Raw genomic sequence first — 144,179 nt, 5'->3', positions numbered from 1 at the left:
ATAGCTCATGCGGTAAGGCCTGCGGCTGTGACCAGTGTGGGAACTCACTATGACTTTAACTTCAGACAATATCGTGGAAAACAGCACGTTGCCCATGCTGCCCTGATCCACCTCGATAGTGAGAGTCTTCGACTGTGGTCAGCACATTTATCACCCACTGAAAACATACGTCCGTGAGCTGTCCAGAGCCTGGTGCTCCACCATTCGCCAACCAGTACTATTGGTGAACTCTGGTGTGCAAGGTGTGCTCAGAAACGTAAAGGGAATCCTATTATTTTGCGCGCTGTATTAGTCGAATTCGCGCGTTTTATTGTTGTTGTGTTCGTAAACATCTGTGAAAAGTACCTGCACAGTTTTGGCCATATGGAATATTTAGTCCACTTTCAGCTGTAAAAGTATTAGCCGACCGGTCTAAGACGCTGCAGTCATGGACTGTGCGGCTGGTCTCAGCGGAGGTTCGAGTCCTCCCTCGGGCATGGGTGTGTGTGTGTGTTTCTCCTTAGGATAATTTTGGTTAAATAGTGTGTAAGCTTAGGGACTGATGACCTTAGCAGGTAAGTCCCATATGATTTCACCCACATTTTTAACATTTTTTATCAGCTGTAAAAAATGTCTTACATGTGTTGGTTGTATTAGCTAGTATTTATTTTGTAAAAAGAAATAAATCAGAGAATTTGTATTAGATTGTGCTGCAACAACGGAGTAAAGAGCGGAGAAGTTCTTTGAAAAAGCATATTTGTGCCATCAGCGGTACAATTGTCCTTTTATTCTCTGCCGGTTTCATTTATTACAACCACACTCACGGGAAAAGAACGATGTACATCAATGGATCAAAAACACAGTTTCGTCAAATATGAGCCTTTCTAAATGTAAAACATATAGGTATGGAGTTATCTAAAAGTGTGCATTACTGCAAATGTGCCGAAGTACAGCACGTTTATATGGACTGTGTTCAGACTGACTATTATTTCAGTATGTTACACCTTCTATTCGTTCATATACTCCTGGAAATTGAAATAAGAACACCGTGAATTCATTGTCCCAGGAAGGGGAAACTTTATTGACACATTCCTGGGGTCAGATACATCACATGATCACACTGACAGAACCACAGGCACATAGACACAGGCAACAGAGCATGCACAATGTCGGCACTAGTACAGTGTATATCCACCTTACGCAGCAATGCAGGCTGCTATTCTCCCATGGAGACGATCGTAGAGATGCTGGATGTAGTCCTGTGGAACGGCTTGCCATGCCATTTCCACCTGGCGCCTCAGTTGGACCAGCGTTCGTGCTGGACGTGCAGACCGCGTGAGACGACGCTTCATCCAGTCCCAAACATGCTCAATGGGGGACAGATCCGGAGATCTTGCTGGCCAGGGTAGTTGACTTACACCTTCTAGAGCACGTTGGGTGGCACGGGATACATGCGGACGTGCATTGTCCTGTTGGAACAGCAAGTTCCCTTGCCGGTCTAGGAATGGTAGAACGATGGGTTCGATGACGGTTTGGATGTACCGTGCACTATTCAGTGTCCCCTCGACGATCACCAGTGGTGTACGGCCAGTGTAGGAGATCGCTCCCCACACCATGATGCCGGGTGTTGGCCCTGTGTGCCTCGGTCGTATGCAGTCCTGATTGTGGCGCTCACCTGCACGGCGCCAAACACGCATACGACCATCATTAGCACCAAGGCAGAAACGACTCTCATCGCTGAAGACGACACGTCTCCATTCGTCCCTCCATTCACGCCTGTCGCGACACCACTGGAGGCGGGCTGCACGATGTTGGGGCGTGAGCGGAAGACGGCCTAACGGTGTGCGGGACCGTAGCCCAGCTTCATGGAGACGGTTGCGAATGGTCCTCGCCGATACCCCAGGAGCAACAGTGTCCCTAATTTGCTGGGAAGTGGCGGTGCGGTCCCCTACGGCACTGCGTAGGATCCTACGGTCTTGGCGTGCATCGGTGCGTCGCTGCGGTCCGGTCCCAGGTCGACGGGCACGTGCACCTTCCGCCGACCACTGGCGACAACATCGATGTACTGTGGAGACCTAACGCCCCACGTGTTGAGCAATTCGGCGGTACGTCCACCCGGCCTCCCGCATGCCCTCTATACGCCCTCGCTCAAAGTCCGTCAACTGCACATACGGTTCACGTCCACGCTGTCGCGGCATGCTACCAGTGTTAAAGACTGCGATGGAGCTCCCTATGCCACGGCAAACTGGCTGACACTGACGGCGGCGGTGCACAAATGCTGCGCAGCTAGCGCCATTCGACGGCCAACACCGCGGTTCCTGGTGTGTCCGCTGTGCCGTGCGTGTGATCATTGCTTGTACAGCCCTCTCGCAGTGTCCGGAGCAAGTATGGTGGGTCTGACACACCGGTGTCAATGTGTTCTTTTTTCCATTTCCAGGAGTGTATTTGATAAAGTACTCGTGATTCATTGATATACACTGTTTTTCTCCTGTAAGATGGTTTAATAACTGAAACCGGTTGAGGATTAACATACAATTGTAGCTCAAATATGCTTCCTTCAAAATGTTTAACAGCTGTAGATAGTCATCTTCGAAACGTTTAGGCAATAAACCAGAAGGAAAGTTAAATACTACTTTTGGTGAAACTGATATCAGTAAAACAAGGATTTATGTGTGAAAAACGTCTCGATGACGTTGAAAATAAGCGCCCTGAACGCCCCAGTACATCAACCGCTGATATCGTGAAAAAGCTGGAAGAACTGATTATGAACTGTTGCGGAATAACAATCAAAAATGACGCTGATGAAGTTGCCATATCAGTTGGCTCATTAAATATTTTCGGTTTTTGGTACGTAACTTGTTTAAAAAATTGTCGGATTTTGAACGAAAACCACGATGAATTGACGTTGTCTAGCAGATAATGTGGCAGAACTACAGAATCCTATAGTAACAGCTGACGGAGCATGGCGGTACAGGTGTGACTTCGAAACTAACGCTGAATTGTACTGACGGAAGTATATTGCATTGCCAAGACCGAAAAATGCGCGACAAGTAGGGCGAAATGGGAAGGTCACTGTAATGTACCTAATGACACTTCGTTTCTTGTTCATGAATTTTTGGCCAAAAATAATGCTGTAATAAGGCCTTAACTTCCAGAGACATGGCCACATGTGACTTTTTTACAAGTCCCAAAATAAAGAAAATCTTAAAGAGCCGTCGTATTATAAGCACAGATGAACTGAAAATGCCTCGCAGAGTGAGCTAATAACTATCCCAAAGATCGACCGTTGGAAGAGTTTCCAGAGTTGGATAAAGCGCTGGCATATCTAAGGGGGTGAAATTGATGTAGACGAATAAATAAAATTGTTTCCAAGAAACTAATATTCACATCATTTTTTCAACGCACTTCGTAGACTGGAAGCAGTACAGAATGGCGTACTGCTCACTCAGGCTCATTTCGATCCTCTGTCAGGTTGGATTACAGCCGTTGTTTCAACTAGAGGTGGCATCTCCGGGTACTAAATTCCGCACCCTGTATACTTCTAAATTACCTACAATTTTAATGATGTAGCGCTCCTACTATACTCTGTATGCCCAATAATTACAAATTTCGTGGTTGTACATGGTGCTGCAATTTTAATGACCAATCTATTATAGGCTAGAAAATTAGGAAATTAAAAAAGCGAAACGCATCTGGCACACGAACGAACAGCGTCTGATTAGACTAAGACCTCTTTTGTGACCGAGTCTTTGGGTAAAGAATTCTTGGTTAAGTCACCGCGTCAAATTGGTATAAAATCCGAAGGTTTCGATATTTCTATCATCGCCCTCAGGCTCCGAGATTCATCATCTGACGACGGTGTTCAGAAGAAACGGGTGTTCAGCCCGTGACATTAAATTACTTCTTCCGAAGAAACCAAGACAAGATGCTATTCAACCAAGCCAGAAGGAAGAACTTATAGCGCTGCTTCCATTCTTCATGTAACGAGTAAGACAGAATGCCCAATGGGAATCAGACCTGTCTTCCACCACACAAGAAAATTAAGAGATTTTGCAGTCTATTAAAATAATCCCTACCTGAGAGTTACAGGAATTTAAGCACTCCTTGTTTCACAAGCAGTTGCTGCTACTATGGGTTTCAGGAGACTTCTTATTTAAGATCATCAGGTTCCTACTCACACCCCAGAACGGAATCAGTGTATCCCATCCGTCTGCTTCTAGAGTAAATTATAATGAAGTGCCAAAGAACGGGGTCTAGGCATGTTTATTCTAATACGGAGATATGTGAACAGGCAGAATACGGCGCTGCAGCCGGCAACGTCTATATAAGACAAGTGTCTGGCGCAGTTGTTAGATCGGTACCTGCTGCTACAATGGGAGGTTATCATGATATCAGTGAGTTTTATCGTGTTATTATAGTCGGCGCACGAGCGATGAAGCGGGGATTTTCCCGTACGACCATTTCACGAGTGTATCGTGAATATCAGAAATCTGGTAAAACATCAAATCTCCGACATCGCTGCGGACGGAAAAAGATCCTGCCAGAACGGGACCACCGATGACTGAAGAGAATCCTTCAACGTGCCAGACGTGCAACCCTTCCGTAAATTGGTGCAGATTTCAATGCTGGGCCATCAAAAAGCGTCAACGTGCGAACCATTCAACGAAACATCATCGATATGGGCTTTCGGTGCTGAAGGCTCACTCGTGCACCCTTGACGACTGCCCACCACAAAGCTTTACGCGTCGCCTAGGCCCGTCAGCACCGATGTTGGAATGATGATGTTTCAAAACGTGTTCCCTCGTCAGACGAGTCTCGTTTCAAATTGTATCGAACTGTATCGAGCGGATGGACGTGTACGGGTATGGAGACAACCTTATGACCACATGGACCTTGTGTGTCGGCAGAACGTTCAAGCTGGTGGAGGTTGATATGGCACCCCTGATACGTCTAGATACGAAATTGTTACTATTGTCCGTATACATGATTAAGTTGGTAAGGATTATTATTTTTGTGCAGTTCTTTTTATTATCTTATTTTACAGAGACACACCTGGTTACAGCGATAAGTTTGGTACTACAGTTCCTATGGGCTTATTTAATGGCTTTCATTTTCATGCTGAAGTTCCAGTTGGTTCTCCTGCTGCTACAGGTTTGCTTATCGATTGCCATCTTTGTTTTGCAGAGCAAGCTGTAAAGTTGAGCTTGAGTCAAACAATACAGTTTTTCAACAATGATTATGTTTGTGATTTGTCAGCCATTTCTACTGTATAGTTTAAGCATGGCACATGAATCTGAGTACTGATAAATATGTCTAAATGATTTTGTGTGTTGGTTTTGTAATTGAACCGGTTTTGCTGTTTGTAGTGAATACGGTAGGCGATATTCTAACCACAGAGTAACAGGGTCAGTAGTATTTGTTAGTTTTTCCACTAAACTGGATGAAACTGAAGCTGTGTCCAGAAATCATATTTCATCTTAATGTGCAAATGAACAGAGTGTAGATGAAATGGGAGAGTTATTCAGTTTGAAGAACATAATCCTTGAACAAACACCTCAGAATGTCAATATGTATCGCTGTTCACATATAGGAGTATGGAAGATATATAGGATGCATGGGCTCTGTCCTTATCATGTACAACAGATTCAAAACCTTAGAGATGAAGGTAGATCGTTTGAATTTTGTGACTGGCTAGTTGCAGATCACCGAGTAATACCATTAATATTCTTCGTCGATGAAGGCAAATTCACTCAAGACGGGATGGTTAGTATTCGTACTTGGAGCCGTGGGCCGAGCAAAACCCAGGTGCCTTTGTGATGGTACATTTTCACTCTCTCTTCTCTTTTAATGAGTTGTGTGATATGGTAGACAATCATTTGACTGGCCTTGTTGTGTTACCGGATCATCTTACAGGGCCCCGTTATCTAGCCTTCGACGCTACCTAACGGTTTTGTGTTGCTGAGTTACTTTCTATCCAGCAGTCCGTAAGAGCAAACCTATTGTGACTTTTTATCTGGGGTTACTTGTGCTATAAGTGCTTGTGCTATGCGGAACTCTATGATTCGATGGAACTTTTCTTTTTAAACAGAGTCGAGCCACATACGTCTGCTTTCACACCCCGCAGCTAACCAGCTGCAAATAGTAATCTGTACCTGATCTGTAGTCTGTGTATTGGCTAGAATTGCGAATAAATAAAATACATGGAAATATAAAATTAAAGCCAAATGAGTAATTTAGTGGAAAGAGTTGAATTCTAAAAGCAGATTTATGTTGAATAACATTTATTCAAAAACCAAATGGAAAGTGGTGCTACGATAGTTAAGTATAATACCGATAGGAAATACCCTTATCAAATACAGATAGGGTTACGATGAGAGCCTTACAAAAACGTTAGCGGAATCCCCGAAGTAAACAGTCATAAAAGACTGGCGAATGCTAACGCCATTTTGTGATCACAGTATACGAAATATTCACCAGCTCAAAAGAGGTTCAGAGTTCAACATTATGATCCACAAATTAACACGCACGATATAAAGAATAGTAACTCATACACTGTCTGTCTTCAATTCTGTAATACAGGAGGAAAAGGTTAGAGCTCTACAGTGGAGCACATTCCGATGTCTCGAATTATACAGTCCTGCTAATTTAGCGGCTGTTCACCAGTCATAATCATCGACACGACCAAAAAACGCAGTACGCCTTGTTCCAGAACCAACGTAAAACCACCCAGAATCGCTGAATTCAGCTCATCACTATAAAAGTCTGTTTCCTATTGATTCCTATAGTCTTCCGCTACTGTCTGATTTTCCATTGGCTAAGGACGATCGCCACCAAAAAAAACTGTTCGGTACTTTTTTAGCAATCTTCCCCTGTTATATGATAACATATTTATTTATATACCACATTTATTGAAAAGTATGTAGCCCATGCAACAGTTCCCCTTCATATAGTGTACATATTTTTACTTACCATATGAATTCTTCAGATACACAGGAAGCGTGTGGAAACTGCACTTCACGAGTAATGCACACACTTCCGTACAAAGGTTGAAGAAGTGTTATTCTACGGCATATTTTGTTTATGCGTAATATTAACTCAAATTCCATGAAGGAGAGTATGAGCAGACCGATGAAACTAGGATCAATTCTTCATTTCCAAAATAAAGTTGGTTACCACAATTATTTGTCGATCAAGACCAGGAGGAACTGTAGACTAAAAGGTTTTGATTCCGTCGTATTCCGAGTCAGACCATTTCCTTCCCCTCGAAGTGTGAAAGAAGACGGGACGTAAAAAAACGCATAAGAGACAAGTAGCGACGGCTCTCTCAGAAGAAATAACGAACTCAATAATTGCTGCTGGCAAGGTGCCAACGTAAATTTTCGTCTCGCCGCAGCGTCAGTAAGTAGGAAGAATTGTCAGTCGCTGTAACGAGCAATGCTTGCAGCTGCAAAAAAGAAAAATGAACTACAAGATTGTCCTGACGTAATAATTGTTTGTATTCATACCGAGCTTCCATTTCAACCTTTTTTCTAGATGTTCCCGAAGAACTTGATGAACCCAGAAATGTTGCCTGTCGTAATATTGTCAACTTACGGCTGCATAAGCAAAGTGTAAACTTAGGAGGAAAATAATCAGTGTCGTCAATGTTGCCAGTGATAATTAATGTAAAGACGGTATGTGAAGCTGAAGTTGAGGTCTGTTGTACCTGATTATTAGGCTATGATCAAATCATGGGCAGCAGTATACGTTCGTATTAACTGTTCCTGTAAGTGACGCACAACTATGAAACACTTGACTCAATAACATTGTAACTGAGCGTACTTGCACTATACAAGTCGTGTAAAATTGCTGCCAATAGTTAAATAATTGCCTACAGGAGTAACAGTGAAAGAAAATAATACATTTATATTAAAATTTGTGCCTGTGTAGAGGGTGTTGTTATTCTTTTGGAATAAATTTAATGAAGCGTTTTTCTTCCGATGCCTCAGTTTTGTTCTGTTCTCAATGTATTATTTATACCATAGCAATTAATAGTTTGTTACTCTGAAACACATGCTAAACATTGCAATGAGTGTGCTGACTGTAGGTTTTCGTTATAATATTCTAGAAACCATGTAGTAAAATCCACGAATTGTAAATACGTGTGTGAACTTTTGTACGTTGAATGAATTAGTCTCTAAATACTACTGTTCGTCACATGCCACCGTAGAATGAGTCACGGAGGGTACCTTAGTTAGCAGAATTACTTCCCCTCATTCCAGTTCCACTTGCGGATGATAACGGAGAAGAATAATTTTCGGGGCTTTTTGAACATGATCTGATTTCCATAATGTTTCCATCTTTGTCATTACAAGTATGTTGGAGGTGCTTATTTATGTACATACTTTACACTGTGTAGTCTCATAATTATCGGTGTCCACCTCCCACCCCCGAAAAATGTAACTCGCTTTCTTATAGTGGCTGTCACTGCAATCGGTTGAGCCTTATCTGTGGCGCATTTACGCTCATTAATAAACGCGAAAACAACTGCATAGCTCTTTATTTGAATCTCTATATCTCTTCCTTTAACCCAACATGGTAAGCATCGCACACCTACGAAGAATACTCATAAACTGATCAGTCGAAAGTTTTGAAAAATATCTGCTTCGTGCATCACATTTCCTTAGCATTTATCGTTAAATCTCAGACACGTACCATCCGAAATTATCTCTTCATCTCATAGTAGCGTCTGCAATACACGTCCTCAATTATTACTGGACGTATTCCAGTCTCTGTTTTCCTCTACAGTTTCTGTCGTCTATAGCTCCCTCTAGTACCTTGTAATTTTTTTCACGGTGTCTTAAAATATGCTCTGCCATCCTGTCCCTTTTCTTGGCAGTGTTTTCCCACGTATTCCTGTCCTCGCTGATTCTGCGGGTAACCTCCTTATTCCTTACCTTATCAATCCACGTAGTTTTCAACATTTTTTCTCTGGCACCACACGTCAAATTTTACTATTCTCTTCTGCTCCGGTTTTCCCATAGTCCACGTTTCACTACGATACAAATTTTTGTTCCAAACGTGCATTCTCAGAAATTTCTTTCTTAAGGTAAGGCCAATGTTTCATACTAGTAGACTTCTCTTGACTAGGCATGTCCTTTTTGCCAGTGCTAGTCGGCTTTTTACTTACTCCTTGCCGCGTCCGTCGTGGGTTATTTGGCTGCCTAGGTAGCAGAATTCCTTCACTTCATCTACTTCGGGATCGTCAATAGTGATGTTTTCTCAGTGTCCTCATTTCTGTTGATTCTCAATACTTTCGTCTTTCTTTGATTTACTCTCAGTCCGTCCTCTGTACTAATTAAACAGCATTCCATTCAGCAGATCATGCAGTTCTTCACGTTCGCTGAGGATAGCAGCTTAATCAGCGAATCTTGTTATTGACATCCTTTCACCTTGAATTTTAATTCCACTCTCGAATCTTTCTTTTATTTCCGTCATTGCTTCTTCGATGTACAGATCGTACAGTAGGGGCTAATGATTACGTACTGTCTTACATTATTTTTAATCCGAGCACTTCGTTCTTGTTCTTCTACTCTTATTGTTCCCTCTTGGCTGTTTTACATGTTGCATAGTACCCGTTTTCCCTGTACCTCATTCCTATTTTTCTTAGAATTTCGAGCATGTTGCACCATTTTACATAGTCGAAAAATTTTCCCAGGTCGACGAATCATATGAAAGTGCCTTGGCTTCTCGTTAGTCTTACTTCCATTATCAAACGCAGCGTCGTTATTGCCTCTTGGGTGCCTTACCTTTCCCAAAGCCAAATTCATCGTTATCTGACACATTCTCAGTTTCCTTTCCAATTCTTCTGTGTACTATTTTTGTCAGCAACTTGATACATGAGCTGTAAATCTGAATGTGCGGTAACTTCCGCATTTGTCGACTCTTACAATCTTTGGAATCGTGTAGTTGACGTTTTCCCGAAAGTCATACGGTCTATCTCCAGACTCATACGTTCTACACAACGAAGTGAATAATCGTATGGTTTCACTACCCTTAATTTTAGAAATTCTGATGGAATGTTATCTCTTCCTTCTGCCTTATCCAATCTTCAGTCATCTAATACTCTTATGAAGTGTGACTCTATAGCATGATCCCCTATCTCATGTATATCTAATACTGCTCATTCTTCTATCACGTCATCCCCCTCATAGAGGACTACACTATAATCTTTCTACCTATCCGCTCTCTCCTCTGTAATTAGCACTGGAATTACCGTTGCAATCTTTATATTAGTGCCAAATTTCACTGGAGGTTGTTTTGACTTTCATGGAGCCATTTCGCCTTAGCCTACCCGAACTTCCTATTTTTTTCATTCCCTAGTAACTTGTATTTCTGTATTCCTGAATTTCCCTGAAATTTTTGTAGTTTCTTCTTTCATCAGTCAGCTGAAGTACTTCTTCTGTTACCCAAGGTTTCTTCGTAGTTACCTTCTGTGTACCGATGTTTTTTTCACCTTGTGTAATTGCCGTTTTTAGAGATGAACTACCAACTGAGCTACTTATTATCGGAGTATCTATAGTCTCAGTGAACGTGAAACGCACCTCTTCATTCCTTGGTACTTCCGTATTCCGCTTCTTTGTGCATTGATCCTTCCGGACTAGTCTCTCTTAATCTTCAGCCTACTCTTCATCTTTATTAAATTGTGATCTGAGTCTATATCTGCTCCTCGTTACGCCTTACAATCCTGTACCTGAATCGGAATCTCTGCCTCATCATGATGTAATCTAACTGAAATCTTCACGTATCTCCCGGCCTGTTCTAAGTGTACCTCCTTCTCTTGTGATTTTTGAACAGACTGTTCGCTATTATTAGCTGAAATTTATTGCAGAATTCCATTACTCTTTCTCCCCTCTCAGTGCTAATACCAAGCCCATATCTTCCTGTGACCCTATTCCTTTTCCTGTAACCGCATTTTCACCACCCCTACTCCCTCACCTGACTATTAGGTTTTCCTCTTCCTTTACCAGCTGTTTCACCCTTTCATTATCTTCAAATACTCCCTCTACCTCCTCATGTTCAGCTTGCGACGTCCTCATGTGCTCCTGAACTATCGTTGTCCTTTTCATAATAATTCACTATCTCCCCTACGTTCCTTTTCACGACGAATCCTATTGCTTGATACCATTTCCTGCTGCTGTTGATATTACCCTATAACTCATGTGACCAGAAATGCTTGTCTATTTTCCATTTCACTTCACTGACCCATCACGATATCTAGACCGAGCCTTAGATTTTCCCTTTCCAGATTTTTTATAGTTTCCTTGTTGTTGTTGTTGTTGTTGTGGTCTTCAGTCCTGAGACTGGTTTGATGCAGCTGTCCATGCTACTCTATCCTGTGCAAACTTCTTCATCTCCCAGTACCTACTGCAACCTACATTCTTCTGAATCTGCTTGGTGTATTCATCTCTTGGTCTCCCTCTACGATTTATACCCTCTACGCTGCCCTCCAATACTAAATTGGTGTTCCCTTGATGCCTCAGAACATGTCCTACCAACCTATCCCTTCTTATAGTCAAGTTGTGCCACAAACTTCTCTTCTCCGCAATCCTATTCAACACCTCCTCATTAATTATGTGATCTACCCATCTAATCTTCAGCATTCGGCTGTAGCACCACATTTCGAAAGCTTCTATTCTCTTCTTGTCTAAACTATTTATTGTCCATGTTTCACTGCCATACGTGGCTACACTCCATACAAATACTTTCAGAAACGACTTCCTGACACTTAAATCTATACTCCATGTTAACAAATTTCTCTTCTTCAGAAACGCTTTCCTCCCCATTGCCAGTCTACATTTTATAACCTCTCTACTTCGCCCATCATCAGTTATTTTGCTCCTCAAATAGCAAAACTCCTTTACTACTTTAAGTGTCTCATTTCCTAATCTAATACCCTCAGCATCACCTGATTTAATTTGACTGCATTCCATTATCCTCGTTTTGCTTTTGTTGATGTTCATCTTATATCCTCCTTTCAAGACACTATCCATTCTGTTCAACTGCTCTTCCAAGTCCTTTGCTGTCTCTGACAGAATTACAATGTCATCGGCGAACCACAAAGTTTTTATTTCTTCTCCATGGATTTTAATACCAACTCCGAATTTTTCTTTTGTTTCCTTCACTGCTTGCTCAATAAACAGATTGAATAACATTTGGGAGAGTCTACAACCCTGTCTCACTCCCTTCCCAACCACTGCTTCCCTTTCATGCCCCTCAACTCTTATAACTGCCATTTGATTTCTATACAAATTGTAAATAACCGTTCGCTCCCTGTATTTTACCCCTGCCACCTTTAGAATTTGAAAGAGAGTATTCCAGTCAACTTTGTCAAAAGATTTCCCTAAGTCTACAAATGCTAGAAACGTAGGTTTGCCTTTCCTTAATCTAGCTTCTAAGATAAGTCATAGGGTCAGTATTGCCTTCTTATCACTTTCAAATTTCTGAGATTCAACGCCCCAACTTGTAGACGTTATCATTTCGTTGGTTATGCAATATTTTTCTGATGGTCACATCCCCCTTGGCAGTCGCCTCCCGGAGATCCGAATGGAGGACGTTTTGGACTGTGCGGCTGGTCCCGGCGGAGGTTTGAGTCCTCCCTCGGGCATGGGTGTGTATGTTTGTCCTTAGGATAACTTAGGGTAAGTAATGCGTAAGCTTAGGGACTGATGACCTTATCAGTTAAGTCTCATAAGATTTCACACACATTTGAACACATTTGAGGACTTTTCTTGAATCTTGCCAATGAGGAGATCATCACGACACTTTTTTCAATTACAGGCCACATGTATCTTAAATGCAGTGGTTTCCACTGCCTTGTGCATCCTCATGGCGTTGGTGATTGCTCATTCTTCCACCTTCAGGAGCAGTTTCCAACCTCAAGCGTAAGAGAGTGCCCTGAACCTCTGTCCGCTCCTCCGCCCACTTTGACAAGGCCGTTGGGTAAATGAGGGTGACTTCTTATGCTGTAAGTCATCGGCCACCATTGCTGGTGTTATTTACTCGAAATTTAAGCGGTCACATGGTTCGAATCCGGGCCCGAGGACTTTTTGATTGCTATGAAAGACGCTACCCCTAGACTAAGCGAGGGCATTACATTTAAAATCGCATTGAACGGATACTCTCAGATATGTGTTTTATGAAATGTAATTAATTGCAGGTCTTATAGGCAATATCAGGTATTTTTCCCTATTTGCGCATTACGTTACAATAATTTATCTTGAAGGTCATCTTATAGTGAGTACCAGTTGCTGATCACCTGCACGTCTCCCTTCAATTTCCTAACGTTGTGGTTGACTGTATACAAAATCATCGTCGTTCAGACGCAGCAGTCGTCTATTGGTCCCACTAGCCCACATCCTCCTTCCATTAAGTAAGTAGAACTGAGTAATGTTTGCTAGGATATCTTCAAACCCATCTATAAACCTATTACCTTGAAAGAAGATTGTGTTGTTTACCAGTCGACAGTCCAGGACTGGATGTAAGATTTTCCGAATAATTGTAGCTAAATTGAATTGAATTGAAGTGTTACTGAATATAGTTATCTTCCTGTCACCATGTTGTTGTTACAGTCCGCAGATTGGTTTGATGCAGTTCCTCCACGCTATTGTATCCTGTGCAAGCCTCTTTATCTCTACATGACTACTGCAACCTACATCCCTTTCAACTTAGTTACCGTATTCATCCGCCAGTCTCCCTCAAAAATTTTTATTCCCACCACACTCCCCTCCATCACCAAACTGACGATTCTTCTTCGATCCCTCAGTTTGCGTGTTATTAACCTAAAATTTGTTTTAATCAAGTGGTGGCATAAATTCCTTTTTTCTCAATATTACACTGCAGTTAATCTAACGGATAACTAAGATGTAACCTGCCTGGAATAAATAATTACAATATCCAGAAACCTAACAAATTAACTGAAAATAAAAGGATGTGATACATGCATTTGTTCAGGCACAATTCCGCAAGTAAAGAATTTAGCACAAAACAACAGAAGTGAAGATCCCACGGATTAGTGGCAGTCAGTGTATTCACTAAAGGAGGAAGCATAATCATATAGATGTAATACAGCTAATCGACTATTAGAAATAAAAGCCTGCGGTTACGGGCCCATCCCAAAGAGAAATTTTATACATGGAGAATTAGCTTACTGAAGCCATGTAAAAAGGAAGAACATGCAAATCAACTTTAAAATGGTGTGGACGTAGTGTCTAATGCGACTGACGTCTTACAAGAAGCAGCAAAATCCCAACTGCTCTTACAGGAATCGTCGGCAAGGAAATTTGGGATATGGCAACCCATTAGTTTAATTGGTACTTCTGTAACGTTTAAAACACCACTCATTCCAGCACGACTACAAACGCCCTAACATTAGAATAACAGAACGTACCCCAATTATCGACAAATTTCTGTGAGTAGCGTTGAAATACAAATAGTGTACTACACCGAAGAAGTTAACTGTTCGAAATCAAATACCTCAGATACAACAGACTCATACCTTTAATGACGTTCTGCGACAAGGGGGGAACTACTTTTGTAGACCCTTCTAGTAAGTTTTGCCGTTGCTTTACTCCGGCCAGACAATCAAGTTTGAAGTATATAGTCCTAGGAGTATCGTTTGTGACTCTGCCAAGTGTTTGCTTACTGTATTTCTGTGTTTGTCTTGTTACATACGAATACAATATGAAGGTATGCAACGAAATCTCCTTCCGCCTTTGAGGCTGGACGAGGTAAGCTGATGTTGTACTGTATTGTATTGTGTGGATCTGGGGACCTAGAAACGAAGGAGAGGCTCCCTCCCCGCCGTAGCCTGCAGTAGTCCACAACCCCACAACAGACTTCAGCAGTCCACTCACCAAACCGCCGCCCCACACCGAACCCGGGGTTATTGTGCGTTTCGGCCCCCACTGGACTCCCCGGTAAAGTGTCACACCAAACGAGTGTAACCCCAATGTCTGCGTGAAAGAGTAATTATGGTCTACGCGTACGTGGAGAAAGTGTCTGGGCAGCAATCGCCGACATAGTGTAACTGAGGCGGGATAGGGGGAACCAGCGCGCATTCGCCGAGGCAGACGGAAAACCGCCTTAAAAACCATCCACAGACTGGCCGGCACACCGGACCTCGACACTAATGTGCCGGGCGGATTCGTGCCAGGGACCGGCACGCCTTCCTGCCCGGAAATCAGTGCGTGACACCGCACGGCTAACTGGGCAGGCGAAGCAGATGTTAGTAAAAAGATGCCTTTAACGCGAGAAACACACCGTTATCAGTACCCCACTGCGTTTCAACGAATCCGTGAAATAAGGGCTACTAGAAGCTGGTGTTACTTCTGCGATATTGCAGAAAGACTTGGCAGGAATGTAGCCACTGTACATAATTGCTGGCTGCGGCGTTCACGAGAATGTACGGATGAAAGAAGATCGTGCTCCAGTCTGCCATGTGGCACAACCGACAGGGAAGACCGTCGTGTTGGGCGTATGGCAATGGGGCATCGTATTGGATCTGTAGCAGCAATTTGAGTGGAAATTTGCGACACAGTGACACAATGAACTGTTACAAACAGTTACCTCTAGGGCATCTCCGATCCAAACGCCCTGTAGCGTGAATCTTACTGTCCCCAAACCAACGCCATTTGCGAATTCAGTAGTTCAAGCGAGAGTTCATTGGAGGGCTGGGTGGGAGGGCTGGTTATGCCTCGGTGCCAGTGATAGCCTTGTGTTGGTTAGCAGAATGCCAGCTTATGGCTGCAACCAACGTGCCTGAGTGCTAGACACACTGGACTTAAACCTGGAGTTATTGTCTTGGGCGCAGTTTCGTATGACAGAAGGACCATCCTCACGTTCATTTCACGCATCCTGACTGCGAATTTGTATGTCAGTGTGGTAATTCGACCTGTTGTGCTGCCATTCCAGGACAGCATTCCTGTCCTGTTTTCCAACAACATAACGCTCTCTAACGTACCGCTGTCATAAACCCATAATGGTTTGCGGAATGTCGATATGTTGCCTTGGCCTGCTCGACCACCAGATCTGTCTCCAATCGAGCACATATGGGAGATAACCGGACGACAACTCCAGCGTCATCCGCAACCAACATTAACCTTCCTGTATTGACTGACCAAGTGCAACAGCCATGGAACTCCATCCCACAAACTGACATCCGGCACTCGGCACCTGTACAATACAATTCACGCATGTTTGAATGCTTGCATTCAACAGTCTGGCGCCTAAACCTTTTGTTAATGCACCACCATTTCACATTTGCAGTGGCTTATCTCTCACTTACATTAACCTGTAATCTTGCAATGTTAATCAATCAAATATGTTATCTAAAAAATGTATTCCCGAAATTTCAGTACTTCAAATTAATTATTTTTTGCTGTTAAGATTTTGTCCGTCAGTGTATTAGACAAATGGTGCTGAGTTCTTCACACTCTCTAGCATTCATCCGCTTAGGGATTGGGCTACTATGGACCCAAGGAAGTCTTCCGGCCAATATCCTTTGTCGTAGATATAATTGCAAAGAGAAGTCAACTCCTCCTCGCTTGGTGCTCTTAAATTACTCTAGTTTTCTCGTCCACACCATACGCTTTGTTGTTATTCATTTCTTCCAACGCCTTACTTACTTTTCTTTCCTCTTCGTTTACTGCTTTTTCCCTCTGTACTTCACATGGGGCGTTTAATAGCGTTCCGTCTTTCCATTTTATCTTCAAATTGAAATATTAACTCCTTGCCTACTGGATACACCTTTTCATAGTTCGCCTCTTTCTACAGTATGTCAATTTCTGTGCAGATTTCCCTCTCCATTTTTCATGGCTTGATTAGATACTCTTTTCAGCTAATTGCTTAGTCTCCCATATTACCCTTTTCCTTATTCCGTCAGCGCATTTTTCCATTTTCTCCTTTCTACCACGTTCAGAACCATGTCGTTGGTAACAAGAGTTTTCTCCTTCTCTTATACCTTACCAGTCCAACAACTTGTTTACCAAATGTTTTCGGGCTGTCCCTGAAGCGGGTCCTCTGTTCATTTATGCTTTCTGTCTGTTGTTCCCTTTGTCACCTATATGTGAAACCTTTTTTAGTTTTTGGTTATTGCCTCTTCCTTAAGCACAAACATGTTGCATTTCTCTCTCTCTTTGCCTACCGACGTTCTTTTCAGTCCCGCACTTTCGCTACAACCAGATAGGTCGGAATTTATGTCTGCTCCTGGGTACTTCTTGCTGTTCCTCGTTGTTGTCTGGAATAGACTCTGTGTGAGCACATAATCCATCTGACTAGATGTCCATGTGTGCCATCTTTTTGTGATTTTCAAAAGAATATTTCCTGCTACTGACGAGTTTTTTTTTTTTTTTTTTTTTTTTTTTTTTTTTTTTTTTTTTTTTTTTTTTTTTGCAAAATGCCTGCTCCATAGACTATATCACTGTCCGTGGAATCCTTACACCAAACAGTATTGCACCAGCAACATAAACAGGTGAACCGCTGCGGAGCTTGAAAAGTAGGAGACAGAAGTTTCGAAGTGGGCCTTGATGTGTGCCTGGGTAACTCAGATTGTTAGAGCATCTACTGAAAAGAGATTCATTCCAGGCGCGCAGAAAAATATCTTATCTCCAGAAAAATCTGATAAACTATATCGTGGAATGACGGCCTATTACATACTGAACTGAGTGTCCTGCCACAAAGTAAATGGTTTCAAGCACTCGGGTTTCTGAAAAGTGTGATGCAAATGGAAAGCTCTGCTGTACGTTTTTATGAGATTCACTGAGCTGTGCACTGAGAATTATTTTGCCTGTCTGTGGTTCACGCAGTAGTATCTGGAAGCGATGTTGCTGTTTTTACAAACTGGCTACTTCGATCAAATCCAGTGCTTCCTCTGATGGAATATTTTTAAACAAAGGCTTTTTATATTTTTTGGCTAAGTTACTGTCATTGAGCTTGCCTATCTCGATAAAATGCATCTCTCCGGGAAACGAGACCAACTAGCCAAGGACAATGCGTGACAGGAGATTTAGAATGTTTTTGAATGTTTTAGTTCACGTCCATTATAGCGTGTTTCGGAATTGTGCTAATCGACTGTAAATTGCATATATGATAAACTCCTGTCACCGAAGATTTCAGATAGTAATAATTGTGAAAATATATTTGTTGATCAAAATTGTAATGAGGGGCATTTTTAATTGGTTAAAATTCCTGTTATCTTTGATGTTTGGTTCAGAAAACATATTACAGCTGTATGATGCGTTTATTAATGTACTCAGAATTTTATGTCTTATATTCATTAAGAGAAATTTTGTCCTATTTTGCTAACATTTGTGTTGTCAAATTAGATATAAAAACATTAATAATATGTCTAATGAAGGACAAAGCTTTATCCTATCATTCGCATAAATAAAAATGAATATTGTTAAGGGACTTACGGCTTTGTTTCAGAATTGATTTGCAGTAAATTATGTAAACGACCATTCTTAAGAAAAAAAGTTTGTTTGGTTATTTATATAAAATTGTATGTAGAATGAGATTTTCACTCTGCAGCGGAGTGTGCGCTGATATGAAACTTCCTGGCAGATTAGAACTGTGTGCCCGACCGAGACTCGAAATCGGGACCTTTGCCTTTCGCGGGCAAGTGCTCTACCCGCGAAAGGCAAAGGTCCCGAGTTCGAGTCTCGGTCGGGCACACAGTTTTAATCTGCCAGGAAGTTTTAAAATTGTATGTGTTTGTTAATTATTTGGGACGTCTAATTGTCGTTTCTCATATTCCAGTATAATTTCGATATCTGAATTTGCTCAAATTGTAACCGTACTACACGATAGATCCCTTGAACAATAAACTGTGCCTAGTGATGGGGAAAAAGTACATGTCACAGCCGTCTACAAGTAGGGCAAGTAAAGTGATCCACAAAACTATTTTCCAGTCCCACTGATAATCATCTTTTGCAGAGTTTTAGACCATACTATGCGGACAATCATAGGAAGGTATGTTCAACAGAATATCATCCTCTGTGCCAAGTAGATACAATATTTATTGATTTTCGAAAATCCTTTGACTAACTACCACCCCAAATTTTAATAAAAAAATACGGTTATATGGGGTATCAAACAAAATTTTGACTAGAGCTTGCATATCTTGATAGGGAGGATGTAGCGTGTTATCGTGGTTGGAAAATCGTCGATGGAAGGAGAAGTAATTTCAAGCATGCCCCAGGGACGGTAGTTGTTGGTGTTATAAGTGAAAAACGTGACGTAGACAATGTTAATAGTACCCTCAGACGTTTGGACAATTACGCAGCTATTCATAACGAAGCACTAGCTATTTTCAGTCGGATACTCATGAGACTGATAACGTGCTTTAACTGTATAGATATGTCAAATAAACTCTTCACAACACTATAAAACTATGACTAAAGTATCAACGACATACAGTTAGAATCAATTATCCGTACAAACACCTGTGTGTATTAGTTTGTAGGGACAGGAAATGGAACAGTAAAATATGCTCATTCGTGTGCAAAGTAGGTAACGGATATATCAGTTTGTTAGTTGTGCGATGAGTTATGTTTTGTGGAAGGAAAATTGTTTCTTTGTAGTAATGGTCGGATGATGAAGTGTAGAGAGCAGAGTCAAAGTATTTAGACGGTGGGAAGCAGTTTTTGTTACTTTAGTGGCGACCGGAGTGAAGATACTGCCTGAGATAGGTGATGGCGTCATCGTTACAGTAATCTGGTGAGAGAGAAATGGAGATAAACAGAAGACTGAACTAATATTTACCGATGCAGAGAGTTTATCAGGGAGCCAACACAGAAGTACATCTAGAATGAGAAAATCAAGAAACTGGAATAACAAGAATTCTTAGGATTTTCGTCAAAGAAGTGCGAGTGTACGGAACAATAACAGAGACAGTGTTTAGATAGATAACAGTTATTTATTTTGACTGCCAAAAGAAAAGAGTCAGTGTGCTAAAGTGACAATGGACATTGTAATTGATATGTGACAATTATGCTATCTCGGGATGGCAAACTAGGGACTGTGTAGTGTTGTCAGAGTAATTGCTGCGAAAACTTAGCAAGCATCATTTCTGGAAACGAAAATACTGAAATAAATAGAAGCCACGCCGCTTGAATAATTTAATGCACGGGCATCCACAGCTACCGTTGAAAACTGAATGTGATTACAGAGCAACGCAATAAGTCCCATCTACATATCCCATCTGAAGAGTTATGGGGTGTTCCAGTAGCGAGACAGTCAAAGTAAGTCATAGTTTGACTCATTATAGCTATTCAGATAAATTTTTGAATTACTAAATCACTCATAACCGTATTCTCAGCTTCCTGGTTCAGCGCTAGATTTCAGCGATCACTTATTGCCGCATCCATAACTAGAGTCTCAGGTGAATGGAAAGACTTTACATCACTGGAGCAACCAGTTTCATAACAAAAACATCTCTGCTTGTGTATGTGATCTTAATAAAACAGTACTGATAGCATTTCAAAGCACTTAACAATAAAGCACACCAGAACTGTATTACGTATTCCGAAATTAAATAATAAAACTAAATATTTTCATTTAGTTGCACGGATAGAATATGCCTCTATGAATTTTGAAGCATTTAAGAAACGACGAGGAACAGAAAAAAATGACGGCGATTACTATTTGTACTTTCAGTTCTGTAGGTAGATCTTTGAAACTAGTAATCAGGTACATTAAAGCAAAAGTTAAGTAACTGCTAGCAATCACGTGCATAGTATTCCTGTATCAACTTACGCAAATATACTTAGTTTTCTAAAAAGAGGAGCATTAACTGTATTTAAGTTCAGTTCCTTCAGTCTGTAGTCACTTAGTTTAGGCATTTGCTCGATAGTGACACCACGTAGACATACTGAAGAAATACCACACCTGACATATAACTACTACTGTACATAGCAAGAGAGTATTCTCTGATTTACTACACATAGATCTGAATTCATATAGATAAATAATGCACAGATTGTTTCGCACAGTTACAGTAAATACATAACAAGTCAAATATTTATAACTTCAGAGTAGGAAGATTTGAATTACTGATACTGATGTTTGCTGGCGCTGCACAAGTTGACACATAGTCCATCATACTTACATGAATACTAAACATTATTTTATTTCATAACCGTGTCTATATATTCAGTTCTATGGGCTTTGTTCACAAATAAAGACGTGAGACGTTGCAACGAATGAGTGCAGAATTGGTATTTCCTTTCCATTCCGTTGTAATAGTAGAAAGTAGGACCACTCAATCGAACTTAAGTAGAGAAATAATAGTAAATTAGTTATAACAGTGACAGCAGACATCATTCGTTTACTTTTGGCGATTGCTTTAGCACTCCATATGCGAATGGAACAGGAAGAAAACAAACCCTGTATCAACTACGCTGCCATTTATTTCAGTAGATTGCGGAGCAGATGCTTCCATTATACCTACCTATTAAATCGAAACATGTTTTCAAAAATAGGAAATTCAAAACGTACTGCTTTAATCAACATATTATTTGTAAAATATGATACTCATAACTTTTATAGTTAATTAGAAAAAAAGGTCTACAGAAATAATGTTTACTTTTCATGTAAAATTAATGTTCTGTAAAATGTATGCAAATGATAAGAAATTATGTTGTAAAATGTGTGAATGAATCGGTTATTATCACACATTACACAGGTGTCAGCTGTGTTGTGGCGGAGTTAGCTGCATTGGATCACTCAAGATGCGTGCGACATGAAGTAATTTGTATTAGTCGGCAGTTGAGTTGGGTTTGTAGTTTATTTTGGGTAGGAAAGGCCTATGATAATACATCTGCAGCAATAAGATAATCGCCCATAGAATTTGAAGACATAATAACTTTCGACGTTCACCACTCATATTTCACTTTCCAGTCACATTAATTAGACTCTATCTCCTAATCCGAGGACGGAGCTATTTATCTGACGTACAATAGCACATGGTCATTGGCATTCGGACTACGGGTGGAAGCAATTCCCAAACGGCTAAATTTGTGAACTTCATGATAGAAATCTGCAAAGGACAGTACTTCTACTTATGGTATGTGTCGGTTAGAAAAATGCACCTATGATGACTGATATCAGTCGAAATCGATTTGCCACAAGATAAATAAATTATGTTTCCGCATCTGGTTACTACATTCTTTATAATTTTATATTTCACGGTCGCTGCGCAGGAAGCGAACCTTATGGAGCCCAACAATCAAAAATTTGTAAACTGTTTGCATGCCTCAGGGGTTTAAAGTATACCGTGCGTGGCGAAATAGCGCTATCCGAAATCGGTTCGAAGCAACTGTGGTGTACCACGGGCCATAAATAACAGGCGAGGACGTCGGCCACGGAGGTATGTACAAGCAAATAAATATTCAACTGTTGAGGAACAGATCGCCCAAATGAACCTAGGAGCTACCAACAGTGTCTCCTGATCGACCATTCAGTGAACTTTGCTGCGTACGGGCTCCACAGCAGGCGCCTACTTCATGTACCCACACGGAATGCGACGAAGGCTGGAATTTGTGCGCCAATACCACAACTGGACAGGTGGCCTCTTCAGATGAATCAAGTTTGATACTCCATCGGACAAATGGCCGCTGGAGTATAGGGGGAGGGGGGGGGAGGGCGGGGGAATGTCTAAAAGCAACACTCTTCAACAATCGCCGGAAAGGTTCAGGCAAGGAGAGGGAGCATTATCACCTGGAAAATGTTTTCATGGTATTTCTTGGGTGATATCGTCGTTCTCGAAAGCACAATGAATCAACATACACTACTGGCCATTAAAATTGCTACATCACGAAGATCACGTGCTACAGGCGTGAAATTTACCCGACAGAAAGAAGATGCTTTGATATGCAAATGATTAGCTTTTCAGAACATTCACACAAGGTTAGCGCCGGTGGCGACACCTACAACGTCCTGACATGAGGAGAGTTTCCAACCGATTTCTCATACACAAACAGCAGTTGACCGGCGTTGCCTGGTGAAACGTTGTTGTGATGCCTCGTGTAAGGAGGAGAAATTTGTACCATCACGTTTCCGACTTTGATAAAGGTCGAATTGTAGCCTGTCGCGTTTGCGGTTTATCGTATCGCGACACTGCTGCTCGCGTTGGTCGAGATCCAATGACTATTAGCAGAATATGGAATCTGTGGGTTCAGGAGGGTAATACGGAACGCCGTGCTGGATCCCAACGGCCTCGTATCACTAGCAGTCGAGATGGCAGGCATCTTATCCGCATGGCTGTAGCGGATCATGCAGCCACGTCTCGATCCCTGAGTCAAGAGATGGGGACGGTTGCAAGACAACAACTATCTGCACGAACAGTTCGACGACGTTTGCAGCAGCATGAACTATCAGCTCGGAGACCATGGCTGCGGTTACCCTTGACGCTGCATCACAGACAGGAGCGCCTGCGATGGTGTACTCAACGACGAACCTGGGTGCACGATTGGCAAAACGTCATTTTTTCGGATGAATCCAGGTTCTGTTTACAGCATCATGATAGTCGCATCCGTGCGTGGCGACATCGCGGTGAACGCACAATGGAAGCGTGTATTCGTCATCGCCATACTGGCGTATCACCCGGCGTGATGGTATGGGGTGTCACTGGTTACACGTCTCGGTCACCTCTTGTTCGCATTGACGGTACTTTGAACAGTGGACGTTACATTTCAGAGTTGTTACGAACCGTGGCTCTTCCCTTCATTCTATTCCTGCGAAACCCTACATTTGAGCAGGATAATGCACGACCGCATGTTACAGGTCCTGTACGGGCCTTTCTGGATACAGAAAATTTTCGACTGCTGCCCTGGCCAGCACATTCTCCAGATCTCTCACCAACGGAAAACGTCTGGTCAATGGTGGCCGAGCAACTGGCTCGTCACAATACGCCAATCAATACCCTTGATGAACTGTGGTATTGTGTTGAAGCTGCAAGGGCAGCTGTACCTGTACACGCCATCCAAGCTCTGTTCGACTCAATGCCCAGGCGTATCAAGGCCGTTATTACGGCCAGAGGTTGTTGTTCTGGGTACTGATTTCTCAGGATCTATGCACCCAAATTGGGAGAATATGTAATCATATGTCAGTTATAGTATAATATATTTGTCCAATGAATACCCGTTTATCATCTGCATTTCTTCTTGGTGTATCAATTTTAATGGCCAGTAGTGTATGCATACGAGGTGGAATCCAAAATTTTCGGGACTGGTGATGCCATCTGGACAGTAGAAGTTGTAGATCTTTGCACCGCTTGGTGGCTAGAGCTACATATTTGATGAGTCAGTGTGCGGAGTGGCCTTCAGCTGGGAGTACGTGTTGCTGGTCCACAGTGATTTCCGTAATACTCTATGTCTGGTGTGTCACGATCTTGCGATGGATCCGCCAACAGAACAGCGCGTGTGTATCAATTCTGTGTGAATCTCGGGAAAAGTGCTACGGAGACTCTCGCAATGATTCAAGAGGATTTACGGTTATGACCCAGAGGAAAAGCAACAATCGTCCCAGTGGAAGAACCAAGGCTCACCAAGACCCAAAAGAGAGAGACATGTGAAGAGCAAAGTAAAGAGCATGATCATCGTTTTCTTTGATACCAAGGGAATTGTGCACAAAGAATTCGTCCCACCCAACTAAACAGTGAATTCCGCGTACTATTGTGACGTTTTGCGACGGCTCCGGGAAAACGTGCAGCAAGCATGGCCCGAACTTTGACGTTAATGGAACTGGCTGCTGCATCACGACAACGCGCCCTGTCACACGTCCTTGCTCACCAGAACCTTTTCGGCAAAAAGCAACATGGCGGTTGTACCCCACCCACCGTACTCGCCAGATTTGGCACCTGGCGACTTCGCGCTATTCCCAAAACTGAAACTCCTGTTAAAAGACGTTCGACACTCTATAGAGGATTCAAGAAGCATCGCTGGCGGTGATAAACACCCTCAAAGAACAGGACTTCCAGAAAACCGCTGACCAGTGGCAGAAGCACTGGGACCGGTGAGTACGTGCGGATGGGAACTATTTCGAGGGTAACTGTGACCACTAGTCCAAAGGTAAGGCTTTCAACAGATGGCAGCACCAGTCCCGAAAATTTTGGATAGCATCTCGTATATCCTTGGACACCATTTGCACCCACAGATTTTTTCACGGCATGATGTCATCTTCCAGCAGAACAATGCAATGTGTCACACAGCTCACATTGTCCTTACGTGGTGCGCAGAGCATCGGAATGTGTTTACTGTACTCTCTTTGCCACCAAACTCCCCGGGTTGAAATTCGACCGAGAATCTGTTGCACCATCTCTGTCAATCCTCAGCCGAGAAACCAAGCGCAGTTAACCACGCCACTGCAGTTGGCATGGCTACACATCCCTGTCGGTACCTTCAAGAATCTCACGGACTCTCTTCATGCACGTCTCGCAGCGATCCACGTTGTAAAAGATGGTTAATCAGGCATTTGACAGGTCGTCACATTAATGTGTGTATGAAAGCCAAGAGAATCAGAATTTTACTCAGTGCTCTTATTTAACAGTATTGTTGCTCCAACGACCTTTATAGAATATGATTTACAAAACTCCATGTAAACAGCGGACCTATATTAACAAGTTTTATTGTTAACGAAATTTATTGATTTTTGTTATTAACGAATTTGTATTAATTTTATGAGCGAGTCATGAGGAGGGCAGTGTGATGTTACACGTCTAACAGCAAACTAGGTTCTGATAGCTATCTACCATGGTACTCATGTGTAACACCTACAGCTCCTGGTAGCGAGTATGTGAACAACACACAGACATACCTGAAACATACGAAGATCGTCTAACACCACGGTTAATTTTGGACTGTGTTAGTCACTACTACACTCCTGGAAATTGAAATAAGAACACCGTGAATTCATTGTCCCAGGAAGGGGAAACTTTATTGACACATTCCTGGGGTCCGATACATCACATGATCACACTGACAGAACCACAGGCACATAGACACAGGCAACAGAGCATGCACAATGTCGGCACTAGTACAGTGTATATCCACCTTTCGCAGCAATGCAGGCTGCTATTCTCCCATGGAGACGATCGTAGAGATGCTGGATGTAGTCCTGTGGAACGGCTTGCCAAGCCATTTCCACCTGGCGCCTCAGTTGGACCAGCGTTCGTGCTGGACGTGCAGATCGCGTGAGACGACGCTTCATCCAGTCCCAAACATGCTCAATGGGGGACAGATCCGGAGATCTTGCTGGCCAGGGTAGTTGACTTACACCTTCTAGAGCACGTTGGGTGGCACGGGATACATGCGGACGTGCATTGTCCTGCATTGTCCTGTTGGAACAGCAAGTTCCCTTGCCGGTCTAGGAATGGTAGAACTATGGGTTCGATGACGGTTTGGATGTACCGTGCACTATTCAGTGTCCCCTCGACGATCACCAGTGATGTACGGCCAGTGTAGGAGATCGCTCCCCACACCATGATGCCGGGTGTTGGCCCTGTGTGCCTCGGTCGTATGCAGTCCTGATTGTGGCGCTCACCTGCACGGGGCCAAACACGCATACGACCATCATTGGCACCAAGGCAGAAGCGACTCTCATCGCTGAAGACGACACGTCTCCATTAGTCCCTCCATTCACGCCTGTCGCTACACCACTGGAGGCGGGCTGCACGATGTTGGGGCGTGAGCGGAAGACGGCCTAACGGTGTGCGGGACCGTAGCCCAGCTTCATGGAGACGGTTGCGAATGGTCCTCGCCGATACCCCAGGAGCAACAGTGTCCCTAATTTGCTGGGAAGTGGCGGTGCGGTCCCCTACGGCACTGCGTAGGATCCTACGGTCTTGGCGTGCATCCGTGCGTCGCTGCGGTCCGGTCCCAGGTCGACGGGCACGTGCACCTTCCGCCGACCACTGGTGACAACATCGATGTACTGTGGAGACCTCACGCCCCACGTGTTGAGCAATTCGGCGGTACGTCCACCCGGCCTCCCGCATGCCCACTATACGCCCTCGCTCAAAGTCCGTCAACTGCACATACGGTTCACGTCCACACTGTCGCGGCATGCTACCAGTGTTAAAGACTGCGATGGAGCTCCGTATGCCACGGCAAACTGGCTGACACTGACGGCGGCGGTGCACAAATGCTGCGCAGCTAGCGCCATTCGACGGCCAACACCGCGGTTCCTGGTGTGTCCGCTGTGCCGTGCGTGTGATCATTGCTTGTACAGCCCTCTCGCAGTGTTCGGAGCAAGTATGGTGGGTCTGACACACCGGTGTCAATGTGTTCTTTTTTCCATTTCCAGGAGTGTATAAAAAATTATTCTACTTTACTTTTTCACTTTCAGTTTTGAGTAGTTCCGTTGCTTTCGGGGTAAGTTAAATCTTCTTTATCTGTGATCTCGTCTCAATTTTTCGTTAGAGGAATCGTTATCCCAATGGAACAATATTCCATAACACCAAGTTCAAATGGATAGAACATTAGTTAAATTTTAACGGAAAATAAACCACAAGATTTCTTATTGAAAACTACTATCTCGACGATTGCCAGATATGATCTAGCAGAAACTAACTCAGGAAAAACAAGTAAAAATTTAAACTGGCTTGCGAAATCGTGTATCTCGCATTTCAGTGCGCATAGCTGTTTCATGCCTGTCCTTTCGGTGTTCCATTGACAGCTTGACTATCAGATTCGGTAGCTAAATACATGAATGTACGTTGTTGAAAAAGTTGTAAATTATAAACTTTTCCGAGGAAGGTTCATTAATGCGTTTCCGCCCGGTTGATACATTGAATTCAATCAAATTGGTTAACATAGTGTCCATACGCGCATGTACGAATGACTCTGGGATTCATTAATCAGATTTTCATGGCCTCCTGTTTTATGCTAATGCAAAACAAATTTGCTGGCTATCAACGGCAGCATATTCGAGCAAATTAACCGAGGTAGCCTGTATCCGCCACGCGCTTACTGCCCTGTAAATGACTGTCCATTCTGTCAACCTCGATAAACGAACACAAATATGTGCGTGCAAACATTCACTTCGCGAAAGTTATGATTACTTTCTATCGTTTTGTGACATGCTCTTCGTACCAGATGTCAGCGGAAAATGCTGAAATTAAATAAACTGCAGGAATATAATGTTACATAGCCATCAGCTGCTTGTAACATTTACTTAAAGAAAGATCAATGCAGTGTACTCCCATCATAATCGAAAGATATGGGAGCAAATCAGACCTAAAAGAAAAAGATTTTTAACCACCAAAGGCGTTAATTTCTTTTTGAAGCCCTAACACTTTCTTCTCACTATGGATCACATACTCCGTTATTTTATGTATCTTAACATATTTTCATTGTATACCTCATTCATACTTTCGAAACTATCGTAGAACGAAATCCATATTTTTATTTGTTAAAGTAAAATTTCATTGCCTGTAACATCGATTAAATTAAGAGACGGGTTCTGAGGAAATGGAAGGAAGGAAACAATAGCAAGGTCATTACAGGCAGGAGTTAAACAGCGATACTATCAGCCATTTATAAGAAAGTGTGTGTTATGAGAACTCATTTATCAAAACTTTCAAAGCAGAAACGAATTACAAAACTTTGTTTCTTATAAATGTCGTTTAAAACACATTCTAGGCATGTCTACCATGTTGTATTTGAATGAATTTTTTGAACGTTTCACTTCTCGCTAAGCCAACACCACAGCTACATGTGCTGTCGACTTGAATCTGTGCACTCTCAGGATTTATATGACGGCAACTAAAAAATGGTTCAAATGGCTCTGAGCACTATGGGACTTAACATCTGAGGTCATCAGTCCCCTAGAACTTAGAACTACTTAAACCTGACTAACCTAAGGACATCACACACATCCATGCCCGAGGCAGGAATCGAACCTGCGACCGTAGCGGTCGCGCGTTTCCAGACTGAAGCGCCTATAACCGCTCGGCCACTCCGGTCGGCTGACGGCAACTATATGTAGGTAATATTAAAAGAACATTTCATTCTCTACCTAAATATAATGCTACAATTTTGACTGCATGTGAATATCCTTTGATATATGTAGTCGATGTCGCTTTAATTAAGTAGGAACCTGAAGGAGAATACTTATTTTAAGTACGAAGCTTTTCTAATGGCACAGGAGAAACATTAATCGGAATTGTTTTGTTTGGCCAAACTTTTCATAGATTTTGGTTAAAATAAAGAACTGTATTGTGGGTAACATTTCGAATTCGGAATCAACGATTAACATAAAACAATGGGAAAGCCGAATCACGCTTCAAAAGTAAGAACACTGGAGATTATGAATAAATTAACAACGAAAAAGGGACTTGTAGCCAAGGCGTAGGAAAGGGAACTTCCGTTGATAGACAATACGAAAATCTGATCTTCCATGATGTCTCTAGCAAAAGGAATCCGTTCATTTAAAAAAAACTGCCAATAATTCTTTTTCTTCTAAGTGGCGAAAACTAAGTTGCAATCAGAAAGAAATCTTTGATAATGGTCTCGAGAGAACTTTCTTATCCGTTATTGATGGAGGATTCCACGAAGTTCTAGGAAGTTCTTCCCTCCGGCTGTCGATGGTATTATACGAAATCCCTGAACTGTCTGAGTAGCTGCGCTTAGATATTCACAGATATGACTCTAAAATTTACATAAGCTTCTTTCGAAAAAAGAGAGGGAGTGGGGTCAGAAGCTATGACCGTTTGCAAGGTGCAAACATGTAACGGTTCAGTTTATACATTAAATATACAAAAAAAATATAAAAAACCGTCGGACTAGACAGTCTACGTCTTACTTTACATTCAGTCCTTTACATATACTTACTCAAAATTCTTGCTGCTCTTGTGTGCTGTTCGTAGGAAAATTATTTTTATTACCGTTTATGTTCTCCAAATTTTTTAAATTTCTTTTACACACAGCATATGTAGCCACTAACCCTATTACTATGGCGGTCGACTACCAAGTTACAATTTGGAATTTAGGTGACTAGAGAACATTTAGTAATTAAACCAAAAAGATTAAGAGATATATCGTACATTTTCTGATCAGTAGACTAAGTACCACTGTCTTGGACTAAAAGCTTAACTGCTCCGAAGTTTTTCAGGGCGTGAGGTCATGTGACGCTATGGAAACGTACAACAGATATTGCACAAGCCACTGTTCCACTCACAAACGTAGCGATGGAAAAACGACTGACTTCATGCCTCCGTAAAAACCGTAATTTATCTTATCTTGGTTGTCCTAATGCGAAATGTACGTTGGCAGCAGCAAACTCGTTCTGCAGGCAACTTCAAATGTTGCTTCTTTAAATTTTCTCAATACTGCTTCGCGTCGGCTTCCTGCCAGGGATTTCCATTTGAGATCACCAAGCGTCTCGCTATTGCTCGCATGTTTATCGAACCTACAGGCAAAAACGTAGTAGCGCGTCCCCCAGTTGTTTCGATATCTTTAATCGGATCTAGTGGGAATCCCAAACACTCGATAAGGACTCAAGAATGAGACGTACTAGCATTCTATTCATTTTCAGACGAACCACGCTTTTCTAAAATTCTCTCAATAAACCTAAGTCCACTACTCGCCTTCGCTACGGCCATCCTTAGGTGCTCGTTCCATTTCAAATCGCTTTACAATGTTACGTTTAAATATTTATCGACGTGACCGTGTCAATCAGAAGACTACTAATGCTGAATTCGAACATTACGGGATTAACAATATAGTACTACATCAGCACTCATTGTAGCCACCTAAACAACACGAATACACACCTGGTACATTTGTAATGACGAAATTTGGTCTATGACATTGCAAACTAGACACCTGAGTGTGTTACATAGCAGTTACTTTGTGCATTTACGAGTATGGCTTTTTTAAAAGCAATAAAATTCCTAAGGACTACTATTCGTAGAGTGATAATTAATTCCACGCAGTTACAATATAACGGACTTGTCGCCTGCCACGGATAGCTTCCACCTTTGTCATTTAATGAGCAACGCATTTCGTGCTGTTTTTCCATCATATATTGTACACAGAATCACAGCGTTCGTTCGTGTACTTCAGGAACCATTTTATTTGAAAATGATAAAATTCCGCCATATCGTGGACAATCTTTAGTGATAAGGTAGATATATACACTCCTGGAAATTGAAATAAGAACACCGTGAATTCATTGTCCCAGGAAGGGGAAACTTTATTGACACATTCCTGGGGTCAGATACATCACATGATCACACCGACAGAACCACAGGCACATAGACACAGGCAACAGAGCATGCACAATGTCGGCACTAGTACAGTGTATATCCACCTTTCGCAGCAATGCAGGCTGCTATTCTCCCATGGAGACGATCGTAGAGATGCTGGATGTAGTCCTGTGGAACGGCTTGCCTTGCCATTTCCACCTGGCGCCTCAGTTGGACCAGCGTTCGTGCTGGACGTGCAGACCGCGTGAGACGACGCTTCATCCAGTCCCAAACATGCTCAATGGGGGACAGATCCGGAGATCTTGCTGGCCAGGGTAGTTGACTTACACCTTCTAGAGCACGTTGGGTGGCACGGGATACATGCGGACGTGCATTGTCCTGTTGGAACAGCAAGTTCCCTTGCCGGTCTAGGAATGGTAGAACGATGGGTTCGATGACGGTTTGGATGTACCGTGCACTATTCAGTGTCCCCTCGACGATCACCAGTGGTGTACGGCCAGTGTAGGAGATCGCTCCCCACACCATGATGCCGGGTGTTGGCCCTGTGTGCCTCGGTCGTATGCAGTCCTGATTGTGGCGCTCACCTGCACGGCGCCAAACACGCATACGACCATCATTGGCACCAAGGCAGAAGCGACTCTCATCGCTGAAGACGACACGTCTCCATTCGTCCCTCCATTCACGCCTGTCGCGACACCACTGGAGGCGGGCTGCACGATGTTGGGGCGTGAGCGGAAGACGGCCTAACGGTGTGCGGGACCGTAGCCCAGCTTCATGGAGACGGTTGCGAATGGTCCTCGCCGATACCCCAGGAGCAACAGTGTCCCTAATTTGCTGGGAAGTGGCGGTGCGGTCCCCTACGGCACTGCGTAGGATCCTACGGTCTTGGCGTGCATCCGTGCGTCGCTGCGGTCCGGTCCCAGGTCGACGGGCACGTGCACCTTCCGCCGACCACTGGCGACAACATCGATGTACTGTGGAGACCTCACGCCCCACGTGTTGAGCAATTCGGCGGTACGTCCACCCGGCCTCCCGCATGCCCACTATACGCCCTCGCTCAAAGGCCGTCAACTGCACATACGGTTCACGTCCACGCTGTCGCGGCATGCTACCAGTGTTTATGACTGCGATGGAGCTCCGTATGCCACGGCAAACTGGCTGACACTGACGGCGGCGGTGCACAAATGCTGCGCAGCTAGCGCCATTCGACGGCCAACACCGCGATTCCTGGTGTGTCCGCTGTGCCGTGCGTGTGATCATTGCTTGTACAGCCCTCTCGCAGTGTCCGGAGCAAGTATGGTTGGTCTGACACACCGGTGTCAATGTGTTCTTTTTTCCATTTCCAGGAGTGTATTTTTTGCACAGCACGATGCTCACGGCATAAAAGACATAAAGCAAATATATTGTAAGTTTGGCTACTTAATTCATCAGATACCGCAAATTACAATTTGCCACTACCATCAAAACTCGTTATGTGCAAAACATGTCGTGATCCAATAGCTACATGAGGACCACAAATTGGAAATTTGTGGTAAGATCTTACGGGAACAAACTGCTGATGTCATCGGTCCCTAAGCGTACACAGTATTTAACCTAACTTAAACTAAGTTACACTAAGTACAAGACACACAACCAAGCCCGAGGGAGGACTCGAATCTCCGACTGGGGGAGCCGCACGAACCGTAACAATACCTCTCAGACCGCTGGGCTACCCCATGCGGCACGTGGTCCAGAGACAGTCACATTGCCTCAGAACGCAAGAGTGGGCTGGAAGCAAATTATGTAGAGGTCAGTTTTTGTGCTTCCATAAAACAATTGAAAGTATAGAAACTTGCGATATGTGGCAGTAGCCTACATAGGAAAAATGCCTGGCACATGGAGCAGGACAAAAAAAAAAACAGCAATAGAAACGTTATATGAGCAGTCTGAGTTCTAGTTGTATTCCAAGATGTCTTTTTGAAAGGACTGTAGCGCGCAAAAAAACACAAATGGTGCGCTAATGGCAGAAACAAATAGTCAGACTTTGCGTCAACGGAGATATATGATGAAAAGAGAACCTTGGTTGTACACGATTATAACAATGGGTCGGTGATGATGGTGACGATTTTTTTTCTGTCCTTCTCATGCCATGGAACTTGGTTAATTTTTAGTTAAAGTTTTAAACGTAATAAAAACAATAGTTCTATGAGAAAACAGTTTGGCTTTACGAAGAGAGCAGCCGAAAATCTAGAGCGTAATTTTCAGTAGCGATTACAAAATTGCAAGAGTTTTCTCTCGTTAAACTTCATAAGATGGATATCAAGAATTTTGAACATTTCCTACACTTTTCACGTCAGTTAGTTTCAGACACAATGCCTTGAACAAATGAACAGTCGAAAACTAAGTTATTTAAAATACAGTTCCGATTATGATTTTCAAGTATATGTATCCTCTTTCTAACTATTTCTTTATGTCATCTTCAGATATTTTTCTTTCTTTCTCTTCTTGCTTTTAATGCTGGTCGTGCATCACTGCATTAACATGTAGGGAAAGTTGTTAAATAGTAAGTTGTCAACTATTATGTGAAGTTGATGATTGCGATCTGGACGATAATCTGATTACATATTTCAAACGTAAACGTCATTTCTTCGAAGCAATATCTAGTCATTTCTGTATAAAGCACAAGCTTTTTGAAACTATTGAAGACCGCTGTCCTGCCTTCGAGACGAGTCATTCTGTTTTCATAAGCATGAAAACATTAATTACTGTCACGGTTGCTTCGTCGGATCTACGAGGTATTTTCTTATTCATTTGAGTCGCTATAATGCCACGTGATTCATATAATTACGGGCGACACATAGTGAACTTCCTAGCCACCGGAATATCACGTCGCTATTACAAGGTAAATTCTGCCAAGCTGCTGGAAGTTGATTCGGTGCGACCGATTCTCATTGGTAATCAGACTGACACAACCAAACCAATGAGATCAGGGCCAACGACAGACATTTACAGAATCCTGTTGCCGGTGATCAACGGGAGTGGAAAGATCTGCAATACTGTAAACTCGAAGAAGGGACAAAAACGGAAGAACTTGCCCGTAAACAGTGGTAGAGAAACGGAGCTGCTGCGTGTAAAACACGGAATATCATGAACTTTATTCATTTTAATTGATAGTTCCATTTTAAACAGAGAAAAAGCAGATTCTCACTGACGTTATCTTTGTTAGGATGCGTGTAGGCACCCAGCGGCAGGTGCCCAATAGTGGCTTCTGGTAGTAGTAACATGTGCGGTTTTCCTGCCAGGAAAATACTTTAAAGGACTATTTGTAACACGTAAAGACGATGTGGGTAACTACGATTCAGATAACGATATTGAACATGTTACGGAACGCAGTGCGCTTCAAACGTTGTTGCTAATGCTGTGATGATGTGAATGTGGCTAGGACGTCCAGTCGGGTAGGTCGGTCGCCTGGAGCTAGTCATTCCGTTGATGCTACTGCGTCAGTGAGGATGAAATGATGCAGACAAAACAACAAACCGGCCCTAGCGGAGCAAATTCTCCGACCCAGCTGGAAATCGACCCTGGGCCCATCGTGTTGCATTCTACCGGGATGGCCACTCGCTTACGTAGGCGGACGCTAATGAGGTGAGTCTGAATAATTCTTAAAGGAAGCAAACAATGTTAAAATTTAGTTTCTGTGAGACTCCACGGCCCCAAATACACTCCTGGAAATTGAAATAAGAACACCGTGAATTCATTGTCCCAGGAAGGGGAAACTTTATTGACACATTCCTGGGGTCAGATACATCACATGATCACACTGACAGAACCACAGGCACATAGTCACAGGCAACAGAGCATGCACAATGTCGGCACTAGTACAGTGTATATCCACCTTTCGCAGCAATGCAGGCTGCTATTCTCCCATGGAGACGATCGTAGAGACGCTGGATGTAGTCCTGTGGAACGGCTTGCCATGCCATTTCCACCTGGCGCCTCAGTTGGACCAGCGTTCGTGCTGGACGTGCAGACCGCGTGAGACGACGCTTCATCCAGTCCCAAACATGCTCAATGGGGGACAGATCCGGAGATCTTGCTGGCCAGGGTAGTTGACTTACACCTTCTAGAGCACGTTGGGTGGCACGGGATACATGCGGACGTGCATTGTCCTGTAGGAACAGCAAGTTCCCTTGCCGGTCTAGGAATGGTAGAACGATGGGTTCGATGACGGTTTGGATGTACCGTGCACTATTCAGTGTCCCCTCGACGATCACCAGTGGTGTACGGCCAGTGTAGGAGATCGCTCCCCACACCATGATGCCGGGTGTTGGCCCTGTGTGCCTCGGTCGTATGCAGTCCTGATTGTGGCGCTCACCTTCACGGCGCCAAACACGCATACGACCATCATTGGCACCAAGGCAGAAGCGACTCTCATCGCTGAAGACGACACGTCTCCATTCGTCCCTCCATTCACGCCTGTCGCGACACCACTGGAGGCGGGCTGCACGATGTTGGGGCGTGAGCGGAAGACGGCCTAACGGTGTGCGGGACCGTAGCCCAGCTTCATGGAGACGGTTGCGAATGGTCCTCGCCGATACCCCAGGAGCAACAGTGTCCCTAATTTGCTGGGAAGTGGCGGTGCGGTCCCCTACGGCACTGCGTAGGATCCTACGGTCTTGGTGTGCATCCGTGCGTCGCTGCGGTCCGGTCCCAGGTCGACGGGCACGTGCACCTTCCGCCGACCACTGGCGACAACATCGATGTACTGTGGAGACCTCACGCCCCACGTGTTGAGCAATTCGGCGGTACGTCCACCCGGCCTCCCGCATGCCCACTATACGCCCTCGCTCAAAGTCCGTCAACTGCACATACGGTTCACGTCCACGCTGTCGCGGCATGCTACCAGTGTTAAAGACTGCGATGGAGCTCCGTATGCCACGGCAAACTGGCTGACACTGACGGCGGCGGTGCACAAATGCTGCGCAGCTAGCGCCATTCGACGGCCAACACCGCGGTTCCTGGTGTGTCCGCTGTGCCGTGCGTGTGATCATTGCTTGTACAGCCCTCTCGCAGTGTCCGGAGCAAGTATGGTGGGTCTGACACACCGGTGTCAATGTGTTCTTTTTTCCATTTCCAGGAGTGTACTTTATAAAAGAAAATGTGGTCCGAAGTAGACTGCAGTGTAGACATTCAAACGTCTAATTTAGACCATAAGCCATTTTCAAGGATCTGAAAAACCAACGTGGTAAAGCGTCACATAATCTGCTCACACCTGCATATATCGCCGTGTTTAAATAACACATTACACAACCTACGCTAACATGTCACATTACCGTGCAATATTTCTACTTACATATATGATGTTACGTATTATATATCGTAATTGTCAGATTCTTTTGCTTTACACATCAAAAATGTTAGAACCTCACATGTCACACACTGGTGAGCGCTGCAGCTTGACAATTAACAGCAGCTGTTATGATACTGTCAAAGACACACGTACATACAAATACTGCAGAACTGTCGATGGCAAATGTAAAAGGCACGCTTCCTATATTGGTGGCGTGCCAGACTTAGTTGATGTATTGTACGTCAGATAACCAGCGAACACAGGCCACTGAAGGGAATACAAACAAACGTAGTAACATATTTTATATAGTACATTAAAGTGATAAGTGAAATATGTGCATATTTCATAAAACATTGAAAGAATAACAATCCATTAATTACTCGAGCGTAAGACTTAACTAATGCTTTATACCGTACGCCATCAGTGTCATTATATACATAAGAGTAATCCTTAAAAGAACGGTCGGCCGGAGTGGCCGTGCGGTTCTAGGCACTTCAGTCTGGAGCCGAGCGACCGCTACGGTCGCAGGTTCGAATCCTGCCTCGGGCATGGACGTGTGTGATGTCCTTAGGTTAGTTAGGTTTAATTAGTTCTAAGTTCTAGGTGACTGATAACCTCAGAAGTTAAGTCGCATAGTGCTCAGACCCATTTGAACCCCATAAAAGAACACATTTCAAAATATTTTAAAATTATATTATCACTCACGAACCAGTAAAATCCTCTTGCAAAGGACAGTTTACACATTCAAATATATGCCTATATGTCCGCCTTGTGTTTCGCTAAAAAGGGTAGGTACTAATAGCAGGTACCAAAAAAAGACAAGGACTGCGAATACAGTCAAAACTCATTTCTGGGTAAAACTCATTGGATACATAAGGATGTCAAAATAATCCTCTCAAAAACATTTACATTAATCTTACATTACGCAAATATGTAGTAACACATCACATTATTAGATATAATACGTGGAAACCAGTAGTAAACCCCATGTAGCACTTATTCTAGGGTGCATCGACTAAACGTTAAGAGCTAATAAAGATTACTTAACAAAATAAACAAGGTGTCAAATATAGTAGCAGTTAATAACAATTTTAAAAGTACACAGAAGGTACAAAAAGATAAAAAAAATTTAACGTCTATGAACCGATATAAGATGCAAGGCAGGGCAGCAGACAAATGGCACCTATCATAATGAATGTAAGTACCAATGCTGGGTATATCATGTAATTCATGAATTGCAATGTATTATGTTATCATAATATAAAATAAACTAAAACTCCTCAGGAATCAGTTCAGTGTAAATGCGAATTGCCAAGGACAGACGGTTCTGAAAAATTAAAATAGATATTTGTGAAACAGAAAGACTAGGAACTGGCAGTAAGAGACTGCATGCAGTTAAGAACATCGAAATAAAATATACAAATCTAACAAATGTGGCCTCATATTCTCTCCACAAGTTCATAAACATTAAATTTCATTTTTCAGCGACGTCTTTCGTCGGCATTTTGAATTTACTTTGAACTGAGCACTAAGGTAATTTAGTTTATTTTATATTATGATAACATAATACACTGCAAGTCATGAATTACATCACGTACTGAGTACGAGCTTCTATGTTTCTAAGGTGCCATTTGTTTGCTGCCCTGCCTTGCTTTTTGTATTGGTTGAGAGATAAAATGATTTTTATCTTTTTGTACCTTTTACGCACTTTTAAAAACTTTTATTGGATGCTAGTTTAATTCAGTAGGAGTACTGTATAATTACTATACTGGTTACTAATTAAAAAGCCACAGCTGATAATCCAATGACTTTATTTGACGCGTTTCCATCTTCAGAATTTCAAGAACATCTTGATGCTGAGATATAACGATAATATATAACAAACAAATCTGTCATGCCTGACAAAAAAAATGGTTCAAACGGCTCTCAGCATTTTGGGACTTAACATCTGAGGTCAGCAGTCCCCTAGAACTTAGAACTACTTAAACCTAACTAACCTAAAGACATCACACACATCCATGCCCGATGCAGGATTCGAACCTGCGACCATAGCGGTCGCTCGGTTCCAGACTGAAGCGCCTAGAACCGCTCGGTCACACCGACCGGCATGCCTGACAAAGCTCGTCTATCAGGGACGTGGATCATAACTCCTCATGCATCAATTATGCAACACGAGATGCAAGAAACTTCACTTTCTTACGGTTGATTGTACCAGAGGCCCGAAGTGCGATATCGTCGAGAGACTGCGGACGCGGTTTCGGCTGTGTACACTGCGGATGGAGGCAGCGGTAGCACCTCCGACGTGCAACGTGGCGTAACTGAGTGTGCTCCGCATCGTTCCATACAAGAGCAGCTTTGGTGCACCCATTGTTTAAAGGGCGCTGAAGCAACCGAAGCGAGTCGCAGATCGGTTACCGATGGGGCTCGCTTCGCCGATGGCCCCATCTGGCTCCCCAACCGAGCCGCCACGGCTCATTACGACGGACATGGACGTGGACGACTCTACAGAAAAGGATGACGACGCAGAGGAGGCACCTCCTGCACTGTACTGCCACTTCAGTGGTGTGGAAAAGTAGAAAGGCGGCAAAGTAAAGAAGTATAATTGCGTAACTGGCAATAAAAACTTACCATTTTCCTTACTTCTACTCTTATGCATTGACGGAAAAATTCGCAACACCAAAAAGTAATTAATGTGTAGTAATGAAATTCTGCGAAAACATTTGTCTAGGTAACATATTTCTGTGATTAACATTGCAAGATCACAAGTTAAAATAACCACGAGATGTTGCAACTATGACATGCTGGTACATTAATAACCAGCGTATCCCCCGGAATGTGAAATGCAAGCGTGGAAACGTGCATACATTGTGTTGCACAGGTGCCGGATGTCAGTTTGTGGTATGGAATGCCATGCCTGTTGCACTTGGTCCTTCAATACAGGGACGGTTAACGCTGTTTGTGGATGACGCTGGAGTCGTCGTCCTGATGAAGTCCCATAGTAGATTAGATTAGATTAGATTAGTTTTACGTTCCATAGATACGTGCTGAGGAGATCCTCGTGGATGTGGAACATGTCAGATTTTTAAATTTTTTAAGCTGAAATAACAATACTAATAGTATGAGTATATACAATACATCATTTTTTAAGCTGAAATAATAATACTAATAGTATGAGTAATTAAAATACATCATTTGTTTCTATTTAAAAAAATCGTCAATGGAGTAGAAGGAGCTGGCCACTAGTAAGTCTTTCAGGCTCCTTTTAAACTGATATTTGTTTGTAACTAATTTTTTTATGTTTGCTGGCAAATTATTGAAGATGAGTGTTCCTGAGTAGTGGACCCCTTTTTTAACTAAAGTAAGTGGTTTTAAGTCCTTGTGCAGATCATTTTTGTTCCTGGTATTGTATGTATGAACTGAGTTGTTTGTTGGAAAAAGAGGTATATTATTTAGGACAAATTTCATTAAGGAGTAAATACGCTGAGAGGCAGTAGTAAGTATACCCAGTTCTTTGAAGAGGTTTGTACAGGACGTCCGTGAATTTACTCCACAAGTAATACGTATTACACGCTTTTGGACTCTAAAAACTTTTGTTTGACTTGGAGAGTTACCCCAAAATATTACACCATATGGAATGAAAGTAGACAAAGTATGCAAGATTTTTCATTTTTATGTCGTCTGTGTCTGCTAACACCCGAATTGCAAATACAGATTTGTTAAGGCGTTTCTGCAGTTCTGTGGTGTGCTCCTCCCAACTGAATTTATTCGATTGGAGACAGATCTGGTGATCGAGCAGGCCAAGGCAAAATGTTGACACTGCGTAGAGACTGTTGGGTTGCAACATCGGTATGTGGACGAGCGTTATCCTGCTGTTCGTGAATGGCAGCACAACTGGTCGAATCACCAGACTGACTGAAAGATTTCCAGTCAGGATTCGTGGGATAACCACCAGAGTGCTCCTGCTGTCATACGAAATCGCACCCCAGACCATAGCTCCAGATGTACGTCAAGTGTGTGTAGCACCAGACAGGCTGGTTGAAAGCCCTCAACTGGCCTCCTTCTAACCAAAACATGACCGTTAATGGCACCGAGCTAGAACCAGCCGTCATTAGAAACCACAACAGACCTCTACGCAGCTCTCTAATGAGCTCTCACTTGACGCCAATAAAGTCGCAAATGACGGTGGTTTGGGGTCAGTGGGATTCACGCTACAGGGCGCCTAGCGCGGAGTTGTCCTTGAAGTAACCCATTCGTAACAGTTCGCTGTGTCACTGTGGTGCCTACTATTGTTCAGATTGCTGCTGCAGACGTAGTACTAAGCGCCATAGCACCCCCACGATAGTCTCTTTTCTTGGTGGTGTTACGGGGTCGTCCGGAGCCAGGTCGTCTTGCGACCGTACATTCTCGTGACCACCACTGCCAGCAGTCATGCATGTACAGTGGTTACATTCCTGCCCAGTCTTTCTGCAGTACCGAAGAAGGAACATCCAGTTTCTTGCATTCCTGTTATATTACACTACTGGCCATTAAAATTGCTACACCAAGAAGAAATGCAGATGATAAACGGGTGTTCATCGGACAAATATATTATACTAGAACTGACATGTGATTACCTTTTCACGCAATTTGGGTGCATAGATCCTGAGAAATCAGTACCCAGAACAACCACCTCTGGCCGTGATACGCCTGGGCATTGAGTCAAACAGAGTTTGGATGGCGTGTACAGGTACAGTTGCCCATGCAGCTTCAACACGATACAACACTTCATCAAGAGTAGTGACTGGCTTATTGTGACGAGCCAGTTGCTCGGTCACAATTGACCAGACGTGTTCACTTGGTGAGAGATCTGGAGAATGTGCTGGCCGGGGCAGCAGTCGGACATTTTCTGTATCCAGAAAGGCCCGTACAGTACCTGCAACTTGCGGTCGTGCATTACCCTGCTGAAATATAGGGTTTCGCAGGGATCGAACGAAGGGGTAGAGCCACGGGTCGTAACACATCTGAAATGTAACGTCCACTGTTCAAAGTGCCGTCAATGCGAACAACAGGTGACCGAGACGTGTAACCAATCGCATCCCATACCATCACGCCGGGTGATACGCCATTATGGCGATGAGGAATACAAGCTTCCAATGTGCGTTCACCGCGATGTGGCCAAACACGGATGCGACCATCATGATGCTGTAAACAGAATCTGGATTCATCCGAAAAAATGACGTTTTGCCATTCGTGCACCCAGGTTCGTCGTTGAGTACACCATCGCAGGCGCTGTTGTCTCTGATGCAGCGTCAAGAGTAACCGCAGCCATGGTCTCCGAACTGATAGTTCATGCTGCTGCAAACGTCGTCGAACTGTTCGTGCAGATGGTTGTTGTCTTGCAAACGTCCCCATCTGTTGACACAGGGATCGAGACGTGGCTGCACGATCCTTTACAGCCATGCGGATAAGATGCCTGCCATCTCGACTGTTAGTGATAGGAGGCCGTTGGGACCCAGCACGGCGTTCCGTATTACCCTCCTGAACCCACCGATTCCATATTCTGCTAACAGTCATTGGATCTCCATCATCACGAGCAGAAATGTCGCAATACGATAAACCGCAATCGTGATAGGCTACAATCCGACATTTATCAAAGTCTTATACGAGGCATCACAACAACGTTTCACCAGGTAACGCCGGTCAACTGCTGTTTGTGTATGAGAAATCGGTTATAAACTTTCCTCATGTCAGCACGTTGTAGGTGTCGCCACCGGCGCCAGCCTTGTTTGAATGCTCTGAAAAGCTAATGACTTGCATATTACAGCATCTTCTTCCTTTAGGTATAATTTCGCGATTGTAGCATGTCATCTTCTTGGTGTAGCAATTTTAATGGTCAGTAGTGTACTTGGTTCAAACTCAGTAAGGTGTTGATAATAGCGCCTTTGTCGCCTTAAAGCCATTCTTTATTAACATCAACTCACCAAGCCCAGTCTCAGAGGTAACTAAGGCTAATGATCGTTACAGCGTGTATTTAAAGCAAACTGAATTTGTACCTCATAGTGGCACTACTAGCGCCACTCTTATGCGACTGGAGTGAAATATGAACAGAAATCATCTTTCAGATTTATAATCACGCCTATAAACTTTCGTTTATGTCGCACAACTCTTTCTTGGTGCTGCGATTATTTTGCGATTAGTGTAGTTTATTGTAGAAAAGTCATATTCCATCCACTAATATTGCTTCTATCAGATACGAACGGAGCAAGTACTGACCTCTATGATTATACAATGCAAATGTGAAGACTGCTTAGCACGTTACAACGGCAAATAAGAAAGAATGACGGAAGATTAGAGTTTAACGTCCCCTCCAGAGTCCGGTCATTAGAGACGGAGCAGAAAATCTGATTACGAAAGGACAAAGAAGGAAATCGGCTGTGCCCTATACAAAAGAACCACTCCGGCATTTACCTGGAATGATTTATATAAACTACGAGAACCTAAATCTTGATGGCCGGATGTGGATTTCAACTGTCGTCCTCCAGAGTCCTGTGAGCTAAAAATTGCACCACCTCCCTTGGCACGACTAATAAAGAACAGCGCTGTCATACGTATCACGTCACACCCCGCCAGACTGCACCTTTCATCCGATGTTTCATATTGCAGTCTAAATTAGTTTGCTTCAGTTGAATATCTCTAGCTTATGCGTAACTACCTACTCTTTTCTTTAGGTCGCATTATTTGTGCCGCTCACTGTTACTTGCAATTATCTGGGAAAATGAATATTGCATTACAAGCAGTCTGACATTTGGATTATTATTCATACATCTAGAAAAGAACTGCATAATTTATGTTAAGATATAACGCTGCTTTGAATAAAACATTTTAATAAAGGAGAGATATTGAATAAATTTAATTTGAAAATCTAATTACGCGGCGGTTTCGTAAGTAAATTAGATTTGATTATTCCAGATGAATATACAGTGAGAGAGTATGGCCAAGTTATGCGTTTTTTGGTTCTCCAGGTAATCAACCAGCCTCTGATTCAAGGATGTGTTTCTAAATGTATAAATACGCTTATTTGTCATTTTTCCAAGGAGATACATTCACCGTTGCCGAATCGTCACTGAGCAACATTTCCCTACAGCATGATTAATGTGTGATAATCATAAGAAGAAAAAACATTACATCGTGTTCGGTTGCAAGTTAAAATGTAAAACTCATCTACGACGAGAATTGTTTGGCAATTTGTGTTGCAATGAAAGTGAACAGCGCGTTTTCTTTAGCGACTCAAGATTCAAGCTTTTATATTAAGAGCAATCAGCCCACTATATGCTAACGATTAATCACAGTAATCGTGTGCTTTTGACTGTTGTGAACAACGGTCCTTCAAAGATTCCTTAGTCCAAGAAGCACCATCGAACAATCGAATAATTAAACGTTTCGAATAGTATTTAAAGAGAATGTGACTATCTCGAGAACTATATGGTGAACCATACTATATAAGCGTACTTTTATGGGTAATAGATCTTTATTATAAGTACTGATTTAAACTTTCGGGTTTCTAAAAGTAAGTTACAAATGCTAAGATCATTGCGTAACAAAAGTGACGCATTTTCAGAAGAGAGTACGTGTTCCGTGTTTTCCGCAGACACAGTTCTGCTGCGGCACTGATGACAGGTGTATGCTAAATTGAAGTACGTGGGGCAGTAAGATTAATATGGGCAAAACGTCTAACTTATACACAGATTCACCGTGAATTTCTGCCAGTACATGGTGCAAATGCAGTGTCGTGTCTATTCGTAGCGAAAAGGCGTCAACAATTTGACTAACACCGCACGGACGTAGGTGCTGCTGATCGGGAACCAAAGGAGATCCTGCTGCACGTGATTTCCACTTTTCAGGAATATGAAAGAACTTCTAAGGGGAAAGAGTTTTTATAGCGATGATCTGTTAGACATCGATCAGATCGGCTTTAGGAAAGGTAAAGACATCAGAGAGAGAATTCTGACGTTGCGGTTGATAATGGAAACAAAACTAAAGAAAAATCGAGACACGTTTAAATGATTCCTCAACCTGGGAAAAGCGTTCGACAATGAAATATACAGCAAAATGTCCGACGTTCTGAGGATAATAGGGGTAAGGTATAGGGAGAGACGGGTAATACGCAATATGTGCAAGAGCCAAGAGAATAATAAGAGTGGACGGCCAAGAACGAAGTGCTCGTATTAAAAAGGGTGTAAGACAAGGATGTAGCCTTTCGCCCTTACTGTTCAATTTTTAGATCGAGGAAGCAGTGATGGAAATAAAAGAAAGGTTCAGGAGCGGAATTAAAATTCAAGGTGAAAGGATATCCTTGACACGATTCGCTGATGACATTGTTATCCTGAATAAAAGTGAAGGAGAATTACATTATCTGCTGAATGGAATGAACAGTCTAATGAGTACAGAATGTGGATTGACAGTTAATCGAAAAAAGACGAAAGTAATGAGAAGTAACAGAAAGGAGAACAGCGAGGAACTTAACATCAGGATTGATGGTCGCGAAGAAGATGAAGTTAAGGAATTCTGCTACCTAGGCAGCAAAATAACCGATGACGGACGGAGCAAGGAGGACATCAAAAGCAGACTAGCACTGGCAAAAATGTCATTCCGGGCCAAGAGGCCTTACTTTGAGGAAGAAATTTCTGAGAATGTACGTTTAAAGCGCAGCATTGTATGATTATGAAAAATGCACTGTGGGAAAATCGGAACAGAAGAGAATCGAAGCATTTCAGATGTGGTGCTACAGACGAGTTTTGGAAATTAGGTGGATTGATAAGTTAAGGAATGCGCAGAATCGGAGAGGAAAGGAACATGTGGAAAACACTGAGAAGGAGAACGTACAGGATGATAGGACATCTGTTAAGACATCAGGGAATGACTTCCATGGTACTAGAGGGAGCTGTAGCGGGGAAAAACTGTAGAGGAAGAAAGAGACCGGAATACATCCAGCAAATAATTGACGGCTTAGGTTGCAAGTGCTACTTTGAGATGAAGAGTTTGGCACAGGAAGGGAATTCGTTGTTCACACGGTAGTTGTCTTATGGCTCCTTGACCAAGAAGCGGATTTCTGTCGTAGTGGGAGTGAACGATTGCTAGAAAGTTCCGACGCCGTTTACTGAGACTTGGCGACTAGGTTAAGAAAAGGTGTCATGTATCATGTATGTGTGACATTTTGAAGTGTAGTGCAGCATTCAACGAAAGTTACTTGACCTGCCATAATAATGAGTAACTTACTTATTCAAGTCCACTGCTAGTACCTCAACTCACGATTAGGTGAACGACAGCTCATAAAATCTTTCAAAACATGTGGAGGAGCAAAACACCGGCCTTTCTGTGAGATGGTGTAGCGTGTCTTTATTATTTCAGTCTCGCCCTAATCACAAGCGATTTATTGAAGATAACTATTACGAGGACTTGCTGAAAACTGATACCGACATTTTTTCTTACTCTGTTCTCAATATCGGCTAAGGTATTACATGTCATGCATATTACTCAGTCGACTTTCCCCACTTCGCTTACGCAAGTTGCAAGTCTTTGCCACTAGAGGGTTTCGAACTTATCGGGTAACATGGCGGTGTGTAACGTAACTATGTCGCTGCATGACAAACAGCGTGCTGTAATTGAGTTTCGAATTCGAAGCGTTCGTGTACACGTGGAGCATCCGCTACTTTAGATGACAACGCCAGACCTCACACGAGCGTTGCGCCATTTGCAACAATGATTTCTCTGTAGTCGATCATTTTTCTTTGTTTCTAAACTTCTATATATTTGTCATTTCAATCCCCAAGGCAACCAAACGTCATTCCGCGTTTCATGCGTAAGTTATGGAATTCTTTTAATTTTACAAAAACTGTATTCCACGAGAACAACAATGTATGTGGAATATATATTGGGACACCAGGAAACATGTCATACGTGGAACACATGAAAAACATCTTTTAGTGCGCGTTTTTTTCTTCTTCCATTTGCACTACATCCCGTTATGGGACTTGGCCTCCTCAATAATTTTCTGCCATTCCTCTCTGGATTTTGCTGTGGACCTCCAGTTACAGCAACCGACTCTGGCAGCGTCCTCTCCAACCTCGTCACTCCATTTCAACCTAGGTTGTCCTCTTGCTCTTCTTCCTCCAGGTCCACTGCAGCAGGCTTTCCTTGCAGGATCTGTCTCATCGAGTCACATTACATGTCCAGCTCACCTCAGTCTGCACAGCTTTATGAACTTTACCACAGCATCCTCCTTGTAGCACTCACAAAGTTCGTCATTTCTTCGCCTTCTCCAGATCCCATTTTCACACACAGGTCCAACAATCCTCCTCAATATACTCCTTTCATGTTATCTCAGTTTGTTTTCACTCTGAGTCTTAATTGTCCATGTTTCTGAGCCATAAGTAAGAACTGGGCGTATCAGCGTTTTGTAAAGTCGGCACTTAGTCCCTCGTGATATAAGCTTGGATTTAAAATGTCGCAACATTCCAAAGTAGCATCGGTTAGAAGCACTTATGCGAGCCATAATTGCAGTAAATGTGGTGCCATTTGCTTCTATCTTTGAGTCCAGGTAGGTGAAACATTCCACTCGCTCAAATGTCATTCCATCAAGGGTTATTGTGGGTTATAAGGGTTGGTTAGTGTCATTATACACATACTTCGTCTTCCCTTCATTAATTCTCAGACCTATCTTCTCTTCCTCAGTTTTAGAGCCGAAAATGCACTTTGTAGATCTCTAAGTGTTCTGCTCATTAAATCCAAGTCATCTGCATATCCCAGCAATTGTACAGACTTATAGTAGATAATTCCTCTTGTCTGGATACCCGGTTAGCGTACCATTTTTTTAAACGTCAGGTTGAAAAGTAGGCAGGAAAGCCCATCTCCCTGCCTTAGTCCAGTTCGAGTGGGAAACTGAGGTGGTAGCCTTGACTGCACTAGCACGGTACACTGGGGATACTTTAGGGTGACCTCTATTAAACGCACCAATTTTCCAGGTACTCGAAATTCCCGCATTGCCTCATAAATTTTAGCCCAGCTTATTGTGTCATAAGCAGATTTAAAGTCAATGAAAAGATGGTGCACACCAACAATGAATTCATTGATCTTTTCTATTATTTGTCGGAGAGTAAATACCTGGTTTACAGTTGACTTTCCTGGTCTCAACCCGCATTGATAGCTTCCAATAATACATTCTGCTATAGGTGAAAGTCTGCTAAACAGGATATTTGATATTACTTTAAAATTGTTATGCCTCTGTAGTTGCTGCATTCAAAAATATCTCCTTTCTTATGCACCACGCACATTACTCCTACTTTCCATTCTTCTGGTAACTCTTCCTTTTCCCAGATGAGGCACACGATCTTGTAGATCGTACGATGTAGTTCAACCCCTCCAGGTTCAAATGTTATATTGTCAGTCCCTGGTGCTTTATTGTTCTTCTATCGGGCAATTGCTTTGTTCACTTCTCCTTGAACGGGGGAGGTACTATGGCATCATCTTCTGGAGCGAGTGGGATATCTTTAATAGGGGACTCTGAAGCATACAACATTTCACTGAAATACTCTACCCAACGCTCCAAGCCGGCCGAAGTGTCCTAGCGGTTCTAGGCGCTACGGTCTGGAATCGCATGACCACTACGATCGCAGGTTCGAATCCTGCCTCGGGCATGGATGTGTGTGATGTCCTTAGGTTAGTTAGGTTTAAGTAGTTCTAAGTTCCAGGGGACTGACGAACTCAGAAGTTAAGTCCCATAGTGCTCAGAGCCATTTGAACCAACCATCGCTCCAATACCTCTTGGTCACCGTTTAGTAGTGTCCCATTATTACTTGTACACAGGTTGATGCGCGGCTTAAATGCTCTTCTTTCACTGTCAATTTTCTGATAAAATTTTCTAACATCATTTGTTTTTCCAATTGTCTCCAGTTCTTCCATCTGCTTCTTTCCCATTCCCTTTTCTTTCTCCGATGCAATTTCTTATCTTCTTTCCTTTTATCTCGATAATTTCTTACCGCTAAACGAGTATATGATTTCTCAAGCATTTTGCTGTGTGCCAAATTTTTCTCCTGACTTATTCGCTTACATTTCTCATCAAACCAGGAGTTCCTTGGTTATTTTCCTTCTTTCCCTAGCACTTCTTCTGATGCTTTAATGACTGCATCCCTGCAAGCGTTCCATTCCTGATCCAGGTTATCACTTACACTTGCACTTGATCACAATTAAAAACTTCCATAATGACTCATGCTTTAATATCACCAATCTGAGCCTAGATCTTAGCCTCATACAGTTTCATTACTAATAACGAGATATCTTTCAGTTATAATTGTTCTGTAAAATCGCACTTCTTTGACGAAAACCCGGACAATATACAGTGACAATTCGTGATGGTGTCATAAGCACCTGTTGGTAGGTAACCCAATGACACACCTCAGATTTTGCACGCCCATTAGCAGGGGCCTGGTCAGTAGCGTAGCCTGCCTGCAGGCGACTAGGTCTCCATCACCAGTTGTCTTTGTACGGATACATTTTCAAAGTGCTCAACATAATGGGCAGGTGGCATCAAAGCTAGTCCTGAACTGAATGGTCTTAGTGGAACCCTTTGCTGTTTTTGCTGTGCCATTGTCACACCACTCCATGATCACGTCACAGACAGCATGAAACGGGAGAGAAACAACGTTTACTGCTTCAGGCCACGTAAGAATTTCGTCGAAGGTTGTGAACTGTTCCGTATGGTTGCGTACACCAAAGCAAAAATTACGTACGCTGTACTCTCTAATGGGGTGCAATCACGTTCATCGTGGTTCCAGGCTCACGAAGTCGTTGGAGAAGTTGTTGCATCATTCGGGGAGTGCCAGCAGTCTCCAGTGATGTCGGGAAGGTCACTCTGTTGCTCATCGCATTGCGAACTGTCATTTTCGAAAGCGAAATGTTCAGGAATCGACTCCCCAACGGAAGGTTTCACTGATGCTCTTCACGCAGCCGATGAAGCCTTTGCATGTATGTTCTACACTGTGTAACATCTGGAATGTTTTCCTCGGCTATCCATAAGAAAATCGTGTGATTTCAAAGCTGGGCATCGCAGTTCTGATCTCCACCGCAGAGGCGTCAGAAGGAGGTATGAAACGTGGTAAGAAAGAACATGACGCCCTTGCCATCTTTTGACATGCTTACCGTGGAGTTTGGCAGAATCATGGTGAAATTTGGTGTGAATATGATACCTCTTATGAATTTCTGAGTATGGTCTTTTATTCGCGTGTATCGACACCATTCTGTCTGAGTCGTCACTGAGTTCAAGGGTGACGCCGCAGGGGGGCATACTTTTGCACCATTACAGCGGAAGGTCGTTGGCACCATAGAGCCAAATTTTAAACTTCTGTGTTGCAATGGGAGAGACTTATGAGGTTTCGAGAAAGTTACCCTTTAATTTTGTTGCACAGTATAATAGACCGAAGACACAAATCCGGAGAAAGCCAGGGAAAATAAGTGATGATGATGATGATGATGATCATGTTTGGTTTTGAGGGGCGCTCAACGGCGTGGTTATCAGCGCCCGTACAATTTCCCAACCTTTGCTCAGTCCAATTTCGCCACTTTCCTGGATGATGATGAAATGATGAGGACAACACAAACACCCAGTCATCTCGAGGCAGGTGAAAATCCCTGACCCCGCCGGGAATCGAACCCGGGACCCCGTGCTCGGGAAGCGAGAACGCTACCGCGAGACCACAAGCGGCGGACGGGAAAATAAGTACAAGAACTATCGAAAAATCTGCTTTACAACTTATTGATCCAAATTTCTGAGAAGATTAATACATAGAAGAGTGAAAAAGAAAATTGAGATTCTGTCAGACAACAACCTGTTTCTTTTAGGGAAGGTAAAGGCACCATGTAGGCAGTTTGTCGTTGCGACTGACAAAGCGTTGGTTAAGAAAAACCAAGACAGGACCATAGGATGTGTCGATCTCGAGCAAGCGGTTGACATCGTAAAATGGTGCAAGAAGTCCGAAATACAATAGCAGGCGTAATCTCTGAGGGAAGACAGGTAACATACAGTACTCACAAGAAACAAAACGGAACAGTATGACCAGGAGACCAAAAACTAAGTTTTCAGAGTAAAAGGGGTTTTAGATAGTGATGGGTTAATATTCAAACTACAATAACGCCAATGATATCGCCGGCAGGTGTGGCCGTGCGGTTCTAGGCGCTTCAGTTTGGAACCGCGTAACCGCTACGGTCGCAGGTTCGAATCCTGCCTCGGGCATGAATGCATGTGATGTCCTTAGGTTAGTTAGGTTTAAGTAGTTCTAAGTTGTAGGGGACTGATGACCACAGATGTTAAGTCCCATAGTGCTCAGAGCCATTTGAACCATCAATGATACCATTTGCTGATGACACTGATGTCCTAAGTGAAAAGGAAGAAGAACTACAAGACGAGTGCAGAATGTGAACTGAAAGTAAAGATAAGAAAAACTCAAGTCTTGCGCGTGCCGTATTTGAGTGGAAAGTAAACAGAAGATAAACTGAAATAATGTGGAGTAGCAAAAACGAGATTAGCAATATTCATAACATCAAAATTCGGGGCGGTTAAGTAGACTAATTTACGTAATTCTGCTACCTAGGGAACAAAACAGCTCAGGGAATACTGTGAAGGGAGTAGAGCCTCAATTTGAGGAAAAATTTGCTCAAAATCTACGTTCCACTGCGAGTATTTTGTGGCAGTGATTCGTGGACTATGAGAAATCGGGAAAAGAATCGGTATATTTGAGATTTGGTCATATAGAAGGGTGTACTGATAAGGAGTTTCTCCACAGCATCAACGAAGAAAAGAACGTATGGAAAGCACTGACAAACAGAAGGGACACGATGATAGAATACTTCTTCGGACACCAGGGAATAATTGCCACGGTACATGAGACAGCAGTAGCGGGTAAAAACTGTACGGGAACACAGTGTTTGAAATATATCCAACAAATAAGTGAGGATTTAGGTTGCAGGAGCTCATAGATGAAGAAAAAAATGGTTCAAACGGCTCTGAGCACTATGGGACTTAACATCTGAGGTCATCAGTCCCCTAGAGCTTAGAACCACTTAAACCTAACTAACCTAAGGACATCACACACATCCATGCCCGAAGCGGGATTCAAACCTGCGAACGTAGCGGTCGCGCTGTTCCAGACTGAAGCGCCTAGAACCGCTCGGCCACAGCGGCCGGTCCATAGATGATGAGGCTGTCGCAAGAGAGGAATGTGTGGGGAGTCATGTCAAATCAGTTAGTAAACTGATGACTCCAAAAGAAAGAGGATGGTGCTGCTAAGAGTTTGGTTACAAAAAGGAAAGGGGCATTCTTGTAGATGTCTTTAGGTATCACGGTCGTGACCAGAAGCACTTGCGCAGGATGTTTCTAATGCCATGTGCTTGATTGGTGTGTTCTCTTGTCGAAGCACTGAAAGCTCAGTGAAAGGAGTATTACGTTGGTACGTGTATGTTCATGGGTTGTAGGATGAAGGAGGTAGTCTAAGTAAGGGCCATCAGGAGTTGCGAAGACTTCAGAGAGATGGAATGCAATGTGATTAGATTGCAAAGTGTTTAACATCACCTAGGGCGTCTGGTAGCGGATGACTGTTTTGGAGGAGGAGAAGAGTTACCGCTAGTGAACCGATGGAAGGCTTTCCAGTAATTGGACATGTTTATAGAGCATGTGAAGTCCGCCTCATGTTTGTCGCCAGTCCCGGCGTTTTTTTATCGTTCAATAGGTTTCTTATTTAAGACTCAAAGTAAACCGTGTACTTCTTCATTCCACTCGATGGTCTTCTGTCTTTGTAGTAAACGGAATATTAAATCAAAAACTATATAGATCGCACAGTTAACTTCATGCACGTTATTTGTTTCGTCTTGGGTTTCACAGTAACGTTTCCTTGCGTGTCAATAATGGTTTCACTTCCAAGGGTACTCCGTCATTCATTATCTTGAATACGTTGCATTGTCCTCCTTGCGGCAGCGTTTTGGGAAGAACGGAAGGTAACTGTCGGCAACCAGTCGAATAGGTACCTGATAGTTGTTTGGTAATCAGAACGACTATAAACTTCTAAACTATTTAAATTGATTTGTATAAACCATTTTCATAATTATAACATGACTAATAATTTCATCATTTCTGTAAAAATCTTTTATCATTACTACCGTTCTCAGACCTACTGTTACGCAATGTACATTATATTTTGGGTCATGGAGATTGTCGGGCATGCAATGCATTAACGTTGCAGAGTAACACAAATCAAAACAAATGACCTGGAGGAAGCAAATAGTGCGATTCTCTTACTACGAGGCTAGAAAATCATCGAATGGATTGAAAAGGCATACGCCTTACGGTGTGTGTTTAATTAGAAACGTATTAAACCATAGAAGAAAAAAACCGCCAACACTGGCACCACTGTCACGGCACTCTTGTTTTATATTGCCTACGAGGAGGATGTAGGCACAAGTATTGCAAAAAATGACACCTCCTTCTTTGTTTTGGTTTTATTCTTTTTAACTGGTGCATTTAGTGCAGTTGTAGAGCCTCGTATATTTTGATTTCCATCTAATTCTGTTGTATTATTATGTTTACAGATGCTATTGACAATAGCACAGAATTCTAAACTTACTAGTTACATGTTTATTACAGAACTTTTTTTTTAAACCGCCTTCTTCAGATTTATTGAGTCTGTGGCGCTCCTCTAGAAGCAGTCAATTATTTAAAATGAGCTGTTGTGGGAGGTTATACGATAAATATTTCGCTAATTATTAACAAAAATTAATCATTGTGATTGTTACTTTTATAAAACAGTTCACAGTGCCAAAAATTCATAATTTTCACTAAATCAGCCACGTCATCCTTCAGTTAAGGCAACTGTTCTTTTCGATGGTGTATTCAGTTTTATCATTAATTCAATTAGAAAAACTGAACACTGATATACTTACCCGCTCGGGATTAGCTGTTTCTCCCTGCGTATTTCAGACAAACTGCAGACCTTTCTTGTTGCAAGCTAGAGTAATATTATTGCCTTAATGATGGAGGATAGAGAGACGTGAAATATGTTCAGCTTAAGTCCATAAGTAATGCCCACTCCAAGTTGTAGTTATTACTTAGTTGTCTACTGACCAGCTCCTAAAGTTGTCTTGAATATGATTATTGAAGTCTTCTTGACGCCTGTTGAATTCTACACTCGACGACATGCACCTGAAGCATGTGAATATAGCTCGGTAGATACGACTTTGAAACAGAGGAAAGGAACAGAGAAGTGAACTTTTATGATGACCTAAAGTTGAATGGCTAACCCTCTGCTAAAAATTATCTTACCCAGTTACGGTACATTAAAATGAGGTGGACAGAAAGAGTTTTCATCTTTAAAACCAACAAAAAATTGATAATTTTAAAAAGAAATATGACAATCGAAATTATATGTCATTATAGGTCATCTGCCGAACTTTAAATTTATAATTACGTGTGGAACCTAGCTCATTCTTTCACAACGTATAAAAAAATGCTGGTGTACCTATTCAGTCCGCAGAGAAGGGTGAACGGAAACAGCAGTGTTAATCTGATTATTTTTTCTACTTGCTGGTCTTTGGGGTGAAAATGGGATGCCTAAATCTGTTTTGGATCTATGAGAATAAGAAATAAAATCTATTTGATCCAAAAAAATTCCTTCAGTACAAAAATTAAAAATATTGCATGAATTGAGTTTTTTTATTCTGTTGTCCAATTCTCTTAAGTGCTTTGTTTTAAGTTCAGATCGATTAACTTGATTTCTTTGTTGATAGCTCACATTAAGTCACTGTCGTCACATTTGAAAATAAAAGAAATAACGAAGAGCTTGCGAACAATATCTCCTCGACTAAAAAGATTAAGCCTCACCTATTAAAATAAACGTGTTTAATCGCATTTTTTAAAGGACCATCAACATAATCTTGACCTTCTAAATCACAGCGTAAGCCCTTGGGTTAAGAACAGTGCAAGGTGGTTCTTAATTTACGCCATGTTCTTGGCCTCTGTTCACCCTAAAGATTATGAAGATGCAACCCTACATTTTCCATCAGCCGAAACACAATACACATTAAAGTGCACTTTAAAACTGAACTTTTGTTTAATGAAACGGGATCCTAAATTTGCTTACGAGGTACTTAAAACAACACAATTTAGATTGGTATTTACAGATAAAGTTAGAAGCAAGCAAATCCGGCACCACATCCGATGTCTGTCATAAAGTGAACAAATTATCAACTAACACTGCCGCCAACTTTGAAATTCGTAATTTCCCTGTTATATTTCTTCACTACCAACTTAGACAAACAACTCTTTCACTTATAATCTCATTTGTATTCCGACACGACACCATCGAACTTTTCTGGAAGGTTCGTATCTCTTCAGTCAATTGTTTCTGTTCAGTCCTTTTCACGGTGCGTTTCGCTCGCTGACTGTGCAGATCAGCAAGGGCTGGATCCTGGGCCCGGAGCTGTGCGACATGTGGACGTCGAGCGACGTGCTGTGCTGCACCGCGTCCATCCTGCACCTGGTGGCCATCGCGGTGGACCGCTACTGGGCCGTCACCAACGTCGACTACATCCACACGCGCAACTCGTCGCGCATCGGCATCATGATCATCGTTGTCTGGGCCGTCGCGCTCATCGTGTCGCTAGCACCGCAGTTCGGGTGAGTACGTCAGGTCAACGGTCGGCCACCTACCGTCCCGAAGCGGTACTTTCGTGTCTGTGTCCTAAGCTTCCTTTTCGGATGATAATGTACGTCTTAGGCACAAAAGTCCAGTAAGTCGCTTTGTATTGGAATTTCTCTGAAAGATATACGCTGCAAATCACTGAAACAATCGTAACACAGAAATAATTTTTACGGAATATTTATCAAGGTCTCTTCACTTTCTGCTGACGGATGGAGTGTAGAACGAATTTTCACATCTTTGTTTTTGCGCTGTTCTTTATCTCCATTAGTGCAATGGGCAAGCGTGAAACTTCGTTGTAGATGACCATCAGCAGTTTGTTTTTATTTTCAGTGCTACCGGTTTCGATCTGTAGACCATTACCAGGGCGAAGCAATGTGCAATCAGCTTGTCACTACATCTAGTTAGGCTTTACTTTGGCTTGATAATGGTCTCCTAATAGAAACCGGTAGCACAGAGCGTAAAAATAAAGTGGTCATCTACAATGAAGTATCACAATTGTTTGGCAGTTTTAAAGACCATCACAATGCTAAATGAGTACGTGGTTCACTGATAGAAAGAAAAGGGTCATTTTAGATACCTCATGCAGCTATTTTTCTGAATTGGGAGAAATTACTACTGCTGTTCCACAGAGTTCAGTTCTTGGATTACCTACGTTCTTGCTCTCTCTCTCTCTCTCTCTCTCTCTCTCTCTCTCTCTCTCTCTCTCTCTCTCTCCTCTCTCCTTTACGCAGAGAAGGACTTTTGCAACAGTTCCACATGTATTAACGTTCTGTGCGTTGTACACAAGTGATGGGAGACAATGTAGAACACCTGAAGCACTGAAACTACAATCTTAACTTTACTGTGAACTTATTAATCCAGCCTCGAATCCTTTTTGGAAAGATGCGGTTTGTCTTGCGGCAGAGAGTCTCACGACGCGCAAACTACCAAGACTGTATTCGTCCAGCTTTTGAGAATGAGAGCAGACTTCAAACTAACATTAAACATAATTTCTAACTCATTCTAAAAGCCTTCTCGCTTACAGTCGAATCAAATAACGAAATGAAAACAGTTAACCGCTTACTAAATGCTCATTTTTCTTTCGGAAAAACTTAAGCATCAAGAACGATGTTTTAATTTGTTATTTCTTTAATACCTACTCTATTCTACACTCCTGAAAATTGAAATAAGAACACCGTGAATTCATTGTCCCAGGAAGGGGAAACTTTATTGACACATTCCTGGGGTCAGATACATCACATGATCACACTGACAGAACCACAGGCACATAGACACAGGCAACAGAGCATGCACAATGTCGGCACTAGTACAGTGTATATCCACCTTTCGCACCAATGCAGGCTGCTATTCTCCCATGGAGACGATCGTAGAGATGCTGGATGTAGTCCTGTGGAACGGCTTGCCATGCCATTTCCACCTGGCGCCTCAGTTGGACCAGCGTTCGTGCTGGACGTGCAGACCGCGTGAGACGACGCTTCATCCAGTCCCAAACATGCTCAATGGGGGACAGATCCGGAGATATTGCTGGCCAGAGTAGTTGACTTACACCTCCTAGAGCACTTTGGGTGGCACGGGGTACATGCGGACGTGCATTGTCCTGTTGGAACAGCAAGTTCCCTTGCCGGTCTAGGAATGGTAGAACGATGGGTTCGATGACGGTTTGGATGTACCGTGCACTATTCAGTGTCCCCTCGACGATCACCAGTGGTGTACGGCCAGTGTAGGAGATCGCTCCCCACACCATGATGCCGGGTGTTGGCCCTGTGTGCCTCGGTCGTATGCAGTCCTGATTGTGGCGCTCACCTGCACGGCGCCAAACACGCATACGACCATCATTGGCACCAAGGCAGAAGCGACTCTCATCGCTGAAGACGACACGTCTCCATTCGTCCCTCCATTCACGCCTGTCGCGACACCACTGGAGGCGGGCTGCACGATGTTGGGGCGTGAGCGGAAGACGGCCTAACGGTGTGCGGGACCGTAGCCCAGCTTCATGGAGACGGTTGCGAATGGTCCTCGCCGATACCCCAGGAGCAACAGTGTCCCTAATTTGCTGGGAAGTGGCGGTGCGGTCCCCTACGGCACTGCGTAGGATCCTACGGTCTTGGCGTGCATCCGTGCGTCGCTGCGGTCCGGTCCCAGGTCGACGGGCACGTGCACCTTCCGCCGACCACTGGCGACAATATCGATGTACTGTGGAGACCTCACGCCCCACGTGTTGAGCAATTCGGCGGTACGTCCACCCGGCCTCCCGCGTGCCCACTATACGCCCTCGCTCAAAGTCCGTCAACTGCACATACGGTTCACGTCCACGCTGTCGCGGCATGCTACCAGTGTTAAAGACTGCGATGGAGCTCCGTATGCCACGGCAAACTGGCTGACACTGACGGCGGCGGTGCACAAATGCTGCGCAGCTAGCGCCATTCGACGGCCAACACCGCGGTTCCTGGTGTGTCCGCTGTGCCGTGCGTGTGATCATTGCTTGTACAGCCCTCTCGCAGTGTCCGGAGCAAGTATGGTGGGTCTGACACACCGGTGTCAATGTGTTCTTTTTTCCATTTCCAGGAGCGTATATCCATCTTTCAAACAGTATCCATACGTATCACCGAAGGTACCTTCAAAATTATATTACTTCATGACAGTTTATTACAAAACCTAGCTTCTAAGAAAAAATGTAGGTGTAGACGTTAACAGTTAAAAAAAATTGTGTTGGGACTCAAAGAATCGGGGGTAGTGGAAAGCTGTCGGTCTCTCATTCTAAAAAAGAATATAATGTGAAAGCTGTTTGCTCTAGCATACTTCACAATACAAATAAAGTGTGCTTCATTTCTATAGTGACTTGAGAACCTATCATCCGTTACTTCCAAATGTGTATACTATTGACAGAAAAACTGATGAACTATTAATTTTAAGACTGAATTGACTATGTTTTTAAATTATTTTCGAGACCATTATCCAGTTGCAAGTGGTACTTGTATATAATGAGTGGTTGAAAACTGATGTGTTCGGTTCAAACTGTGGTGTGGATTGGTAGTCGAATATAGACTCATGACTTAAGTAGTCACTGTTCGTTTGCAATTGGAATTCGGAAGTCTCAATCAGTGCACGTTCTGTGTATGGGTTACTTAAGAGGAACAGAACTCTCACGCATACGTGGAGCCCAGTCCAGAACATTAATTCCAACTGTCACATATTGGTATTGTTGCTACGTTCTTAATAACAGTGTCTCAAAATAAAACCCAGAAATTCAGCAATTACTACCCATAGATAGTGGAATATATTCATTTCAAGAAACCTATAGTATAGCAAAATCGACTCTTGTGGTTCAAACTAGCGCCATGTTGATCCCAACGACTGACCATTAGTTTCCAAATGATAAATGTTTCCTTCTAAATTTTTCATATCAACTTCATTCTTTCATGCTTCTAACTTTTCTTGTTTTCTAGTCTAAGACTAGTGTCTGGCCGTCTAGTTGAATGAACTAGTCATACAAAAATAGTTCTTCACAAAACACGAACAACCTCAGTTCCACACATTGATATTCTAACTGTCACATTATGACAGCGACGTACATACCTTACCTTGACACTCGACTTTTGTAGTGAGAGATTGTATGAACTTCTTATATAGGGGGGACATTTCGATAATCAGGCTTCCACTCATCATTGCAGTACAGTAACTCCAGAAATCGTAGCTGTGAGCTACTATTGTAATACCACACAAGGTGCTGAACCAATCAACCGACTTAATCCTGTCAGTTCACGCAGCGTTATACCAACAGTGAACTTTTGAAAACAGGTAACCTCATCCTGACAGGATGATTTATACGTGCGATTAGTTTATGTACTATCTTACATGAGTATCTTAAACCATCTGACACATGTGATGACTACTATTGCGTTGGAGTACTGGTTGTCTAGTATGTGAACAATGTAGTATTGTGGGAAAACTAACTTAGGCATCCATGGAAATGAAGTCCCACGCTGCTTGACAGAGCGTAGGGGAACGATGCAGGAGACCCGCACTGCCGCACTATGCAAGGTCCTAATGGAGGAGGTTTGCCGTTGCCATCCTCCGACCGTAATGGGGATGAATGATGCAGATGAAGACGACACAACAGTCATCTCGGGGCAGGTGAAAATCCCTGAGCCCTGACCCCGGGAATCGAACCCGGGAAGCGAGAACGCTAAATAACTCACTTAAACACGGGTTTCCGAGTTACAGTCGCCAATAGACGATGATGATGGATGACTTGGGGTCGGGCACAAGCAGTTTAGAGTCTAACATTACAAACGTGCCGTACCGCATATACGGAACACACGGTTCTGGAGTCAGACCAATAAGATTCAGTTTGTAGATGCTTTTAAATAGGCCAGTACCGGCGCCCTATTCCCATTTGTGACTAATGCACGTGCTAAGCACATTTTAAATGAATGACAACTGCGGACTGCTGAACGCTGTAAATAACACAGGACACTGATAGTGCCAGCCTGTTTTGGAGTTTGCCTTATTTTCCTCGTTGGACTGTGGAAACACAGGCATCAGAATCATGTGAAATCTACGAGCGTTACAGAGAAATCCTTAATGAGCCTCCACAAATTTTGAAATTCCAATCTCCCGCAAGGTGAACAGCTGACGTGATGTCTTCTTCAGTACTTAATGTTATGATACATGACTGAACAAAAATTGATACCGAATGATCATTATCAAGTGCAACTGGGTATGGGCACGTCATCCCCGTAAGTAATGCTAAATATATGATGCACAGTTTCCAATGACGTGGTTGTCACTGGACACGACCTCGGAATAGCTGTCCCCGAACCACCCATACACAAGTGTTACACATGTATCATCATGCAAAACCAAGAAATTCTTATTTTTACCGTATTAGTGTAGAGCTTTGTTTGAACTACGTTAATTGGTAGAAATGTTAATAGAATTTAACCAATAATACAAACAGTTAGCAGCTTTGATATTGGCTTTGCATTCCCTTAACTGAAACACCATGGTTCTATCGTATTACTAACAGTAATACGGCTTTTTAGCTTCAGTCAATTTAATTAATGGAAAAGGGTACTGTGTGGAAGTTCCAGGTTGAAACCGTCTGCAATGAGTCGACATTCCCACGCAATACAAGACTGCTTGATTAACAGTACTTTTTGAATGCAAAAAGAATTCATTAGTTGCAACCCATTATGCTGTTCGTTGAAGAGATTCTTTATTTCACCCTAGATATAAACCGCTACAAGTACAATCATAAAAACTATAGTGAATTTTTTTTCAATGAAATGTGGATGAAACCCGACCAACAGGCATGAGCGAAAATAATAGTGCACTGGAATGGCTAGCTTCTAGCCGAAATCTAGCTCTGCACAATTAAGTTTAAAAAGGACGACTGATCGCTGCAATCTATAATTTAGAAGGGAATATAACAGTCGCTGAGTGCAACAGCTTCGTGAATGGAAGGTAACCTGATATTGTGGATATTGTTTAAATTACAACTGAGTACACTTAGTTTATCGATAACAACTCCACGATTGTGTCCATTGACGTCCATGCAATGAGTAACTATGTAGGGCATTTGACTCCTTCTTTGTAATACTTGTGATGTGATGTGACCACGCCCGTTGTGAACTTCTGTGTCAGCAACCTACTGAAAATAGCTGCTAGTGCTTAGTAATGAAATTATTTGAAGCAACAGCCTGGTGGGACAATGTCTATTTTTAAATTCATTGAGGCCACGATGCCCACCTAGACGAGGTCGGTCAGACGTAACACAACCTACGAGTCGCACTGCCACGTGTGTTCCATGCGACCAGGTGGAAGGACCCGGAGTACCTGGACCGCATCAACGTGCAGCAGCGCTGCCTGGTGAGCCAGGACGTGGCATACCAGATCTTCGCGACGTGCTCCACGTTCTACGTGCCGCTGCTCGTCATCCTGGTGCTCTACTGGAAGATCTTCCAGACGGCGCGCAAGAGGATACACCGTCGACGCCAGCAGCGGCCGCTGGCGCCCTCAGTCGCCGCCGCCGCTGCCGCCGCCGCCGTCACCGCCAGGTGCGTCCCGCGAACTTAACCAAATCCTGACCACATTTAAGTAGCAACAGTTATAGTACTACATGCATTTCTCTACAGAGTTCTGGCTGCCTGCCTTGCATCTAAGTCCGTCGACTGTTTTCATGCTGCCACCAGCTTTTCGTAACTGATGCTAAAAATCTCCTCTTCGTAGACTTTTTGTATCCAACGTCCAACGTCTTCGATGATCTCGTTGTTCTATCCCTTATCTTCTGCAACAATATTTCCTCCATTGCTCCTCCCCCCCCCCCCCCGTCCCCCCAGTGCAGCTATGTTTACAGCATTTATAAATCTATTTTTTGACTTTATAAACTGGAACATACTATTTTTAAATTCTTTAGGTCGAAGTAGAGAGGATATAAAATGTAGACTGGCAATGGCAAGGTAAGCGTTTCTGAAGAAGAGAAATTTTTTAACATCGAGTATAGATTTAAGTGTCAGGAAGTCATTTCTGAAAGTATTTGTATGGAGTGTAGCCATGTATGGAAGTGAAACATGGACGGTAAATAGTTTGGACAAGAAGAGAATAGAAGCTTTCGAAATGTGGTGCTACAGAAGAATGCTGAAGATTAGATGGGTAGATCACATAACTAATGAGGAAGTATTGAATAGGATTGGGGAGAAGAGAAGTTTGTGGCACAACTTGACCAGAAGAAGGGATCGGTTGGTAGGACATGTTCTGAGGCATCAAGGGATCACCAATTTAGTATTGGAGGGCAGCGTAGAGGGTAAAAATCGTAGGGGGAGACCAAGAGATGAATACACTAAGCAGATTCAGAAGGATGTAGGTTGCAGTAGGTACTGGGAGATGAAGAAGCTTGCACAGGATAGAGTAGCATGGAGAGCTGCATCAAACCAGTCTCAGGACTGAAGAGCACAACAACAAGGTCGTAGGGTTAAAATACAGAAAGCGAAACTTTATCTGCAGCTTGTTCGGAAAGCAGACTGCATCTGAACGTCGGGGATCATTAAGGGAAGCTGTAATTGTGAAAGATGTGACGCAGGATTGCTATTTATGCCTGTATTGAGACAGCGTTAAAAGAAGTGAAGGAGAAATTACGAAAGACAGTTAAAGTTCGGAAGTTCGGCGATGACATTGCACTTCTTTAAGACAGAGCAAAGGACCTGGAAGTTGATTTAAACGGAAGATATAGTGTCTTGAATAAAGAGGTTAGAAGATGAACATCAACAAAAGTGAAATGGTGATGATGTTGGGATGTAGTCATATTAAATTATATAAAGCAGTGGAAATTAGGGAAGACGCATTTTGAAAGTAGTGAGTATATAAGATGCAGAGTGGTAACCGTAAGAAAAGCACGAACAAGACCTAACATAAATTTAAGTATACATGTGTGGTGCCTGTTCTTTCGGACATTTCAGAAGGAACAGACAACACATACACATATAATTAAGGAGAGACGGCGATGATCTCTTCAGTGCATAAGCACAACAGGCTCGAACTTTTACGAGAACTGGCGAAACGCCGCAAGTAGTGAGAATAATGGACAAGGGGCACTACAGTAGTAGTGTGCAGATAAGTTGATAATTTGGGATCGACGGGAGGCGTGTTAGGATAGCTCGTGCAGTTGGAAGGACCACTGTGTCCAGACGGCCGTCAGTCTGCCTTCGGCACTGGTGAGGGGTGCCCGTCTTGTTTGCGTATCACCTGTTGTGCTGCTTGCAAGCTTGTTTACTTCCGCGTACGGGTTGTCTCAGAGTCCGAATCCATCGACCATAATGGTTCAAATGGCTCTGAGCACTATGGGACTTAACATCTGAGGTCATCAGTCCCCTAGAACTTAGAACTACTTAAACCTAACTAACCTAAGGACATCACACACATCCATGCCCGAGGCAGGATTCGAACCTGCGACCATAGCAGTCCCGCGGTTCCGGACTGAGCGCCTAGAACCGCTAGACCACCGCGGCCGGCGATTATAATGGCGTTTCCTTACTCCAAAGCCACGATTAAATTAACTTTTCCTTTGTATCACGAACGACCGTAGGTGTATGAAGTAGAACGTTTTACACGGGATGAAATGCGTCTCCTGTCACAAGATGTTCTCAGAATTCATTTTTAGATCCTCAGTACAACAGTGTACATAATGAAGAGCGGTGTGCCGACGTTGTGCGGCGGCACGCTAACGCTCTTAAATTCCGATACTCTGACGGACTTACAGGAACTGACGTCATTGATCGCACTGATTTTGGCCTCTGAAATTTGCGGGTTTTCGAACTCCCGTTTGATGTGCCGTCGATGTTGTGGTTTCCGCACTTAAACCTTACGGCTATGTCGTCAGTCATGTTCCTGGAACGTGGAAGACGTTCGAAACATACCGTGTCTTCAGTGGTACCCGTCAGATTAAAACTGAACTACGGAAACACGTACTTCCTCCTTGGTTCTTGCCTGCTGCAGGGTTGTCGTCATACTCGACAGCCAGTCGCGCACCTGTTTAGTTTGTGGCCGAGAAGGCCATGTCCGTTCTGTACGTATCCGACAGAGACTGGTTCAGAAACCGATCGGAGACGTTGCTCTTCCTGCGGCGCCCACTGTGTTACCTCTCTCTTACGCGACTGCGGCTGTGCTGCCTGCTGTGCCCTGTCTGAATCGGTCAGTACTCGACGAAGCGAAGAACGTTTTGCCTGTCTGACCTACACTCCTGCCACATGCAGTACAAAAAAACGATGACCGTTATCAGGCACAAGCTGTCTGTTGCGACGCCGTGGTTGTTGATCATGGAACTGTACTGACCTCCGCTTTTCTGCCATTTGGCCACATGTCAGGCGATAGCCGCCCGCCATCCGACAAGGAACGGCATGTCAAGAAGCAACGGTCGCCGAGGAAACGAAAAAGACAACGCCATATATATCTACTGATTACTGCCTCCATCGTATGTGTGCACAGGATGACGACCCTGCTACTGATGGTGCGCTGTTCTCTCAGGCCCTGACACCTGACGACGTGACATCCTTCCCTGCCTCCATCTGCAGTCAACACCACCCCTAGACACCGACCGTCGCCTCCCCTTCTGTGTCTTACGCTACCTGTGGGCCCACCTCTGATAGTGTTTGACAGAACTGGCCCGGTGAGACGTCCGTCGATGCTGAGGATGGACATTCTGGAGGTCTACAGAGCGATGGACCCCCTTGGTGAAGTCGGCTTCCACCACGTTACAGTGATGTGCCCTTCCATGGGGGTCTAGGGCTTACAGAGAGTTCCCTGTGCTTGACTTGTGCTTGAATCACCCGTCCTCATGGCGATTTCAGCTTTCCAGACCTATTGCATAGCAACGGTTAGTGTCAATTCCCTTCACGTACGCCACAAACTGGCTTTACTCCACGACATGCTGTATGCTGCAGTCGCTGAAGTGCTGCTCTCCTTCAGGAGGTGCACGTTCCAACTCCCCATGGCTTTTACATCACGTGTCTCTCACGCTTCCCTTACTGGTAGTGGGATGGCGATCCTCTTACGTAAATGTATCCTCGCTGACGGAGTCGACTATTTCCCTGATGCCAAAGGTATAGCTCTCACTTTAAGAGGCGTCAGGATCGTCATTGTCTATGTTCCATCTGGTTCGGGTCGCCGCCGTTAAGGTTCCATGTTCTTCTCTGAGGAAGTCACGCGTCGCTTCCTGGGTCGGCAGGTTGTATTGATCATGGGAGGCGATTTCAATTGCACCCAAACACAAGACCAACTACCAAATCACTCTCCGTGTGCGGCGCTAGCGACTATTTTCCTGAACCTAAGCCTTGTTGATTCTTTGGAGCATGTTCTAGATGATCGAGATTTACGCATCAACGCTCTTTGTGAAGCCTGCTCTCTGCAAGGCTTTGATTGGTTACGGAAGGGATGTTGCGGTGTGGCAGCGACGAACTCAGGAATTCTATTTCACCATTCTCCGGGAATGTACTATGATGCCATATTCGCCAGAACGTCAGGCGATGGTGAATCGCGCCAAGACACAGGTAACATCTCTCTCTCGCCGCCATCTTGAAGGAGCTATGTTTAGGGCGTGCACACACGATGGGTTAGTGCAGGAGCCTCCATCTATATATCATGTCATAGCGGTACGACGACGCCGTCGGAGGACTTTGATTAATGTTCTTACGACCGATGATGGGCTGCGTTTCGATGCCCAACGGGATATAGGGTCTGCCCTCCACGCACGTTATGTTATGCTGTTCTTTGAATAACGTCACAACGTCACCACCGTGCCGATATTGCGGCTGTTTCCAGACTCTCGACGGCTCGGTTCCCATGGATGCGACGATGGATATGCTTGCTAACGTAACAGAGGATGGAGTCCATGATGCTATTCAGGCGGTTTCAATGAACAGGTCGCCTGGCTGTGACGGCCTCTCACTGGAGTTTCATCGGACATTTCGTCCCCTTCTGGCGCCAGTGTGGACGGAAGTTTGTCTGAAACTAATGTGCCGATTCCAGACGGTTTCCTCAATGGTTTCTTCATTCCTATTCACAAGCCTGGAGGGTACCTCACGGATATGCGATTACCGCCCCTTGACGTTACTCAAAAGCAACACAAAAACCTTTAGCCAGCTGTTGGTTTCGCGGCTTAAACTGACGGCTCGGTACGTGGTTTCTCCCTATTAAACTTCTTTGGAATGTGCCAATAACATCCGCTCTGCCCTCTGTCACTGTCGAGACATAATTGCTCTTGCTCACGCTCGTCGTATGCCTGGACTCTGGGCAGTTCTCGACTTCAGCCAGGCTTTCCACTGGAAGGGGTACTCTTCAGTATGGGATACCCTAATATTACCGTCGACGTCGTAATGCGCCTCCTTCGTGAAGCTACGCCTCGTATACAATGGCCGTCTCACTCCTGCCATCTCGAATCGGTCAATCAGTGCGTCACGGCTGCCCTCTCTCTGCACTGTTGCATGCTTTCACCATGGAACCATTGCTCTGCGGCCTCCGTTAACGCCTTTCTTCGATGTCTCTCGGTGATCATGTATGCAGCTGCACTGCTTATGCAGACGATCTCGACATCTTTCTTCATAGCGGTACTGAGGTCTGGAAGTCCTTGGCATAGGTTATCACGTAGGGCGAGGCTTCTGGTAGCGGCCTTAACGTCCACAGGTCGAGCGCCATGGTTATAGGTGCGAGGCTTGCTGCGGACAGCGCTGCTCCTATGCAAGTAGCTTGTTGTATGCGATGCATAGGACCCCATTTCACAAGCGATCTGCGGCGCACGATTGCCCTCAATTGCTGGGGCCTACTTTCCCAACTGCATCCTGGGCTCTTAGGTCACTGCCTACGAGCACTCGACCTTTTGCAGCCGGCCGAAGTGGCCGAGCGGTTCTAGGCGCTTCAGTCCGGAACCGCGCGACTGCTACGGTCGCAGGTTCGAATCGTGCCTTCGGCATGGATGTGTGTGATGTCCTTAGGTTAGTTAGTTCTAAGTACCTCCAAGTTCTACGTGGTCTGGGGGTAGCGTCTTTGATTCATAATCAAAACGTCTTCGGTCCCGGGTTCGATCCCCGCCACTGCCTTAAATTTTGATAAATAATCAGCATTGGCGGCCGAAGACTTCCGGCATAAGAAGTCAGCGTCATTCTGCCAACGGCCTTGTCAAAGAGGGCGGAAGAGCGGATAGAGGTTCAGGACCCTCTCTTGTCCTAGGGGTGGGAAATTGGCCCTAAAGGCGGAAGAATCAGCAATGATCAACGACATGAGGATGCAGAAGGCAATGGAAACCACTGCATTAAAGACACGTAACGTGTATCCAAAGGACATGTGGCCTGTATTTGAAGAAGTGTTATGATGATCTCTCCATTGGCAAAAGATTCCGGAATACTCCCCCATTCGGATCTCCGGGAGGGACTGCCAAGGGGGAGGTTACCATGAGAAAAAGATTGAATAATCAACGAAAGGATAACGTTCTACGAGTCGGGGCGTGGAATGTCAGAAGCTTGAACGTGGTAGGGAAACTAGAAAATCTGAAAAGGGAAATGCAAAGGCTCAATCTAGATATAGTAGGGGTCAGTGAAGTGAAGTGGAAGGAAGACAAGGATTTCTGGTCAGATGAGTATCGGGTAATATCAACAGCAGCAGAAAATGGTATAAAAGGTGTAGGATTCGTTATGAATAGGAAGGTAGGGCAGAGGGTGTGTCACTGTGAACAGTTCAGTGACCGGGTTGTTCTAATCAGAATCGACAGCAGACCAACACCGACAGGTATACATGCCGACGTCGCAAGCTGAAGATGAATAGATAGAGTAAGTGTATGAGGATATTGAAAGGGTAATGCAGTATGTAAAGGGGGACGAAAATCTAATAGTCATGGGCGACTGGAATGCAGTTGTAGGGGAAGGAGTAGAAGAAAAGGTTACAGGAGAATATGGGCTTCGGACAAGGAATGAAAGAGGAGAAAGACTAATTGAGTTCTGTAACAAGCTTCAGCCAGTAATAGCGAATACCCTGTTCAAGAACCACAAGAGGAGGAGGTATACTTGGAAGAAGCCGGGAGATACGGGAAGATTTCAATTAGATTACATCACGGTCTGACAGAGATTCCGAAATCAGATACTGGATTGTAAGGCGTACCCAGGAGCAGATATAGATTCAGATCACAATATAGTAGTGATGAAGAGTAGGCTGAAGTCCAAGACATTAGTCAGGAAGAATCAAAACGCAAAGAAGTGGGATACGGAAGTACTAAGGAATGACGAGATACGTTTGAAGTTCTCTAACGCTATAGATACAGCAATAAGGAATAGTGCAGTAGGCAGTACAGTTGAAGAGGAATGGACATCTCTAAAAAGGACCATCACAGAAGTTGGAAAGGAAAACATAGGTACAAAGAAGGTAGCTGCGAAGAAACCATGGGTAACAGAAGAAATACTTCAGTTGATTGATGAAAGGAGGAAGTACAAACATGTTCCGGGAAAATCAGGTATACAAAAATACAAGTCGCTGAGGAATGAAATAAATAGGAAGTGCAGGTAAGCTAAGACGAAATGGCTGCAGGAAAAATGTGAAGACATCGAAAAAGATATAATTGTCGGAAGGACAGACTCAGCATACAGGAAAGTCAAAACAACGTTTGGTGACATTAAAAGCAACGGTGGTAACATTAAGAGTGCAACGGGGATTCCACTGTTAAATGCAGAGGAGAGAGCAGATAGGTGGAAAGAATACATTGAAAGCCTCTATGATGGTGAAGATTTGTCTGATGTGATAGAAGAAGAAACAGGAGTCGATTTAGAAGAGATAGGGGATCCAGTATTAGAATCGGAATTTAAAAGAGCTTTGGAGGACTTACGGTCAAATAAGGCAGAAGGGATAGATAACATTCCATCAGAATTTCTAAAATCATTGGGGGAAGTGGCAACAAAACGACAATTCACGTTGGTGTGTAGAAAATATGAGTCTGGCGATATACCTTCTGACTTTCGGAAAAGCATCATCCACACAATTCCGAAGACGGAAAGAGCTGACAAGTGCGAGAATTATCGCACAATCAGCTTAACAGCTCATGCATCGAAGCTGCTTACAGGAATAATATACAGAAGAATGGAAAAGAAAATTGAGAATGCGCTAGGTGACGATCAGTTTGGCTTTAGGAAAAGTGAAGGAACGAGAGAGGCAATTCTGACGTTACGGCTAATAATGGAAGCAAGGCTAAAGAAAAGTCAAGACACTTTCATAGGATTTGTCGACCTGGAAAAAGCGTTCGACAATATAAAATGGTGCAAGCTGTTCGAGATTCTGAAAAAAGTAGGGGTAAGCTATAGGGAGAGACCGGTCATATACAATATGTACAACAACCAAGAGGGAATAATAAGAGTGGACGATCAAGAACGAAGTGCTCGTATTAAGAAGGGTGTAAGACAAGGCTGTAGCCTTTCACCCCTACTATTCAATCTGTACATCGAGGAAGCAATGATGGAAATAAAAGAAAGGTTCAGGAGTGGAATTAAAATACAAGGTGAAAGGATATCAATGATACGATTCGCTGATGACATTGCTATCCTGAGTGAAAGTGAAGAAGAATTAAATGATCTGCTGAACGGAATGAACAGTCTAATGAGTACACAGTATGGTTTGAGAGTAAATCGGAGAAAGACGAAGGTAATGAGAAGTAGTAGAAATGAGAACAGCGAGAAACTTAACATCAGGATTGATGGTCACGAAGTCAATGAAGTTAAGGAATTCTGCTACCTAGGCAGTAAGATAACCAGTGACGGACGGAGCAAGGAGGACATCAAAAGCAGACTCGCTATGGCAAAAAAGGCATTTCTGGCCAAGAGAAGTCTATCAATATCAAATACCGGCCTTAATTTGAGGAAGAAATTTCTGAGGATGTACGTCTGGAGTACAGCATTGTATGGTAGTGAAATATGGACTGTGGGAAAACCGGTGGAGAAGGAAATCGAAGCATTTGAGATGTGGTGCTACAGACGAATGTTGATAATTAGTTGGACTGATAAGGTAAGGAATGAAGAGGTTCTACGCAGAATCGGAGAGGAAAGGAATATGTGAAAAACACTGATAAGGAGACGGGACAGGATGGTAGGACATCTGCTAAGACATGAGGGAATGACTTCCATGGTACTAGAGGGAGCGGTAGAGGGCAAAAACTGTAGAGGAAGACAGAGATTGGAATACTTCAAGCAAATAATTGAGGACGTAGGTTGCAAGTGCTACTCTGAAATGAAGACTTTAGCACAGGAAAGGAATTTGTGGCGGACCGCATCATACCAGTCAGTAGACTGATGACCAAAAAAAAATATATATTTGGCGTCACGTATTCCCCAGGTGGCATAGACGCTTTCTATTCCGCCATCCAAGGCGCTCCATATGGAAGTGGCATTGGGTTCATTTGTTTTCCACGAGTTGCTGCTCAAGATAATTTACGAGACCCTCACCTTCCGCGCTGCAGGATTACTTTATGTATGTATCGTGTGCCTATCACAGCCATAGTCCTTTTCATTGCATCTCATATGGCGATGTTGCGACGTTCTCCTAATTGCTTTACCAGTCTTTTGCAGGAGGCCCTTTCACCACACTCTCTCTCAGCAGCTATCCCGGTTTCGGACGTCCCGACGTCCTTCTTTTATTGTCGCTACTTTGTCCTTCATCTGAGCTACGTTCGTACTGCGATAATGAAAGCCCACTTGACATCCACGAAGGCGATCAATGACTTTCTTCAGCAGCACAAGTCATCGAAGGTGGTTGAGGGGAAGCATCCCCATGTCGACTGGCGTATTGTTTGGCGATCGGTGTGCGCTCCTTATCTTGACACTGACGTCCAGTCTGCATGGTAGCTTACAGTCAATGGGAAGCAAGTATGCCAGTCGCTCCTTCACAGAATTAACCTCGCAGACACCCCGTTGTGTGTCGCCTGTGATGGTTTGGACACAACGAGCAAAACATGGAGTGCAGATCGGCAGGAGTTGAGTGGTTCTTGGTGCGACAGATGTTGTCCCAGATTACCCGTACGATTCCTCATCAGATACCGACTCAACTGTTCCTCTTTCCGGACGAAGGCTGCTTCCCGCAAGCAGAGAAGGTCTCTGTGAAGTGGGTTTGTGGACACGCAGCTCACTAATTGTTTTGTTTGCTGATGACGAGAAAAGTATCTTTGATTTTTGACAGTTACTTATTGAACATCATGATGCTTCTGCAGCAGTAACTTGAGCAGAAATTGGCAACACATTGAAACAACGAACTGTTACATATCGGTTACTTCAGGAACAGTTCCGAACTAGACGCTCTGTTGCGTGCATTCCACCGGCCCGCGACCACCGTCATTTGCAACTTCAGTGGTGTCAAGCGAGAGGTCATTGCACGACAGAGCAGAGGTCACTTCCGTTTTCTGATGAACTCTGGTTCTGCCTCGGTGCTAATGATAGCTGGTGTTGCTTAGAAGGAGGCCTGTTGATGGCCTTCAGCTTTTCTGTCTGAGTACTAGACACACTGGGCCTACACCTGGAGGTATCCTCTGAGGTGTTATTCCGTATGACAGCAGGATCACTCTCGTGGTTATCCCACGCCTCGACATGAAACAACTCCAGCGTGACACACAATCAGCATTAACCGCACCTGTATTGACTGACCAAGTGCAACAGGCATGTAACTCCATCCCACAAGCATGTCTGCATGCTTGCATTCAATATTCTGGCTATTACACCAGTTAGTACTGCACCAGCATTTCACATTTGCAATGATGTATCTTGCACTGACGTCAGCCATGGATCTTGCAGTCTTACTCACGTCAATATGTTACTCAGACAAATACGAGATATTCCCAAAATTTCATTACTCTACACTTATTATTTTTTGGCGTTGCGATATTTTTTACCGTCAGTGTATTTAACTAGAAGCAGTAATATGGCTTGTTGTTCAAACACATGTCTACAAAGACAAATTGAGTGAGCGGCTATCAATGTTTTACGATCAAATAACGGTATTTTGGCAACGCTTAACTAAAGACCTAATGTTTGACTACGATATACTGTGCCACCTATTGTGAACAATACAATGACGCCATCTTTCTGCTTTATTAATATTTCTCGAAACAGTGAATGAACACTAGAAGAGTGTACATATGGTGCATGCAAAAAAAAGATGTCTTGCCCTCACTAAGCACATGAATGTGCTGCTGTGTACGTAAGAGCAACACGACAAAGTTCCATACGTGCTGGATCTGCAAGTGTATTAGCATATACAGATGCCATCGTGTACAAATCCCACGGTCGGTGTTGAGTAAATCCAGAATCTGTCGATCAGGTCGGTTGGCTTCATTCTCGATCAACAGACTCCAGTTGATGTCCGAGCTAGAATATCCTCTCCGAGAAACATAGCAAGTTTTCTCTCTGGGGGTCCGAATCGGAATGCTCTGACCTACTTGTCCGGTGGTACAGGTTCGAATACCAAATTTCACGTTCCACACACATTACACAAAAAGTTACATCTCATCGAGACCGACAACCCAAAACAGCCAATAGCAGACAGTGTGATTCCTCCTCGCCAACCGTGTGAAGAAAATACCGCGCAAATCCCCACACCAAAATATGTGCAAAAGACACTCCGTTAACAGGGCAGCCTGACGCTAAAAGTTAGATGCGCCTCATTTCGTTAACTGACGTCATAGTCTGATCTCTAACCAGAATGCACGGTTTTGGGGCCCGCTAGAACCTAGTAGACGTGGGAACACAAAGAGACACAGTGGAACATACCGGCTACGTGGGCGACAGTCTGATGATCACCCCGCTGCGCCGGATGCACTCTGACATGGCAGAGGAATATTCACAGTGGTCACAGAAAAAAAAAAAAACGCATAGAATGTGTGCCCGACCATTCAGCCAGAAAACTCCGAAAGACGTCCAAAAGACTCTTCCCTCGCCGTAAAGCGATTTAGGAACCACCAGCCCAGCGTGGTCCACTGTGACAGTAAGACAGGGACAACAGCACGGCTACAGAACAAAAGCACCAGTCCAGCATTAGCAGCGGGGCAGGTGCTCCATTCCAGTGACCTCTCTGGCTACCTGGCCCACTCTTCCTAAGAATTCGCCCGGCAGTCTGGTACATTAGGAACAACTCTCTGTAACGACGTGCTTCCTTTGCAACAAGTGCTAGTGAAACAGACCACAGAAAAATGATCTATCACCTAAGTAATCGGAGCAATGAGTTGTCGATTCTCGCCGGCCACTGTGGCCGAGCTGTTCTAGGCCCTTCAGTGCTTAACTGCGCTGCTGCTACGGTCGCAGGTTCGGATCCTGCCTCGGGCATGGGTGTGTGTGATGTCCTTAGGTTAGTTAGGTCGAAGTAGTTCTAAGCCTAGGGGACTGATGACCTCGTATGTTAAGTCCCATAATGCTTAGAACCCTTTGAACCATTCTTTTGTAGATTCTCTCAGTACCCAGTCACTGTCATTTCATAACATCAAGCAGCACACTATCAATAAATAAACATCACACACGCAATGAGAATGAAAGGGTGGCAAACATAAAGAGCTTTCACTTGAAACAGCAATGTCTGTCGTGTTTGAAACAAATTGTTATTGGAAGGGCATGACTCTAGTCTCCGTTTTTCCGTTCGTTAGTATCTATTTACGATCAGTTTTTCACCTCGTGTTACGTGGCTGCGAACAGTCCGCCATTGCTTGTAGGAACGTTGGGCAGTTCGCACTGGTACAAGTATTTCATTCATGATGTAGTCATCGGTATGTACAAACCAGATAGTCCTTTTACTGCCATTTCACGTCAACACGTCCATCAATATTACACTATAGAAGTGGTTAGGACATATACTATATAGTCAAAAACAGCCTGACACCTATTAACATACAGTAGTATGTGGGTGTCCACAGCTTGCCTCTATGACAGCTTGACTCTGCTGGAGATGCTTTCACTGCGCTGTCTGAATACATGTCGGGGGGGGGGGGGGGGGAGGAGACAAATTACTCATTCTTCTTCAAGAGCCGAATCCAGAGAACGTATTGATGGTGGACGCTGGGTCTGGAGGGCGGTCTAAGTTTTGTCTCATCCAAAAGTCTTCCATAGGGTGTATTGGCATTCTTATGGCACAGAATAATAACAGGTTGAAATTTAGAAAATTTTATTACAGCTCATTCACTTTACTACAAGGAAAGTGCGGGCACGCCAGTATCACAGGACCTACACAGCAGTTATGGCGTGTTAAGTAAAGTGTGCTGCACTGTATGTGCTCTGTTTGATGTATTTGACACCTCAGGGCCTTGCTGATATAGTTACGGCTTTTATTTTAATATTCTTAGTATTGCTTGGGAGTGTCTTTTGTGTGAGTTTGCGTCCATGTTTTCAGTAGCTAGATGGCAATGTAGCACATGTAGTGGCTTTATAATTCACGTATCCATTGACCTGAGGATGGTAATACAACTGTGCCGAAACCAGTAATCAGAACGTGTATCAACTGCGATGTGGTCAACAAAACTTCAATTTTGGAAGCTTTTAGACGTTTCCTAGTAAGTTTTGACGGATTTTACGACTTGGGATAGAACAATAATTATAATGCTGCAGCATAACCTTTTCATGTCTACGCTATAGTGTGGTTGTATGTCTTACAAAGCTCGACTCAAACGCACCAGTTGCTTTCGATAACGATCACCTGTGATTGTTTGCATTAATTTTCGTAGCTTCGAGAAATTTCTTTCTTCCACCGCCATGCTGGTCTTTGTCGTCAGAATCACCGTTCTTGACGCGTTGAAACCACTCTCTTCACATTCTTTCACTAATAGATGACTCAAGAGAGGTCTTACCCAGCATTTTATGAGCTTCAACGGCAGATTTCTTCGTGTTAAAGCGGAAAATTAAAACTTCCCGCAAATTACGAGAACTGGGTTCGTAGTATGAAATAATTTTATAACGCAATCGCAAATCTACTTATATTTTGATACCTTTATGTTGATAAATGCCTAGCTTATTGTATGACACTTAGGACCTACTACCTGCACCACGACTTGCCGCTACTGCCATCTACTGCAAAACGGTGGGAGCGGTGTTATAGACCTAATACATCACGGTGTGCTCCCATCATTAGCATGAGGTGTTACTCCAAACGTCGAGTGAATATGGAACACATAATATTCATGCCTCCAGACAACTTTCCTGCTGCACGCTGCTTATTTCGCGTAAGGTACATGAAAGCGATGATATTCACTAATTTTACGTTGTTCTCTGAACTTTATTACGCCAGCCAAGTAATTTTGCTCTAGACACTTCATGCTAACTGAGCATAGTCTGGGCAGGTCGATAGTTACATTATATAGCAACCAGAAATAGTGAGCACGGGAAAACGCTTTATCTGCCAAAGTAAACTAGCAATAAAGGATTCCACTGAATATCACGCCCACAGCCCTCTGCATAACAGAGATTCTAGCCACAAAATTGGGCGTGTTCAGATTGTTAGTGTGGGACTCACGTCCGTGCCCGTGCACAGGCCGGACAAGGCGGCGGCGGCTGCGGCCCGGCCGCCAGCGACGCCGGGGGCGGAGAGCCGTCCGCCGTCCCTGTCGCTGCCGTCTCCCGGCCCCGCCGCCGCCCCCGTGCCGGCCTCCCTGCTGCCCGGCGCCGCCTCCGCCCGCACGGGACCCACCGTCAAGTTCCTGTCCAAGCGCCGCTTCCGCCGCCTGCGCGCCAGCAAGAAGTCGTCCGCCGCCGAGGCGCTCGTGTCGTCTCTCGCACTCGTCGAGGGACAGTCCACCGCCTCGGCAGAAGGTGTCAGCGATGACGCGACCAGTGGCGTCCCTGCCACCACGTCGTCGCCCACGGTAATTGCAGTTCTCTGTGTTTATTTTCAGCAAGCAAATGCAAAAACTGCAAGACGGGGTACAGGAAAGTGGTGTTCACTCTGTCTATAGTCTGTTCAGAATTACTTAGTGCGAGTATTAGTTGAGGAGCAATTGGATGAAAATCAGTGTGGGTTTAGGCCTCTTAGTGGTTGTCAGGACCAGATCTTTAGCTTACGGCAAATAATGGAGAAGTGTTATGAGTGGAACAGGGAATTGTATCTATGCTTTATAGATCTAGAAAAGGCATATGACCGGGTTCCTAGGAGGAAGTTATTGTCTGTTCTACAAGATTATGGAATAGGAGGCAAACTTTAGCAAGCAATTAAAGGTCTTTACATGGATAGTCAGGCAGCAGTTAGAGTTGACAGTAAATTGAGTTCATGGTTCAGAGTAGTTTCAGGGGTAAGACAAGGCTGCAACCTGTCTCCACTGTTGTTCATATTATTTATGGATCATATGTTGAAAACAATAGACTGGCTGGGTGAACACAAAATAAGCAGTCTTGCATATGCGGATGACTTAGTTGTGATGGCAGATTCGATTGAAAGTTTGCAAAGTAATATTTCAGAGCTAGATCAGAAATGTAAGGACTATGGTATGAAGATTAGCATCTCCAAAACGAAAGTAATGTCAGTGGGAAAGAAATATAAACGGATTGAGTGCCAAATAGGAGGAACAAAGTTAGAACAGGTGGACGGTTTCAAGTACTTAGGATGCATATTCTCACAGGATGGCAACATAGTGAAAGAACTGGAAGCGAGGTGTAGCAAAGCTAATGCAGTGAGCGCTCAGCTACGATCTACTCTCTTCTGCAAGAAGGAAGTCAGTACCAAGACTAAGTTATCGGTGCACCGTTCAATCTTTCAACCAACTTTGTTGTATGGGAGCGAAAGCTGGGTGGATTCAGGTTACCTTATCAACAAGGTTGAGGTTACGGATATGAAAGTAGCTAGGATGATTGCAGGTACTAGTAGATGGGAACAATGGCAGGAGGGTGTCCACAATGAGGAAATCAAAGAAAAACTGGGAATGAACTCTATAGATGTAGCAGTCAGGGCGAACAGGCTTAGATGGTGGGGTCATGTTACACGCATGGGAGAAGCAAGGTTACCCAAGAGACTCGTGGATTCAGCAGTAGAGGGTAGGAGGAGTCGGGGCAGACCGAGGAGAAGGTACCTGGATTCGGTTAAGAATGATTTTGAAGTAATAGGTTTAACATCAGAAGAGGCACCAATGTTAGCACTGAATGGGGGATCATGGAGGAACTGTATAAGAGGGGTTATGCTCCAGATTGAACGCTGAAAGGCATAATCAGTCTTAAATGATGATGATGATGATGATAGATCCTTCGGAAGAAACACGTGGAGGGGCGGGACAGTGTTGCCAATCCCCACAAAGAGCACACACATTGTCTTACATTTCAGTCAATTTGCTCAGACTCGCTAACTATCCGATGTACAAATATGGAACTGGCATCTACACCTACATCCATACTCCGCAAGCGGAGTGGCGGAGGGCACCTTAAGTACCTCTATCGGTACTCCCTTCTATTCCAGTCTCGTATTGTTCGTAGAAAGAAGGATTGTCGGTATGCCTCTGTGAGGGCTCTAATCTCTCTGATTTTATCCTCATGGTCTCTTCGCGAGATATACGTAGGAGGGAGCAATATACTGCTTGACTCCTCGGTGAAGGTATGTTCTCGAAACTTCAACAAAAGCGCGTACCGAGCTACTGAGCGTCTCTGCTGCAGAGTCCTCCCCTGGAGTTTATCTATCATCTCCGTAACGCTTTCGCGATTACTAAATGATCCTGTAATGAAGCGCGCTGCTCTCCGTTGGATATTCTCTATCTCTTCTATCAACCCTATCTGGTACTGATCCCACACTGGTGAGCAGTATTCAAGCAGTGGGCGATTAACTGTACTGTAACCTACTTCCTTTGTTTTCGGATTGCATTTCCTTGGGATTCTTCCAATGAATCTCAGTCTGGCATCTGCTTTACCGACGATCAACTTTATATGATCATTCCATTTTAAATCACTCGTAATGCGCACTCCCAGATAATGTTTGGAATTAACTGCTTCCAGTAGCTGACCCGCTATATTTTAGCTAAATGATAAGGGATCTTTCTTTCTATGCATTCGCAGCACATTACACTTTTCTAGATTGAGATTCAATTGTCATTCCCTGCACCATGCGTCAATTCGCTGCAGATCCTCCTGCATTTCAGTATAATTTTCCATTGTTACAAGCTCTTGATATACCACAGCATCATCCGCAAAAAGCCTCAGTGAACTTCCGATGTTATCCACAAGCATCATTCTCTTCTGGAGAAGCTACACTATGTTTTCTATTTAGGTTCATTCTGACAGCAGTTTTGAAGTCGACGTGTGTTGGGGTGGGACACTACAAATGTAGTGTGTAGACATACAAGGTGAGCATGTGGGTCTCGCGGGAGCGTGTGCGAGATAGTCGCTGCAGTCGCGCTGTCATCAGTGCCCTCGGTGGCTCATGACAGTGGAGGTGCTAAGTGTGTGCTACTGCTAAGGACTGCTTATCATTCCTCATTCTTTGAATGCTGTAATTTATGACTGCAATCATCTGTCACCTTATTTATGTCATTTCGTTGTAAGCTAGCCATTTTTGTTACTGTTTTTGTGGAATAAAAAAAAGGATGGATAGAGCGTCCGCCATGTAAGCAGGAGATCCCGGGTTCGAGTCCCGGTCGGGGCACATATTTTCACCTGTCCCCGTTTATGTATATTAATACCCATTAGGAGCTGAAGGTATTAACATAATTCTAATTTCGACGTATGAAAAGTTTACGAGCATACCCTTCCTGCCGTATGCACCTGATTTTCGACATGCGTCACACTTTATTGTTACTGATTTTTAAGTAAACACACTATGCGAACGAAATGTTAAGAATATACTTTCTACTGCTCCAAACCGGAATTTGTTGGAGCCTTGTAGCACCATATAATGTGCCGCCCGTGGAAACCTCAGTGGTAACCCGTTTGGTTTATTTGACGGAAACAGAGCGCTAGGTTTATAACTACATTGTTGTTATATTTTTCGATTAGATTTCCTACTAATGTGTAACATGACAAAAGATATTCCTGTTAATTGGGGCTGTGGTATTTGTATTACCGGTTAGGAAGAAAGAGGACTAGTGACAACAGAATGAACTTCCTCATTATTGCAACAATTATAATGCAAGCAGCGACATGGGTTTCTTTTGTGTTTCTGAGATAAACTTCATTCGGACTCAGTTGCTATTAAGGAGGTTTCCCGGCCTCGGAGCCTTACTTTATGCTCATGTTCAACAAGTTTTTTGTGGAAAAATTATTGTTCATACAAATCTTTATTAATAAAAAGGTAAATATCTTAAATACTATCTAAATAATTTTTTGCCAGTAAACAGAAGAGCCTTTACAGCACAAAATGATGTCCAAAATACCTCTGCGCGGGATGCGCAGCTATGGTTCACACGATCGAGATTGAAGATTTATTGATGCATAAATCTGTCCCTATCTTCGTCTAAGTCGTGAAATTGAACCACTTTGGCCCCACACTCCATCACACACTACTCCCTGCCCTGAGTCTGGGTATTTTGACACTGGCCTCTCAGTATATATGTATGACAGTAATATTGTTGTTAACAATATTTGCTTATTCCCAAGAATAAGCAGCTTTCACTCGGTTAATACTCGACAGAAATCAAACCTGCATTTGGATCGAACTTCCGTAACTCTTGTGCAAAAAGTTGTGCAGTATACTGCTGCATCCATTTTCAATAAGCTACCACTCCTCCTATTCTGTAGAGGAGTTCCTTGCAAAAGTAAGCTGATTCTTATTGTATTGTTGATTGCGTTCACTTAAACTTGTGGACTGACTTTTTTCGGCTTCATAAACATTTATTTTTATCAGTTATTACTTTTATGTAGTAATTTCATGTACTGGCACGTTCCATTACCTTCGAGATTTGCTCCTCAATTTGGCCCTACGGAACTTGCCGTGTAAATAAAATAAAAAAAAACAGGTTGCTATCAAAATTAAACACATGTACATTACCAGAATGAAGTTATTCACCGGGTGAACCCGAGAAATCAAATACCTTTAAGTTCATATCAAAATGGCGGCCACTTGAAATCTTAGGTGCTTTAAATCGACCTATTTTTTGCCTTTAAATGTAAATAAATAACAAACATTATGAAAAACTATTGTTTTTTGAGGTTCACGCTAAACTTACAAATGTCAGTTTTATTGAATCCAAAAGGGGTCCCCAATTTTACCGAGTAGTTTATAAAATCATGTGAAGTAGTTAAACAAACGTTATCTTGAGACATACACATTTAGGATTCTGAGTTCGATTTTTGTGTGCATAACTTTAAAATTGTGCAGCTTAGCATTTATCGTTATTCGTGGGCATACAGTAAACCTCCCTCACCTTCAAAAAGCTCGTTTTCGAAGGCGCCACAGTGACACCACTGTTACATATCGGTTACTTCAAGAACAATTACGAACCAGTGGTCCTGTAGCGTCCTTTCCACTGACCCCAAACCGCCACCATTTGCAACTTCAAGCGAGAACTCATTAGTGGACGGTGGGGGGGGGGGGGGATCTGTGTTGTGTTTTCTGATGAAGCTGGTTCTGCCTCGGGCCCAGTGACAGACACGTGTTGCTTAGAGTGAGGTAAGTCGAGGGCTTGCAAACAATCTATCAGGTTGCTACGCACACTGGACCTACACCTGGAGTTATGGTCTGGGGTGCTATATCGCATGACAGCAGGAGCACTCTCGTGGTTATCCAACGCAAGCTGACTCCAAATCTGTACTTCACTCTAGTGATTCGACTTGTTGTGCTGCCGTTCATGAACAGGATTCCAAGGGGTGTCTTCCGATAGGATAACGCTCACCCACATACAGCTGCTGTAACCCAACAGGCTCCACAAAGTCGACATGTTGTCTTGGCCTGCTCGATCACCAGATCTGTCTCCATTGGAGCACATTTGGAACTTTATCGGACGACACCTCCAATGCCACTCGCAAAGAGCGTTAACCGTCCCGTATTTACGGAGCAAGTGCAACAGGCATGGAATTCCTTTCCACAAACTGACATCCGGCACCTTACAATACAATACCTGCTTACACTCAACATTCTGGCCGATAGTTAACGTACCAGCATTTCACATCTGCAATGGCCTACCTCACGCTTTTCATTACCCTGTGATTTTTTAATCTTACTCAATTACATATATTCCGTAGGCAAATGTACAGGGTGGTCCATTGATCGTGACCGGGCCAAATATCTCACGAAATAGCTACAAAGAACGAAACTTGTCTAGCTTTAAGGGGGAATCAAGATGGCACTATAGTTGGCCCGCTAGATGGCGCTGCTATAGGTCAAACGGATATCAACTGCGTTTTTTTTTTTAAATGGGAACCCACATTTTTTATCACATATTCGTGTAGTACGTAGTACGTAAGCAAATATGAATGTTTTAGTTGGGCCACTTTTTTCGTTTTGTGATAGATGGCGCTGTCATAGTCACAAACATATGGCTCACAATTTTAGACGAACATTTGGTAGCAGATAGATTTTTTAAATTAAAATGCAGAACGTGGGTACGTCTGAACAATTTATTTCGGTTTTTCCAATGTGATACATGTACCTTTGTGAACTTATCATTTCTGAGAAGGCATGCTATTGCAGCGTGATTACCTGCAAATACCACATTAATGCAATAAATGCTCAAAATGATCTCCGTCAACCTCAATGCATTTGGCAATACGTGTAACCACATTCCTCTCAACAGCGAGTAGTTCGCCTACCGTAATGTTCGCACTTGCATTGGCAATGCGCTGACGCATGTTGTCAGGAGTTGTCGGTGGATCACGATAGCAAATATCCTTCAACTTTCCCGACAGAAAGGAATCCGGGGACGTCAGATCCGGTGAACATGCAGGCCATGGTGGTGCTTCGACGACTAATCCACCTGTCATGAAATACGCTATGCAGTACCGCTTCAACCGCACGCGAGCTATGTGCCGGACATCCATCGTGTTGGAAGTACATCGCCGTTCTGTCATGCAGTGAAACATCTTGTAGTAACATCGGTAGAAAATTCCGTAGGAAATCAGCATACATTGCACCATTTAGATTGCCATCGTTAAAATGGGGGCCAGTTATACTTCCTCCCATAACGCGGCACAATACATTAACCCTCCAAGGTCGCTGATGTTCCACTTGTCGCAGCCATCGTGGATTTTCCGTTGCCCAACAGTGCATATTATGCCGGTTTTTGTTACCGCTGTTGGTGAATGACGCTTCGTCTCTAAATAGAACGCATGCAAAAAATCTGTCATCGTCCCATAATTTCTCTTGCGCCCAGTGGCAGAACAGTACACGACGCTCACAGTCGTCGCCATGCAATTCCTTGTGCATAGAACTATGCTACGGGTGCAATCGATGTCGATGTAGCATTCTCAACACCGACGTTTTTGAGATTCCCGATTCTCACGCAATTTGTCTGCTACTGATGTGCGGATTAGCCGCGACAGCAGCTAAAACACCTGCTTGGGCATCATCATTTGTTGCAGGTCGTGGCTGACGTTTCACATGTGGCTGAACACTTCCTGTTTCCTTAAATAACATATCTATCCGGCGAACGGTCCGGTCACTTGGATGATGTCGTCCAGGATACCGAGCAGCATATGTAGCACACGCCCGTTGGGCATTTTGATCACAATAGCTATACATCAACACGATATCGACGTTTTCCGCAATTGGTAAACGGTCTATTTTAACACGGGTAATGTATCACGAAGCAAATATCGTCCGCACTAGCGGAATGTTCGTGATACCACGTACTTATATGTCTGTGACTATTGCAGCGTCATCTATCACAAAGCGAAAAAAGTGGTCCAACTAAAACATTCATATTTCTTTGCGTACTACAGAAATATGTAATTAAAAATGGGAGTTCCCATTTATAAAAACGCAGTTGATATCCGTTTGACTTATGGCAGCGCCATTTAGCGGGCCAACCATAGCGCAATCTGGTTTCCCCCTTCAAGTTAGACGAGATTCGTTCTTTGTAATTTTTTCGTTTGATGCTTATTTCGTGAGATATTTGGCCCGGTCACTATCAATGGACCACCCTGTATACATGAAAGTTCATCACCCTACATTAACTACTTTTTAGTGTTGCGATTTTTGTCAGTCACCTCATTTCTGAAGTGGAGTCACCTGCCCAGTGTGACGACCTGGACTAAAGGAAACACTTTTGGGATGCGTTAGTGTGAATACTTCGCAACAGAGTCCAGTGTCCAACACCATTGTCTTGTCTGGATCGGTTCCTGAGGAAGAATGGATTGCCGTTCCTTCAGAGGCGTCCAGACACATCACTGAAAATTCGCAAACGGACTACAAGCTGTTATAAAGGCAAACGGCTGACACACCGCATATTTATGTCCAGTAATATTCTTCCAGATATTTCTGATCAGATAGTGTAAATGTTATGTAGAGAGATGGCGGAGGGATCTTTCCCCGCGATATTTATTCGACAGCTGGTGGACCGCAGTCACTGCACATATCGAGTCGCCAAATCGTAAACCACACTGTGATTGAAGTTCTGTCTGATTTAGTATTCCGACTGTAACAGTGCTTTACAGACCCGCCTGGTTAGCCGAGAGCGCTAACGCGCTGCTTCCTGGGCTCGGGTAGGAGCGCCGGCACCGGCGGATTAACGACGACGGCCGGTGTGCCGGCCAGCCTGGATGTGGTTTTTATGCGGTTTTCCACATCCCCCTAGGTGAATACCGGACTGGTCCCCACGTCCCGCCTCAGTTACACGGCTCATAGGCGTCTGAACACTTTCGCACTATTCCATGGATTACACTAGTCGCAGACAGTTGGGGTACACTAATTCCGTCCAGGGGGGTACGGGATGACGGCGGGAAGGGCATCTGGCCATCCCTTACACTAACATTGCCACATCCGATTAACCATGCCGACCCTGCGTCTCCGTGGAAAAAAAAGCACAAGCAAAAGAAAGAAAGCCCGAATCTCGTGGTCGTGCGGTAGCGTTCTCGCTTCCCTCGCCCGGGTTCCCGGGTTCGATTCCCGGCGGGGTCAGGGATTTTCTCTGCCTCGTGATGGCTGGGTGTTGTGTGCTGTCCTTAGGTTAGTTAGGTTTAAGTAGTTCTAAGTTCTATGGGACTGATGACCATGGATGTTAAGTCCCATAGTGCTCAGAGCCATTTGAACCAAAAGAAAGAAAAGACTGTAACAGTACTTTACAGAATACAGTCGTCATCCAACGTACAATTTGTTGTTCGGGGTCTATATATCGTAGTGTTTGTAGCGTCCTTACGACATCTGCACGACGAGGCAGCGCGGCGCCTCGCTGTGTCCTGCAGTTTCGCAGTGCCGCCTGACATCCACTATGCACGCAGGATGTGTGCGGCGACAGCACGGCCACCCTAGACGGCAGCGCGCCTGCCCTGGAAACGACGGCGTTCACCATCAGCAAGGCGGTGGAGCAGCGCAGCGCCGCGGCCGCCAACGCAGGGGCGGCCGTGGGGGCGGGGCTGGCCGCCGCCTCCAACAGCGTGTCGCCCGAGAAGTCGTCCACGCCCACCACCACCAACAACGGCTCGGCCAGCCACCAGAGCCACATGAGCGACATGTCGCGCTCCGAGATCCTGCACAAGGACGGCGGCCCAGGTGAGCCGCCCTTCCCCACAGCTTTCTAAACGCTTGCCTCAATAACACCTCACTCAAAGTAAGTGCCCCAGGAAGTTTATTTCCAGTGCAAAAGTGTAACCGCTTTCGCACTTGTCCTTAACAAGTGGAACATACGTTACTGACCAAACCACTTCCAAGCAGAATACAGGAAAACTCAGCTAAGCTGTTCACCTCAAATGTTTCCTGCCAGCCACATTTAAGATATCGTAACTTTTTCACTCAGATGAACTGTGATGAAAGTCCACGCTAACCGGTGTATAGCCTTTCGTCATAGCTATGTTAATTACAGAGGTATCGATGTGAACTTCATTTTGATCTGCTGGTATCACTGTAGGTAAAATATTGTAAAAAATTACAATATATGGCAGTTAGTATTTATCGGACTTGAACTTTGTGGATGTTGTTGAAATGAGAAAAGCGAAGAGTACTGCCTGTCACAGTTTCCCCTACTATTAGATTAAAATGAGCTCTGATAACTTTCCGCTCAGTGGACCGTGGAGACATTAAACAAATTTTCTTCCAACAGAGACAATGAACTTGATTACTTAGGGGAACAGCGACAGACTGCAGACCAGTAAGAGACCGGGAACAGTAATCAAATGAGTTAAATTCTTGAAAAAACAAGGAAATGCGAATGAATTTTACGACGTAAAGTGGGACTTTGTCAGCCCACATTTTTGGACTCTTGGATGATACACAAGCTCGCTGTGGATCAAGCTATTTGTGCATAATAAGAAATATAATTACATGGGAAACTACTGCATCTTGTCCAGTACATAGAGCGAGTATTGATCATAAAAGCAGGGAGGTATCTTGGGAATCTAGCATTACGAAACGAAAGTAATTACCCATGACCAGCTGCATAATGAGAGCGCATTGACAGTGGCAGCGTGACAAAGACTACGATCTAACATTGATGGAACTACAATGCCGACGGCTCACGGTGTAAATCTCGCATTTGCTTGTTGATCACAGACGAAATTACCCATGACTAAAGCTGAATCTATCTTTCAAGATAGTGGAAGCGAACACCGTGAACAATATCTCCTTATGTCTATCCTGGTTCAAAGTCGACTTGAATACTAACCGTTCTGTGGCCTACAATCTGAGTCGACACAAACAGAACCAGTGCTGGCTATCTTTACTTTATTCTGCCTATCTTTATTTTTTAAACTATCTTTAGCCCATGTAAGATGGGCTCATTGAAATGCTCGATATCATAATCACAGATAAAAATACTCTCATATTTAGTAATTCAACCAAATGGTCGGCACCTACTTTGCAATTGCAACAGTGAGGAAAACAAGTTACGAATACAGGAGCTACATTCGTTTTTAGAAGATCATTTAACCGGAATCAGCTATATTATAATAGTTTGGTTCTGAAATTCAAATCAAGTCTAAATTTAATAAGTCATTTATTTACTCAAATTCCAAAAAAGCAGAAAACAACTTTTCAACTAAATGAATATAAAGTGTCATAATTTTGTGTGAGAAAATGCTCCAACTCAACGAGCACAAAGTCGTCTATGTACCTGTTTTACGAGCAGGGCTGCTTCGGAAACACTATAAGCTTCTCTAATCTGTGCAGGTCGTAAATGCAAATTAAACGAGTCCAAGACCCACGAAATAACATAGTTACTCAGCCAACTCAAGTTGCGCAGCAAATCCCGCAAATTGTGAGCAGCTCAGAAAATGGATAACGGTAATGCTAAATACGACTCTTGCTCAAAACTCAGCAAACGTGCGCCAGAACGCCCCTTAGCCACCGGAAAAGGCCGCCAAGATGGCGGCAGAGAAACTATGTCCCTGACAACCTTTGGAACGTCAGAGCCGCATGTGGCTTCCACACAATAATAGTAAAAAAATTTACTGCTCTGAATCTAGCTCCAGACTTTTTGAAAAAGTCTGCATGGAGGGGAGGACACTCAGCTGTTGTGACAGTGATCAGCAAGAATTTCCCTTTACTTTCGTGGATGCAGGGGAACGCTGCAGAAATTCCTCATTCTTGATTTACTGAATGCCTCTTAATATGCGGGCGTTTGGTAATGGCTGCTAGCTATATTCCACTCGTTGGTAGAGCCCTTCGCGCCTGAACACGGTGACACACAAAGCTTAGTTGATTGGATTGCAAGATTTGTAAGGAAAGGCAACGAGTTTCCTCACGATTGCCGAGCAGCTCCCTGGCAGCCTGTTCTTAGGTTCGTCTATAAGAAGGTGGAATACGTCATGCACAAATATTTTCTAGGGACTTGCAGTGGATTAGTGGCAGCTGCCTTCAAAGGAGAAAACCGAATTCGTCACCAATGCGTGAGGCAGGGGCTTCTCGCTAACGCTTCCACGAATTGCAGTGCCTGGGGACACACGCCCTTTCTCCAGAGCCTGTGTGACTGACAGCCAGCGGTCACACTCGACCATGGGCCGAACACGACGGGCAGCTCTTTTCTTGTCAGTTTGAAACTTTCGCCAGGAGTTAGCAAGCCTTGTATTATCCTCAAAAAATACTCAGTAAATGAGAAGAAAAATAGACAAATATTCAAATGGTTCAAATGGCTCTGAGCACTATGCGACTTAACTTCTGAGGTCATCAGTCGCCTAGAACTTAGAACTAATTAAACCCAACTAACCTAAGGACATCACACACATCCATGCCCGAGGCAGGATTCGAACCTGCGACCGTAGCGGTCACGCGGTTCCAGACTGAAGCGCCTTTAACCGCACGGCCACACCGGCCGGCTAGACAAATATTGCTCAGTGGTATGTGACAATCATGTCGCAGCATGTACTGGAAAATAGCTGCAATGAAGCGAAGCCTACTAAGAACTACAATGAATTGGAGCTGAGAGAGCGTCACTCAGTATATTTGTTTCCTCGGACACAGCACAGCAGTGTGCTTCCTCGGACAAAAAGAAGCTCGTGTAGCCAACTTGACTGGGGGCCGCAATGCACACTGTTGCTGCGGCTTTCGGCTGAAAGGACGGTTCGGCCTCCCAGGGCGCAGGTTGGTGACACAGTGGCAGCGCTAGTTCTCTGACCGAGGGCGGAGACAGTGTCCCTTTGTGTCCCCGTTGCAGTGGCTTAAATTTGAAAGTAACAGACCCTGGAGCTTGTACTGATTTTCGCCGTCTTGTGTATTTTATGAATTAAGTGATATTTAATCACGAAAATAGATCCACCCCACCACCCATCCTTCGATAGTCGTCTACTTAGGCACGCTATCAGTGGTTTCAACTGGTTGGAGAAAAATGATTTTAATATATAAGCAGATTAAATTCACTGACTTTTTAGTTAATTGGTTACAGGCCTGTGAAGACTATCACTGAACTCCATCTGCAGAAGGAATACGAATCCGTGACTGGAAACGTGGTTATAATGTTGTCTAACTCTTTTCCTGTAATAGGGTTGGACTGAACAGCTGGCAAGACTTCACCACATGCTTTATACGTCCCCGAAAAGTGTCTGGGTTATAACATCAAAGCGGCTGGTGTCTACATCTACATTTATGCTTCACAAGCCCCTTAAGGTGTGTGGCGTAGAGTAACTTGTGTTCCAGTATCACTTCCCACTTTTCCTGTTCCAGTTACGTATGGTTTGCGGATAGAACGATTGCTGGTAAGCTACCACGCGATTTCGAATCTTTCTAATTTTATCTTCATGTCCTTTTGCTAGATACACGTAGCAATAAATTGGTTGAGTCTTCTAGGAATGTAAGGTTTCGGAACTTCAACAGTAGACCATAACTTAATGTAGAAGCCTCTCATGCAGCGTCTGCGCTGGAGTTAGCTGAGTATTTTCGTGAAATTTTCGCTCTTACTAAATGAACCTGTAACGAATCGTGCTGCTCTTCTTTGGATCTTCTCTCTTTCCTTCATCAGCACTATCTAGTATGAATCACATACTGACGAGCAATATTCATGTACTGATCGGGCGAAAGTGTTGTAAGCTGCTTCCTTTGTTAATGTACTACATTTTCTGCATATTCTTCCACTGAATCTCAATCAGGCATCTGCCTTATTCGAGATTAATTTTATGTGGCCGTTCCAGTTCAAATCTCGTCGCACACATACCTATAGATATTTTACAGAAGGAAAAGCTTCCAGTGATTATTCTGCAATTTTATAATTATACAGTAAGTGGTCTTTCGGTATACGAGTATGTATTCATAGTACGTTACACTTGTTTATATCGAACATCAATTACTGCCCCTCGAAGCGTCGCTCATCTGCAGGTCTTCTGACATTTCGCTACAATTTTCTAGCGTCGCGACTTCATCCGCGAAAAACCTCATGGAACATCTGCTAAGTCCTTTATTTACACTGTGAAGATTAATGGTTTTCTAACATTCCCGTGTGGCACGTCCGGAGATACTTTCACGCCTGACGACCTCTTACCGTTCAGAATGACTTGCTGTGATCTGTTTGCAAGAAACTCTTCAGTCCAGTCCCGCTGTTGGTCTGACACTCATATATTAGTTCTTTGTTCATTAGGCAACACTGCGGAACTGTATGAAATGTCTTCCGGAAGTCAAGAAACACATTATCTGCCTGGGCGTATATATCTGCTGCTTTCTGTGCCTAGTGGACGAAGAAGAGCGAGCTGGGCTTCACACGGTCGTTGTTTTCAGAACGCATTTTTGTTGCTACGGAGGCGATTTTTAGGCTCTAGAATCGTCCATTAGAACTACAGTTCTTGTAGCAGAAGTTCTATTTGGAAACTTCTACTTGAAAAAGTGAAGCTGACATCGATATCTCAGTAATTAATATAACTATAAAGACTTTCTCGCAATGCTTTTGGGTTGAAACGCAATTTCGATATCTTAAACACTTTAGAAAATATCTGATCACCGTGTATAGACGCAAATATTGTAGTTGCAACAAGGTCCTCAGCCGAAATAATTACTTTTAATGACAACCTGCTGCACAAGCTGTCGTAACGTATATTACATTACCCTATTAGTTTGTCTTTTTCAGTTCTGCAAATATCGGCCGTTAAGCCATTTCCAGAGGTAAGGCATAAGCTGAAAAGGAACACATTTGTGTTACAGGCAAAACCTGCAGTGTTAAAATACAGTTGGTTGGGCGGACTTAAAAAGCAATACCGAGAAACCAAGTTTTTCTTGAATAGCTGTGTCGTAGGAATCATTTGGAAACACGATAGCTAACTCGGCTAAGTACAATAGCATCTCGTCGCCATCTGGGGACAGGTAAAGTAGTTTAAAGTTTGAGAAAAGCAAATTCAACCATAAGAATACTGAACTGATTAGCTCATCCTACTAATAAAACAGAATAAATCCCTAAATGCATGATTAGATTTTGTGCTCGGACAAGCGACTGTAGAAATAGTCTGCAGTAATGAAAAACTGACAGCAGATCGGAATGGAGATCAAAGAGAACGAATATCATGTGACGGACGGTACAATAAAGATCAATAAGAATTCAATCAAGGAAAATATAATTAAATGCATAATCGGTGGAATGTTGCAGTTTCATCTTCCAACAGTTAATTTCAAGTTCATTTTAACTGCCTCGTAAAGGTTAACAAAATTACGAAGTGGGATGTTCAGATTAAGTATTTGACAACAACTTTTTTCTAACGCAAAGTAAACGGAGAGACCATTGTTAGCGATTTACAACTAGGTTCCTTTACTCCATAGTTTCTGATATTCATAAAAAGGAAATTAGTGATGTGATAACTATTGTATTGAGTTCTTTTCCTTTGGGCGCAGGCATAGGCTTCCACAGAATTTTTTCCGTGGGGGGAGCAATGTTCCTAAAGTTGGCATTTTTTGTGTACATCAGTTGGTCAGTTTCGAGAAATGTCATGCCACTAACTTTTGTAGGCGACATAAAAACACTTACTATATCCTAGAAAATTGATGGTTATCCACTCAGTATATGAATGTAATCTGTGTACTCCAGATTGCGGGAGGGGAAAGGGGGACGTACCCCCTGGTGTTACCACTCATCTGCCCTTGCGAACACCTGTAAATGCAGTATACAAATCCTCCACAGTGACGACACCATTGGTTGTGGTATACGAGACGGTGATATATTTAAGAGCGATTGGAATTACGAGGAGGAAAACTTGTTCTTGATCTCGTGAAAAAGTTAATACTGTTAAAATAATGACATTTTTATTCTTGTTAGATCTAGTGTTAATCTTTTTCTTATTCTTCTTCTTTTTCTTCTCCAAGGAGTTTCCCTGCGACATGCTTCAACTTCATTCAGACCAGCTTTTCCGGGACATACTGGTATCTAAACTTCTCTCTGTTTGTTTTTACTGCCCTTTCGTTCTTTAGATCTCATTACAATATGTGTGTTCTCACCCTTCTCGTTTTAAGTTTATTTTATAGATTATATGTCCTGTTATGACGTTTGTCTTGTTTTTTCTCCCTTCTTATATGTGTGTAGCCTTAAAGATCGGTGTGATTTCCTTGTTTTGCTATTGAATGTTCAGACACTTTGAGTATTAAACTTGCAACGTCTCAGGTAAGCAGCCATCTCCCTCCCTCTCTCTCTGTCTCTCTCTCTCTCTTCTCTCTCTCTTCCTCTCTCTCTCTGCCTCTCCTCTTCAGGCAAAAATGTACACAGCAACAGTCTCATAATGAAGTTCACAACACCCTTCATGAAGAACACAGAAAACTCCACTGACACATTGTAAATTTTGAATGTCACGTTTCAAGTTAAAATGTATTGTGTAAAAAGGCTTCCTCCTCTTTTATAACAATGAATCCCGTGTGAATATTCTTTTATACTTGTCTACGTACTGCATGCTTTCTGTCTTCCTTTTGCCTGCTCGTGATATGTCTGTAATTGGTAAATTCCTGAATTAATTTTATTTTTGAGCTTTTATGTACAGTATTCTGTGAATTTCATTCCGTTTTGTGGACATTCTTTCACATTTTATTATTGTGTTATTAAAAAGGCGAGTGCCTTCGTAAAGAATTCGAATGTAACATACTTATTTCATGTCAATTATACACTCTGTGCATCACATAAATTAATTGTGGTTTTGTCACTCGCAATTTAAGACGACTGTACACTATAATTTAGTACTGTCGTAACGTGAATTTTATCTCTATAATGGAAAATAGTGAGTTCAACTTTTGCCTTGGCAGTTGACGAGGGCAGTTAGACTTTTTTCTATTTGTTAGTCACCAGAATGACGAAAATTTATAAATATTCTCGCAGCTTGTGTTGGCTGTTCGTTTTGTTGCCTCGAGAACCTCTTCGCTTTTCCTTTGGCGGTAAGTAACTACGTGAGTAGGAAGTGAAACGCGCTAAACTGCATGGAAATACCACATTCTAACATCACAAAGCTTTGCGTGAACCTCGTTGTCTTTTAGTTATGTTTTAAGAAATTGTTCCACCTCGTCATTGCCGACCAGACTACTGGCACGTAAAAACTTGTATACTGCATCTTTAGACTATAATCGCAAGTCTAAGACTTCTTCTTGTATCGCACACAGTCTTCATTCCTAACTCTGACACGAACCTTCCCGCTCTGCCACTGACATCGTGAAGGTGCGATTCCAATGCGGCGGCTAAGGCAATACTGACACGACAGCTAAACAGTAGCATCAGGGCCGCCAGTTCCGAGCCGGCTGCTCAACTTCCTATGTCGCGACATTAAGTCGCTTCGCGAACGTCGAGGCGTGCGATACCAGTGGGAAATACATGTTTCCCATTTTCGCGCAGCAAAACGTTTCAACCTATATAAGACTATCCAACATTCATTTCTGCGCTTATTTTTTCATAAATGTTTTATGTTTCTTGTGAACAATAAAAGCGGCCGTTTTACAATTCGCGTGAGTTTTTAGGTTTTGAGGAAAGTATTTGGTTAAAATATCTGTAGTGTGGCTTCTGAGCTTCTTAATGAGCTATACTTCTTTCCATTATTGTTAATGGTGATTCCGAAATGAGGCTATTTGTGAAGCATATTTACTTAACTATGAAATATGTACTGAAAAAATTTGATAGCGTGTGTATTTCTGCCCAGTACATTTCAGTCCATACATTTGTGCGAGTGAAACGTACACTCCCTGACAAACAAAGTGCAGCACCCAGAAGACATGGTCAGACATCACAGTTCGTAAGCGTACATAACACTGGCAAGTATATAATTCATTACGGTTACAATTCTCTATGACAGAACGGCCACAAGACTGCATTAGTGCTGTTCGTGTTAGTATTGTTTCCAGGCCTGGTAGGATATATCACTGGCGTGAACAGGTCAGGTGCTGTAATCACTCTGAAGGACATGGAAGAGCTGCTTATTTGCGTGAGACCTCGTTATCAGCACCTGACAAAGCTTGAAAGGGGCCTACTTGTGGGTCTCTGTTTGGGTGGCAGGTCGAATCGTACAGTATCCAGGTTTTTGGGACATTTGGCTGTCACAGTGCCTCGATGTTGAAGTGCATGGAGACGTGAGGGCACACATTCCCGTAGTCAAGATTCCCCTTGATAACGTCTGACCACCACAAGCGTGGTTCGCCATATTGTGCAGGGAGATCATTGTAACCCCTTCACGTGTGCACCTGACATCCGAGAATAAGCAGTGGACTCATTGACACGTTCTGTGTCACCCTACACTAGTGGTCAGAGACTAGCACCAGCCGGTATAAACAATTACCGTCCATTGCATAGGCCGCCATTAACACATGACCGGGAACCATAGATTGCTGTCGAATGGCGTCGCATTGTGTTCAGGCATGAATCGTCTTTCTGCACTATCCTGCATGACAATCATCGAAGACTAAGGCGGCGAGAGGCACAGCTGTGGTATTCCTGGACTCAAAGTGTGAAGAGCCATTGGCTATGACTTTATATCTCGTCTGGCAGTGAATGAGTGAACTCTGAAGAAACAACGAAACGTTACGGTCGTCCTGACTCCTCATGTGTTGTCTCTCATACCACAGCAGCACAGTACCATTTTTCAGTAGAACAACTGTCTTCCTTGTATGATACATATGAATCTGAACTGATTGCATGACAGGTTCTCCTGTGGCCAGCAACATCCCCAAACATGTCCCCATTAGAAGCTGTGTGGGACCAGCTCCAACATCAATTCCATCTAAGTTCCAGCATACAGGATATGAAGGATCAGTTGCAACTGTTGTGGGCCAGCTTACCTCAGGCGAGATTATCATGGCCTTATGACACCCTACCAACCCTGTTCAATGCAAAATGCAATCAACCGGGACAGAGTGGGTGCAGCGACATAAAGATAAGCAAACTCAGAAGCGGCATGAAACTGCACTAAAGTTCAGAGTCCTTACCAGGCTATCTTTACCATCAGCAGCCACGATCAGCGACCTGCCGACACTGTAATCCTCCCGTGTGTCCCTGCTTCTGCGTCGGCCTCCTTCCTCGTGATGTCACCCATGCCTAGACCACTGGCTTCGAGACGTTTCGATATGATCCAGAAACGTGGCTTCTTCAGTAACGGTCAGTGCTGGACAGCAGCATTTAAAACCTTGGCCAGCAGAGTAGGTCATGATCGGCACGGCAAGGCAATGCATGGCGCCTGCAATACGTCACTCGTAGCCAAAGTTCTACTGACGCAGGCTAGGTGTTTTTGCCATAACTATGTAACGTCACCATTGCTATCGCCGGGCCACAAACCAGAGACTACTTCCTGATGACCCAGGCTTCTGGCAGACAACATTCCATCGCCTTCTCAACGAGACCGCTCGCTGACGTACTCGCTGCAGCTTCATGGATGATGCTTGAGTGAGAACCAATCAGTTCGACGACCAGGCCACTGTAATCCTCCAGCTGCCCGCCGTTGCTCTCGCGGCATCCGACTGCAAAGTTGGAAGATGTCCGTACTTTTTGCCACATGCCGACTGCTTGTCCACCGCTGTCGACTCACCTCCCGGCATACTACCAACGCTAGTTCAGCGCGCCATTATCCTGGCAGCACATGCACACACGCGCAGTGTCTACCACGCCTGCCGCGACACGTGAGAACATTATGACAATGCTAAATCGCGCCGGAGCCGAGCCTGCACTCGGATAATTGTCCAGGGTGAATGGGTTAATACGAGGGCTATTCGGAAAGTAGGGAAGTTTCCGTCTGACGACGCTAGGAGCGCGCCGATCGCGTATATTTTGGTATGTTCGTGCTCGGCAGCTCAGTCGGCATCCATTCGTGACAGCAGGAACGTCTCTGTGCGTCTGGTTTTTTAGATATTCGAATTTGAAATGTGCGGTACAAGCGAAAATCCCGCCTGTTGTGAGGTGCGGTCTGTGATACAGCTTTTGTTGGCAAAAAACGTAAAACTTATAGAAATTTATCGTGAACAGTGCGAAGTGTACGGAAGCAACGTAATGAGTGAATGTCCTTTCCGGAAATGGTTCATTCGGTTTAAAAATGGCAGAACCAACGTTCATGATGAAGAGAAGAGTGTACACCCGAGCATTTTGACTGACGATCTTGTCACTAAAGTTGATGAAACGATTCGTGAAAACAGTCGCTCCACAGTAACGGAAATTTCGCTTTCTTTTCCACAGGTTTCACAGACTTTGTTGTTTGAAATTGTCACTCAAAAGCTAGGCTACCATAAATTTTGTACACGATGGGTGCCCAAAATGCTTACAGAGCACCATAAAGAACAGCGAATGGGGGCAACGTTGACATTTCTGGAGGCCTACCACAAACATGGATCGAATCGTAACCGGTGAAGAGACTTCAATGAAACACGTCAATTGCGAGACAAAATTACAGTCTATGGAGTGGGGGCACACAAGATCCCCCCAAAAACCAAGAAAATGTTTGCAAACCTTGTCAGCAAGGAAGTTGATGGCGACAGTGTTTAGGGTGTGCTTCTTATCGATTTTCTCGAACATGTAGCAATCATAAATTCTGCCTGGTACTGTCAAAATCTCCACAGCGTTAGAAAAGCAGTTCAGAACAAACACCGAGGAAAGCTCACGTCCAAGATTTTATTTTTGCACGACAATGCCCGACCTCACACGGCAAACTACACTAAAGAACTCCTTAATACATTCAAATGGGAAATTTTCCCTCATCAGCCCTACAGCTCCGATATTGCACCAAGCGATTTCCACTTGTTTCCCAAGATGAAGAACTGGCTTGTAACGCAACACTCTGATGACGACGCGGAACTCAAGGTGGGCGTGACTAACTGGCTGAAGTCTCAGGAGGCAGAATTTTACGACGAAGGTCTTTCAAAGCTTGTCGACTGCTATGATAAGTGCCTCAATGTGTTCCGCAACTATGTGGAGAAGTAGAATGTCAGTCGCTCTTTCGGATGTATATAATAAAATGTATTACTTCTACTTAGTTTTCTAATGCCAAAATATTCCCTACTTTCTGAATAGCCCTCGTATTAACCAATTAAACTGCTGTAGATCTGTCAGTATGAAGTGCACGTAATAGCAGGGTATTCACCAAGGGTTATCTCTCGAAATTTGACGTTCTGGAAGAACATATCTGGTATTAGGGAAAGTTTTATGTTATTTTTCAAAATCGTATTATGGACACAGGAGGATAGCTGATCAGATCCTGTGACCCAGGAAATAAGTCCATGGTATCAAAGGCCTCTGTGAAGTCGGTCCACTGAACGACTAGTAGATTCTCGGAATGAGAGGCTGTTGTGGATCCAAATACGCAGATTCATTATGAAGTATCTTGAGGAATACGGTGAAGAAATATTATTGCACTTATCGATCTACTGTGGGAAAGAAACTCGTGGTAGGAAGATACTGTATAATGGATTGTGTTATTCGAGTCACTGAGTTTTTCCCTGTCACTGGCTCCTCCCTTTCGTAAATAGTTTTCATCATTTGTTAGGCATGTAAATTAACTTAAACGACTTGTACAGGCCAAGGAGTGCCTAGTTGATAACAGAGTTGAAAGAAGGGTAATATTGTTTGTCTAAATGCAGGACATGACATAAAGTAACATATGTAAATTTTTTTTGGGTTAATAGAGGTACATGATGTATGTATTAGGCGAATGTAGAAGTTGCGAACTTCAGCACGTGGAGATGCGAACTTTAGCATGTGAATATTAAATAGGTAAAACCAGCAAGATTATTTTGTTAGGAGCCCCCTTCCTCGTCCCATTTCCACGTTGCGAAATCATACAACAGCTACAAGTGACACAACCTCAGTGAGTCAACCAAAGTGTCGCGAAAAAACGAATCTAAGAGATTCAGTGCTTGTAAGATAGTGTACACAGTATAGCACAGAAAAGGAAAGTAGGGCACACAAAAGTGAAAGTTATGCAATAATTGGCTATTCCGAATTCGGGCGGGAGAAAGCAGAATGTTGAAACAGTGATAGATATATCAGTGCCTCTGTTGCAGCTATATTCTTAAACAGCAAACCAGAGGCCAGAATAAGCTAAGGAGGGAGAATATGTAACGGCATAAGGCTCAGCCATAATCCAGAGACGTGAACAGCGCTATCAGCGACCTGCTGACGCTGCAGCCTTCCGCCATGTACCTGCTTCCCCGGCGACCTCCCTCCACGTGATGAACGTAGCACCTACAACACTGATCCCATTCGAGGCGTTTCGCTATGACCTAGAAAGAAAGCTTTGTCTACAACTCTCAGAGTTGGACAGTGGCACTTAAACCGCGGCTCCGCCATGCAGGTCGTGGTCAATACAGCAAAGCCAGGCACGCGTCTGTCGTGTGTCAGTCATTGCCTAGAGTTCTACTATCGTAGCCTTGGAGTTTACACTGTAACTACGTTGCCACTGGCATTGTCCTCGCTGGGTCACAAACCAGTGACCACTACCTGAGAGCCCAAGGCTCTGCCAGTCAACGCCATGCCACCGTCAATAAAATTCTTCTGGGTTTGAGGCCGCATTGTGAACTATAAAATTCCGACATTACGGCGACTGTTGCAAGACGCCTTCCTCAGGGTGTACTGCTAACAGCTGAATGAGCACTAGTCTGGTTACTTACATACTATGGAGGAGTGCTGTCATTGGACATGAGGGTGAGGAGGAATTATTGGTCTTTGCATTGCATGTTGTCATTGGCGGAAATAGGGGTTTTCCATTGGAGTTCCCTTTATTGCTTCCCATTGGTGGAAATCAGCGAGTTGGAAAGTGAGCGGCGACTGCAGCCTAGCACTACTTACTAACTGCCTAGTATCGACGGGGGCGCGTCAGCGCTCTGTGTACCCTCCGCCTGTTGCTTTGCGAGAGCTGTCCTTCCGCAAAGCTCTTACTGCTGGCACCCGAGACGCTGTTACTCGGTACCCCTCTTCTCTATTCGTGTTGTCGGGTCGCTTAGCTATTTCTATAGCTTCTCTAACCTTCCTTCTCAAACTAAAGAGCTGTTTCACCAGTACTCTGGCCTCTCGAAATTCGATCTTCATCCTGCACTGTTCCTGGTGTTCTGCCACCGCAGATTTGTTGTATTGTTTGAGACGGATATATCTCTCGCGTTCAGATAACCTTGTGCTTATTGGACGTCCAGTTTCACCTACGTACACCACTCCACATTCGCACCCGAATTCATAAACTCCGGCGGCAACCAAACCTCACGCCTCCTCCGACAGCAGCTCCAACCCCAATGGAGGTGGACCCAGATATTCCAGCCGCCCCAGCCAGTCAGTCAGTTGTATCTTTCGTCGAGGCCCAGACGTTCAGTAACCCCTTGTACGTATGGTATCAGGACGGTGTTCCATGCTTCGTCCTGCATTTCTCAATTGCCCTTCTCCTTTAGCGCCGTAGTTTTATGTATCATCCTCATGCTGCAGCCATTAGCTCCAAAAATGGACCTGAAGTTCTGTAGCTCAACTTTAAGATTGTTTTCATCGCTGACCCTATAGACTCTCTTAGTTACAGTTGGCAGGGTCGATTTCTTTTGCGTAGGATGGTGGTGAGAGGATGCAGGCAGTTACCTGTCCGTGTTGGCGGACTCTTTATAAACTGTGTGTCCAAACTTCCCGTGAGGTTTACGGTAAACTTCTACGTCGAGAAAAGGCAATACCCATTTCTTTTCTATCTCCATGGTAAAGTGAATTTTGCTGGGCTTCTGACTGAGATGTTGCTGGAAGTTCTGAAGCTCTTCTTCTCCGTGTGGCCAGAGGACAAAGGTATCGTCAACGTATAGCCAGCATTCTGGGGGTAATCGTGTGGATTGGAGTGCTGTTTCTTCGTACGCATGCATAAAAATGTCTGCTGCGTCATAGAAATCCCCTTTCCATCTGAAATAGGTGATCGTCGTACAGTGGCGCACTAGCTCGCAGATATCACGTGTCATGCGTTCCTCTAAGATATTCATGGTGTTCGTCACGGGTACATACGTGAATAAAGACTTCACTCCTTGAAGTATTAGTCTGTGTAGCTCACTAGTCGTCTAAGCTTCGAAGCCAATTCTTTCACTAGATTGTACGTCGGTGAGTTAATACTGCTCTCTATCGGCGGCAAAGGAAAGTCTTCTTTGTGGACTAATATATCCGCCGTCCTCGGATAGGATTTTTATTTAAACTAAAGTCTTTCTTCAAAATTTGCAAAACAATATTTGTGAGGTAGGACTGATCCTGCAATCCTACCAATAACTAAATCAGAGATTCTTCCAAACATAAACTCTCTGTAGTAACCATACAACTTCACCAAACCAAGCCCCGGGCGTCTCGTGAAGAGTCACGTTGCAGTCACCAGAGTTCGAGGACGAGTAGAGGCCCTGCGAGGATAGCTCCGGTACGCTAGCGGCGGTGGACGATGACGCGACGGCTACGATGACACCAGTGGGCTCGCTCGGCTTGAACCGCCTCTCCAGGCTCCTGCGGCAGCCTAAATACTGCTTGGCGCATGGATATGGCTGGCTCTAATTGCAGTCACGTGTCGAGTGGAAGGAAAGAGGTCTGCGGCTGTAGCGACCTCTTGCGGCGCCGTGGACGCCTCCTGGTGGTCTCTGGGAAGGCTGACCCCTACTCGGTCCGGTGCCCGCTGTACCGGTCTGCTTCGCGGGACACAGTATTCTGCCCCCCCCCCCCCCGCCCCCATGAGGGAGGAGAGGGCTCATCGCATCTCGACGTCGTGTGGTTCTGTCAGCCTCGCGTCGGTCGCTCGGGCGGCTGGAATATCTGGGTCCACCTCCATTTGGGTTGCAACTGCTGTCGGAGGATACTTGAGGTTTGGTTGCCGGCTGTCTAAACTCGGCAGAGGTGGAAGGCGCCCCTCTGATTCTGGGGAAGGAGGATCGCTATCTGGAATAAAAGAAGACGGTAAGTGCCTAGGAACAGAAGTCTCCCCACGACAGAGCCGCAGTTGGATTATATGTTTGCGACATACAGGGCCTGTAAGGAGGGTAACTTCAGCCACAGCCTGTCCTAGCAGGCGGGATATAGCTCCTGGGGCCCAATGAGGACGACCTTTGGGATACATTAACGCCCAAACTGGATCTTGCAGTGCAAAGCGGTGATGACGGGTTCGTCGACTACAAGGTTGAGATGGGGACGGCTGCATTAATGATAGTAATGTCAGATGCGCACGGCCGTGTAAACGCTCTGCTGGTGTTGCTCCTTCTTGTGGGGTAGCCCGATATGACGCCAAAAATAGCGGTAGAGCCGTTTCTAACGGATGGTGCCGTATCAGCTTGGACATCTGAATTTTAAAAGTGCGGACAAATCGTTCCGTTCTCCCATTAGATGCCGGATGGAAAGGGGCAGTGTGGAGTAGTTCAATGCCATTGGCAGCGCAAAAGGTAGTAAATTCCGCCGATGAGAATTGGGGCCCATTATCAGTAACAATAGTTTCTGGCAATCCTTCGATGGCAAAGATGCAGGCAAGTACTTGTACGGTTTGCCTTGCTGATGTGTTGGACATTTGGGAAACGTATGGAAAACCAGTACCAGCGTCGACAAGTATGAGCTATGTGTGTCCCAGGAATGGTTCCACAAAATCCAGGTGGAGGCGATACCAAGGGCTTGAGGTATCCGGCCAAGAGAAGAACTGACAGGAGGTTACGAGTTTCGTGATGTCCGTGTACATACCTCGCCAATAGAGATGTTGACGACCCAGTCTCTTGGTAAGCACCACATCCCAGTGACCCTCATGGAGTAATGTGAGGACCCGTTGTTGGAGGGCGAAGGGGATGATGACCCTGGTTCTCCCATTGTCTCCTTGGAGAAGAAGCACCCCCTGGCGAGACGATAACTCGTGCTGGCGATACCAGTAGGCTTGCAGGTCTGGGTGGTGAAGCTGTCGACGACCGGATGGCCACCCCACTTTTGCCCAGTGTAATACCTCCCGCAGGACTGGATCTGTGGCTGTGTGTTTGGTAATGAGCTTGGCATTCAGCGGCTGGTTGGCAATGGCTTCTTCTTCTGCAACGTCGATGTGGAAGCACACATCAGGATCTTCATCGAACTCCAGGTCCTGTCCAAGGGGTAAGCAGGAAAGCAGATCCACGTTAGAATGGTGGGTGGACGACCGATATCGAATCTCATAGTGATAACTAGACAACAACAAGACCCAGCGCTGAAGGCGTGTGGCTGTCTTCGTTGGAACAGAAGCGGACATTCTGAAGAGGGGAAGCAAAGGCTTATGGTCTGTAAGTAACGTGAATTTTCTGCATATACATAATCATTAAAATCTTGTACTGCAAATATAATGGCTAACGCTTCTTTTTCAATTTGGCTATAGTTCTTTTGTGCATTTGATAAGGCTTTGGAGACAAGAGCTATGGGCCGCTCTACACCATCCATAACTTGGGACAGAACGGCGCCCAAGCCGTAATCCGATGCATCCGCTGCTAAGACCGTAGGTTTGGGTGGGTCACAAGGGGCGAGACAAGTGGGCCGGAGGAGGGCCTTTTTAAGTGCCTGGAAGGCCTTGTTACATTCAGGTGACCAATGCCATTTCACATTCTTGCGAAGTAGTCTGTGTAACGGTTCAGCAATGGCTGCTGCAAGGAGAATAACCTTGCGATAATGGTTTAATTGGCCCAGGACGGACTTTAATTCACTGGTGTTGGAAGCTGCTGGATGGCCTCTACAAACATAAACTCTCTGTGGTAACCATACAACTTCACCAAACCAAGCCCCGGGCGTCTCGTGAAGAGCGGCGCGGAGTCCACGTTGCAGTCACCAGAGTTCGAGGATGAGTAGAGGCCCTGCGAGGATAGCTCCGGTACGCTGGCGGCGGTGGACGATGACGCGACGGCTACGGTGACACCAGTGGGCTCGTGAACCGCCTCTCCAGGTTTTTTTTCCTTTATTGTTATTTTCAAACCCGTACAAACAGGCAGGCTGTCAGCAGCACGTTACGCCGCTCTTCAGCCACAGAGTAGATAAATAAACAATAGAAAGAATACACAGATGTAACATAACGGTGGGTAATAAAACAGTAGACACATAAAGACAAACCAAGCGAGGTGTCGCAGTGGTTAGCACACTGGACTCGCATTCGGGAGGACAACGGTTCAATCCCGCGTCCGGCCATCCTGATTTAGGTTTTCCGTGATTTCCCTACATCGCTTCAGGCAAAGGCCGGGATGGTCTTTTGAAAGGGCACGGCCGACTTCCTTCCCCATCCTTCCCCCTTCCTTCCCTAATCTGATGAGACCGATGACCTCGCAGTTTGGTCTGTTCCCCCGAAATCAACCCAACCTATAAAGACAAACAAGGAGCCGTTCACACTCGACGATAATCCACACTACAAACTGTTGTCACGATGCACTAACACTGAAGATGGCGATGGCACAGGTGAACGATGGAGTGTGACAGTGAACACTGAACACTAAACACGACGGCACACACGAGACACTGATGGCTATGATCCCCGGCGCGCGAATGTCCACTGAGCGTGAGCGAGTCCGGGGACCTGCCAAGAGAGGAAGAAGGGTGAGGTGGGGGAGTGGGGAGAACAAAGATGCCAATGGATTAGGAGATGAGAGGAGGAGGAGAGGGACAGGGGAGGGGAAGCCCGGGGGAGGAGTGGGGAGAAATGGAGGAGGGAGGGAAGAGGGAGAGAAGGATGGGAGGGTGCCCAAAGGAGCAAAAACAGGAAGAGGGAGGCAGGATCAAAGTTGGTAGGAGGGGTAGACGGAGAGGGGAGGGCATCATCAGGGAGAGGGAGCTGGGGGAAGCCACCTTGGGAGAGGGCCTCTCCAGGCTCCTGCGCCGGCCTAAATACTGCTTGGCGCATGGATATGGCTGGCTCTATTTGCAGTCACGTGTCGAGCGGAAGGAAAGAGGTCCGCGGCTGTAGCGACCTCTTGCGGCGCCGTGGACGCCTCCTGGTGGTCTCTGGGAAGCGTCTGTGCTTCTGGGACGACCGGCCAGGCTGACCCCTACTCGGTCCGGGGCCCGCTGTACCGGTCTGCTTTGCAGGCGCTTAGTCTGGACACAGTGGTGGACCTTTGGTACACCTCATATTCTTGGTGCCTGTGGCACTTGTGGAATGAGTCTTTGGGCCGTGCCAGAATTCATCCTAGTTTGCTTCAGCAGCGCTTGCGTCGTTTTCATTATCTTGGCCGTCGGATCTCCCTTGAGTTTATGGTAAATGGGTTCACTCAAAAGATCCTCCGTCCGCTTGTCGTAATCTACTGTGTCCAACACCATGGTGGCATTTCCCTTGTCCGCTTGTATTACCACAATCTGAGAGTTGTTCTTCAGCTCCATGATGACATGACGTTTCTCCTTACTCATGTTTTACTCCGTGGAGGCTTAGCGTTAGCCAAGACTCGTACTGTTTCTTGTCGGATCTTCTCTTCCTCTGCTTGTGATAGATGACCAACCGAAGCCTCCACTGATTCGATAATGTCCTCTTTCGGCACTAGTTTTGGTGCGGTTGCCATAGGCAGCAGTTAGCAGTACACCCTGAGGAAGGCTCTTGCAACAGTCGCCGAAACGTCGGAATTTTATAGTTGACAATGCAGCGTCAAACCCAGAAGAATTTTACTAATTGTGACAACTGCCGCGGAAGCCCACGTTTACACTATGCCACCGTGTCAACGAGACTACTTGCCGACGTACTTCCTGCCACCTCATGGATGAAACACAAATGGACGACCACTCAGCTCCGCACCTGGACTGCCAGAATCCGCCGTTGCCCGCCACTGCTCTCCAGTCATCGGTCCACAGTTCGATTCTACACAAGGCTATCGCCTGAGGAAAGAACGCTGCGACCTACCAGGAAGTTATAAGACGTCGTTGCATTGCCCCGTGTTGCAGCGGGTCAGTGTTCAGTGTTTTTCTGCTGCTTTCAACTCAGCTCCCTGCATGCCAGCAATGCTTCCTCGACGCGTCACCACCTGGGCAGCACGTGTACACCGCATGCCAGTCTCAGTCACTAATACAAGTGTGAAAATTGCGAGCCGATACTGAACTGCACCAGAGACAAGGGCGCACTCAGATCACTGTCCCAGTTCAATGAGGTAATGAAGAAACGTTTTCTATACCGTTTGTTGCAACCGTCCCCACCGTCGTTTTCATCTCTTAAGCCATGAAAAGTAGTCACAACGCCCCAGCCGTGAGTCGAGCGCCTCCTGACAACCACCAAGTCGGCTCCAACCAACTTGTAGTGCTCTTTAAACCTTTGACCCAGCACAGCTCATAGGCCCTATACAATATTCTTTGTAAGTTTGACTCGAATTTACAGTCGCTGAAATAATGTCCATCTCAAACTCTGAAGTTTCTTTCCTTACCTCTTTCACTTCTCAATCTGCTTCTTCTTCTTTTTTTTTTTTTTTTGTCAGGCTAGAGAGAGAAGATTTTGTGTTGCGCGTGGTTTCAGTGTAGTGTACCAAAAACGGGAGAATATTTCATAAATATATTAATGTAAGAAGAAACTTCGCTTTGGATGAACAGTAATAAAGTTTGCTGTGTTCTTCATAACAATTTCTAGTCGACGATGAAAAAAATGGCTGAGGACAGTGTACAGAACAACGTGACATCAGTGTTTGCTTGATTTTCAGACAAGTAATTATAGCTGTTAAGAGTAGTGTATTTTTAGGTTGGCTATTGATGATGTTTCGTTTGTGGGGCGCTCAACTGCGCTGTCATCAGCGCCCGTACAATGTCCCAATTTTTACACAACCTGATTTTTTACACAGTCCAATCTTACCTCTGTCACGGATGATGATGATGAAATGATGAGGTCAACACAAACACCCAGTCCCCAGGAAGAGAAAATCTCTAATCCGGCCGGGGATCGAGCCCAGGACCCCATGATCCATAGCAGCAACGCTAGCCACTAGATCACGAGCTGTGGACAAGGTTGGTTAGTACCTTCAAGTACGCGTAGCCCAAGCAAGCCATTAAGGTTTATTTTCCCGTAGGTAGTAGATCAGGTACTCAAGGATGACGCGTGGACAAAAATTGGAAGTCTATACTGACAGATGTAGTCCATTTCGTTGTGCAGCTACGACCACGAAGAAAACAGGTATTAAATTATGTGTAATGTTTGCGGGAAGACTGTTAGACGCAGAGAAAAAGCGACTAACACACTGAAGTGGTTACATGTTAAGGTGCCAATTACTGTGATATCTGTATCTACACCCCTGTCTGTTTCTACATTTAAAGTGTCTAAATTTTCGTTTTGCACTTCTCGTTTTTGTAGCTCTGGCAGATCGTATAACGACAAATTCTTAATAAAAGCATATCTCAGATCGACCCTATTTCTTTTAAGAAAAGCATATGATGATGTAAAGGCGATTGGAACTGCGTACCACTGTATCTTTTTCTTGGATCACCTAATCTGACCTTCCCAAATTTTTAAGTTCCTTTCTTTTCCTGTCTCTAAGGAGCTTAAATTGTGATTTTTTTCCTATTTTCACAGAAATGTTGATAAGAGGATAAAAGGATATAAGACAATATAATATGGATTAAAAAATTCCAAGCAACAACAAACCATTTAATCAATCCAGTTTTCTGGTTTTTTACCTATATGATTCTTATATTAGTTTCCCTCTTTCTAAAAATGTCACCACACACTTTTACCTAATTTCCAAATTCTTGAGGTGTTGCTTTACACAGAATAGTTAGACCTTTTGAGGTAAGAGATTTCTTAAATCTATGTCTAGCACTTGTTTCAACTTCTTTTGAATGTGCCTGTTTGTTAAGTTTACCTTCATTACATATTTTCTCTCCATTTGTATTACTGGATTCTGACATACTAACCTACCAAACTTGAAATCAAAAATACAATCAAAACCTAAAATTATTGTAGTACACAACATCAACAACATTAGACACACAATAAAGCTCAAAAATTATAGAAAATAATGAAGGTAGTAGAGTGTTTATATGCATGTCAACTCGTGAGAAAATTATCGTGATGTTTGTACACTTCTAGTTTATGACAGCTTTTATTTATTTTTCCTGGTTCTTTATGAATGGAAAAACTACAATTCTTTGTCATTTTCATTTCGCATATCACATAGCTACATCATTCACATAGTGAAATAACTGTCGTAAATCTGCATTGTAGGACTGTTGGCCAATTTATGGCGACGTCAAAATGCGAATCCTTCTTGCAAAAAAAAAAAAAAAAAGTTCAAATGGCTCTCAGCACTATGGGACTTAACATCTGTGGTCATCAGTCCCCTAGAAGTTAGAACTACTTAAACCTAACTAACCTAAGGACATTACACACATCCATGCCAGAGGCAGGATTCGAACCTGCGACCCTAGCGGTCACGCGGTTCCAGACTGAAGCGCCTAGAACCGCACGGCCACACCGGCCAGCAATCCTTATTGCAATAGCCAAAGAATTAGTAGAGAACAGGAGATTACTTAATTGTATTTGTGCGGTAGATAGCAACCACTTCAAAAAATGTTGTACTGGAAAAAGTTGCTTTCAATTTTTCGATAGCAAATATTTTCTACTTATCGTCCTACTTGCTTTCGTAGGTGCTAATTGCAAATCTATAACGGTAGGTACTGGTTCATATTGGAAAGAAGGTGACAGTGGTATAACTCAAAATACACACGTTCTTAAGCTATTTAAAACGAGCGACTTCATCTTTTTACACAAGATGTAGGCGTAGACCTAATTTTACCACTGGTAAATTGCCAACGCATGTGAGAAAAGCATATTCATGAAACCAGTCTTACGCAAACAAATGGAAATGTTATTTTAAGTTATACATTGCCATGTGCAAGGAGGACAGCTAAAAACTGCTTTACACTTATAAGTAAATTTTTTGGATTAATGTATATTCTAATTTCTGGTAATTAATCCGAAGTGACAGAATGTATAATAACTATTGTCTCTTGGCGTTATAATATGCGCCAAGACACTTTCCTAGATGGAAAAAACAAATGTTTTCTTGCCGTTGTGAACTCATAAAAAATTTCCAATGAAAACTATGAAACCGTCAGTGACTAGGGGTGGCTTTGGAATCATTGAAGACGTTGCTTAAGAGAAGATTTCACGGAATACATCAGATGTAGTGCTGGCTCAGAAAAAGGAACTTGTAGGCAGGATAGACCAACAGGAATGAAAGTAAAATGTGGTTACCATTGTCTTGTTATTGTATTAATAATTGTAAGTAACTCATTACAAAAAATATTCTTATTAGAGAGTAGGTTCAGCAATACTGCACTGTCCATCCACACATTATTTCTGCCATTAACATATTTGTACCGATGCCGTTCAGACCCGGACGCAAATGCTGCTTGAGATCGTCGGGAGCGTTACCATTGGAGTTTGCCTTATTTCATGGTAGATGTGCAGCTCAAAATTGATGACTGACAATTCATAGAATTAGCGCGACGATATCTTAGTTTGTAAATCGATAAATGTGACCGTTAAAAAGAAATATTACGCTAAAGGAGATAAAGAATGCTTTATTTGTTGTGATAATTCCAGTAAAATATATTTATGTGAAATTCATTCCACATATTACAAACATGGCAGTAAGCAAATTCTTAGAATTACAGAACTATGGCGGCGAGAATTCTGTATAGTGTGAAGCTGCCATACACTGCAATCAGTGCCTCTAGAAATCGTGGGATGGAATAAAGCATATCGGAGTGTGTTATGGAGGCAGCAGACAGTCATCATTAAATACATTAAAAGAAGTTGACACATAAAATATTCATCATGCCTTGAAGAAAGATGAAATAGCTTTTTTTCACTTACATTTTTTATTTAATGATTCCTCAATCTCTGTCTTTTCTATACAGTCTAATCTACCATTAAAAATTTGTTAGTATCTTAAAAATAAATTGCGAGCAAAGATAAAAAGTGTTAGGTATAGAAAAACTGTGATATAATTTTCCAGGGCACAATATTGTAACATGTTTGTAATCTACTACTGAAATGCATTTTCGAAATGTCATCGTTCTTCCAACTCTTTGGCTATAGCAAAAACTTTTGAACCGTTGTAGTTAACTTAAAAATTACTGGATATCTTCAATGCAGATTTTCATATCTTCTCTGAGATACGTGAAATGCAAATGCCAAAAACGCTCAGATTTCATCAGTTGATAGCACCCAGAAAAAAATTAGTAAATTCTATAAAATATTACAAACATCAATACTATTTTCTCATGCGTATGAATTTACTGTGCTTAAATTCACACCAGCGAACAGTCCTTGCTTCCCATGGGTAGCACTAAGTCTTCATTGTCAGACGACTTTTCAGCCGTAACAGTAATAAATTATGTACACAAACCTCCTTTGTGAATCAGTCTGTCTATTAGTGAAACCAATATCAAAATTCCTACGGTATTTCCTGAGATTAGCCTCCACATACAGACAGTGAAATACCCCAGGGGACTTGAATAGAGCCATTTCCCTGCAGCGTCATCTGCATACATGTATACTACATATAATGCACAAATCTCTTCCTCCCACCTGTCGGTCCATCTCCTCCTCCACCCCTCTGCCCATCTGCTCCTCCCCCTCATTCTGACCATATCCTCCTTCCCCCATCTCTCTGTCCATCACCTCTTCACCCTCTCTCTCTCTATCTCCTCTTGATTTCCTCTCTGCCCATCTCCTCCTCACCCCCTCTCTGTTTTCTTCACTCATCTCTCTGCTCACATCCTCCTCGTACCCTTCTGTCACTATCCACCCCCACCCCCTCTCTATCCTCACCTTCTGTTTGTCTAGCTCCTCCTCACCCCTTGTCGTGTCCGGAGAAGGAGGTAGACAAACACTCGCTCTGCGAGACCAAGGAACTTACCTCAGCGGGCGATTCCGAAAAGGCACTGCTCGTGGACCGCCTACTGCAGGCCCGACCACAGCAGAAAAGTAGACTATTGACCATTGTAGAGTTTGGAACTCGGTAGGAATCTGGTCAGTTAGAGGATGCAAGTCATCCACTCGTAGACAAGTAGCTACCTTCCGTCGAGGTATCCCCTGGCACATTCCCTGACTGTACAGGGTGGTTCATTGATCGTGGCCAGGCCAAATATCTCACGAAATAAGCGTCAAATGAAAAAACTACAAAAAACGAAACTTGTCTAGCTTGAAGAGGGAAACCAGATGGCGCTATGGTTGGCCCGCTACATGGCGCTGCCATAGATCAAACGGATATCAACTGCGTTTTTTTTTTAAATAGGACCCCCAATTTTTTATTACATATTCGTGTAGTACGTAAAGAACTATGAATTTTTTAGTTGGACCACTTTTTTCGCTTTGTGATAGATGGCGCTGTAATAGTCACAAACATATGGCTCACAATTTCAGACGAACAGTTGGTAACAGGTACGTTTTTTAAATTACAATACAGAACGTAGGTACGCTTGAACATTTTATTTCGGTTGTTTCAATGTGATACATGTAGCTTTGTGAACTTATCATTTCTGAGAAGGCATGCTGTTACTGGGTGATTACCTGTAAATACCATATTAATGCAATAAATGCTGAAAATGATGTCCGTGAACCTCACTTCATTTTTCAATACGTGTAACGACATTCCTCTCAACAGCGAGTAGTTCGCCTTCCGTAATGTTCGCACATGCATTGACAATGCGCTGTCGCATGTTGTCAGGCGTTGTCCGAGGATCACGATAGCAAATATCCTTCAACTTTCCCCACAGAAAGAAATCCGAGGACGTCAGATCCGGTGAACGTGTTGGCCATGGTATGGTGCTCTGACGACCAATCCACCTGTCATGAAATATGCTATTCAATACCGCTTAAACCGCACGCGAGCTATGTGCCGGACATCCGTCATGTTGGAAGTGCATCGCCATTCTGTCATGCAGTGAAACCTCTTGTAGTAAGATCGGTAGAACATTACGAAGGAAATCAGCATAGAAGTACCATTTAGATTGCCATCGATAAAATGGAGGCCAATCATCCTTCCTCCCATAATGCTGCACCATACATTAACCCGCCAAGGTCGCTGATGTTCCACTTGTCGCAGCCATCGTGGAATTTCCGTTCCCCAATAGTGCATATTATGCCGGGTTACGTTACCGCTGTTGGTGAATGACGCTTCGTCGCTAAATAGAACGCATGCAAAAAATCTGTCATCGTCCCATAATTTCTCTTGTGCCCAGTGGCAGAACTGTACAAGATTTTCGAAGTCGTCTCCATGCAATTCGTGGTGCATAGAAATATGGTACGGGTGCAATCGATGTTGATGTAGCATTCTCAACACCGACGTTTCTGAGACTCCCGATTCTCGCGTAATTTGTCTGCTACTGATGTGCGGATTAGCCGCGACAGCAGCTAAAACACCTACTTGGGCATCATCATTTCTTGCAGGTCGTGATTGACGTTTCACATGTGGCTGAACACTTCCTGTTTCCTTAAATAACGTAACTATCCTGCGAACGGTCCGGACACTTGGATGATGTCGTCCAGGATAACGAGCAGCAGACATAGCACGCGCCCTTTGGGCATTTTGATCACAACAGCCATACATCAACTCGATATCGACCTTTTCCGCAATTGGTAAACGGTCCATTTCAACACGGGTAATGTATCACGAAGCAAATACCGTCCGCACTGGTGGAATGTTCATGATACCACGTACTTATACGTTTGTGACTATTACAGCGCCATCTATCACACGAATATGTAATAAAAAATGGGGGTTCCTATTTAAAAAAAACCGAGTTGATATCCGTTTGTTCTATGGCAGCGCCATCTAGCGGGCCAACCATAGCGCCATCTGGTTTGCCCCTTCAAGCTAGACGAGTTTCGTTCTTTGTAGTTTTTCCGTTTGATGCTTATTTCGTGAGATATTTGGGCCAGTCACTATCAATGGACCACCCTGTATACTCGTTACTATGTACAAGTATTATAAGTATGAAACTTTAACGTCCCGACTGCAATGCAGAGTCGAGTGGGGTTTTAGTAAGTACGTTCTGCTACAGATTATGACAAGTCTGGCTTCTGATTCCGAACGACGCAGAGGTTGCGTCCCTGACGTCTACCCATCTGTGCCCCCACCACCCCCTCCAGTCGGTGGGTCACCTATTTATAAGGAGTGATTGCACTCACACCATCCTTCTGGAACGTTCCATGACGACTGTTTCATTCATGACCGTCATGAGGCTAATACGTAACTTATTGTCTCACGACTTCTGTAAGTTTTCCCCTTGTGCTGGTGCCTGTACCATCCAAAAGTCTGGCGGCTGTGCTTGCTACAAACCTCTTGCCGCTCAAGGGTCTGCTCCTTGTTAGCAGAACAAGCATTGCATAGTGGCTTCCAGCATGTCAGACAAATATTTCACAGGCCTCTCGCTCAGCAAAAGTTTCTAAACTGTCTTTCTGACAAAATCTGAATATTTCCCACTTAGCCATTTTACTATTCTTAGGACTTAATATTTTACTATATTTGACACCCCTCTATCCACTCCATCACCTCCTGCTCCCTCTCTGTCTGTCCATCCCTCTTTTCTCCATCTCTGTCTTTCCCCAGGCATGCCCATCTGCTCATTAGATCCTAGAAAACACTTTGATAAAAGAGACCAGTACTACCCCCACAACACCTGCTGTACAGGACAGCTTACACTTCAGGGGCTTGAAATCGATTTTTGCTCATGACATACAGGCTGCCATACAAAGCATGTCGACGAATCAGGTCGATACTACTTGACCACAGCATCCCTACTGTGCATGGTACATTACATGTCATGGCTGTAAAATCGTTTCCTGCCCCTGTCATATAGGCTGCCCTGCAAAGCAGTTCAATAATGCAGGCTGATACACTCCCACACAACATGCCTGTTGTGCAGAGTAGCCAACATGGCAGAGACTGACACACTGTTTTTTTTAACTCCACTCCTGTTGGGGTTGGTGGTTCGTGACCTCCACAGTGCTAATGCTGTTACTCTTGAAGTGTGCTGTATCTGTGTGTGTGTGTGTGTGTGTGTGTGTGTGTGTGTGTGTGTGTGTGTGTGTGTGTGTGTGTGTGTGCCTGTGTGTTTGTGTGTGTGTGTGTGTGTGTGTGTGTGTGTGTGTGTGTGTAACAACGAGTTCTTATCTTCAGATGTGTTCTGTAACTTTCAAGTATGAATAACTTTCTATATTGTTTCATTGTTGTATGTTACAGCCTCTTTAGATTATGATTGTGTTTCTCATTTTAAACCTTTGTGGGTTCCTGCATATGGATGCTCTGTGTAGATATTATTTCATGACAGTGTATCTTCACTGCTTTCAGCTTCATCAATCAGTCCATATCAGTACATTTAATTTATTTTATTTCAGTGCATTTCATTCATTTCATAAATGAGAACTTACTTGAAAATTTTACATATCAAATCCATTTGTATTAAACGGAATAGTATTCCTACTGATGTCAGGAGCAAATACTTTGCAAACTTTTCATTATGTACCCACCTTTACTAGGAAGGTTTTGTTTTTATTATTGTATTCTTTCACCTGTTTCAGTTTTTGCTGTTAATCATTGTGCACTTTGTGTATACTGCGTTGCAAGATAAGCAAAAGTCTTGACGGTAGTGGAATGTGTCACACCATGAAGTACCTGTCTAATATTTATCTATTTTTGTTGAAGGTGCTCATTAAATTCTGCATATTAAATTATTGAACTTTAATTCTATTTTTAACCAACGTCCATCGCCAACATCAATATGTGTGACCCCCTTGGGTAGGCTACACAGCTGCATTCGTTGTGGCATAGAAGCAGCCTCAGAATATCATATTGACGAATTTTATGCGATGCCTGAAACACATGCTGTGCGATTGATTAAAGACTTCTGACTAGAGACTGAAATAAAAGTGTATGTCTTTCTGTAGCATTTGTGCTATATGGGTTACAAATCAGAGGACTGGACAGATCAGTCAAGTATCGGTACTTTCTTCAAGGCTTTTGTGGTGTGAACAGTAGTGTGAGGTCTAGCATTATCCTCCTGGAATATGACATTTGTTACCCTCATCACAAAGGGTACGAAAACAGGGTTTACCATTATTTCCATTACTCGCCTCCATTCCACAATTACCAGGTGAGCCCTCTTGTCATAACCAATAGCTCACCACACCATGACTCCAGGTGTTGTGGAGGTATGGGACTGGAGAATCTCTGCTTCCTGTGACTGTCCCCATGTCGTCTGCAGACACATTGACACAGCTTGGACCGTCACAGCCAGAAGGGAGACTCATCACTTAAGAGCACAGAAAGTTACTCAATGTACCAATTTGCTGTGGCTCCACACAATAGATGTCTCTGATGACAATCGTGCATGTCACTTGGCATCTCAGCATCTCCTCCTGATAATATTCTGATAATAGTCTACGCCGAAAACGAGGAAATAAATTAAGGTTTAGAAACAAGTGAGCTATTGTTATCAGCAGCCAACAAAAAAAAAAGGCTCAAGGAACTCAATCTCAACGCAACTTCCAGGAACCATTCAAGCATGTTCTGATGTACTGGTAAGAGCTACTGATAAAATATCTTTCTTGAACAACCTCTTTCGATCTACACGCCATTATCAGGTTCGTAAAAATATTATTTTACATCATACTAGGCAATAAAATCAATGACACCTAATAAGAAAATCCATGAATTCGTCACTGTTACCAAACAGTAAAAAATTACACCATCAGTCATAAAAATGTGTATAACTGTGCATTCATGCACTTTATATTAAAACATTTTTATGATTGACGTAATTCTTTACTCTTTGGCACAATGTTGTATTCAGAATTTTATTATTTGATGCCATTGATTATATCACCTAGCATGAATTTGTAAATGTTTTTATGAGCCTGATGATGGTCAGTTGACCGAAACCGATTGTTCAATAAAAAAATTTTATTAGCAGCTCTAGGCTTTAAATCATAACATTCTTCAAATATTGGCGAACTCTGAGGCACCATTTTCTTAAAATGTATTGCAGTGCCAATAATATGTTGCTGATGGTTCTTGTTGAGCCTCTGCCTGTAACCTCTGCCATCGTTCTGCACTGTGTGACCTACAGGCAGCAGCCAGTGTAATATGTTGGTATGCTACAGCCATGTCTCTCATAGCTATATTTCGACCGTCTTCAAATTTCTAAATATGGATATAAGCTGTACGTGCACGTCCTCTAGATTTTCTGTTGCGATTCCAACTTAAAAGGTCTATTAATTTTAGTCATCACTGACCCATTCCATTCCTCGTCTATACGAATGGTATTATTTCTATCCTGAAAATAAGTCCTTATAAAGCTGATAGTTGAATCCACTTATCCCACATCCATGGAAATTCTGGGTTATCTCTTTGGCAGCAACGATCTAGGTGTTCGTGGTGTAACACAGCTCACTTCCGTCAGAGTGACCAATGATTATTGTCCATTAATTACATTCCGGGATGCAACACGAATTTGTCTGATGTAGGTATGGCGGTGGGTGGCGGACTGTTGGGCCGCACGGCAGCCGCCATGGTGGGGGCGGTGGCGGCGTCGGGGGCGGTGCTGCCAGCGGCTTCGGGGGCTACGGCCGCCTCGACGCCGCGCGCCAAGAAGGAGAGCCTCGAGGCGAAGCGCGAGCGCAAGGCGGCGAAGACGCTGGCCATCATCACGGGCGCCTTCGTCGTCTGCTGGCTGCCCTTCTTCATTATGGCGCTGCTCATGCCGCTCTGCGACACCTGCGTCATCAGCGAGGACCTGTCCAGCTTCTTCCTGTGGCTTGGCTACTTCAACTCCACCCTGAACCCCGTCATTTACACCATCTTCAGCCCCGAGTTTCGGCAGGCCTTCAAGCGCATCCTGTGCGGTGCTGGCAGCCGACGCTCCAAGTTCCGCGCCGGCAAGCTCAGATAACCGTCCTCCAGCGACGGGTGCGACCGCGGCTGCAACTACCACTGCCGTGTCAACCAATTAGTTCACCATTACGAATCATTCGAAAATTTCCTCCTCGCACAAACACTTCTTTTTATACGCATGTAGGAATTATTGGCATCTAGACATTAATCGCGTGAGCTTTTATTACCAGTCAGAATTTTGCTAGCCCGAATGGTAGTGTATGTAACAATCTTTTTTTTTTTTTTTTTTTTTACTAGTAAGAGACGGCCTGAGTGTCTCGGCTACTTGTCCAAATGAAAATCAATTTCTTTGGCTGAAGATATGTACAGATCTAGAACTACCTCCCAGTTTTATAGCGCGCCATGAGAATACGGAAAATCGTAACCGTCACCCATAATGGTAGATTACGTTCTACAGTCAAATAATTAAAGAAAACTTCTCTGCTCCGCCGATGCTCTGATCCACATGCCTCCGAAAAGCAGTGTGCGCTGTAGAAGAGGTGTCATAGTGGATAAAAGACTGGACTGGCGTGCGGGCCGAGTAGAGTTCGAATGCCTCTCCGATCTTCCTAATTTAGATTTCCTCAGGTTTTCCTAAACCAATCCAGGCAAATTCTGACTTGATTCTTTCCAGAAAAACACGTTATCTCTCTCTCTCTCTATCTATCTTTCTATCTATCTATTTATCTCTCTTTCTCTCTCTTTTCCGCAGCGCTCCTTTACCGACCATCAGATGGCACTACGTTATCGTATCTCGAGGAACTGAGTTCAGGCTGAAGTGACTTTTTATTATAAATAAGATTTCTGTGTCAGTACCATTGTCCCTGGACGTGTGACCACGTATTCATGCTGCAACGTTCACCAACATTTCGGCACCCCTTTTTATACCATTTTGGCAACGGCCTTGCCGCAGTGGACACACCGGTTCCCGTGAGATTACCGAAGTTAAGCGCTGTCGGGCGTGGTCGGTACTTGGATGGGTAACCATTCAGACCTCCATGCGTTGTTGCCATTTTTCGGGGTGCACTCATTCTCGTGATCCCAATTGAGGAGCCAGTCAAAGAAAACCATCATAACGACTGGGAGAGTAGTGTGTTGACCCCACGCCCCTCCTATCCGCATCCTCCACTGAGGATGACACAGCGGTCAGATGGTCCCGGTAGACCACTCGTGGCCTGAAGACGGAGTGCTTTTTTATACGCTTTTGGGATTTATTGGCATCTAGACTATAATAGCATGAGCATATATTATCAATCAGAACCAAAGTAGCTCGAACGGTAGGAGACGTTACGATATTTGTTACTGACAAGAGACAGTCTGATCTACTCAGCTTCTTGTACAAACGCGGATCAGATTAGTTTGTCGAAGATTTATAGATGTCTAGAACTACCTTCCAGTTTCATAGCATGTTTCAGAATAGAGAAAATTGTAGCCATCGCTCATAAAGGCAGACTGTGTTCTATAGATAATTACTCAAGATAATTTCCCTGCCCTATCGATGCTCCGACTAGCATGTTTCAGATAATCACGTGCGTCCTGTCTCATCATGGATAGTTATTAGCTGATGACAAAAAAAAGAGAAAAAAAAAAAACGGCGCAGCATGTAGGAGTTATCCGAATGGGACGGAAATCGGTAGCTGTACAGACAAACAAATGATTACAGTTTCAGAAAAACTGGATGATTTGTTCAAGGTAACCAGCTTCATAAACTGAATAAGTCAATAAAGCGTGGGTGCACCTTTGGCCCTTGTGCAAGCAATTATTCGGCTCGGCACAGATTGCTAGAGCTGTGGGATGACCTCATGAGCTGCGGGATATCGTGCCAAATTCTGTCCAAATGGCGCGTTAGGTCGCAGAATCCCGAGCTGGTTGGTGGGCTCTGCCCATAGAGCTCCAGACTTTCCCAGCTGGGGACAGATCCGGCAAACTTGCTGGCCAGGTTGGGTTTAGCAACCATGAAGACAAGCAATACAACCTCTCACCGTGTGTGGGCGGGGATTTTCTTGTTGCCGTTAATGACAAGCAATCCAGGGCTTACATTTCAGGAAGATAATTCCCGCCTGTGCAAGGCGAAAGTTTCTACCGATTGTCTTCGCGCTTTCCAAACATTACCTTGGCCAGCAAGACGCAAAATCTCTTTCTAGCAGAGATCGTCTGGAGCACTGTGGTAGGGCCATCCAACCATTCGGGATTTTCACTATCTAACGCACCAGTTGGGCAGAATTTGGCAGGATAGGCGGCAGCAGGTCATTCAGCAACTCGATCTGTCAGTGCCAAGTCGAAACATTGCTTGCACAAACGCCAGAGGTGGACCAACACGTTATCGACTTGCCTAATTTGTTAAGGTCTTTCTCTTCAGTAAATAATCCAATTTTTTTGGAACTGTAATTATTTTTTTGTCTCTAAATGTGGTATCACAACTAACGATTTCCTTCCCATTCGGATAGCTCCTTCGTGGTGTATCAATCTTAATTTATTATTTTCTATTTGTCTTATACTGTATATCCTTTACCCTGCAGCATATTAGTTTGTTTATTTATCTGTCTGTTCCATAAACCTGCTGAGCAAAGTCAGCCATAAACTCAAAGTCAAACGTAGAGAGAATGAAGTCACTGAAACACATGTTCTTACAGAGTGCAGAATAGTGAAACCTTGGACTTGCATTCAGGAAGATGGTGGTGGAAATCCCTCTCCGGTCAGGCCGTGTTTTCTGTGATTGTTCTAAATCGGTACATGTGAATGCCGTGATGCCTCCTTTGAAAGGGCATGACCAGTCTTCTTCCCCAACCTTTCCCGATTCAAATTTTTGCTCCGTCTCTAATAACTTCGTCGTCCATGGGACTTAAATCCAACCTTGCCTTTTTTGTACCTTCTTGCATTTCGTAGTTATCTAACAGAACACACATTGATGCTGGTTAACTTATTTGTGCAAATAATTCCGTTTGCCCGTGTTGTGTCTTACATAGTCTTTGCTTCGCCCGTCTTGCGAAATTTTGCTTTCGGGGAAGCATAATTCCATCACTTTGTGTCATACTTGATGGCTCCAATTTTGATGTTAAGTTTTTTCGCTCATCTCGCATCTGCTGCTCCTCATGAATTTTGTCTTTCTTTGGATTACTCGCAGTCCTCATACTGCACTCATTAGACTATTTATTCCGTGCACCAAGTCCTGCATTTGTTCCGCACTTTCATTGAGGATAGCGTTGATATTCTTTCACCCTGAATCTTAATCCCACTCCTGAAACTTGCTTTAATCTTCGTTATTGCTCGTTCGATATATAAATTGAACAGTAGATGTGAAACACTGCATCCTCGTTCTACACTCTTCTTAATCTGAGAACTTCGTTCTTGATCTTCCATTTTCCTCATATTTCTTCTACATATGCTTCATTACTCGTCTTTCTCTGCACTTATAACTACTTTCCTGATAATTTCGAACTTTTGGCACCATTTTACACTGTCGGTCACTTTTTCTAGGCAAATAAATCTTACAATTGTGTATTGATTTTTCGTAAGTCTCCCTTCCATTATCAAGCGCAACATCAGATGTACCTCTCTGATTCCCTTACCTTTCCTAAAGGCAAACTGATCTTCACCTATGTGACCCTCAATTTTCTTATCCATTCTCTGGGTACGATTGTTATCAGTACCTTCAGTGCATGGACTGTTAAGCTGATTGTGTGGATGATATTTCTTCAGTCTCACAGATTCTACAACCCAACTTGAATAGTCGTTTGGTGCCAGTTCCGCAAATGATTTTAGAATTTCCGAAGGGATGTTATCTATGCCTTCCATCTTATATGACGACATGTCTTCCAAAGTTCTGTAAAACTGTGATACATTTTATCTTCCAGAAGCGGCTCCCATTTCTTCTGACACGTCATCTGAGAGATTTTCTCCCTCTTAGAGCGATTAAGTGTACTCTTCCTACGTACCCGCTCTCTCCTCTGCGTTTAAAGGCAAAATGCTTCTTGCACTCTTAATGCTGACCCTTTGCTACTAACGTATTTCAATTTGCGTAGTTCACACTAAAAGTTATCATCAATAAAGGATGTCAAGTCCCTCCTCCCGACTACCGACATTAATCATAATAATCTGTAACGGTCCGTCAAATGAAAACGAGACAGAAGGAACAAAAGTAAGTGAACTGTTTATTATTTCAAATGTAATTGACATAACTGTTAATATATCCATTATGAAGCAAGATGGTCAGTGCCTTTGTGAAGAAAATGTTTGCGGTTGTCTACGAAACCCTCATTATACCCAGGCGTGCACCACTTCGTGCGAAGCAAATCGACGGCCACGGGTGTGGTTTTTCAGGGCTCCAAATATATGGAAATCGCATACTGTGTGGATGATGTGTTCCCAGCAAACGGCCACAACGTAGTCGAAAGAATCTTGGGAACATGTGGTCGGGTATTACCTGGCAGCAGAATGATACCATTTGTCAACATTCCTCGGCCACTGCACTTGATGGTGCGCTTCAAATATTGCAAATTGTATACGCAGCGCTCTGCGGTAATTGTGGCACTGTGTTCCGGAAAACCAATGGGCAGCCGAGTGAGGGACGTCATCATTCTGTTGCAGGACAATGACCGCCCACGTGTTGCCGAGGTTACTTCGAGTACATTGTAGACGTTTCGCAAGTAGCACCTCACACGTCCATTATACAGTCCCGATCTGTTCCCCTTCGATTTCCATATTTTTGGAGTACGTGGCTGTCGATATGCTTCAGACGAAGTAGACCATGCCTGGGAACAATCATGGTTGCGTAGGCATCCGCAAACACTTTTCGACGTAGGCCCTGACCGCCTTGTCTCACAATGGGGTAAATGTATTAATATACATGGAGATTACTTTTGAAACATGAAACAATTTATTTGCTTTTTTTCCATTTGTCTCTGTTTCATTTGACTGTTCATTATATAAGGTACTTGGCAAGTGTTAAGTGTGACATAATAAAATTGATATATGAATTCAACTTACTGCGGTCCAGTAAGCAAGAAACGATACTGATGTAGACCTCTAGTCTCAGTGGTCGAAACGGAGACCGAGTGTCGAACATGACGAGGAGGTCACACGTGCACAGTTTATTTATTGAAACTGGAAACGGCCTTCTAATCTATACTCACCATCTGATTCCTGGATTTGGGCCACAACAGGCTACAAGTCTTGTATTTTATGTTATTTGCTTTCTAGAGTCTACCACCATTTTAGTGGCTTGATGAAGTGTTCGCTCACACATAGTATTTTAATGTACGGTAAAAGATATTATTAAAAACATATTTTCTTGAAACTTCCGACTGTTTGAACGATGCTCTTAAATATGCCAACGCACTATATTTTGAGTAATCCATTTTGTCTAATGATGTTCTTGAGCGCTCAACAATATCTGTTAATAAAATAGATTTAAAATGTTGTTGTCATATCTCTCCATTTTTGCTGTTTCTATGTATAATATGCTATCGATTTGAGAGTTATATAGCTCCAGATATGCATATGACTGTTACATGAATTGAGCATGGAATACAATCAACAACTGATATAGGATACACAGAGAAGATATATTGGACAAGCCAGCCTGTATGGCTTCTCATTTCAGAAATGCTGGGCTAGTATAATCTGTCTTCTATATTTATGCTATTTTATTTGTACGCTATGTTTATAGTCAATTGATTTGACGGTCATTTGGTTGTCTGAAGATGAAGTTATATAATTCTGGAAACAATAACATGTCACACATACTAACGTCGTACATAAAGACAACTGCTTTGAATATGTCAAATGTATAATTAAATCAGTGTACCGTGGGTGAACATATCTGTAGGCATTAATGTTATGATACACCTCGCATTACTATCGTTTATACTACAAGTAACATTTTTCCCTAAATTATGTCACCCATGTGAATCCACACATCGTTTGTATTTCTTTCTCTAGCAGCAATCCTTCCAGTTTTGACACTAGATTCAATTAATTCTCATTATCGTAAAAACAAATTATTAGATTAGGAGACTGGGTACACTCTATCGATATCTTTAACTGCCTCTGTTATGGCAAGCAGCAACACGAGTTCTTAAAGCTAATTTCGTACGAGCTCCATTTCACATAATGGCTGGAGACTTTTTGTTAAAATCTGTACCGAAAATTCCTTATATACATATCCTACCTTCGATGAGACTATATTACACATCTAGAGCCACAGTGAGTTTCGAGCGATCGGCGGAGCAGTGAAGTAAACGTATAATATTAAGTACTTCAGCATCCATAACAAATGTTGATAGTTTCAAATACTGAAGACAGCATTCAGTTGCAAAGTAACAGAGTTTACGAAACAAAGAAGTTTTAAAGCGGCACTGAAAATAACTCGCAATATACGTTACTACAACAACATCTCCTTGGGATGTCGTCTGGATGTTCATTTAGTGGAAGTATATGAGTTTATTCTAAATATATTGCTGAAGCACAAACTCGTTGTACTACCGTGTCTTTCTTATTAGTTTAATCTTGGTGCAAGGCTAACCAGAAAAATTCAGGAGAAGCCTTGTGAGATGTATGTACATAGCGTAGTAGAATGCAGTATATCGTATTTTGTTACCAGGGCGTAGAATTTGCAGTGAAGACTCGCTACAGCCTCGCAAGTGGCCTGATGAACAGAGTTTTTCACTGGCAGATGCTACGCACGTCAGTGCAGTTTACGCAAGTTGGCCCAGTTGTGTACAGCTGGTCGTCTGACAAGTAAACTTTTCGGAGAAACGGGAGAATGTTTATACTACTAGATGTAATAAGATATCGGTGTTCCCTTCCTGTAAATATGATCAAATGACAAAGCAGTGGCCTCAACGGCATCTGTAGAGTCCGTTTTGTAAAATATTATTTGATATACTCGTCCCTTCGTCGATTAGTTGTTCCCAAGAGGTGCGGAGCTCTTCAGAGCTAAGGCAAATGAAACAAAGACAAATTTACAATGTCCTTCAACGTCCAACTGTGTACGACGCATATGGAGCCTCTAACGCATTCTAAAAATAAAGCATTCCGTACGTTTCTTCTTATTCAAGAAACATTTTCTTTTCTATTACTCATGTCTCTGTCTCTCTACCTCTCTAAATCTATGTCACTCTCTCTCCATTATCCTCTGTGAACTTCATACTTGTTAACAGATGCACATTACTGCACAAACCTGCCGCACATTCTTGATTAAAGTGACAAGCGACTGTTTTTCACTATCGGATGTGTTTTAGTCCTGTGTTGCTAAACTAGATTTAGTATTCTGTAGACTTCATCTTCTCCAGGGAGACGATACAGACGAGTGTCAATGTGCAGGTTGTTTTCCTGCGGTTTTTTTGTTGTCTGCAGTTACATAGGCTGCAATGCGCATATATTAAGCATATAGTTGCATTTATTGGATACAGTGTTTATTTGTTAATGTTTCCCATGTTTCTAGAGTTTATTTTAAATCATGATGACGCTTGCGAAAATGAAATATATTTTCTGTGTTAAGAGTCTTTGTAGTGTGTTCGATGTATGGCATTTGTATGTAAATATCAACACTTAATCATATACTAACAGTGTTTCCTACAGAACTACTACATGAATAGGTGAACTGTTGCTAGTATGTGTTTGTTTACCGAGTTAGTAAGAGACCACAAACACGGCATTTTTGCGCGAATGTGATGTGTTCACAGTGGATATAAATTCATGTTTCATCCTATATAACTTATCAAATAAAATTGCGAGAACATTTGTTTTACAAACGTCTGAGCAAGGACTCGTGGAAAACCCATGCCCAGTAAGCATGCAGCGGAAGCTGTATTGTACCTATTGCTGTTTCTGCTTAACACTGCGAGTGTCTATGTATGTGTGTCTTATCTGAATGTCCCAGCCTATTATATTACTATCTGTAAAAGTACTGTAATACATTATACATAAGATATGTACAGAGAATAAAACATAATAATATATAAGATATATTTGCTATAACTACCTAAACCAATCATAGATCCAAACTTCCTGAGAAAACGATGGGCAGCCTAGAAATCTCAGAACTAGGATAAGAAATATTATGGTCTTGTAGTCTTCACCGATTGCAAAACAGACCACGAAAAGGTCGATGTCATATTATTACCCCTAGTTTAAGTGATGTAGCAAGCCCACACAGCGGTATAATAAGCAGCTAATCGACTACTGCAAAATAAAAGATTGGTTCATTGAAGGTGGGAAACGTTGAAAGTCTCAACTTAACTTCAAAGAATATCTTTCAACTTTCACTTACAAGGAAATGGTCAGAGTTGTCATGTCGAAACTTGCCCCGACTTTTTTGCCACCCATATTTTAAATCTACGTGCTATATTTCAGCTGTCGACATCAACTGGAAGTTACTGAAAAATAGTTGGGAAACGCCACATTTTCTTGCCTTCTTCCCGCGTTTGAAACTGCCTTGTGTGAAGCCCTGAATTCTATCGCTGCGCATCGTGACGTTCTTTTGTCAACGCTTCTATTGTCTTCTAAGGTAAATTCTCAATCGGTGATTGCCATCGATGTTAACAGCAGCACAGAAATACAAGTCATATTTTATCCTTTAAGTTCCTGCCAAATTTTGTATCCTGTATCTATAAATAAATGCAAGATTTCTTGCAAATCAGCATTGGGTTTGTTCCTTCAAACGATTTAAAAAATGTGAAATACTGATGATATCTTACAAATTTACAAATGGTTCACATGGCTCTGAGCACTATGGGACTTAACATCTGAGGTCATCAGTCCCCTAGAACTTAGAACTACTTAAACCTAACTAACCTAAGGACATCACACACATCCATGCCCGAGGCAGGATTCGAACCTGCGACCGTAGCGGTCGCGCTGTTCCAGACTGACGCGCCTAGAACCGCTCGCCCACTCCGGCCGGCCCAAATTTACATTCTTGTGCTCCATGAAGATACAATTAAGGTCTAAATCGGACAGGTCTGCGAGTCGCAGGCAAACGTTGTTGTTTTTAATCAAAAATGGACCATACTTAGGTATGGTTATCTTTTGTGGAGTACCGAGCACATGAAGAATTTTAAACCTATTAGAATAAAACTGGTACTATTATTCCGGTCTGGAAGGTGCCCACTATTCAGCAATACACATTTTATGTAACATTCCAACAGCCCTGTAATGTTTAACTAACAATAAAGCTCAGTTTGAGAAGAACCTAAAGCATTTATTAGTGGCTAACTCCTTCTGCTCCATTGATGAATGTCTTAGCGGAATTGACTAAGGCCTGTATACCGAGCGAGGTGGCGCAGTGGTTAGCACACTGGACTCGCATTCGGGAGGACGACGGTTCAATTCCGCGTCCAGCCATCCTGATTAAGGTTTTCTACATCTACATCTACATCCATACTCCGCAAGCCACCTGACGGTGTGTGGCGGAGGGTATCCTGAGTACCTCTATCGGTTCTCCCTTCTATTCCAGTCTCGTATTATTCGTGGAAAGAAGGATTGTCGATATGCTTCTGCGTGGGCTCTAATCTCTCTGATTTTATCCTCATGGTCTCTTCGAGAGATATACGTAGGAGGGAGCAATATACTGCTTGACTCCTCGGTGAAGGTATGTTCTCGAAACTTTAACAAAAGCCCGTACCCAGCTACTGAGCGTCTTTCCTGCAGAGTCTTCCACTGGAGTTTATCTGTCATCTCCGTAACGCTTTCGCGATTATTAAATGATCCTGTAACGAAGCGCGCTGTTCTCCGTTGGATCTTCTCTATCTCCTCTATCAACCCTATCTGGTACGGATCCCACACTGTTTCGTAGCATTCAAGCATGGGCGAACAAGCGTACTGTAACCTACTTCCTTTGTTTTCGGATTGCATTTCCTTAGGATTCTTCCAATGAATCTCAGTCTGGCATCTGATTTACCGACGATCAACTTTATATGATCATTCCATTTTAAATCACTCCTAATGCGTACTCCCAGATAATTTATGGAATTAACTGCTTCCAGTTGCTGACCTGCTATTTTGTAGCTAAATGATAAGGGAACTATCTTTCTGTGTATTCGCAGCACATTACACTTGTCTACATTGAGATTGAATTGCCATTCCCTGCACCATGCGTCTGTTCGCTGCAGATCCTCCTGCATTTCAGTACAATTTTCCATTGTTACAACCTGTCGATACACCACAGCAACATCTGCAAAAAGCGTCAGTGAACTTCCGATGTCATCCACAAGGTCATTTATGTATATTGTGAATAGCAACGGTCCTATGACACTCCCCTGCGGCACACCTGAAATCACTCTTACTTCAGAAGACTTCTCTCCATTGAGAATGACATGCGGCGTTCTGTTATCTACGGACTCTTCAATCCAATCACACAATTGGTCTGATAGTCTATATGCTCTTACTTTGTTCGTTAAACAACTGTGGGGAACTGTATCGAACGCCTTGCGGAAGTCAAGAAACACGGCATCTACCTGTGAACCCGTGTCTATGGCTCTTTGAGTCTCTAGGACGAATAGCGCGAGCTGGGTTTCACACGACCGTCTTTTTCGAAACCCATGCTGATTCCTACAGAGTAGATTTCTAGTCTCCAGAAAAGTCATTATACTCGATCATAATACGTGTTCCAAAAATTCTATAACTGATCGACGTTAGAGATATAGGTCTATAGTTCTGCACATCTGTTCGACGTCCCTTCTTGAAAACAATCCTTTGGAACGCTACGCTCTTCTAGAGACCTACGGTACACCGCTGCAAGAAGAGGGGCAAGTTCCTTCGCGTACTCTGTGTAAAATCGAACTGGTATCCCATCAGGTCCAGCGGCCTTTCCTCTTTTGAGCGATTTTAATTGTTTCTCTATCCCTCTGTCGTCTATTTCGATATCTACCATTTTGTCATCTGTGCGACAATCTAGAGAAGGAACTACAGTGCAGTCTTCCTCTGTGAAACAGCTTTGGAAAAAGACATTTAGTATTTCGGCCTTTAGTCTGTCATCCTCTGTTTCAGTATCATTTTTGTCACAGTGTCTGGACATTTTGTTTTGAGCCACCTACCGCTTTGACATAAGACCAAAATTTCTTAGGATTTTCTGCCAAGTCAGTACATAGAACTTCCGTGATTTTCCTAGATCACTCCAGGCACATGCCGGGATGGTTCCTTTGAAAGGGCACTGCCGACTTTCTTCCCCATCCTTTCCTAATCCGAGCTTGTGCTCCGTCTCTAATGACCTCGTTGTCGACGGGACGTTGAACACCAATATCCTCCTCCTCCTCCTCCTCCTCTAAGGCCTGTATGTTATTAATAGAATCGCGTAATGTGAATACTGCGCACAATCTAACTTCTTCACCAATTTTGTGCACTAATGTGATCACTGAAAATGAGTGCTGTAAAATGTTTTTTATTTAATTCTTTTTTCAATTGATGATGCCGAAGTGCATTAAACACTTCATATTTGTTGACAATTTTTATATCCTTTTAAACGTAAATATATTTCAGTCTTTTTTCTTAGCTATTTGGCATGGGCAATTTCATTTGGGATCTTTTCAAGGTATATTAGCATATCTTTTCTTATTTTGCAACTATTTATTGTGTATTCTTGTTTTATGACATGTTTCACATACCACTGGAACAACTGGATCAATAGGAACAAAAGGGTACATCTGATCTTATTATGCCGCAGTGGTAGAAAGCAGTTATCTGATCGTGGTAATTATCTCTGTTAATGCTCTTGGAAATGCATTCCACTAATGGAAAACATCAACATCGAACAGTGTTTGTAAGATGTGGCACCTGAAGAAGGTCTATTTCTTTGTCAGGTTGACGTTACATGCGGCAATTAATGAGTGATAACTTTTATGATCTGACCAAGCATCGAGAAGGAGACGGGATTTGCTCCCACAAAACGAAATAGAAGTCTGGCACTTGAAAATTGTAATGTTTTCATTTACCATTTCTCCAGTCTTCGAGCGGCTACCACGATACCGCTGGGTCTAACATTAATCTCTGCGCATGTGGTTCAAAATTTTCCATCGATTTTTAAAGAGAAAGTTAATGCACAGATACAAATTAAAAATTCAGACTGATTACGAGCATTATTCTGTACGAATGTGAGTGCAGTCATGGACTTAAACTAGCGATCTTACGCTTAGCATCTGTAATAAAATCATCAATCACTTCCGTTTTAATGTTCGTATTTTCCAACCTACTCTCGATACAAATTTTGTTATTTTTCTTGACGCAGTATTATGATTGTTTTGAAGTGGTTAATCCAACTATGAGAAGTTGTAAATTTCTTTACGCCTAATATCGTTAGCAATATCTAAATCCTAATCGCGCAAAATGGTGCCGTTGAAACTAAGGGAATCTGTATGGTTCTATTCGCCTTTAACGGCGCCATTAATACCCCATAGACTGTTATGTCATTCTTAAGCTTCGTTTTCCGCATGTAGAATTAATGTTCAGAATCGTCAAAGCGAAATTTCTTTTTGAACGGTACTCACACTTAAGTGTTTCTTAACACTTTCGTTCACCTAATATACCACCCATAAGGTAATTCCTGGCTTCTCGTTAGGAAATAACTGCTACAAATTCTTTACTTATAACGTTTTTTTCATTTATTTGCATGTTCGTTTAAAACTTTAACCACCATTTCGCTCATTATATGACCTCCGCGCGTATTGTTTGTTGATGGCTTCAGTTGACAGAACATTCACAGCTGACCCCCATTAACTCCAAGGGGAAATTTTTAACGCATGCAGGAGAAATTTAAAGAAAGAACCCAAAAAATATATTAGCTTCTTTTTTTTAACAAAACCATGTAGAGATATTCCTTTTCAATGAACACTACGATAAAAACAAATCGGCCCACATCTACTATAATTCGCAGGACGCTACCGTAACAAAAGCTAGCATGAAAACAACCGTTCTCGTGTTTTTTTCGTTTTTTTTTTCTTGTTTAGTTTACAACCAGTTTAAGTTGGCAGCTAATATTTGGTATGTCGATTTTAAGTCAGATTAGCTGTGAATGGCGAAAAAGTCAAAGTAAGTCTCAAGATTGAAAGTTTGACCATTCTCTTACTCGGTTTGCGACCACTTCAGTCCCAGGTGGAAGGCTGATACGACGGACTGACCACACGACGCTGCTGGAATATGCTTCGCTCACTGACACAGGGAAGCATTTGGATTTGATCGGCTATAAGTTGTCGAACACAGATGCGTAGCGTCTAGTCTGCAACAGAATTTTGACCTGAGCATCCACAATATTCCCAGAGTTAATACACCACGATTAACTGAGAAAATACATGTAACTGTTTGCTTTCTTAATTATCCTGTACACGTTTATATTTTTAAAAATTTCTTTCGACTCAGAAAGGCGTCCGCGCTTTCCGCAATGGACGAAATCAATTCCTACAATAATCAATTCCTACAGTCAATTCTTACAACGATTCATTCCTAAAATAATCAGTTCTTAACTCGACGTGCTCCTGCGTACTAGCAGGAGGACATTCGAAAGTAACTTCGTCAAAGCGATTAGGCCACCTTCTTTCCGAAAAAATGCAGGTGAGACATCATGGAGCAAGATCCGTTTAGGACCAAGACTGTGTCGAAAATAAAGGAATTTCATTGCTATGAACTACATTTCGAGAAGCCGAAGACTTATTGATTTTTTCTCGAGAACAAGAGTTCTTGCTTATTTAGACGGTGACCAAATGGTACTACGACTGTATTCATTTCAGAGTTAACAAAAGTGCGAGCGGATTCAAGCTCCCATTATAGCAATATTTTTCTCTTTGACATAAAACTGTAGCTACAACACTTCCACTTTTATTTCAGATCAAATAATTTTTATTTGTGTTTCTTGAAGATCTACTTATTTTCTTGGAAGTTACTTATTTCATATGTTTTCTTAGGCACATTTGATGGTGCCATGGTCTGCTCTTGGTTGTTAATTCAGACACGATAAACATCGTGTGCCCTTACATTCCATTAACGTCACCTCTGCGTGATATGCAAACAACTAGATATACAGAACTGAAGGTGTGGCGCGGAGTCTTGTAGGAGGTCGACGACTATAATGTAAATCGAGAGCACTTCTTTTATCACTAGGAAATGGTCGCTTGAAATTAACAGATCATTTGTTTAGAAAGTTATATTCGCCACGTTTCTGACGTAGACCATCTTGAGATTGTCGTATAAAATATGCATGAAATATGTACAACGACAACATCAGATATCAGAGGTGTCAATGGAAAGGGATTTTAACAGAAATTTTGGTTGATCTTTCCGATTGTCATTCCCTGAAAAATATTATACTCGGTATGGAAAAAATATAGGGGCCACTTGCCACTTTTCGTCTTAATCAATTTGTAATTCGTACTGGTGTTCTGACGACGTTACTGGTCAGCGGTCAGTCAACGACAGACACACCTGCAAATAATCTAAGAAGCTGCTCAAATTGTCTCCTAAACCGTTTAAATGAATTAGCGATAGTGGAAATCATACGAAGCATCCCTGGGGAACGCTTTAGGTATCACTTCTGTTTTACTCTGACGTCCCGTCGACGTCGACATTATTATAGACGGCTGTTTTATTCAATGACTTACGCGAATTACTACGGATTGTGACCTTTATGACAGGAAACCACGAATTCCTCGCACGACTGAGACGATACACTCATTTCGTGTGAATAAAGAGCCTATTATGTTTCACAGGAACCCTATTTTCTGACTGTGGGTTGGATACATGTCCATATATTGTTTCCTTAGAGGTACTTCGTAAGATTCGAACACAGTATATGTTCCAAAATTGTACTGCAAATCAATAATATCAGTTAAGTGGGTCTATAATTCTGCAGATTATTTTAATTTCATTTCTTGTGTACTGGCATCACCTGTGCCACTTTCCAGGTTACAGGTACGAATTTTCCGTCGGCGACTCATTGTACGTGACTGCTAAATGGAACCTTTTCATCAGAGTACTCCGAAAGAAAACTTAATGATATAGAGCCTCCACCAGAAGACAAGCAGTCGTTCTTCCCACGCACAATTCGTGAATGGAACAGGGAAGGGGGGATCAGATAGTGGTACAATAAGTACCCTCCGCCACACACCGTAAGGTGGCTCGCGGAGTATAGATGTAGATGTAGATTAAGTGAACTGGGATCACTAGACCAGCTCTTGGTGGAGTTTCTTTTTATTCGAATACTGAAACATTTACTGTATCTACTTTGGTGAAGGTATTTCGGAAAAGTAGGTTTAGTAACTCCGCTTTATTGGCACTACGATCGGTAACATTGTCATTGCTATTTGCGCAGTTAGGTTATTGATTGAGTCTTGCCACTGGTATGCTTTGTACTTTACATACGAACAGAATCCTTTTTGATTTTCTGCCAGATTTCGAAACGGAATTTCGTTGTGAAAACTGGAAGCATCTCGCATAGACGTCCACCCTAATTTTTGGCCTTCCATAAAACATCACCATTGTTCGAGACTTTGGGTCCTGGCATGGATTTTTCGTTATTTCTGCAACATTATTCTCACTTGTTTTGTGCACCATTGGGGATCTGTTCCGTCTCTTACTACTTTATTTCGTATGAAACTCTCTGTCGCCATCCTTAGTTTCTGGCCATGCATGACAGTGCTGCTAAATAACAGTATTGGCACAAGGTACTGTGCAGGCTGGTGGTGGCCTGAGAACAAAGGGCAAATGAACCCAGTAAGAGGAAACGAAAACTCGCAGTGCAAGCCAATCCAGCTAGAAGCAGAAATTCATAAACCAACCAAAATGAGCATTTGGATGAACATACACACAGCTGGCTTGGACGGCTGGCATGGGCGGCTGATGATTCAGCACACGGTACCAAAGCAAGGCACGAAACGTAAGGCGAGGTACATGCAGGCTGTACTCAGCGTTAGAACTGCGCAGCCTGGCTTACTGCCACCGGCTGGTAAACACTTCCATTAGCGGGTCTGCCCTTACCACGTGATGTATACATCCCTCATGGCAGTTGTCCACATTATTCAGCCACGATAACCAGCCTCTATCGAGATGTCCACTGGCGGGGTACTAAATCCTCTGATCCCTGAATACGCCACGTAGGGCCGAAAATAGCCAGGCATAGGCACATAACGTGAGAGAATGCCTGACACCAGGGCAGCAAACAAACCAACAAAGGAGATAATGCTGATGCCGCTGACTCCACTGGAGGGATACAGGGTGTGGAGGCAGAGGCAGTGGGTGTCCGCAGGCAGCAATGGATGAGATGCCGCATCCAAAGGCGAGGGGGTGGAGTAGGAGGAGGCGGTGGAGAGGGCGACTCAGAGTCCACGGGATCCACAGTCGTTGGCACGTGAGCTAGTCTCACTGGGGGCTGAGGACGCTGACCTCTCGAGGGCGGTGGACGGCGCGAATAGGGTCCAACAAATCCAGTTGCCAGTACAAACGTTTCGCCGGAATGCATCTTGATGACAGCCGCTAGCAGGTAGGTAGCCAGAACACTCGACAACGGAGGTTCACGGGAGATTTCGGACACATACTTCTTCATTTGGGTCTTGAAAGTTTGCACAAAGCGATCCACCTCCTAGTGAGATGGCGGGTGAAACGGGGAGGTAGCCATATGCTAGATACCCCTGCGAACGCAGAAGTCTTCAAACTCCTGCAACACAGATTGCCGACCGCTATTGGACACGTGGGTCGTGAAGGGTCACTAGAAGGCAAAAATGATCGACAACGCACGAACATTGACAGTCGATGATTTGGCGGACAGCTAGCTACTTGCAGGAAGTTTGTCACGGATCTACCACCAACAACTACATGGTGCACGAAAATAGTCCCACGAAATCGACGTCGACCCTCCCCCAACACTGCTCCGGACCGGCCAGGGGGTGCAGCCAAGTTTTTTGCGCTAGAGGTCTACATCTGACGTTTATGCTAGTTCTAAATTGCTCACTGTATGTAGACGCATCGAAAAAGGTTTTGCATCACCTTGGTTCCGAGAGTTTCGTAACCTGTACAGAAAATTGGAATGCAAATCAACATAAACATCATTTCCGCCCTTTTTATTGCTCATGAAAACCACACATTACATGTTGTGCCACCATACAGCGAGGCCTTCGCAGGTGGTAGTCCATACTGCTGTACGCACCGGTACCCCTAATACCCAGTAGCACGTCCTCTTGCATTGATGGATGCCTGTATTCTTCGTGTCGTACTATCCACAAGTTAATCAAGGCACTTTGGTCCATATTGTCCCACTCATCAACGGCGATTCGGCTTAGTTCTCTCAGAGCTGTTGGTGGGTCACGTCGTCCATAAACACCTCTTTTCAGTCTATCCCAGACATGTTCGATAGGGTTCATGTCTGGAGAACAGGCTGGCCACTCTTGTCGAGCAATGTCGTTATCTTGAAGGAACTCATTAAGAAGATGTGCACGATTAGGCCGCGAATTGTCCTCCGTGAAGACGAATGTCTCGCCAGTATGCTGCCGATATGGTTGCACTATCGGTCGGAGGATGGGATTCACGTATCGTAGTGTACGTCAGCCCCACATAATGCCACCCTAGAACATCAGGGAACCTCTATCTTGCTACATTCGCTGGACAGTGTGTCTAAGGCTTTCAGCCAGACCTGGTTGCCTGTAAACACGTCTCCGACGACTGTCTGGTTGAAGGTATATGCGACACTCATCGGTGACGAGAACGTGATGCCAATCCTGAGCGGTCCATGCAACATGTTGCTGGGCCCCATCTGTACCACGCTACATGGTGTCGTCGTTGCAAAGATGGACCTCGCCATGGACGTCGGGAGTGAAGTTGCGCATCATGCAGCCTATTGTGCACAGTTTGAGTCGTAACACGACGTCCTGTGGCCGCATGAAAAGCGTTATTCAACATGGTGGCGTTGCTGTCAGGGTTCCTCCGAGCCATTAATCCGTAGGTTGCGCTCATCCACTGCAGTAGTAGCCCTTAGGTGGCCTGAGTGATACATGTCATCGACAGTTCCTATCTCTCTGTATCTCCTCCATGTCTGAACAACATCGCTTTGGTTCACTCCGAGACGCCTGGACACTTCCCTTGTTGAGAGCCCTTCCTGGCACAAGTAACAATGCGGACGCGATCGAACCGCAGTACTGACCGTCTAGGCATGGTTGAACTACAGATAACACGAGCCATGTACCTCCTTCATGGTGGAATGACTGGAAATGATCGGCTGTCGGACCCCTCCGTGTAATAGGAGATGCTTATGCATGGTTGTTTACATCTTTGGGCGGATTTATTGACATCTCTGAACAGTTCAGAAATGGTTCAAATGGCTCTAAGCACTACGGGACTTGACATCTGACGTCATCAGTCTCCTAGAACTTAGAACTACTTAAACCTAACCAACCTAAGGACATCACACACATCCATGCCCGAGGCAGGTTTCGAATCTGCGACCGTAGCAGCAGCGTGGTTCCGGACTGAGGCGCCTAGAACCGCTTGACCACAGCGGCCGGCCTCTCTGAATAGTCAAGTGGACAGTGTCTGCGATACGATATCCACAGTCAACGTCTATCTTCAGGAGTGATACAAAACTTTTTTTTATGTGTGTAGTTTCGAGTAAGTCCATTAGATGCCGATACGACCACTTTGGACTGGGGGAGCAGTAACATTCGACTTTCTTGAAGCTCGTTCGAGCATCTCACGCTCGATTTGCCCAGCCGTCTACTACAATTACCCGAGTGCCGCTCAGTCGCTTGTTCTGGGGTCACAGCGCGTGAACCTGAGGTGAAGGACAGTGTGAAAGCACAACTTGGAACGCAATAATATATTCTGATAGCGAAATGTGAAGTATTAACAATGTCTGGGAGAAATTTTCATTAGGTACGATAAGGATATTCACTATATGTACTGTAGAAAGTCCTCTGTTCTGCACACGGATCCGCCGTCACACGTCTGAAGGTACACATCAGTAGAACACGCAAAGTGTAAGTTGTCAAGCATTACCAATTTCACTGAAAACTACGGTAATTAAAACGGTGCGTAGAAATGTGTAGAAGTGATCTTTGTACATTTACGTTGCTATTATGTGCTGTAAACATCAGTTCACAATTGATACATGTAGACGTCTACGACATTTTGCCTCATCTTACTGCAATATCACTAAACAGTGGTAGACAAGCCTATGATACATGGGAGAATATGATACCAGACATTATCCTGTCCACAGGTGTGAATCCATACGGACGTACAGCCGATAAATAGCCGATACATATAGCAAAATGTGTAGTAAGTCTTGTACTGCCCAGTTTACTTATCAAGATTAGTTAATGCGAAATATCATACTGGTGACAACTCTGTTTTCTGATAAGAAAATGATCTGGGAAATTTATTGAGAACTAAACGCAGAAAACATTATTCTAATTGTTAGGAGTAAATCCCAAGTGTTTTAATAAGACTTAGTTTGCTTTTGTTGTACAGTATACTGTAGAACAAAAGCAAACTAGATCTTTTTATTTATTATAACGTTGTTCTACCAAGAACAGAAGAAAGATTCTGTCAATAAGATTTCATTTCTCACTGACCGAGGCAGTATTATATGCAAGACACTGCATACATTACACAAGTTTTGAACACAGTCCTGAACCACATTTTCGATAGCGATTATTTGATAAATGAGGTTGCAGTGATTTATCCCACGACTTACGTTTCCGTTTCCTGAAGAAAACTGGTGAGGTGAATTCGATAAACTCTTGGAGCAAGAAACAGAGAGTAGGTGAAACAACCTGTTTAGAATGCTACTGTCTGCCTGCAGTTAGGCAGTAGGATAAAATCGTGAAAATGATGTTGAAGAGAGACGTTTCTATTAAACTTAATGGTTACGACAACAACACTACAAAAGCACTCATGACATTTTTAGAACCATCCAAAGATACAATAGAAGTGCTGGAAGGCGTGGAGTTTCGAACAATTCAGTTTGTTTTGTTATGGGTCCACAAACTGAAAAGTCGTTGTAATACATGGCCATACGATACAGAAGTACGTTTAGATTGCTGTAGACCCTGTTTTCGTATTTAGTACACGATGCGTGTCCATTAAATGAGAACTGCACTTCACTGCTTAACGCCAGTCCCAGTGTCACCAGTATTTTAGCAGTACAGAATAGCTGTCGTATTATTGTCTTTTAACTGTACGTACTACGAGAGCTGAAAGAACGCTGTCTCCGTCTCGCTTCACCAAAGAAAATATCATCAATTAGTGTCCTATTATCTTTATCCCAGCATGCTGGAGAGTTAGTTACTGAGCTCATATTGTAGGACCCGAATAAAATTTCCACGTCATATTTACTATCAAAATCCTTTAGAAAATCTACACTGAAGTCACCACAGACTAATAACTAACACAGTAAGGAATGCGGAGTCATCATAAATAGTTCAAAATTTACCAATGGGGATCTATACACAGTTAAAATTAAAAGTGAACTATTTTTCAGCATTGATTCACAAGCACACACTTGTGTGTGCTGATCACTACAAAATCTACTTGTCTCAATATTTCTGAGCTTGTGTTCTGTCTTAATGTATGTAACAACTACACCTATTCCTGTGTTATTTCTGCATGAGTAAACTGCCATAGTGTAATCTTTTATACGTAATTTATCTAACCCTGTGGTTATGAGGTGCTCAGACAGGCAAAGGATGTCTACCTTTTCAGCGCTCTCTAAATTTTCCAAACCCATAAAAGTTCTTATGCCTTGTTACTCAGTCCTCTAATATTTTGATGAAATAAGCTAACCTTACTTCTCTGTGCATTATTAAGCATTTTTGAGGTTCTTCTACTATTTTCACTCCTTTGAAACTAGAATGCTTGCATCCTGATTCTAGCCTTAAAAAAGGTGCACTTTTGACACCAGTAACCACAGGCTACGTGGGATGATGGCACTGGATATTATCTGCAAGAATCGCAGCCAACGTATCATTCCCCCTCCAATTCAGTTGTAGGCCACGTCTAATATACCCCATCTCCCGATAATGTAGAAACGGACATCAGGTTCATATGAGATTTCATTTGAGTTAGCTGCAGCCTGCTCAACTTCGCATTCACATGGCTCACAGCAGTTTTTACATACTGATGGTCATGGCGCTGCAGGACCTCCACAAAACTCACATTTGTGTGTGCAGTTGCTACACCTATTTTATCCAGGTCACCCCTAATGCTGTAATTACTGTTGTTATCCAAGCTACTGCCTGCTCCACCAACTATAATAATCTGATTCTCTTTGCCTAAACCTTTGCACAAATTTCCTATGTCCTCTGTCACCTGGCTAAGTCTACCACTTGTCTTCACAATGCTTGCGACTTGGTACTGTGCCCTAATCTGTCCAGTACCATCTGGCCTAGACCTCTCCCATGAGTACTACCCAGCAGTAAGACTCTTTTCTTCCTATTCTCTTTCAGTACTCATCTACACTGAATTTCGTTTCAAGAACTCTGCTACATTCTACGGTGACCTACAGCTGAATGACGCTCTTCCCCTCCTACTTTAGGTCTTTTTCTTTAGTCATCAGTCTTCTGATTGCTTTGATGCAGCGCACCACGAATTCCTCTCCTGTGCCAACCTCTTCATCTCAGAGTACCACTTGCAACCCATGTCCTCAATTATTTGCTGGATGTATTCCAATCTCTGTCTTCCTCAACAGTTTTTGCCCTCTACAGCTTCCTCTAGTACCATGAAGATCATTCCCAGATGTCTTAACAGATGTACTTGTCAGTGTTTCCCACATAATCCTTTCCTCCCCGATTCAGAGAAGAACCTGCTCATTCCTTATCTTATGCCGGCCGCTGCGGCCGAGTGGCTCTAGGCGCTTCAGTCCGGAACTGCGCTGCCGTTACGGTCGCAGGTTCGAATCTTGCCTCGAGCATGGATGCGTGTGAAGTCCTTAGGTTAGTCAGGTTTAAGTAGTTCTAAGTCTAGGGAACTGATGACCTCAGTTCCATATTGCTCAGAGCCATTTTGAATCTTATCTTACCAATTCATCTAATTTTCAAAATTCGTCTGTAGCACCACATGTCAGATGCTTCGATTTCTTCTGCTCCGGTTTTCCACAGTCCACGTTTCACTACCGTACAACGCTGTGCTCCAAACGTACATTCTCAGAAATTTCTTCCTCAAATTAAGGCCTATGTTTGAGACTAGTAAACTTCTTTTGGCCAGGAATGCCCTTTTTACCAATGTTAACCTAATTTCTATTTCCTCAATGCTCCGTCTATCATTGATTATTTTGCTGTCTAGGTAGTAGATTTCATTAATTTAAGTTTCTAGCTATTTTAATTTCTGCTACTTCGCATTACTATTGTGTTTCTGTGATTAACTGTCAATCCATATTCTGTACTCATTAGAATGCTCATTCCTTTTAGCAGATCACTTAATTCTTCACTTTCACCCAGGACACCAATATCATCAGCGAATCGTATCATCGATATCGTTTCACCTTGAATTTTAATCCCACTCCTGAACCTTTCTTTTACTTCCATCACGGCTTCTTCGATGAACAGATTTTACAGAAAGACAAAGACTACATCCCTGTATTAAACCTTTTTAATCGGAGCACTTCGTTCTTGGTCGTCCATTCTTATTATTCCCTCTTGGTTCTTGTACACATTGTATATTACTCGTCTCTCCCTACAGCTTAACCCTCCTTTTCTCAGAATTTCGAACATCTCGCACCATTTTTCCAGGTCAAAAAATCTTACGAACATGTCTTCATTTTTCTTCAGTATTGCTTCCATTATCATTAGCACGTCTGAATTGCCCCTCTGGTGCCTTTACCTTTACCTTCAGGCAAGGAGTATAATTTATTCGATACGGTTAGCTCAAAATAATATAGATTATGAGCTTTTCTCTTTTCACCCATTGCTTGTTACCTTTACCCAGTTCCCAAGATCTTTTTCGCCCTTCAATTTATCCAGTTCAAATTTCGCGTGATCTAATTCAGCCTGAAAGTCACAAATCTTATTCTCTTACTCAGCGATTCTCTGGTCTTTCTTTGCAAAACCTACAGTTCCGTGGGAGAGCCTCGTTGTGTTCCCCATACAGTACAAATGGCTCTAAGCATTATGGAACTTAACATCTGCGGTCATCAGTCCCCTCCTAGATTTTTTTTTTGGTCATCAGTCTACTGACTGGTTTGATGCGGCCCGCCACGAATTCCTTTCCTGTGCTAACCTCTTCATCTCAGAGTAGCATTTGCAACCTACGTCCTCAATTATTTGCTTGACGTATTCCAAGCTCTGTCTTCCTCTACAGTTTTTGCCCTCTACCGCTCCCTCTAGTGCCATGGAAGTCATTCCCTCATGTCTTAGCAGATGTCCTACCATCCTGTCCCGTCTCCTTATCAGTGTTTTCCACATATTCCTTTCCTCTCCGATTCTGCGTAGAATCTCCTCATTCCCTACCTTATCAGTCCAACTAATTTTCAACATTCGTCTGTAGCACCACACCTCAAATGCTTCGATTCCCTTCTGTTCTGGTTTTCCCACATTCCATGTTTCACTACCATACAATGCTGTACTCCAGACGTACATCCTCAGAGATTTCTTCCTCAAATTAAGGCCGGTATTTGATATTAGTAGACTTCTCTTAGCCAGAAATGCCCTTTTTGCCACAGCGAGTCTGCTTTTGATGTCCTCCTTGCTTCGTCCGTCATTGGTTATTTTACTGCCTAGGTAGCAGAATTCCTTAACTTCATTGACTTCGTGACCATCAATCCTGATGTTAAGTTTCTCGCTGTTCTCATTTCTACTACTTCTCATTACCTTCGTCTTTCTCCGATTTACTCTCAAACCATACTGTGTACTCATTAGACTGTTCATTCCGTTCAGCAGATCATTTAATTCTTCTTCACTTTCACTCAGGATAGCAATGTCATCAGCGAATCGTATCATTGATATCCTTTCACCTTGTATTTTAATTCCACTCCTGAACCTTTCTTTTATTTCCATAATTGCTTCCTCGATGTACAGATTGAAGAGTAGGGGCGAAAGGCTACAGCCTTGTCTTACACCCTTCTTAATACGAGCACTTCGTTCTTGATCGTCCACTCTTATTATTCCCTCATGGTTCTTGTACGTATTGTATACGACCCGTCTCTCCCTATAGCTTACCCCTACTTTTTTCAGAATCTCGAACAGCTTGCACCATTTTATATTGTCGAACGCTTTTTCCAGGTCTACAAATCCTATGAAAGTGTCTTGATTTTTCTTTAGCCTTGCTTCCATTATTAGTCGTAACGTCAGAATTGCCTCTCTCGCCCCTTTACTTTTCCTAAAGCCAAACTGATCGTCACCTAGCGCATTCTCAATTTTCTTTTCCATTCTTCTGTATATTATTCTTGTAAGCAGCTTCGATGCATGAGCTGTTAAGCTGATTGTGCGATAATTCTCGCACTTGTCAGCTCTTGCCGTCTTCGGAATTGTGTGGATGATGCTTTTCCGAAAGTCAGATGGTATATCGCCCGACTCATATTTTCTACAAACCAACTTCAATAGTCGTTTTGTTGCCACTTCCCCCAAAGATTTTAGAAATTCTGATGGAATGTTATCTATCCCTTCTGCCTTATTTGACCGTAAGTCCTCCAAAGCTCTTTTAAATTCCGATTCTAACACTGGATCCCCTATCTCTTCTGAATCGACTCCTGTTTCTTCTTCTATCACATGAGACAAATCTTCACCCTCATAGAGGCTTTCAATGTATTCTTTTCACCTATCTGCTCTCTCCTCTGCATTTAACAGTGGAATCCCCGTTGCACTTTTAATGTTACCACCGTTGCTTTTAATGTCACCAAAGGTTGTTTTGTCTTTCCTGTATGCTGAGTCTGTCCTTCCGACAATCATATCTTTTTCGATGTCTTCACATTTTTCCTGCAGCCATTTCGTCTTAGCTTCCCTGCACTTCCTGTTTATTTCATTCCTCAGGGACCTGTATTTCTGTATTCCTAATTTTCCCGGAACATGTTTGTACTTCCTCCTTTCATCAATCAACTGAAGTATTTCTTCTGTTACCCATGGTTTCTTCGCAGCTACCTTCTTTGTACCTATGTTTTCCTTCCCAACTTCTGTGATGGCCCTTTTTAGAGATGTCCATTCCTCTTCAACTGTACTGCCTACTGCACTATTCCTTATTGCTGTATCTATAGCGTTAGAGAACTTCCAACGTATCTCGTCATTCCTTAGTACTTCCGTATCCCACTTCTTTGTGTATTGATTCTTCCTGACTAATGTCTTGAACTTCAGCCTACTCTTCATCACTACTATATTGTGATCTGAGTCTATATCTGCTCCTGGGTACGCCTTACAATCCAGTATCTGATTTCGGAATCTCTGTCTGACCATGATGTAATGTAATTGAAATCTTCCCGTATCTCCCGGCTTCTTCCAAGTATACCTCCTCCTCTTGTGATTCTTGAACAGGGTATTCGCTATTCCTAGCTGAAACTTGTTACAGAACTCAATTAGTCTTTCTCCTCTTTCATTTCTTGTCCCAAGCCCATATTCTCCTGTAACCTTTTCTTCTACTCCTTCCCCTACAACTGCATTCCAGTCACCCATGACTATTAGATTTTCGTACCCCTTTACATACTTTATTACCCTTTCAATATCCTCATACACTTTCTCTATCTGTTCATCTTCAGCTTGCAACGTCGGCATGTATACCTGTCGGTGTTGGTCTGCTGTCGATTCTGATTAGAACAACCCGGTCACTGAACTGTTCACAGTAACACACCCTCTGCCCTACCTTCCTATTCATTACGAATCCTACAACTGTTATACCATTTTCTGCTGGTGATATTATCCGATACCCATCTGACCAGAAATCGTTGTCTTCCTTCCAATTCACTTCACTGACCCCTACTATATATAGATTGAGCCTTTGCATTTCCCTTTTCAGATTTTCTAGTTTCCCTACCACGTTCAAGCTTCTGACATTCCACGCCCCGACTCGTAGAACGTTATCCTTTCGTTGATTATTCAATCTTTTTCTCATGGTAACCTCCTCCTTGGCAGTCCCCTCCCGGAGATCCGAATGGGGGACTATTCCGGAATCTTTTGCCAATGGAGTGATCATCATGACACTTCTTCAATTACAGGCCACATGTCCTGCGGATACACGTTACGTGTCTTTAATGCAGTGGTTTCCATTGCCTTCTGCATCCTCATGTCGTTGATCATTGCTTGATTATTCCGCCTTTAGGGGCAATTTCCCACCCCTAGGACAAGAGAGTGCCCTGAACCTCTATCCGCTCCTCCGCCCTCTCTGACAAGGCCGTTGGCAGAATGACGCTGACTTCTTATGCCGGAAGTCTTCGGCCGCCAATACTGATTATTTATCAAAATTTAGGCAGTGGCGGGGATCGAACCCGGGACCGAAGACGTTTCCATTATGAATCAAAGATGCTACCCCTTTTTTTTCTTTTTTTGTAATCTCATTTTGTTCGCTCTTGTTCGTTGAATCTGCTCGGGGCGGACGTCGTAAGACATCCTTTTAAGTTCGTTGTTGATCGATTAACTCAGTTTTTTTGTTACAGAGGGCTGCTAACCCTCTGACCGAACACGCTGATCTACCGTGCCAGCTCCCTAGACCACACACACTACACAGTCTAGAAGGTTGTGAATTGCTTTGTTTTGTACCTACTGCTATGTCTCAGAAGTTGGCATTACGAATAAACAAATCAACCAAGCTGGGTAACACAAAACTGTCTAATGGCGCAAGACAATAAAATATGCTGAAAGACTAACGCACAAAGTAATTGATGAATTACAGGAATATTATGGGAAGGCCATTAGAGATAACTGTGACAATTCAGAGAAGGTGAAAAGAGCTGTGTGAAGCACTTTCTTTCATCGAATATCAACCGATGGAAAGCCATGTCATGCTTTGTGTCCACCTCCACCAAACACTTGGTGTAAATATAGGCAAGCTGAATTTTCTGGCATCCTGCATGAATTTACAAATAAACATTGTCTTCCTTTGGCAGTAATGGAGGCAATCAAACCTATTTACAGAGATTTGGCAAATCCTGAACTACTGAAGAAGTGTTTACATGGAAAGACCCAGAATGTGAATGAGTCCTTCAATAATGCTGTGTGGTGCCGTGTGTCTAAAAATGTATCTCTTGGCCTTATGACTCTAACGTTAGCAGTGTCTGATGCTGTAATAACTTTTGATGGTGAGAACTATGAAAGACTTAAGTTCTGTAGAAGTTAGGGCTAAGATTTGGACAGAACACAGCTAAAGGTGTGCGGGAACTGGATGAGCTTTGTGTACTTGAAGCAGAGTTTGCTCCTCAGCAAATGACGAAAGAAGCAAGAAAGAAAAGGAAGAGCAAATACTGGGCTGTTGTAAGACTGAAGAAGACATAGACTATGGGCGAGGGCAATTCTAGTGCATGAAAGACGCAGAAATGTAAGTCTGTATAAGAATTTGTAATAAAAATTGTTTTAAACCTCAATATCTCTGAACTACATTTTTTGCAGTAAATGACCCGTTTTCTAAAAAGGTACGGATGGTAGAGACACGAAGTTTTCACAGCATGCCAAGTGTGAGATTCAGCACATATGGAACTAGAATAATTAAAATATCCTGAGTTGTTTTGTTCATTTATTTACAAAATTCTGTCAAAAAATTGAGTGTTTTTAAAAAAACATGCCCCACAATACAATTTTAGTAATAATTCTAGTTAAGTGTATCTAGAAAGGTGCATTCAATAATTATGCAAAATTGTAAGTTGGTTTCGTAAAGAGTTCCCAAGATAATGGGTCACAAAATTCGAAAATTTAACACTGGCGGCATAGGACATACAATGTCCCCTTAATTGAGCCAAAACGTAAACAAATACACTATTACAAACCGGCCTTACTATCTTTTCGTGATTTCTGGAATGATACGTTAAGGAAATACCTTTGATAACAAGTTTGAAAAACACACTGAGAGAAGTATTTAATGAGTAATTTGTACTAAACTAACTGTTATTTACAGTCTAAATAACTTGTCGTTACAAGAACGCAAAAACTCGGATGTCTCGCCTGACGTACGGCTGCCAACCTTCAGATGTACAAATATAAATGTATAATTTTTACTGAGTTGACGTGGAATCGCTTGTTCAGTTCATGCTGTGACCCTTTTGAACTTTTATGCTCCCACAGAGAGAACGGAGCTAATAGAAGCCGTCTCTTCGGTCAAGAACTAAGTCAGTCGCGTCATAGAAATAATAACAAGCTTGTTGCAGGTGGTGTTTTTAACTACGTAATTAGTAACGATCATCAGAAACCACATCCAAAAAAGTGTAAAGAATATGAAGCACAGGTTGACAGTTACCATCATGATGACACTTGGCGAATTTTGAACCTCGACTGAACCGAGTGCACATATATTTATACTAAATGACGTAGCAGATTTCAGAGGATATAAGTGTCATCTTCAGTCCTAGCTCAGACAGTTCAGTTCAAAAGAAAACCGCTGATATTCTCTGATGATGGCAGCTACATCTCCCATGTTAAGTTCCAGAAAACTCATTTTCTCCATAAGAAAGGCATTTGGATACTTAACATTAGCCACTTAGAAGATCACGTATTGACACAAGAGTAATTAGATACGTGGCAAGACGTACTCATAAGTCGGTGCCACGCTAGAAATACGTTGGAATGGTGGCTCGTGCATGGTAAGTCTTCTATGCGAAATGTATTTATCAACTACAGTGCAGGGAAAGTCCATTGGCTGCGATCGACCTTAAAATTCCATCAGAGTTGCCTGCAAGATCTTATCAGTAAAATAACAGCTGAACCACTCGTCAATAAAATAACAGTTAAACCAAACATACCACCGGACGTGAGACAAAATAAGGCAAAACTTTTCTATGACCTTCGAAGGATAACAGAAGATACCCATGTAAGAAGTCAATCAATAGCTGGCAAAGGGGAGGAACCCATTTCAACCTATTACTTAGAGAGGGAACGGAACAGGGGAAGTAACTGCTTTTTGACACTATGGAAAAACACAAAGCGCAGCAAACTAACAATGAGAATGAAATCAAAACCGAAATCACCAATCCCTTTACAAAATGGTTCAAATGGCTCTGAGCACTATGGGACTTAACTTCCAAGGTCTTCAGTGCTCTAGAACTTAGAACTGCTTAAACCTAACGAAGCTAAGGACACCACACACATCCATGCCCGAGGCAGGATTCGAACCTGCGACCGTCGCGGTCTCGCGGTTCCAGACTGTAGTGCATAGAACCGCTCGGCCACCACGGCCGGCAATCCCTTTACAAACCTTTTCAAGAAAAAAGATGTCATTTTCTTCGAAATAAACAGTTTCCTTCTGAAAACACTTCACGAGCTTATGAGAAATTATTGAACGCACCTTAATGAGGATTTTGCTTTAGATGACTTTCAGAAGGCAATTAAAGCGAGTTCTAAAGGAAAATCTCCAGGGTTAGATGAGGTTCCTATTGAATTTTTTTTTGAAACACATTAATATTTTGAGGGAAGTTTTCTAGATACTGCTACCGAAATCTGTAATGGCGTCAACATCCCGGAAGAATTTTTAAGAGGTTGTGTCACATTGATATTGATATCAAACACTAAAGAAACACCAAGCTTACAGAATATAAGGCAAATCACATTACTTAACG

The 144,179-nt window shown here is 43.4% G+C and overlaps 1 protein-coding gene and 1 pseudogene across 1 annotated transcript; both read left to right on the top strand.

Moving 5' to 3' along the window:
* Positions 1–55,021: 55,021 nt before the first annotated feature.
* LOC126176368 (5-hydroxytryptamine receptor-like) lies at positions 55,022–114,551 on the top strand. Its single transcript, XM_049923524.1, has 7 exons — positions 55,022–55,245; positions 61,090–61,329; positions 64,504–64,517; positions 71,402–71,430; positions 75,453–75,620; positions 84,100–84,382; positions 114,241–114,551. Exons 1-7 carry the CDS (start codon positions 55,058–55,060, stop codon positions 114,549–114,551), a joined length of 1,233 nt encoding a protein of 410 aa, XP_049779481.1. The 5' UTR covers positions 55,022–55,057.
* Positions 114,552–115,426: 875 nt separating this feature from the next.
* LOC126177764 (5S ribosomal RNA) lies at positions 115,427–115,544 on the top strand (annotated as a pseudogene).
* Positions 115,545–144,179: the final 28,635 nt, after the last annotated feature.

The sequence above is a fragment of the Schistocerca cancellata genome, chromosome 3 (assembly GCF_023864275.1).
Source record: "Schistocerca cancellata isolate TAMUIC-IGC-003103 chromosome 3, iqSchCanc2.1, whole genome shotgun sequence".
Lineage (NCBI taxonomy): Eukaryota > Metazoa > Arthropoda > Insecta > Orthoptera > Acrididae > Schistocerca > Schistocerca cancellata.
Note: the sequence above shows the minus strand (reverse complement) of the source record. Positions and strands in the feature narration are given on the sequence as shown.

Excerpts from the sequence above, each read along its gene's own strand:
- LOC126176368 (XM_049923524.1), top strand. The coding sequence starts at position 55,058 with ATGTGGACGTCGAGCGACGTGCTGTGCTGCACCGCGTCCATCCTGCAC. Across the intron at positions 75,621-84,099 it reads CCACCACGTCGTCGCCCACG|GATGTGTGCGGCGACAGCAC; the intron begins GTAATTGCAGTT and ends CTATGCACGCAG. Across the intron at positions 84,383-114,240 it reads CGGCCCAGGTGAGCCGCCCT|CGCGCGCCAAGAAGGAGAGC; the intron begins TCCCCACAGCTT and ends CCGCCTCGACGC.